This window comes from Bolinopsis microptera, chromosome 10, assembly GCF_026151205.1.
Source record: "Bolinopsis microptera isolate Bmic1 chromosome 10, MBARI_Bmic_1.0, whole genome shotgun sequence".
In the NCBI taxonomy this organism is placed as follows: Eukaryota; Metazoa; Ctenophora; class Tentaculata; order Lobata; family Bolinopsidae; genus Bolinopsis; species Bolinopsis microptera.
Window position 1 is genome coordinate 7960600 of NC_087081.1, and position 144179 is coordinate 8104778.

A 144179-nucleotide genomic window follows, 5' to 3' on the forward strand; every position below is an offset into this window, starting at 1 on the left:
TTGGAGTGAAGGAAGTACCGAAATATTGAAAGTTCTACATTTAAGATGGAAAGTTCGGTATTAAAAAATGCTTTATTCAGATATTATATGATACAAGGTATTTTAAGTTAAAAATTAAATGTCGGCATCTAGCTGATGAAACTAAGTACCTTAGGCTAAAACTTACTGCATATTATATAAAGATATAACTATGAGCATAATTATCATAATAGTTAGCATAATAAAATTACGAATTATCATTTTTTGAACATACAACTATTCCTTACTGAACATGACGTGATAGATTACACAATCAAAAGTTGTGACCAAGTTTGAGTATAGGGAAATTGTAACGTTGATAATTGTGCTATTAGGGGTCGTTCACATATTACGTAATCACTTTTTGGGCAATTTTAACCCCCCCCCCCTCCCCCTACGTAATTAGTTTTACACATAGCTATTGTGTCACAATTACACTAGCGTTATCATTTGGAAACCCCCATCCCCCCCCCTTCGGCTGATTACGTAATATATGAACAACCCCCCTCCCCTCAGCTGATTACGTAATGTGTGAACGACCACTTACTAACACGGCAGAGGACAATTTTAAGGTTCTAATAGTGGAGTGCGGTTTATCAGTTCCTTAGTTTGGCGCTATAACTTAAACTTGTAAGCAGATGTACTACTTTGTTACTTTGTAGGGCTTCATAGAATCCTCTATCGGGCCATCGAAAAAGTCGACCCCCCGGACAGTGTAGAATTAACAATTATTAAAATTTCATCGAACTTCAAAAATAATGGTCAGAAATACATAACACTGCACACGAAATTCAAAGCATGAAATGATGGTTAAAGTGGCAAGAAATATCCGGGGTCGACCGTAGCTTGTTACCATGGTAACCGTAGCTTGTTACCATGGCAACTTTTAACGCGCAAATAACACTCTTAATGGTTTCTTATTCTAGTTCCCGTTCTTTTAAAGTCATAATAATCAATAATTATAAAGATATCAAGGAAATACAATAGAACCCGTATTATATACCGAGCTTATCAGGGGATGAGGGGAAATTAAACGTGTATTATTATTATAGAGGTACCCTGTATATAGGTACCCTGTATAGAGGTACCATGTATAGAGGTACCCTGTATAGAGGTACCCTGTATAGAGGTACCCTGTATAGAGGTACCCTGTATAGAGGTACCCTGTATAGAGGTACCCTTATTAGAGGTACCCTGTATAGAGGTACCCTGTATAGAGGTACCCTGTATAGAGGTACCCTGTATAGAGGTACCCTGTATAGAGGTACCCTGTATAGAGGTACCCTGTATAGAGGTACCCTGTATAGAGGTACCCTGTATAGAGGTACCCTGTATAGAGGTACCCTGTATAGAGGTACCCTGTATAGAGGTACCCTGTATAGAGGTACCCTGTATAGAGGTACCCTGTATAGAGGTACCCTGTATAGAGGTACCCTGTATAGAGGTACCCTGTATAGAGGTACCCTGTATAGGGGTACCCTGTATAGAGGTACCCTGTATAGAGGTACCCTGTATAGAGGTACCCTGTATAGAGGTACCCTGTATAGAGGTACCCTGTATAGAGGTTCCACTGTACAGCCATTTGGTAAGATTGAGAGGGTACCATAATTTTAGAGAGAAGTTTGAAATTTACAATTTATAAGGTTAAAAAGTTAAACGGAGAGAAAGTTGAGACATTAGAGTAAGACAACATGACGTGTTGAGGTTGAAATAATTAAAGTATGTACACATCTTATTGAATTGATTTATAATTGATATAAACTATAATTCATTAAAGTTACATTGTATATTAAAGTACCACGAAAATTGAACGACTAAATTCTTTCTGGTTCTTAGAGGAAACCTAACATAAAAATTTTCAATCTCTAAGAGTCTAAGATTCGTCTAGATGCCAACTTTTATAATTCATGTATTTATATTCTAATAACAAAAAGACTTGACCAAATATCATGTAATTTAACTCGCACACATTTATAATATTCATATTTTCAAAGATTTTTGAGTTTTTATCTAATAAAAACCCTTCCACCATTCATTTTTGTCTCATTATATTCGGTGAACCATAAATTGATAAACTAATACAATATTAATTATATCTAAACGAATTTCGATAAACTCAGTGAGTTTTAATCTAATATATAATACAATCTAATATAATCCATTATAATCATGAACTCTGTAAATTTGAAATATTGTAATGATTTCTATTGCTTAAATAATCAGTTTGTCAAACAATAATATCGAGAGAAGTTAAAAAGTACATTATCAGAATATTCTGAATTCTGACTAACTAAAAACAAATTGTGTAAATTTGCATAATACTATAAATAATTAGCATAATATAAAATCATAATATTATTACATAATCATATTAACACAGGAACACGAATTTATATTCACGATGAAATTTCAAGTCTTTTGATTTTTAGTCCAACAACATTCAAAACCCTAAATCTTGCAATCAAGAAAGCACTACAATATTATAGCAGTCAGCCTTATTTGTTATTAATAAGCAAAACGTTTTAAATTTAACTACCCTTGATTGGGTAGCAGGCACTAATTTAAATAAAAAGTGGAAATAGTTCAAAAAGCAGCATGGTGACGTCACGTGATCACTGTAATGACGTCACGCGAGCAGTATAATGAAGTCACGTGATGTCACGTGAGTAGTGTAATGACGTCAAGAAATCAGAGCTCCTCGTCGCCAGAGTCACCGAACTCAAAGGTGTTGTGTTCCGGGGAGTCGTTATCGTCTTCAGTCACGGGACAGTCACGTGATATCACTTTCTCTTTCACTTCCCTAAGGGTATCACTTTCAATTTCGCTGCAGAGAAATCTCGAATATATTATCATGACTCAGGTATATTATAACAGCTTGTGAACCATTTGGCCATCAAAATGTATCTTTCAATAAAGAATAAACTAATAGCAAATAGGTACCCAGGTTTGTTGACAGTTTTGTAGCAAGGTTCCACACAGCACAACTTTACTGCTCGTCTGTACCTGCATTCCAAAATAGTTCACTCTATTTTACTCAATTTAACTCAAATTTATTAAATCTTACTGAATCTGCTATCTATGTCCAAGTCAGAATATCTCTAAAACAGGATTCATTCATCCTACTGCAGGTACATACTATAGTAACCATGGTTACATATTACAGTAACCATGGTTACATTTACCCAGCTGCACTGGTACACCCAACTGGTACATCTACTCAGCTGTTACTAACCCAGGACAGGTGTTACTCTTCCCGCCGTCCCTGTCCCTGGTACACAACCTAAACCTCAGCTGCATTCCTCGTCCACACTTCCGGTTACAGGGAGACCACGGCGACCACCCCGACCATGAGGATTGATCTGAGAGGGATTAATGATGGGTCAGAGAGGGTAAGCGAGGGGTTCGTGAGGAGTCGAGGAGTCACTAGTCAGAGGGGTCATTTCTTAAAAAAGAAACAGACTAACAGACAAACAAACAAACAAAAAGACAGACAGACAGACAGACAGACAGACAGACAGACAGGATAGAAACCATTATTTTAGTCCCAAAACACACGATTTACACGAAACAAACAAACAAACAAACAAACAAATAGACAGACAGGATACAAACCATTGTTGTAGTCCCCAGCAGCTCCATCATCTTGAGCCCCGCCACCCCAACACGGACCAGAAACTGATTTATATTTAGTAACAGCTTTAGTGCACGTGGTGTCTCCACAGGGTATTTGTATTTCGTGCTCGTAGGGGACTTCTTGTATACACAGGTCTGGGGGTGAGGTTAGTTATTATCACTATTAAATAAAATAATTGAGTATATTATTCTTGAGTTATTATCAAGGTAATGTAAATTAACAAGTTGAGTTACTGTGTGAAACAGAATGCGACTTAAAATTTAACAGCACTATATATTAAAGTTTATTCAAAAGAGTTGACAGAATAAACTCATCAACCAGCAATTATAACATGATACAACAATTAACTAACTAATCAGCTAACTAGTTAATTAGTTAATTAGATCTCACCAGAAGTAGCAGTAGGATCAGGATCCACATCATTGCCCTCCCAAGACTCAGTCGGTTCTACCTTCTTCTTACCTAACTCATACTGTGTCTTATTCCAGTTACACACCATAACCTTCTTCTCCTTTCATTACCTGGTAATTAGGTAATTAGTACCAGTGATAAAAGAGTTATTAGTAGTTAATTATCAGGCAATTAGTAGCGCAGGTAATTGAGTGATTATTTAATTAACAGTTACCTAGTCGAGCAGTCAGGTATAAAGCAGATTTTGTGTTTTGAAGAATTAAAAGTTTTAAATATCATTATGAACCCAATCAGGAGTAACACAAATAACAGCTGAACAACAATATAATTAATATTAACTAACTTAAAGATTTTAATCAATTAATTAACTAATTAACTAATTGAACAATTGAAATATAATTAACGAACAGGCATGGAGCATATCTCCCAGTCCACACCGTTCTCTTTACAAGCGTAGTGTTTCATCTCTTTGACTTGTGTGTCCACATACTTGGTACCGTACTCACATTGCTCCTCTGCAGTTGTTTATTAATAAGTTAATGTAATGCATATTATGCAATACAATAATGTAATTATTTACTGCTAGATAATTATGTAATATTAGACGGATAAAAGCTAAAGGACATCACGTGACGTCATCACACTGCTCACGTGACGTCATCATACTGTCACGTGACGCCGTCACACTACTCACGTGATGTCATCACACTACATTAATACTCACCCAGATGCTGAGTGCACTGGTAGAGGGTATTAGCTCCGATTATATCGTATCCAGATAGGTATCTCCTTTGTCCCATATCAGCGGGGTTTTCTGCCAGCTTCTTTACTCGCAGTGTTTGTAAACCTGAGTTAAGCTCAGTTAGTTAAATTTAGTAAAATGATGAAAAATTTATATCTTGTTAGAATTTACCATATTATAATTTATATGGTAAATTCTACCTTTTCTAATGATGATCGCTTGATAGGTAACATAATATTACGTATTATTATATATATATTAGCTCGAAAATTGGGCACATTTTGATAAGTCATTAAATATTTAACAGTTAACTCCGAGAGGAAGAATATGTCAGATGCTATCAGCCTTCTTGGGGTATAACACTTAGTTTACAACTAATTAATTAATCACTTAATTACTTTTAAAATCAACCTACCGGGCTGAGATCTGAAGTCGTAAGGACCGTAGTGGGTAATAGACAAGTAGTCATAAGGAATACCTCGGGGGTCTATCTCATTACTGTTATACTTAGCAAACTGAAACAATCATAACTACGTCATCATCTAACAAACTGAAACAATCATTATACATAATAATATAAATATATTCTCATTATATAATAATCCCCCTCCAGATTATATAATAGACAATAGACATCAGGCGGAGTGAAACCAGCATTGATAGATTAATGTATCTGGAAAATTAAACATTTAAAAGTTCACTGAAAAGGACACGTTGTGATGTAGAGGTGTAAGAAACAAGAACTTTAGATTAGAACGTCTTAAAACAAATCCACAATTCCAGGCAACACTGAACACACGCTCTCGGGACGATACAAAATATAAATTCACATTTCACATCCTTATCTAAAAAAGTTAACAAAACATAACAGCGCAATACACTCAAACTTAATCTGGCTTGAGTTCAACGTTTCTTCTAACAGACAATCTAACAAACAAACTCGGTAACCATGGTTACCTGTTCTCTTTTATCGTATCTGATATTAGCCCAGATAATATCAACATAGTCGTCACGATCCGGTCTACTCTGTTCGTGGAAAAATCCTGCGTTTTGATTGGTTACTTTGAGAAAATATACTGTGTTTTGATTGGTTACTTTAGATAGGTTCTTATACTGTGACAGCTTTGTAAATGTATTCGCATTTAAATTTCACACAATAAAAGAATAAATTATGAAAATACACCACATGGTTAACAGCTGACAGAATATCATATTAACAAGGAATACAAGGAATACAAGGAATACAAGGAATACAAATTTAAAATCTTGAGCTACAATAGTAACTGTTAAGATAATAACAATATCATAAGATTTGAATTTATTATATTAATATAACTTAACTAAAGTGAAAAATAAAGATTTGACATAAAATATTTTGTTTTCAGTCGCCTTGGTAATGCTGTAATGCTTGAGCCAGGTCACTTTGCAGTTTGCACTCGTCGTTGCGCGAAAAGAAACAAAAGCGGTTACAGTGATTTTCAGTGTTCACTGTTCATGTACTGGCCAGAGAGTCAACAAATTTCTTGCGGTTGTTAAAACACGTAGTGGCAAACCTAGCAACGACTCTCGTGAGGTGGACTTGACTTTCGTTCGTGATAAGTTCAATGATTTCACTGTTGTTGCTGATGAATTTGAGGACGTTTGCTCCAGGGATGACATTGTGAACAGAATAAGATGTCGCAGACGGTTTGATTGGATTTGATATGAGTGACTGGATCTTGTCTAGGACTTTTCGCCTCGATGCAGCGTTAAGATCACAATGGTTAAGGAAGTGATCTTCATTCTCAATAATACCAGAACCTAAGACTATATTGCACCAGGAGCATATTCGCTCGTCACGAGGAGTTTGATTATATCGGCCAAGTTCAATTTCGAGTCGATGTGCACTGATCCGCAGTCTTGTGATATTAGCACGGTCTGCATATTTAATGACACTATCTAGGTAATACTCTTTGTTAAATTTGGATTTTAGGTCACGATAGAATTCTAATTTCCGAGAAGTGTTGATACAGGACCCCCAATATTCTCTAAAGTTACATTTCAAAGTTTTAGTAATGACGTGTGGTGTGAATATTTTACTCCCGATGGGTTGTGTTGATTGAGGAGGAATTCGTTTCTTGAAACCGTTGTGAATAAGAAAGTCCTCTTTTGGTGGTTTTGCAATACTCGGGTTTCTTTCGAAAAGTAACTTGGAGTGATTGTTTTTGAGTGTGCGGTAGGCTGTGACATGATCGGTAGAGAAACATGGGTCTAGCGCGAGGACAGGCTCCAAACCCCTGTACCAGTCCAATTTCATGTTCATCTGTTCTTTGAAAGCTAAGGAGACAAGGGAGTTATCTTTGAGATTTTTCAAACGTTGGCTATATTTGAGAGTGAGGTTAATACATTCATAGATTAATGGGTAGCGGCCTGACTCACCCCAGACGCCTGCGTTGCTGGCTTTACGATTTACCCCCAGTGACCATTTAAGAAAGTGAAGGTGAACTTTTTCGCTGTTCAGAAGGCTAATTTTCTTGAGGATACTAGTTTGAAATTTTGTTTTTGGGTCGGCATCCATATTGAGATCGACTTGTTTTGTTATGTGTTTTATGATAGCCATGTTAGGTGTGTAAATAGGCGCTCCGTAAAGAACGATAGGTTTAATAAGACCATCAAAGAGTGTTGTTAGAGAGCGGAATGATAATTTGGATTTGTTTACTGAGCTTTTCATGGCATAAAGTGCACGCATGGCTTTCTTTTTGAGCTCAGTTCGGGCATTTGTGAAAGTGCCGGATTTGTGTATTTCGATTCCTAGATAGCAGTATGACTCGACTTCTTCTAACAAGTGATCACCAATTTTCAGGGGAACCGGCTGATAAGTATCAAAACGGGCATTAAATTTCATGAGTTTAGTTTTATCTGCATTAATTTCGACGCCCCATTCCAAGCAGAAATTGTTCAAAGCATCGAGTTGCTTTTGGAGGGTTTTGGGGTCCAGTGCCAAGAGTATCAGATCATCTGCCCATAGTAAGTGACTGATAAGTTGGTTCATTAGTTTCGGACAGTTATCATATTCTAGTCGAGGGGAAAGATCTCTGATGTATATCTTAAATAGATCAGGGGAAAGTGGATGACCCTGTTCAGTTCCTTTATTGATATCAAATTTTTCGCTGACAAATCCAGATAGTTTTATCTGGCCAGTGGAATTTTTATACATATGTTTAAGAACATTAAATGTTTTGCCAGTGATACCTAGTTTAGCTAATTTTAAGAAAAGAGCTTCACGGCAAACAGAGTCGAAGGCCTTCCGGAAGTCCACAAAAACAGCATAGACGGGAACCTTGAGCTTTTTGTATTTAGACGTAATGGTGTTGAGTGTGAGTATGTGGTCATATGTTTGAGCTCCTTTAGCGAAGCCAAGTTGTTCTTGTCTCTGTTAGATGGCTAGAATTATAGTAGTGCAGTAGTGCTGAAATATACAAAATATAATAACCTAAGTAGTAACTTGATCTCATTATTAAATATTAATTATTTAAATATTATACATGTTACATATTATTATATTATTACGTCCAAACATTCTACAATTTAATGAAGCTATTAGTACTTTAGTACTATGTATCGCTGTGTGCACTACTGTATACTATTAAATAGTATTTTTAGTACTATTTAATAGTATAGCAGTGTCACAGCAGTGTCACAGAAGTGTCATAGCAATGTCACAGCAGTGTCACAGCAGTGTCACAACAATGTCACAGCAGTGTCACAGCAATGTCACAGCAGTGTCACAGCAGTGTTACAGCATTGTCACAACTTCACAGCAGTGTAACAGCAATGTCACAGCAGTGTCACAGCATTGTAACAGCAGTGTCACAGCAGTGTAACAGCATTGTCACTGCAGTGTCACAGCAGTGTTACAGCAATGTCACAGCAGTGTCACAGCATTGTCACAGCAGTGTCACAGAAGTGTCATAGCAATGTCACAGCAGTGTCACAGCAGTGTCACAACAATGTCACAGCAGTGTCTCAGCAATGTCACAGCAGTGTCACAGCAGTGTTACAGCATTGTCACAGCTTCACAGCAGTGTAACAGCAATGTCGCAGCAGTGTCACAGCATTGTAACAGCAGTGTCACAGCAGTGTAACAGCATTGTCACAGCAGTGTCACAGCAGTGTTACAGCAATGTCACAGCAGTGTCACAGCATTGTCACAGCAGTGTCACAGCAGTGTAACAGCATTGTCACAGCTTCACAGCAGTGTAACAGCAATGTCACAGCAGTGTCACAGCATTGTAACAGCAGTGTCACAGCAGTGTAACAGCATTGTCACAGCAGTGTCACTGCAGTGTCACAGCAATGTCACAGCATTGTAACAGCATTGTCACAGCTTCACAGCAGTGTAACAGCATTGTCACAGCAGTGTCACAGCAGTGTCACAGCAGTGTCACAGCAATGTCACAGCAGTGTCACAGCAGTGTCAACTGTCACAGCAGGTATGTTGACATGCCATTATGCGGGAACACTAAGCTACAGCAGTGCCACAATCAGGCAATCAAAAGCTTTTATTGTTCTGGACTCTAAAGAGGCCCATTACACTTTACTTGGGTACTACAGTTAATGTATCTCAAAATAATTTTTGACGGACATAAAATTCATGGTCAATGAGGTTTTTAAGTTCTTCAAAATATGGAAATATAACGCAAATTTGGAAATTAATATATCATACGTTTTGAACTAACCTATAACATGAGCAAGTTCGTGGAGTGCAAACCCGGGAGTTCCACACCCTTTACCAAGCGAGAGGAGTTGTTCACCGTCCCCCCTTCCTATCGTCGCAAAACATCTGAACAATTTCAATATTTAGTGAGGAGTTGTTCACCGTCCCCCCTTCCTATCGTCGCAAAACATCTGAATAATTTCAATATTTAGTGAGGAGTTGTTCACCGTCCCCCCTTCCTATCGTCGCAAAACATCTGAACAATTTCAATATTTAGTGAGGAGTTGTTCACCGTCCCCCATTCCTATCGTCGCAAAACATCTGAACAATTTCAATATTTAGTGAGGAGTTGTTAACCGTCCCCCCTTCCTATCGTCGCAAAACATCTGGACAATTTTAATATTCAGTGAGGAGTTGTTCACCGTCCCCCCTTCCTATCGTCGCAAAACATCTGAACTAGTTCAATATGGGGGGGGGGGGGGGGTCACCAAAACACGGAAGTGTGCAGTAATAAATACCACACCCGCAATAACATCGGACCCTAGCAAATAAAGTAGCATAAATAAATCAATCAAACATAATATCATATATTATTATATACAACATAAGTTATAGTAAGTACACATTTTAATCGTTTCAATAATATCTAATCTTGTGTGAGTTTTTTATTTTGAATTGATAACACTTATTATATACTTTTGAGTAAACGTTGGCTGGTATTTCTGTCCCCAACAAAAAACACAACACTAATTAAGTATACTAGTTTACTTACCCCTTGCCACTGGCGAATCTAACATAGTTGGTATCTGATGGTAACTTCTTCCTAAACCTGATACACGTGTTCAATTCCCAGCTCCTCATAGCGGACTCTAGAGCATGCAGCTTCCTCAGACCTGTAATTAAGCAATTAGTGATTGTTAATTAGTGAGCTAATTGCTCAATTAGTGATTGTTATTTAGTGAGCTAATTGCTCAATTAGTGATTGTTATTTAGTGAGCTAATTAGTGAAATCAATCGAGTCATTCAATAATAAGTTAATATATCTGGATAGTGGGAAGGTGAACTAAATCACTAATTTTCAACTCGAACACAGGGAATTCATTTTTGAAATGTTTTGAAAAAGTTTATTCTTCAAATATTGTAATTGTGGTACTAAAAGTTGTGTCTGACCGAGTTGATTACGATCCTGTAAACATATTTTTTTTAAATAGCCAAATTATAAGCGAGAAAAACACGTGCAATGCTGCCCACAGGAGGCCCACATACAGCTGGCCCTGATCGTGCTTCACGGTGAATTTGTATTATTCACAGCAATGTCAACTAATAGGCCATTAATAATTATTACTGCATTATTAATGCCGTAATTACGCGCAGTTATTCCAGACTGAATTTGTTATCTGAGACAAAAAGTAAATTAATCAGTTTCTGCACAGAATGGAAATTCAAAAGGAATTTGCAGGTACACTTCTCTTGTGCAAATACAAGGTTAACAAGTTACCACGATTACCAGGGTTACCAGGGCCGGGTTACCAGGTTACCATGTTACCAGGCAAAAAGGTTAACAGGTCACAGTTTTCTCGACCTATGACGGTGAACACGATACAAGTTGTCTTCACTGGATGCAAAATGATTCAGAAATAAATTACAAAAGGTAATTATACTATTACCTATTATGTTATAAAATTTGTGGTTTTGCGAATGGCTTAGAGCAATTAACGACGACATAATTATAAGTTACAGTGAAAATCTTTAAAATCTCACAATATATAGAATATTACAACACTCTTACAATATTCCAACCACCTTAAGTTAAGATTGCCACATTTAGTTATTTTCATTTAACGTTACAAAGAAAAGATATTGGCAATCATCTAGCAGTCCATGGAACTAAATAAACATGATACTATAAAAAAGAACTGTCAATTAAACCTGATCATTAAATTGATTAATTTCATGCCATCTCAATAAATTAAAGAACCTCAAAACCAAAACATAAAAAACATGTAAACTTATAAAAGGTGTATGATAATTATGATGGGCCCATGTAAAGTAATAAAAATTAAGTTCTAATTATAAGTTTAACTCTCAATCAAAGTCAATCAAGAATATAAGTGAACATTCAATATTCAAATTTAAGCTTATATTATTATTATTAATAAAACCATTTAATACAGCGCGATAGGGTCACGAAAATGAAAAAAGTTTAGGTTAAATCAAATTTATTATATACATGGGTCACTGGCGGGCGCAGAAGAATACTGATATATAATTTAACTCTCATTTTACATCAAGTTATTCATCTGACCATTTCTACCTAATTATAAATCGTTCAAACATAATCAAATCCTACCCGACTATTATTCGTATCCCAAAAAATCAATCTCAGTTTAAAGTCTTGACATCCGTTTCCGCATCAGATACTTCCCTATTTTAAGAAGATTCCTTCACTAAAATAGCCTGCACAAACTCCGGCGGGTCCTCCAGATCGGCTTTACTCTGTATCAACTTTAACTCCTTATCATAACTCCCTGGGGTGTCCAAGTGTTTGAAGCTCTCGTACGTTCTGTTAAGGACTGCGTAGGTAGTGTTGACTGTGTTTGTCATTATTTTAACGGGGTTGTCGGGGTGTTTGTGTGACCAGATCAGGAAGGAAGCTGCGAATACGTCACCTGGGGGTTTACAGGGAGTTATGTTTCGATTTTTGAGAAAAGACAATTTTTGAGAAAAGACAATTTTTGGGGAAAGACAATCTTTGAGAAAAGACAATTTTGTTATTTATCACCAATTTATCACATAATCAATCAATAAATATACATCCGATTGATGTTAATTATCTGATGAATATGATTGTTCGTTTATCATGTTATTTACAACTTTATAATTTAGAGAGATGTCCAATGGGGGAAATCAAGAATTGAAGTCCAATCAGTAAACTGATCATTTCTTTTATGAACCGCTTCATTCATATTTGAAATGGCGATTCTTTTGTGAAATTACTTTGCAGAGGTTAAATAATTTTGCAGAGGTTAAATAACTTTGCAGAGGTTAAATAACTTTGCAGAGGTTAAATAACTTGGCGGAGGTAACTAACCTGATCCGGTAAAGGAACTTGGAATTCGTGGAATGCAAACTTTCACTTTCGTTTCCCCTCGGTTGAAACTACCAAGGCTCACCTGGTAAGAAGTATAAAATATCAATTACATAATACGATATCAAATACATATCAATGGTAAACGTACTGTAGTGCGACACGTACTGTAGTTCGTGTCGCACTACAGTTCAGGTAGCGTACTGTAGTGCGACAGTGTCGATCTTGGAGGTTTTCGCACTAGGGTACGTGTCGCACTAGGGTACGTGTCGCACTACAGTACGGGAATCCATATATCAATTACTGCCATGACTATCATATTATTAGCTGAAAATTTATTCGCGAGTTTCTGATGTGTTCTCAAATTAACAACAAACTGAAACTGAAATGTGTCTATAATACGAGAAATGATTTCATTGTCCCACTAAGATAAGGTTTCAACATGAATCTGATAAACAAGATAATATCTCACAATTTCGTCAGGGTTGTCTCCAATTTCTCCACTAGTTATAACAACTGTCTCTGCTTTGCCTTGTGAGTGTAACTTATCACAAACCTGTTGCAAATGAAATCTAAGAGGGTTCAAAGAGTTGATACAGGATAAAAAACTTCGAACCCCGGACAAGAAAACCCAAGGTTAATTATGTGATAATTCATAATAATCCCCCTGTGATAGTCCCTAACAATTATTAATGGTAGTCATGACAACCACATTCCTTACCTTCCACCCATCAGCCTCGCACGTGATTGACATTCCTGAGAGTTTCTCTGCCTCAAACTGGTTGGGGAGCAGAACGTCCGCTATTGGTACAATACTCTTCTGATACACGGACAGTAGCGCCTGCAAGTAGTGTTTAGTAACGGATATTGTCCGGTTAGTGTCCTGTTAGTAACCGGTTAGTGTCCGGTTAGTAACCGGTTAGTGTCCGGTTAGTGTCCTGTTAGTAACCGGATAGTGTCCGGTTAGTGTCCTGTTAGTGTCCGGTTAGTGTCCTGTTAGTGTCCTGTTAGTAACCGGTAAGTGTCCGGTTAGTGTCCGGTTAGTGTCCGGTTAGTGTCCGGTTAGTGTCCGGTTAGTGTCCTGTTAGTAACCGGTTAGTATCCGGGTAGTAACCGGTTAGTAACCGGTTAGTGTCCGGTTAGTGTCCGGTTAGTAACCGGTTAGTGTCCGGTTAGTGTCGGATTATATATTACTGTGTCAGGTAACGGTTAATGTCGGGTGGGTTTTGTGTGGTTTTAACTTGCAGACCAGATTCCAGCCTATATTATATTGTTAGCTATCCTTCTTGAGTTGATTTGTTTATTAATCATTATATGAGCGGGATATTGATACCTCAGTCCATTTCATACCCTACAAGTTTTACAAGTTTTACAAGTTTTACAAGTTCTACAAGTTCTACAAGTTTTACAAGTTTTACAAGTTTTACAAGTTTTACAAGTTTTACAAGTTTTACAAGTTTTACAAGTTTTACAAGTTTTACAAGTTCTACAAGTTTATTTACCGTCTAGATTGGTGCAAATGGCCCATTTTTTGACAATATGTTTTGAAGTCAACAACATTAGAGTCACTAGTAAGCTAGCACAGTGTAATGACTGCTAATTGCATACTGCACATAACATTTAATTATTGATCATAACATTTTAGATAAGTTTCATGATAGATTTTCTAGAAATATTCAAATGTTTTATTGTTTTATCTTTTTCTCTTTTGCAGCTGCAGTTTTTTTGTTTTCGCATCTAATTCATAGAACGTAATTTCTGTATAAAACAATATAAAAATTCACGTTGATTTGGGTAAAAAAAGATCTCACGGTCAAATATTAATAATGGATTTTCAGAAACATTAGGATATCGAAATGTTTTGTGATTGAACAGAAACAGTAAATGAATCGTCAAAAAAAAGTAAAATACATATATTAAAGATCTTTAAAAACTAGGCGCCATTACTCAGCTGGACATACACACGTTATTTAAATGAATTACAACTTAAGTCAACATTTGTTCAAGAAAGAAAAATAATCAAGATAACCGTTCAATAACTAGCATTTATAAATTCCATTAGTAAAACTGGGACTTTCAAATCGTTTCTGCCTTTTTCATCACTTTATAATTTTCCCGATTCATGCAATAATCTCTCTTCCATCATCAGACTCAGTACTCGCTCTTATCCGTTTCTTGGCACGTCCAGCTAAGTGTTCAGAGGGGGAATTTGGTCAGAAAGTAACTAAGCTGGCTACTGAACTGGGTACTTAGTTTATTTGATTCAGAGGTAAATTCCTTAAAAATGAGATTTAAATTATATTAAAGTATTGTACTATTCTTCAGGGCCTGCCAGTATATAATAACTTTAATCTAATATTCAAATCAAATTCTCAAGTCCGCTTTAAACAGGAGCATACTTCACAGAGTTACAATGTCTGCAACTTTTCCTCGTAACCTTATTCTTCAGACATTTCCTCAGCTGTGGAACACGTGCTACCAACACCCCCGGGGACAAGACAGAGAGGATGAAGAAAGGGAGGTAGCCCATCAGGTACAAACTCTTCCAGTCCTTTGCTCCGTTCTCAACACACACGCTAAAGGGCTGGTTGAGGGTGCATGACGCGCACACAATGAACACCACCCCCTTCATGATCATAGTCAGGGTGTACCTCCCATCCTTCTCATCATCACAGCTGGAAGTACCGGTACAGTGCATCACTACCTGTGTAAACACACACACAATAGTTACCCCAACACACGTAATCAGAGGCAGGGCAGTGTACAGCATGTCTATAACACATTCCGGGATGGAGGCAGCCTTATCTCCAAAGTCCTCCTCGGAGATCAACATCCTCATCATCAACTCTACCACCCTTGGCTTGCCAGGTTGGTAGAAAAACGCTATCAGGAAGCTCTTTGTGACACCACCGTTGGAAAAGGCGGCCCACCCGACGTGGTTAACATAAAGTCCCATCTCAAGAACAGCAATAGCTGCCCAGAAGAAGAGCCAGGCTATGATAGAGCTGACAACTGCTCTCCTGTTGATCCTACAGACGGGGGAGCTCATGTTGATGGAGCGGATAACTGTTACCACCATACTGACAAAAGCTAGGACCTTGAAAGCGAGGAATGAGAGGTAGTGAGCAGGGACTATGAGTAACATCAGGGTCGAGGAAGGGTCTCCTTTTGTAGCGAGAATCAAGGCAAATAGTATGGTGTGCAGACCAGCACAGATTCCCACAGCAAAGTTGCAGAGACTGAGCAGGAAACAGAGGAACGGTACCATACTTTCAATGCTCTTAACCCGGTTCCAGTAATGGTTTAACACCCCCAGGTTGAGAAAGGAGGCTGTTAGGAACAGGAAGAGAGTTCCCATTACAGTTCCCATGTTCACACCGTCTCCAAAGTAATAAGGATCAACAACCATGTCGCTCGGTTCAAGAGTGCCAACTTGGTCAGGATCAAACGTTCCTAGGGTCCCAACAGCGGCTGGATCGAAGGTTCCAAGGGTCCCAACAGTACCGTCCATTGAGGGGAGGGTGGGGGACGAGGTGAAAGAAGAGATGTTAGTGAGTAGAACAGAGGAGGCGTCCGAGTAATTCATGTCTGTGATTGCTGAAGGTAGGTAGCTGGTTACATATTTTTGAAAGAGCACTTAAAATACTATAATTAATATAAATGTACGAGAAAGCTCGATAAAACGTTTCATCTAAAACCTCTTGAAAATTGATAGGAAGGAGAATTTAGGCTGACCAAATGAAAGAAGAAACTACAGACCATAAAAACAAAATAAATAAATAATCTCAGAATCTCAAATACAAGTAATCATAAATTAAGCACAAAATCAAATTAAACAAGCAATAAATTAATAATATCACAAATGTGAGATATAGTTTTATACTCGAAAGAACAACCACGATTTCTATAATACATGCGAAGAGCGTCACAATTCTTCATAATAATGACGTAGACCAGTGACGTAAATGACGTAAAATGACGTAGAGAGCATGTTAGATCATTTTTAATGTTTATTACGTTTCGTCGTTAGGTAAACACACCCTCCTGTCAAGATTGACGTAGAACAGTAACGTGAAGATTAAATCTTTAAATTTGGAGCATGTTGAATGTTCATTACAGAAAATGAAGGCGACAAACAAATTATACAATATTATTCAATGTGAACACTAATGTGCTGCTATGGTAATGTGCTGCTATAGTATTGTGAGCGCTATGGTAATGGAACTCTGCATACGTTTACAGGTGATCCCAAATATTTTAATAACATTATACGTAGACGGACACAGATGTAAGAATTTAAAACGTGAGGTATGCCAACTGCTCGTATAATCAGAGATAAACCGAGCGAAAATGGACAAATCCAACAAAAAAATCCAACACGCGGTGTCTCAGTGTCTCACATACTGCTCACCATGCCCTAACAAAGAGACTGGCACACCACAACTTAATGAAGTTAAACAAGTGTTAAACTTCGAACCTTAGAAGGTAAATCTGTACCCAAGTTTCAATGCACCGGCAAATTAAACGACCGTAGAAGCAGCACAACAGAACGGGTTTACTACTTACTACTAGACATAGCGTTCCAGAGAATAAAATAGAGCATACCAGAGTGCTCGATCTATTTCTATAGTATCGTGACTTTAACACTGATGCTAAAGTAACGCTGATAAAGTGTAGTGTTTACCTGGCTTCCTTTATGCTGCTAGGAAGCTCGGAAGTGCGTCTGACACGGACTGTTAACTAACAACAGAATAACTGATGAAATTCAATCGGTAGAGCCTTTATAAACGGGAAAGGCAAAAGCAAAAGTGTGGGAAAAATAAAACGTTTGCAAAAATTTTAGGCTAGACATTCCTATCATTTATCAGAATACCTGTTTAAGTTTTGACAGTAGAGTTATATTTGATAGTATCACACCACTGAAAGTGACGGTTAAATGACGGCTAAATGACGGTCAAATGACGGTCAAATGACGGTCAAATGACGGTCAAATGACGGTCAAATAAAGGATAATATTGTATAAATCCCACGGTAAAATAAACGAGATGCACTCCTCCCACCCTCGTTCAACACGACAACTAGAGTGAGGAGCACGTCGGACACCCTAACTTTTAGACGTCACTCATCATGTAAATCATGTAATATTTCTTATCTTCTAAATGATGACCTAGAAGTGTCAGAACTGCTCATACCACTTCATGTGTGGTGTCATGGTAACAAGCCGTGTTCCCAAGGTAACGAGCCGTGTCACGTGATAACTTTCTTTCAGTGGGAACGTGGAATTATCATCAATTGCAATTCAAAAACAAGCATAAATAACAAGAATAAGCTCAGTGTTTAAATTGCTGTCAGCCGTGGGCGATCGATGAAATAATTGTAATGACCAAATTGAAGTTTCGTCAGCTAAAATAAACGCATGTAAGCTGTAAAGCAAACACACCTTCAAGTCAAGATTGACGTAAAACAGTGGAGCTTAAATCACTCTAACAAGCTTACGTTATAACTTTATAAGGCTAAAATAAGGATCTAGGTTAATGCTACAGGTTCGCTTTGAAAGGAGCAAATTCAACATGGTGTCCTGTTAACTAACATTGTTAAAATATCAAAAATAAGATAAGAACAGAAATGTCAGAAATGAAATAATTATAATTAATGAATCTTTCCGACCGGAAACTGATCGGTATGTGAAGATAATGTGCCAAGGAGCTGAAATTGTTACAAAATATCACCCCGAAACTCGATTATATTCATCTTTTGATAACAACATAAAGTATCAGTTTCAGTTTACACTTTACATGGTATTGGTGATAACACAACCAGTGGGCAGCATGTGATAAACACCACTTGGTAATGACAGTGGAACTGTGCTTTTCAAAGGTTGTATCTTTACAAATCATGGGATTTACCAAATCATGGGATTTACCAAATCAATAATGGGCAATAATGATAAATTGAAATTTGATAACACCACTTTTAAGATACAACTTATGCTCAGCAGTGTTTAAACTAGTCATCCCAGAAAATAATTTGAAAACTAGGTAAGTAGTGGTAGCTGATGCTTGAAAATGAATCGTGAATTTTTTTTTTTTTTATCTAGACACTTATTTTACTTCGGTGTATTCCAACAGCCACAATGTTACACAAGTGCAACCAGCCAATTACAGGAAGCCGAAGGATCTTTTTGGCCAGTGACGGTTAAGGTAGTGTGTACCATACTTTCTTCGTCCGAGACTTTGCTGCAATGTGCAGCTCCTCATTTAACCCTCACACCCGATTTCTCGAGTATTCGGCTGAGTAGACCGGGGGGCTGCATAGACCACTCATGATCCTTAGCTGAACGTCGACGACGCTCACCCCACGACCAGGCAGTCAGTGGGTTTCGAACTCGCAACCTAACGATTGTAAGACAGGCGTTCTAACCAACTGCGCTACCTGGCCGTTGAAAGGCCGTTTACTAATGCAGAAAATGATACTTGAAAAAAATATGTTAGAATCTAACAACATATTATATTATGATCAACATAGATTATCGATAAAGTTTTTCAAGTTCATTTAAGGACAGTTTAAATAAGAACGTTTTTAGGAGGGCTTTGAAAGATTCCAGGGATTGAACCGATGAGATGTTATCAAGCAAAAGATTGCAAACCTTTGGAGCCACCACAGACAAACTACGCTCACCAAACTGACAGTTAAACGATGGAACAATAAGTTTTAATGAGTGACCATGGTAACTAGTTAGTAACCATAGTAACCACGTGAAATTTCATATACGTGATACGTCAGTAAATTGTTATGAACTAAAATGCGAAGTACAAAGAATTTTATGAAATGGTAATGGTTTTAAAACTATCCGATTCTCACATTTGTTTACAACGGACTGTTGATTGGATAGTCAATACCGTTGTAGTTTTTGTCATACTGACAAAACGTGTTTATCCGATAATATCTTCTATGTTTTTCTTGTACATCATACTTGAAAATCAAGAAAATCGGCGGCCATAAAATTCCTGTTTTGAAAGTTTTCATCTGTACTTTTATCACTGACCATCGCTTTTAGCATAATATATTATACATTTTGGCCAATCTTATTATATTATGTTTGTTTGATTTGCTGTACATATTTTGTGTATTTACTATCTTGTAGTTTTAAATCAAATCAGCTATTCGTGTCAAAACATAACAAATTATTTAATCTAGGAAAACAACAAGTTGTTATACATTCTTAAAACCTTACAATTCTGTTAGGTTCCTGTAATAGACAATCAATTAACATTGACTTTATCTTTAAATAACATAATTTTATAATTTTAAAATCTGACATATTTTTTTATTAAAACAAAATATTTACCCTAACCTCGGGCACGTAGAAGTGTCCTTCATCCCCCATTACAGGATCACACACATACTTTATGTTTGGGTTCTTCTCTCGCAGGTCTGTCACCGTCCTGGCAAGTGTTTCCAAGAAAGAAGGGTCCCCAACGTATCCTGACACATTTTGCATTTGAAGTTGTTTTTGAAGTTACAATACCATAAAAAGGATAAACTGCTGTTGGAAGATGTGATTGGGCCGTTGTAAAGTTTGTGTGCTTTAAAGGTTTTATAGGTAAGATGAGATATTCTTAAAGATTTAATCAAACTAGGCGAATATTTTAAATAAACTTGACAACGCCGTGTTTAAAAGCTAATCTAATATGCTCACACGAACTTGGAAGGGTAACATACATGTTCAGTTTAATAATAACATAATCGTAACATAATCGGATGTCATTTCAGATGAGAATAGAATAATTTTATAATTATTTGCTAGGATTCATAAAAAGAAAAAAGGAAGTACAGAACCTACTTGTCACTGTAAAAGAATTTAATTAAAACCCGAAAAACTAAATTCTCACCTGTAGTTACATAATCGTAAAAGTTCAAGTTGTTTTCTTTAAGTCCAGTGTATAGATCAGTTATATCCTGTGCCTTTAAGATCTGACCCTTGATACCCTTCCTGTATCCTGTGTGGTTACTCAGCTGCACTGAGTTAATCGCGTCCACCTGAAGTATTTCTGGTGTTGTGTGTCACACACCAGGTAAAATATGCAATATTTGTGTCATAATTACTTAATTATTAAGTTATATGTTAACATAAAATTAATAAATTATTAATACTTTGTTAATAACTTGATTAATACTTAACAAATTTCTTAAATTGCACGACGAATGCGAAATAGGAGTAATTATAAGTTCGGACTAAGTAAACAAAATGTATAGGTACATTCCCAGGGACTAAGGATTGCCTTACAGATGAAACTTTAAGTTGAATCTAAACATTTAGTTTGCTTTGTCCAAACTTGATTATTACTTTATAATTATTTAATTACGTCTGAACTAAGTAAACTACATGTTCTGAACAACTGAAAGTTTCACGTATGAAAGAAAATTATCAGGGACAATACCATAATTGTGTTTTAAACGTGAAACGTTTAGTTGGTCAGAACATTTACTTTGTTCGAACGTATACACACACAAACCAGTAATTACACATTAGCAGAACGTAGATTATGTTATTTTAATACTTTAAACACTACTATCTTAGTTCTTACTATAATATATAAATAATTTGAGGCTCTAATGATGTAGTTTTACGAAGATTTCAAGCCTTACGTTGTGTGTCCAAAAGCATTAGATTATATTAATATTAGAAAGCTGCAAGTAACTAACTAGCTTATATTAGACTATAAAATTCTAACGAATTTTCAACATACCTGGAAACCATGTAAGTGAAGAGGGAACACTGATGATTTATTTCCAACATAACCGCAAACAACATGACTTTGAATTGATAGTATTCGTGGGGTGCTCATCACAAAAAAAAGCTCCCTATTTCCAGGATAATCACGATATTATCTAGTCTGATAAGAATTGCTACAATGATTAGAAAATACTAATGAGCTCTTTAGATGTATGAATAAGTTATATTACAAAATTAAGCATTAATATTATCTCATTTGAAAGATAGTGTCGTGTATTGGAGCCGTACAACAAAAGAAACTCAAGTAGGTTTTTATTAAAGTATGTAATGTTATCCATTGGAAAATCCAACACAATTATAATAGGCCGTTAAATAAAACAGCTACCAACGACTAAGTTGTGCATTGCCCCGTCAACAATCAGTCCAGTGTGATTGTTTGTGTACTAATTGACTGGTATATAAATATTATCCTAAATTGTTTTTATTTGCAATGATTTTCAACATTAATGTATAAAATTTATAATTTTGTTAATTGCTGATTTGCCATGTCAAATGTCAATGAAATCATTTATGGAAAAATTTGCCTAGAGATAAAATACTAGTTTTACGATAGACTTATCTTATGTAAAATCTGTGCATAAAAAACATATTAATAATTTAACAAAACGATAAAAAGATAAACTAGAAATGAGTATAATTTGGAATATAACAAGTCTTATTCCCAAGATTAGATTATCAAGATTCTGCAGTTCTATCAATATATTATATTCTTGACACGGAATCCAAATCTAATCAATAAATCCTTTAACCTGTTTATTTCTTGTAACCACCAAACTCGCAAGTGTACTCAAGCTCTGCCCCAATATTCACAGTTTGACGGTGAAACAGGTCGGACGTAACGTCAGACAGAAAGAGAGGAATGGATCGGTGCTGTGTTAGTTTGGAAATGTGAGCTTGTAGGTCGAGCGTCTTGGTGAAGCGACTCTCCATAAGCTGAAGGTTGTTCTTGACTCTGTAGAACAGAATGTTATCCTCCTGAGACTCCGCGAACACAGAGAGAGAGAATACTGGTTATCAGCTGGACACGTCACACTGTACCCAAACAGATCAAATATACCCTCTTTAAACTCCTTCACTTTAGCTTGGTAGATAGTTCGGGTTTTCTTCAGCGCAGCTTCACTCTCACTTAGTTTCTGCTGTGCACGCTCAAAATCACTTACAAGTGAGGAGTTCTGTGAAGATTCTACTTGGTGCTTTAGTTTTGTGTTCTCATTTCTCAGTCTTTTTAGTTCCATGTCCAACTTATCTTGGTAAGGGTTGTGTTTCATGTGCAGAATCTTAAGACCTGCTTTCTTGGGTAGATGTTGTCTGTCGTCCTCGTTTGTGGTCTGGTAGGTCTCCAGCAACTTCCTGCAACTAGCAGCTTCATCCCTGTATTCAGCGACCTTTACCTCACAGTAGTTCAGTTTCTTTTTCATCTCTATGTACTGCTCACTTTCGGTGTTAGCACGCTGTTCTAGCTGGGTGTATGTGGTCTTTAGCTCTGACAGCTCAGATGTTAGTGCGTTCTTCTCACTCTTCAGTTTCTCTAGCTGGGAAGTCAGGTGTAAGGTGTCTTTCTCCAGTGTTGAAACGGTAGAAATTATAGAGAGAGGGGAGCTCATCTTCAGCTCTGACTTAACTCTAACCCAATCCTTCAGATCAGCTGTTAAAGAATCATGTTGGTCTTTAAAGGAGTGATAATCAGTGAGCTGCTTCTTAAGGGTCCTAACCTCCTTCTCTACGTCTTCTAACTTTATCTTCAGGAGACTAGAGTTGTCTTTCTCATCCCTCATATTCTTAATATTCCTTTGCAGTCTCACATTCTCCTCTTGTATTTGAGAGGACTGTATTATTTTATCCGGGAATACACTAGCGTAGATCTCTTTGTTTTTCAGGGAATCTAGCTCCATCCTAAGTTTGAATTCTGACTGTTGGAGCTCAGTGAAATGAGATAACCTGGTGTCTATCCTCTCCATATCTGCAGTCAGGTTTGCAATTGTCATGTCCTTTAGTCCATTAGCGTTTTGTAACTTGATTATTTCAATCTCCTTCTCTTCCAGTTCCTCCTTCTGTCTCTTTGTAGCTAACCACACCTCATGTGAAGACTTCCTCCTTTCACTGAACAGCTCATCTGTTACTTGCATCAACTTTGTCTTCACTTCACCCACTTCTCCCAGAAGCTTATCATTCTTCTCTGACATATCTTTGTGAAACTTCCTGTATGCTTCAGAGACACTCTCCAATTCTTCAGTTAGATCGTTATTCTTTTCAAACAGAGTGTTTCTTTGGCTGTAGATTCTATCTCTAGCATTCTTTTCCTCCTCATCTTCCCTCAAAGAGGAATGTTTCCTCTCTTGGTCTTTGAACTCGGATTCAATCTTTAGCTTCTGGTTTTCTTCTTTCAGCTTGGTTACCTGCATCTCTAGTAGGGTGAGTTTCTTCACATAATCCACATGTTTCAGTGTTTCTACAGAATCCACACTCCTAATAGAGGTTCCGCTGTCTTCTCTGAGTCTTTTTATAGGATGTGATGTCCTGCTGCTAGAGCCAAACCTGTCTACACGTGATGAAACACTGTCAGATGGTGTTTGGAACTGATCATCTGTTCTCATCCTGTTAATAGTAGTTGTCATGCTTGAAAGTTCAAACTTGAATTGCATCTGTACATGAATTACGTGTAATGATTTGGTGGAGCTACCATTCTTTAAATGATTACATTATTATGTAAGAGGTAAATTAGCAACATAAAATCCAAACATTGCAAAATGATACATAACTGATAAGATCATCAGTAAATTTCATCAAGTCGGAAATTTCAAATTAGGCCCAACAGCCCTAATAATAAATTAATAAACTTCCATATGCATGGATGGAACCAAAGATAATCATTACAGATGATATCTCGAGTGTTCTCCAGATAATTATCTCCTTTCATTTTACTTATCATCTCATCAGACACTTTCCAATGATGATGATCACAATAAATTCCTTTTAGGACAAAATTCTTCTTATATTTCTTCTTGGAATTGATTTCATTAGTCATATTTGGGTGTAATAATCAAAATTATTCATTCAGCAAAAAGCAACCTCGAAAGAATTTTAAATATGATCTCCTTGAATATTTCTAAATGGCCTCAACCAGTGGCGTAACGTTGTCTGTTGGCGCCCCAAACACCCCAACCCTGCCCCCCCCCCCCCCCCCCCCCCCCCCCACCGAAAAAGCGCCTCCTCCCCTGTTGGCGCCCCTCCCTAAAATTGGACATTAGGGGGTTTTAGAGGGTACGCAGTAAAGTTTCTTTGCACTTTGCTCCTCCTGTGTACAATATAGTTGATAATCAAATTATACATCGAAACACGACATTCAAATAGACCGAAAAGCTAAGGAGTTCTGAGATGCATGAACAATGACACTTACAAGAGTAAAGGCTATTCTTGTGCAAATATGCGCTCCTACTAAATCGCTCGCCCAAATTTTAAGAAAATTCTTGTGAAAAGGCCCTTTGGGTATGAAATTTATCTGGATCGGTGTATTTTTGGACGCTGATTCCGAATCACCCCCCATGACGTAGGGTAAAAATGCTTCCCTGGAGAGTTCTGGGCAAAAAACCGTTTTGGTCACGTGACAGGCTAGTAAAACATGAATTCGATTGTTTAGGGCTCGGGTTAGGGTTAGGGTTGTGGTAAGGGTTATGGATAGCTTCGGGGTTATGGTTAGGGTTAGGGTTGGGATTAGGGTTTATGTAAAACCGTTTTGTACGGCTGCAAAACCATAAAAACCAAAGTCACGTGAAATTTTTGGGCGAGCGAATTAGTAAGAGCCGCAAATATGACATGATTTGCTTCAGCGCTCGATTTTTATAATACGATGTAGATTGTCGAAAATTTGCGCGGCGCGCATAAAATTTCAGTTTCACTTCAAAATAACTTTGGTAATATCAAATATTTGTATTAAAAACATTTAACGTAGTCCTTATATTACGAATACAAGATATGCGAACAAAAACTTAAGTTTTGTCATGTGCTAAGGTTTGATCATAATTTCAAAATGTATTTGTTCGCATATCTTGTATTCGTAATATAAGGACTACGTTAAATGTTTTTAATATAAATATGTGTTTTACAATTATTTCGGCGCGTACTAATTTGCAAATTTGCAAATTAGTACGTTGATTCACGATGTCAATCCTTCGCAGCTCGGTGAGGCACAGTGGTGCATTTCGCCGATCTACCGAAGTGGTTGCGAGAAGCATTATTTGATGCGCGCGCGACCCAGTAGTGCATCGCGCTACAAATTAGTACGCGCCGAAATATTTGTAAAACAGTAAACCACATTGTGATTTGTGTATAAGTTCATGTTTATTATAATCAAAATGCGATCCGACGGCCTGTAGAATTTTGCCCAACGCAACAGGCAACAATTTATTATTTCATCAATAAAATGAGACAATGCATGTTTGATGTAAACATGGAGCCGTGGTTTGATTAAAAAAAGTGCAATGCGCGGCGCTCTTTTCAATCTTTTTGCATGTACGTGAAAGTATTTGGTAATAAACTAGCAAACTAATTACATTTTTTGCTGGATTCAATACACTAGCAGGAACCCGTATAAAATAACCCTAAACATTGATTCACGATGTCAATCCTTCGCAGCTCGGTGAGGCACAGTGGTGCATCTCGCCAATCTACCGAGAAGCATTATTTGATGCGCGCGCGACCCAGTAGTGCATCGCGCTACAACCCTAAACAGTGTCCATGTCAAAACTCAAGAAACTAAAATAATTATTACCTATTTAATTCGTGTTTTTGACATCACTTGAGGGTCCAAATTTTGGGCTCTAAAATCATTATTCCTTGGCCAATTTTTATTTTTTCATGATGATTTGGAGGCCATTAAAGCATTTGACCCAGTCAAAAAAGCTTAAAGTCTCAGTTGTATATCTTTTACGCGTACGGTTTTTGCGGAAAGTCGCGTTAAAGTTGATGCCGTGGTGTTAGTAAAATGGCACGGAAAACTATCGTCTCGCTTTGTATCATGTATATAGTAAAATAATTGTAATTAAAACTAATACATGTACACTTTAGTGCAGCATCCTTATTACTTTGATTTAGATATTTACATTATTTTACATGCTCGCTTTAATTTACCACATGGCTAATCAATCATTATACATTAATATTGCGGGGGTCGTTGCATACTATTACTACTGCTTCATGACGCTTAATTGATTCACGATGTCAATCCTTTGCAGCTCGGCGAGGCCCAGTAGTGAATTTCACTTATTTACCGATTAGAGTTATTTGATGCGCGACGCGGCCCAGTCTGTTGGTGCATCGGGCTAGGCTACAATGACGCTTTTGTTTCACGATCACAATTCAAAATAAAATTGCCGCCTTTGTGCTTTGCTCACCCCGGCTGTGCCCCCGGCAAATGCATGGTTTTTGGCCGGGCCGGGGTTTACCCCCGGCGATTTGCCAAATTTTGGCCGGGGCCGGGAAGGGCCGGGGGTTGTGATTTTGGACGGGGCCGGGGCCCCGGTCGACCACTGCCACTGTAATATTTGTTCACCCATAGTTTTGATATGTTACTTAATGTTATCTCAAATCAATCGTATAACTGATGATCATCTTACAAAGACAAAAAGAAACGACCAAAGTCATAGTTTGAAGTGCAATAATCCATCAAATCTGTCAAAATTGTGTTCAGAACTTTTAACATTTGACTTTCGAATCGTTTAATCCATTTAATCCGTTTAATCTGTTTGAATGTGGGACAAAATTTGGAAATTTCATCTTCAAAAACTGAAAATGGGACAACATGATTTTGCAATTTTCTTCCGGATTGTTAAGCTTTCTGCTGTGAGCTTCCTCCGACCGAAATCAAACTTCCAGCACCGCAATCGAGTCATATGCCATCTATAATTGACTTATTAATTGGTTGCAGGTCAGACATTCAGTCAAAACTTAAACAGTGAATTTACGGTCCTGGAAATTTCATCTTCAAAAACTGAAAATGGGACAGAAAATGGGACAACATGATTTTGAAATTTTCTCCCGGATTTTGACTTCCAGTACCTCTTAATTTGGTTTCGTACCATCATCAATTAACTGACTAATTGGTTTCTGGGCAAGAAGTTCATCCAATCTGTCAAATTTGTGTTCAGAAATTTTTAGAAAATGTGACAAGAAACTTCTTACCTTTGATCCCATGGCCCATTAATTGCAAAACCCTACCTTTCCTCTTGACAAGCCGTCTAGATTCCGTTTAGTATACAGTATACCTTACCTTTGATACCTTTGATCTGCTTCATCGAAACTCGACAGGCCATCAGAGTTGCTGACCACCCCAGAGAGAAGATGCCTCTCGATCGTTACGCCAGTCCAGTATAGAATTGGAGTTCGGTGATGTGAAGCCCCGGATTGGCGGTTTATCCGGCAAGGAAAGCATGAATGCCGTCATATGATGCTTGAAGCCATCATGTTTGGAGACTGCACGTATGTGCGAAGGTATACAGTTCCAGAGTCTGGGACCCATTACACCAAATGATGTTTCATATAGAGTCTGGTGAGCAGCTGAGCTTTTTGTACGGACAGCTGGAACCTTAGCAAGGGTACCCAATCGTGGATTTACTGTGAACTGTACTTCAAGGTCGTTGGATGTGAAACCATGTAGGATTTTCCACATGTGCATGACAATGTAACGTTCTCTGCGCCTCTGAAGTGACATGAGGGACAGGGTTTTTAGGCGATCCCAATAATGGAGATGCTGTAAACCATGGATCTTTGAAGTGAAAGTTCTTTGTACACTTTCAAGCTCCTGAATTTCATACACTTTCGCCGGATTCCACAGAGGAGAGCAATACTCTAAGTGGCTACGGACTAGTGACTTGTATAGTGTTAACATAACACCAGTATTGCGAGAGTGGAAGACACTGAATACCCATGCTGCCATCTTCCTCGCTTTATCACAACTAGATCGTATGTGTGATGTCCAGGACGTATCACTGGATACTGTTATACCGAGATCACGGAGCTGATCCACAGGACTGAGTATAGTACCAGTTGATGTTCTGTATTGGAACTGTTCATGGACAAAAGGAAGCTCATAGAGAGGATTACGTTTGTTGGCAAGATGGCATATGTACTCAAACTTATCCTCATGTAGTGCCATGTTGTATAGAGTACCATATCAGGAATTGTTAACGTTCTTTTTGTTGTTGATAGTAATGGTAATTGATAATAATCCATGGAAATAGAATGACATATATATCACATATTAATCCAATATACCATTTATTATGAATAATTATGCCAACATGTCATTTACTATTAGTAGTCCGTGAACTGGGTCGGGCTTCTTGGAAACTGCCTCATACGTTATGTTATCTTCAAGCCAAAGTCGTTCACAGATATTTTATCAATTGTGATCGATATTGTTGAGAAGCCAGAAAAGCAATAAACAATGACCTATGACCATCAGTGACCATTCAATGATCATCAGCAATATTCTTTTTTTGATATTGTCTTGGATATTTTGCATCGCCTGAGCTAAGTACCGCTATAAATAGTTTTTATCAACAAAGGATGCTCCCTCTCGGAGAAGAAGCGATATGATAAGCAGTATTCTTTGGTCTAAAGAGAGCTATTGAAGCCTCCCTCTTGAATTCACTAACGGACAAAGATACGATCCTTATTCCTTATGGATCGTTCTGTTAGATCACACTATTACTATACCTGTATATGCTGCATGCTACAATGGAATAACTAAAAAATGCAGATCACCATTTTGATTTGCAGTAACGTTAAACTTCAAGCATGCATCAATAATTTCACTAAAACTAATGTTAGGAAAACCACGCTTCGTCTTCAAACATTTCTTTGGCAAAATGATCCGAATCGGATCATCCGATTATATCCCCTTTATGTTGTGCCGTTTAAATTTATCTTTTTCACAGTGCACTCTTTTATAAAGCGCCATTATTCTTATTCTAAGTCAAGCAATTCTTGTAGAACATATTTATTAACATAACGTAACTGTGAAATTGTGATTTGAAAGCTATGTTTTTATGCATAGCTTTAATTTAGCAAGTGATAGATAATTTGCAGAAGTGGGAAGAATCGGTTAAATGAGAACGATCATGAATCTCCAACTTGTTCTTCTCGTTTCTTTATGTCTCGCTACAAAGTCACACGAGGGTAAGAATGGAAATATCATTTCATTTTTAGAAAAGATTTTATCAACAATATACAGATGGACATTTTCATTTGGTAAACCCATGTTATCATATAGCTAGTACAGGTACGGTTACATTCCTCTCAAAAACACCGTCCTCTATAAGCTTTTAATGGATAGCCGAGTTCTATACAGAGGTTAACCAAACTTAGCACTGTCTGGATCAGGTCTAAAGGATAATTTACTTAATGCCTTCTTAACCATACCATATTTCGATTGGCGCAGCCATTAAATCATTCTATACGCTGAACTATCGGAAACGTATTACAATCTACATAAAAACGCAAACACCCTACAATACACCTTTTTTGTAGGTTCTACAACCCATCCCGTCATTGAATCGTCTGTCAAGAATACAGATTATCATCAAACTTCAACGACAGTTTCATGGTACCTAAATCAAAACATGGCTGAAGACAGAACTAGTGCAGAATCCACAAGGAAACCAGCTGTGGTGTCAACCAATCAAATACCAACAAATCAGAAAGCGACCTTGAAAGCTACCACCATACAATCAACCACAGCAAAACCAACAATACTGAAAACAACCATTTTGAAACCGACCAGTGTGAAGTTTACCCACGTTAAACCAACACTCACGAAATCGATCACCCGGAAGGAAAGTGGTGCTTCAAATGCTATACCCAAAAACAGTGAGTGGCAGGTTTACAATACATCACCTTATATTATCGCTGAGCTATAGATGAACAAGAAATAAATTTGTCTTCCGAAATCTTCGAAGTGCGTATAGACTATGAATATTGACTTCAAATGATCTCATTCTGCAATTCTCCCCATCCCGCGTTGTAAAAGCAACCATGTACTAAATTTTCATCTTAAAGATTGGAACGCAAAAATGGTCGAATTGTGGTCTCTTTTTAAAGCAATAATTATGGAGAAAATAAGATAAATTAAATTCTGATTAAGATCAATAACCTCAAACTTCAAATCAATCAAATGTTTTCAATTACAATCAATATATTATATACAATGTGTTATTTTGCAGATGAACCAGTTGAAGGTGTCAGTTTGTTCCGTGTTATCAGTGAGTCTGGTGATGACGTACTCCCAGGAGAGAAAGGATTATTGCTCTACAAGGGGGCCACAGTGTGTAATAAACCTTTCAGTACCTCTACAGCTAACGATATCTGCAGAGAACTGGGTTACACACGAGCAATGCTTTGGGATAGTGGAAATTATCCTCTTGATTTCCAAGAAAAATTTGATATCGCATTTACAAAGACAGGTGGTAGGCTTGACTGTGATGACTGGAGGACCTGCTCAGTTTTCACTCATTACAACACCTGGTGTAACCACTTCACTGATGTGTTTCTAACTTGTGCTGCAGGTATTTAGAATATGGTATTATAGAATCCCTTTTGAACTGTTGTTTATTTAGTTTGAAGGGGTTGCATTACTCATGAATAGTGTCAGAGCCTCACATGAAATATCAAAATACAATTTCCGTCGTGTTCCTATGAATAAAGCTAGCCCTGAAGAAGAAGTGTATAAACGAGGAAGCTTTAGTCGACAAAATTTGAGTTTTTATTGATATTCTAAATTTCATTTCACGGAACTTGAATTTCTTTTTTTTAGGAAATAATAAGACCGGAGAAGACAGTTCACAAATTGCAGGTAAATGCGATTATAATAGCATCATATGAAATATGCAATTATTTCACCCAAATTATGCGATAAGTTGCCATGAATTATGCGATTATTTGTACATGAATTATTACCTAAAAGGTGCTCAATCATCAAGTGGATGTCAGTGAAATACAATCGTGAAAATAAAACAAGCAATTGAATCTGAAATATAAACGTAATGAGACAACTTTAAATTTAATGTTATGAATTTTCAGACGAACCAGTTAAAATTGACAGCTTGTTCCGTCTGGTCAGTGGGTCTGGTAAAGACGTACCACCGGGTAAGAGGGGACTGTTACTTTACAAAGGGGGCACAGTGTGCAAACATTACTTTAGCGATAATTCAGCAAGCGCTATCTGCAAAGAGCTGGGTTACACACGTGCAATGAGCTGGACTAGTAATGGTGACATTTTATATAATGCGATTGATCCGGATCGCAAATACAGAAATGAATTGGTTATGACACTGGATCGTGTAAACTGCTTTATTGATGAGTGGAGTTCTTGCACTTATTCGACTTCTCCTGGCAACTCCTGCTGGCATAATGATGTGTTCCTTACTTGCTCCACAGGTACCTTAAAGCAAGAATCGTATTTATTATATGGGCGACTGTTAAATTTTCCGACCCTTGGCTGATTATGTCAACCCTTTCCAGCTCGTAAATCTTTGATCTTGTTTTTAAAATCTCGGTTAATAAAATAAGGATAACAGTTATTAAGTGTAAAACCTACGCAAAAATACAATTTCAATTTTTGTTCAAAATTGCAGTGCAGTTCAATTAAATTAATTTAAAAAATTGTTTTGAATCCCACTAGTATTCGCATTGAAACTATGATCACATTTCAGAGTTTATGTGGGAATTTAAGCGAGCAAGTCTTATTAAGGTGGTCAACGGAACCAAAACAGTTGCTGAAAACGAGGGTCTTTTAATTGTAACTGTGATAAGTAACAAGGATCAGAAAGAGATAAACGGAACTGTTTGCAATGATAATTTTGATTGGCATTCAGCAAATCTGTTTTGTCAGTCTATTGGCTATATTTTTGCTGACTGGGGAAGCTACCCAAGAAACTTGGAATATGCCCCTAAGTAAATTTTTAGTTAATCGTTCAATATTATAATGGATCCGAAAACTAATTTGAACAGTAATATTTACACACCTAAATTACCTGGTTAAAATTGTGTTTAGCTGATAGTGATTAAATTTTATCAAAAATCTGAGCTTCTTTGCACTGAATAATTTTGTGTACTTCTTCAAAAGCTAACAAAAAACGATAGCTTAGATTAATTAAATGTTATAATTATCACTGTCCAGATCTTGGCTGAATAACACAAAAAGAGGTGTACCGATTATAATGGATGATGTGCGATGTGGACTGAACGATACAAATGTATCAATGTGCGACATGAGGATCATGAGACACAATTGTGAATATAAAGATAATATCTGGCTCCACTGCTTTAATCAGACAGGTATGAATCGATTATCTTATCGAATTTTATTTGAACGCACATTAAGTTCAAAATTATGTTCGTTCACGCAATGTGAAAAAAAAAATAATGTTTTTCAGGGTGCACTGACAGAGACACGAAAACATGGAAACCTGAACAAAAACATTGTTCCACCGCAAATATCGGTGGATTTTTGAAACAGGTATGCTTCGATAATAGCGAAAAACACTTTTATCACATTTGTGGGAACACCAACATATCATATGACCTGAATGAAAAGTTTGACAGAAACAGTGGGTTCTACAAGATGTCCGGTGTTTCTTCTGTGTGTGACAATGACCAGTATGCTTACCAGGCGTGTGGGTTCAGCATCACAATAACAAGAAACTCACAGTTCATGTGCGGTGGTTACTTTCTTACTGGTAATAAACAAGGAGTAAATAAATTTGTTGAGTGTAACAACGAATGTGAAAATGTTTCAAGCGTAAAAAGGTCAAAGCGTCCTCGTGACAGAGAATCTGACGCAACTGTTTGTAACGACAAGTGCGATGAGATATTATGTGAAGATGAAAGCAAGTGTAACGGAGTTAAGTACGGGATCCGTTGTTTCGAACATCGTGAACTGACCTATGTGCCTGCATCCCAGATATGTGACGGTTTTAAGGGTTGTGATAATGGGAAGGATGAGGAGCACTGTGAGATTAATGATAACACAACGCAGACCTGCGTGCGTTTCCGTACAGCCCAGGGTAGCAGAGACCCTATATTCAGCTACACCAGGTGTAGTGTGTTCGATTTAAGACACCATTGGACAGAGCCGTACTGCGCTGAATATCTAGACCAGACAAACTGCACTGATGTGAACAGAGTGGGCGGTTACTGTTCAATTGGTGGCTTCATGTCCAGCGTATCTAAGTTCGTACTCTGTGACAGTCCACAAGTAAAGTACAATCATAAGATGGAACCAGTTTCTATTACTAATCTTTGTGACAATAATCTACATAATGAGTGTTTTTCGCCGTCTGATATTACAAACTGTGTGGTTCACAAACACAAACTCTGCGATGGAGTTAGTGATTGCATAGACAATAGTGATGAAGAAGACATTTGTCGTTTTACCACAGTGGGTCATTTCAAATGTAACCGCACTTTTAATGCAAAAAAATACATGGAAATACCTGTATCTTGGATATTGGATAACAAAACTGATTGTTTAGATGGTGAGGATGAAAAACAGATTGGTTACTGTTTGGTAAACGGGTCTGTGTCTATCGTCTCAAAGTACGTGATCTGTGACAGTCATTTGAATGAGAGACGAACTCCGTTATGCGACGATAAGTTAGATACTGAATGTATCTCCTCGTCTGCTTTTACAGACTGTGTGGTCCACAAACACAGATTTTGTGACGGAGTTTATGACTGTAGTGATGGTAGCGATGAAGCTCACGATATGTGCAGTCGTACTACGTCAGGTTCCTTTAAGTGTGAGCGCATTTTCAGTGCTAAAAAGGACTTGGGGATACCTTTCTCCTGGATATGGGATGACCAAACTGATTGTGTTGACGGCAAGGATGAGGAGAGAGAGGATACGTGGAAATCGTGTGGAAAGGAAGAAGAAGGGACGTATAGAGTGGTATTACGAAAGGAAACCTGCCAGAACGTATTCATATGCAAAGGATTAAATTACGTTGACTTTGATCACCTTTGTGATCATGTTACCGTAAATTCGTGTCCAATTGAAAATAAGGTCTGTAGGATTTCGCGTGATTATCCAAAAATCGAAACTTCTACTGGGAAAGAAACTTGTTCAGTGCGGGGTTTGTGTAAATCAAAAAACGTATTTAAAGATACAACATGTCATATCAGGGAATTCAAGAGATCATCAGAGGATGTTTTCGGTATCAGAACAATGCTCACTGCTCCCACCTCCAAAGTGGACTGTAGTCTTCTATTCGGTGAATATTATGTGTTCTTAAGCTGCATGGATTTGTGTCTAGATTCCACTTGTCCTCTTGAAAATAACAAAATTCACTATGATTCATGTCCGGGCCAGTATCCTGACCGAGTCTACACTCTCGCAAACAACTCTTACCTGACGTTTGTCACAAAGTCTGAGGCAGGTGGATATGATAATGACTATTTCCAATGTGCAAACAATAGATGTGTAAAGTACATGCAGGTTTGTAACCTGGTGGACGATTGTGGTGACATGTCAGACGAACTAAATTGTACAAATCACATGGTCTGTGAAAATACTAAACATCTTCCAGACGCAAAGCAGTCGCTGATTTCTTACTTTCAGAAATGTGACGGGATATTTGATTGTTTTGACCTATCCGATGAATGTAATCAGTCTTGTGGTAAACAAATCCTTGGACACTGGTTGTTGAAAGTCAGTTGCTGGCTTTTGGGGATTTTTGCGATCATGTTTAACGGAATAACAGTAACCAAGGTAGCATTGTCTATCAAAGAATGTAGGACAGGTGGTTTACTGTATACCAGGGTACTTATTTGCCTAATCGGAATAGGTGATTTTCTCATAGGCGTCTACTTGATAGCACTCTCTGTCTTCGATAGTGTCATTTACGGACAAAGTTACTGTAGGATTCAAGCAGAATGGTTATCGGGGAACGTTTGTGCTATATTAGGGGTAATAAGCACAACGGGATCACAGTTTTCCCTTTTTGCTATGACAGTATTGAGTCTCGTAAGGATGTCTGGAATTATAGGCACTTCTTACAAAGGAGGTCGTTTTACACATGCTAGTAAAAAAGAGCAGACTAAAGCGATTTTAATGGTGTTGGCAATTGTTGCTGCTTCACTCACAATAGCATGTATACCCTTAGTTCCTGCACTTGAAGATTATTTTGTACAAGGAGTGTTTTATGACCCTAACTACAAGGTCTTCATTGGATTCTCCAACAAAATTAAGAATATCGAGATTATCAGAGAGTATTATGGTAGGGAAAACATATCTGAAGGGTTAACCTGGAATGAGATTGATGATAAGGTGAACGGAATGTTTAGCCAAGATTACGGTTACATGAGCAGAAGTCCTGTTCACTTTTACGGTAATGATGGTATGTGCCTGTTCAAATATTTTGTTCGTCGAGATGATCCAAGAAGAAGCAGAGGATTAACAGATGGTGAACAGTTACAAGACACCAAAGGAAATGCGACGGTGTGGCTTATACTGGCACTTAACTTGTTCTGCTTTATCTTAATAGCTATGTCCTACACGGTTATCAGCATCAAAAATTCAAAATCGTCAAGGGACTCAGGACAGGACGAAAATCCAGTGAGAGCTCGAGAAAACCGGGAAATACAAATCAAGGTTGCGATTATAATTGGAACAGATTTCGCTTGTTGGGTGCCATTTATATTCATAAGTGCTCTCCACAATCTTGAATGGATTGATGCTACTTATTGGTACGCTTCCTTTGCGATGATTGTGTTACCTATAAACTCAGTCATCAACCCTCTGCTGTATGACAACACTATAAAAGAATTTTTCTTCAATGATGTTGCCAAAACTGTCATATCCTTGCGTCAGTTAGGATTTACGATTCGTCAGTTCACGATTCGAACAACTGTACAATCTGAGGGTCAAGATATCAAGATGGCGTCCATTGGGACGGCGAGATTAGAGGAGGTCTGCAAGGGACCTTGTGATGCACCTGCCACTGTAGCTCAAACAATACTACGTGATGATAACATAAATGAAGAAATTACTCCTGCACCGATACGATAAATTAGACAATAAATGTAGATTTTTGAGTTATCCAAAACGTTTTCTTTTGGGCAAATAAAAGTTTGCAACTTAATTAACTTTAAAAATTTGTATCCTCTGATTGGCTGAATTGTGTCACGTGTCAAGTTTGAAATGCGTCACATATACACTCTGCATTATAATCATACTTTCAGTCGACCTGACGTACACTGCATCAAACGCGAAATGTACCAGTTATCCAAAATTTTAGATCACGAACAGTATATTTCTGGCTCTAAAATTGTCATAATTTCTTCTGGTATAAACGATTTATCTCGCTATGACCACCACCACCACTCCCTTTCATGTGATTTTAAAAGAAATATTGATTATCTAATTGAGAAATATCCTAACACGACTTTTATATTTAATTCTTTAGTTCTCACACGTTTCTCGTGGCTTAATGAGGAGGTTAAGCTTTTTAACAGTTTTATTTTTGAACTAAGCAATAGAGTGTCCAAGCTATGGTTCTTTGACTCGCACCATATTTGTACTGTTTTATACCAGAGAAGAGAGGTCATTGTAGATCCTGATGGAAACGGAATCCACCTAACAGTACTGTCCAAGAGAGAGATAGCTCGCTCTCTTGCTACCTGTGTCAAAGAATTTATGGGGCGCAGCTACTTAATACGAAAACACTGGCCGCTAAGACGGGAGTATGTTTCTTCATTGGGCAGACCTTAGAACAGCAATACAATATACAAACATACTACATCGAAAATTTGGACATAATTATTAATCTACTAAGAATCGTACAGTATACGAATCATGTCTTATCTGCACCAGCTTGCGGCTAATCGAAATCTTATCTTTACTAATTTGAATCACGTAATCAGACCACTAAGTACATACACTTACAAGTTACAAATACAGAATACAAGTCACATTCACATTTCACATACTTCAATTAACTTTTTAAACTTATTCCCACAGAATAACACTTAACTGAATTGATTTCTCTAGTTAAGAGCTGAAGTTAGGGACCCGGACAGAGTGATTGTAGGACTGAATCCCTACCGGACGGAATCACTACCACCCAAATATCACTACTGGTAGTGATTCAGTCCGGTAGTGATTCAGTCCTGAAATATACCTCAATCCCTATCAGTTGATCTTAGTTCACTAGTCTAATATCATGACGTGATCTGAGCCGGTGCTCTCATGGAGTGCTTGCTATGGGGCCTGTCAGACATGTGATCCACAGACTTACGTACGCAACGAGGAGCCCTAACGAGAACTGGTTCGGATCAAGTCATCCATAATGACCTGCTATACGACAATACAGTGATGTGAACCTTCACATGCTCGGTATCTCAATCAGCTAGCGGGAATAATATATAAACCCGCAACGCCTGTGTTTATCTTATACCACTATGTCTTCCTCATCCATCGAGTTTATTCCTGGCAGAAAGAAAGGCAGCCGCAACGTCCTCTACGATGGTCACCTCTACCACCTTAACAGAAAGAGGGAAGACAAGACCTGTTGTTGCAGACTCTGTCGCTGGACTATCCTTCGAAGCCTCGTCCCGGCTCAACTGTGATCCCAAGTCCTTGGCACGACTAGTCAGACGAGCCAGAATGGCAGCCTACTCCCATCCTGTCAACCCCATCTCCTTAGAAGACCTGGTGATTCCTCCTAACTACCTGACCTCTCCCGGTGGTGACACTATGTTGCTCTGGGACTCCTCCTACGACACCAACACCAGAAGATCTATCCTCCTTGGTACTGCAGACAACATCAACATCATCTATCAGTCAGATCACCTCGTCGTGGATGGAACCTTTAAGACCTCTCCAGACCTGTTTCCACTTCAAACAGTCCTTGTGGAGACACCTGCAGAGCGAGGGACTTGCTGCTGACTACTCTATCGACAACTCTCCTATCAGAAAGTCCTTCATGCAGATTGGAGCTCTCCCCTTCGTTCCAGTCAGTGATGTGGACCAGGCGTGGCGGCTTCTCAAACCTTCTCTTCCTGCTGAGATGACTGCCTTCGCAAGATACTTTGAGTCGACATGGATCTAAGATTTTGGGTTAATGCTTTAATGTTTACTTATTATTGTGTGATTTAAATTACTGTATCAGTATATTATCTATTATTCTTTGACCAAATTTCTGCTTAGTCAATTATCACGAAAAATCTAATAATAATTAACAAAAAATAAAATAATTAACTAATGAAATACGAATAATTATGCCTTTATTGCAAAGTTCAGTAGGGATCACATCAAAGTGGTTAGGTTTAGATATTAGCGGTAGTGATTCAGTCCGGTAGTGATTCAGTCCTAAAATATACCTCAATCCCTACCAATAGTGATTGGTAGTGATTCAGTCCGTTAGGGATTCAGTCATGTAGTGATTCGGTCCGTTCACCGGACAGATTGTTCACAAAACCTCGCACGTTTTCTCACTCTTCCCTGGCCCCATTTTCTTGGCTCACTCATCTGGAGTAGATACTTTCAGTAACTGTTTTTCCGTGTACTTTATTATATATTAATATACAGTAGCAAACCTATATCTACATTTAAACAAGAGTATCATTTACAGCCAAAAAATGGTAGTTATCCGAAGTAGTAAAAATAGCTGTAAGGCCTGTACAAAGCGCCTAGTCTCACACAAGATAAGCATCACTTGTAGTATCTGTTATATGACATATCACCCAAAATGTGCTCACCTAACACCTAGCGACATAACTGAACTTACTGGAGAATGGTCTTGCTACAGCTGCATTTCAGAAATTCTTCCAGTGGGCGCCGTCATGCCTCTATTACCATCACGGCCTATACAAATCCCAGTCTCCAATAAACGAGAAAAATGTCACACTTGCACAAAAATTGGGAATGTAAGACAAATGACCAAATGTTGCTACTGTGACAACCTATCCCACACAAGATGTTCTGCTGGCTCAACAGGCTGCAAAGAATGCTTGAGAAAAATTTTCCCAGCATATGATGTCTCCATTAGACAGCTTCACATGATAAATCTCAGTAACACTATTAGGTTTAACCCCTTTAATCGCGACCACCTATCAAATCAAATAGGTGATCGTGATGATACTGATGCTGATTTGAATCCATGGGAAACAACGTCTACAGCTGCATTGATCAATACACAAAATACGACGTTCTCTGCTTCAATGAAACAAATTGTAACACGGAATGTTTGCCTTTTCAGGGAGAGGAGCTCGAACTAGACGGTTTCTATCCACCGTATGTTCAGACTCCCGCCAGAGCGTCAAATCGTGGTGGAGGATTAGTTATATATGTTAACAAAAAACTATGTGAATTATCTGACATAAACGTTAAGAGCGCTCTATGTTGCCACGATAATCCTAAGATAGGAGAATTCTTGGTTGCAGAACTTACCTTGAAAGGGCACAAAAACGCGTTAATCTGTAATATATATCGCTCTCAAAGTGGGGATTTGAATGGTTTCCTTGAACAATTAAAAATTTTCCTCCGTAACTTAGCAAGACATCGAAATGTCTTGCGAAAAAATATCATACTGGCCGGTGATACTAACATAGACCTACTAGATTACGGGAGAATAGACTCTGTCACTAAGTATGTGGACACTCTAGCAGAGCATGGGTTCGCTCCTGTGATATCTAGACCAACTAGAGTCACAGATCACAGTGCGACAATCATTGACCATATTTTCGTCAATAATTGCCACGCTGTTACAAAATCGGGAGTAATTTCTGAGTCAATCTCTGACCACTTGGCAACTTTTGTCACAATCATGGTTGATCAGAATAGGCTCAGTTGTAAACTTCAAGAAGATACAACAGAAATGTCTTCTCGAGTAATAAACGATGACAGTATCCAAAAGTTCGAGAACGACATTTCTGCGGTAGACTGGAACTTGGTTAATAACTATGATTCTGTAGATGAAAAATTTGAGGCTTTCGATAAAAAATATAGTGAACTATACGACCGAAATTTCCCAATTAAGGCAAAAAAGAGTAAACCAGGCCGCCGTAAAAACACAAAGCCGTGGATCCAAGAATGGTTACGGTGCGCTTGTGATCGCAAAAATAAATTTTATGAAGATTTTGTCACAAACCCGACCACTGAAAATGATATTAGGTACAAGAAGATGAAGAAATTTGTGAATAAACACGTGGATAAGGCCAAAAACAAATATTACAACGCGTACTTTACAAAATATTCTAGCGACAGCAGAAAACAATGGCAAATGGTTAATAACTTGTTAAACAGAAAGAAAAAAGGCAAAATTAAGATAAACAAAATTAAATATAATGGGAGCGAGATAACAGATTCTCAGCAAATTGCGAATAGCTTCAATGACTATTTCTGCAATATAGCTGAGACTCTTAAGAGAGAAAATGGTCTCGTATGCTCTGAGGGCAGGACTATCGTAACAGAAACTCAAGATAGCAAATGCCAGCGGAGCATGAATCTAGAAGATTCGTCCGCATCAGAAATAATTGAAATAGTTAAGGGTTTGAAGATTAAGTCGACTTCTGATATGAGTATACTTCCCCTGAAAAAAGTGAGCAATATACTTGCACCAGTGCTTAGCTGCCTAGTCTCTGCGTCTCTACATCAGGGGAAGTTTCCGCATAAATTGAAAATCGCGAAAGTAGTTCCACTTCACAAAAGTGGGTCACGTGCTGAAGTTTCAAACTATCGACCTATCTCATTACTCTCATGTTTCTCAAAAATCTTTGAAAAAATTATGCAAGCGCGACTATTAGATCACTTAAAGACAGAGAAAATCCTATTTGACTCTCAATACGGATTTCGGGCTGGGCACAGCTGCGAACATGCTTTACTAGAAGCCCAAAACCATATTCACAGGGCACTAGAAAAAAAGCAGGTCACAGCACTGCTTCTATTGGACTACAGCAAGGCCTTTGACATGGTTGACAGCAGTATTCTTCTGAGAAAACTTGAGCACTATGGAGTTCGGGGGTTGACTTTATCTTGGTTTCACTCATATCTAACCGATAGAGAGCAATACGTGAGCGTCAACAACTGCAAGTCCTCTCACCTCAAACTTAACTACGGAGTACCACAGGGCTCCATTCTCGGACCAATTCTGTTCATAATCTACATCAACGACCTTCCTCAGATTATTAATTTAGCTAAACATATTTATTTCGCTGACGACGCAAACCTAATAATAAGTACAGATACATTTGAACAACTTAATGCATTGGTGAATGAGATTCTGACTTTGATAATTGATTGGGCTACTAATAACGGGCTTAAATTAAATGCTAGCAAAACTAAATATATGATCTTTACAAATAAAGAAACTAAGGATATAGAAATCTACATGGGAGGTGAGCGACTAAAGCAAAGTTATCACGAAAAGTTTCTTGGCGTGATCATTGATACTAAGCTAAATTGGGCCCACCACATTAGACATTTAGCCACTAAAGTATCTAGAAATGCGGGTATTCTCTACAAACTCAAAGGCTCAGTACCTAACAAAGCACTCAAGTTGATATACAACAGCTTTGTTCAGTCTCACTTGTACTACTGCTGCACAGTTTGGGGAACAAGATCGCTAAACTCCGTTAAAAGAGTCTTCTCGGCCCAGAAAAAGGGCATTCGCGCTGCAGATAACCAATACCACCGCTATTTTTATGACAAAGATCTGAATAGCACACCTTCACACACAAAGGAAATTTTCAATAAACTAGAAGTATTAGCTTTACCGAACGTGATAGCTAAATGTATATTATGCTTAATGCACAAAGTTTATTCTAACACTGCACCACCAAATATTATAAGAATGTTCACTGTTTCAAACTTAAACGCACCTAGAAGAGAACCTGAGTTCTTTGCAGTACCATTTAACCGTTTATGTAATTCAGACAAGAGCATTTCTTACATTGGGCCTAAGTTATATAACCAAACAGTCAACATTATTAACAATAGGTTGGTTCAAAAAAACCAAAATTTCTCAAATTTTGCTGAGTATAAGCTCAAACTTTGATCCCATGGCTAAAACACCCCCAAAAAATTTTTTTTGGTCCAACTCGTCTGGGATGGGACTGCACATGCCACGCCCTAATTTTTTGAGGTTCTTATACAGGTAAAATTCTTAAAATTGCCGTTTTTGACCTTTAAACTTCTAGATAGTGTCCCGAAAGCAATGGAGTGTAATATAAATGTGATAAAAAGGTTAACTTTAGTCAAGGTCTCATGTCTCTACGACCTTAGCATCAACATGTCTCTGCGCCTCCATTTTAAGGCGCGGTCGCGTCTCAACCATTGCTCAGTAAAGGTCGTAGAGACATGAGACTTCAACTAAAGTTAACCTTTTCCTACCATTTATATTAGAGTAGCACAGATTCAAAGCTCTAAACACATTCCTTTATCCTTAAAACGACGATCATATGAATTTTGCCTGTAAAAGTTGATATCTTGATGTCAATTAACATCGTAAGCTTTTGAAATTAAGATTAATTAAATGAGTCATAATTCTTCACACAATATTTACACACAATATGAAAATATAAATACAGGAAGTCTTTCTTGGATTCGACATTGAACTTTTCTCGGTCCCTGCACTGGAAAGTGGAACTGATCCTTTAGGTTTAAAGAAGTCAGCAGGTTCTGATTTAGGTACCCTGGTTTTCGGATCGCCTTGTCTTCACAAGCAAGCTGTCTAATCTTCGTTGCCAAAAAGAATTTGTTGCCAGAGGAATATTTTCGTCAAACTAGGATTTAAATGAGGTCCTTATAATTTCTTTATGACTCGTCAGCTATAGGATAAGCATTGATGAGGTCCAATAATTCCTTCATAGCTCGTCACTGACAGGATCATTATCAACGATATCCAATGATTCCTTCATAGCTCGTCACTGACAGGGTCACCGATCACTATTAATAAGGTCTGATGATTTCTTCTTGACTAACGAGGTACAATAATCTCTTACTGATACGTCAAGCCAAGTTAAGTAAATAACTATAAATATCCAAGCATTAGCTAACAAAATAGCATCTGGTTCTAATTCCTTTACCAAGTTATCAGTAATGGATCTAAATTAATCTTTTCTGTAAACTGATCTTCTTAAAGCTGAAGGACTGATTCCCTCTCCAGTCCCCAAGATGGGGAATATTTGTTAAATTATTGTAGGATTCATGAAGAGGGGAAATTCTCCACGGTATGCTTGCGTTCTTCTGTAGGATGATGCCATAGCTGCCATATTCCCAATACTCGAACAGCTCGTTCTCGACAGTGACAACAGCAGTATACAAATTCACAAACTGCTCATTCATAAACATAAGGCTCCGGAATGCGACTTCATTTTAAGAGAGCTTGGAAGAGGGCGAATTCCCCCAGTAATGTTTGTTTTCACTAGCATTGTAATGCAAGAAATTTTGCAACGCAATGCAACCAACGAAGTTGTTCTTACCTCTGACAGTTCCAGGGTGTGGAGACGTGGAATCCAAGGAAGATTTTCTGTATTTTTTCATATTGCGTGTAATATAAATATTGTGTGTTAAGTATTATGATTCATTTAATTAATCTTAATTTCAAAAGCTTACGATGTTAATTGACATCAAGATATCAACTTTTACAGGCAAAATTCATATGATTGTCGTTTTAAGGCTGAAAGAATGTGTTTAGAGCTCTGAATCTGTGCTACTCTAATATAAATGGTAGGAAAAGGTTAACTTTAGTTGAAGTCTCATGTCTCTACGACCTTTACTGAGCAATGGATGAGACGCGACCGCGCCTTAAAATGGAGGCGCAGAGACATGTTGATGCTAAGGTCGTAGAGACATGAGACCTTGACTAAAGTTAACCTTTTTATCACATTTATATTACACTCCATTGCTTTCGGGACCCTGTCTAGACGTTTTAAGGTCAAAAACGGCAATTTTAAGAATTTTACCTGTATAAGCACCTCAAAAAATTAGGGCGTGGCATGTGCAGTCCCATCCCAGACGAGTTGGACCAAAAAAAATTTTTTTGTGGGTGTTTTAGCCATGGGATCAACGTTTGAGCTTATACTCAGCAAAATTTGAGAAATTTTATTTTTTTTGAACCAACCTAATTAACAAGGACATAAAATATGTCACCACTTGCCTACAAGACAAATTCCTAAATTCATTCAAGTCTACAGTCAACAAGCATGTGCTTACTGCACAAGCACATAAACCGGATGACAAGGACTGGGACAACTCAAATTTCGTACTTTTAGAAATTTAAATAATTTGGATCATAATAACGAGCAACAAAACTTTAACCTCATAACAAAATATGACTATCTTCGAGCATTTATTACAATGCTATCGACACCGCGCAATTTCACTGTCATTTACAACTTTTAAAAGATAAAAATATCACCGCGCATTCTTCAGACCCTGTGTCGCTGTTCTAAATTTATGTCAAGAGATAAGAGTTATTTAAAATTCTTAATAGTACTATTTAAATTTGCTAATAGCATAATCATATTTTATACATTATTAATACTTTATACATTGTGTGCATATATTTATATTTGATTGTAATTAAAGATTTTAAGGCGTTAGTGCCGAGTAATGCCTTCGGGTAGTGCTCCTCAATCGATTATATACTTCGCCAATCAACAATTTTCCCGAATAATTTGTAACCTATAATATTTAAAATTTTCATTGACTAAATATATTCTGCTACTATAGTTTTCTTAAATAATATCGTACTGTTATGAGATTACGTTTGTCCTCAATACATTTAATGGATGATATATCCGTACAATTATTAACCGAAATAGAAACTCGTCGATGTGAAATGCGGGGCAGCTCGGACGACGATCCGCGCATCATTAGATAAGCAACCAATAACGGTACGTCCACTATACAGCCACAATATAGCCACAATATAGCCACAATATAGCCACTATTACAATTAACATGGTTTCAGCTACACAGTCATGATATTGTGACTGTGAAATACTGTTAAATAATTTTAGTATAAAATATGTAACACATAAAATCATATACCAAATCCTATTGTTATAATGCAATACGCATGACCTTTTAGATAATTTAGTTTCCTTTCTTCATGTTGACTCTCAATGTTGCAATTAGATTGAATCCAAATTAAATGCCGAATTCTTAATGACGAATGACGAGACTGGCAGGTCGTCTTCGCCCATACTTTGAGTTGCACTAATTTTAACCACTCGCTATTTTAGTCTATTAATTGATAATAAGATAGAATTTAGGGTTTGTTGGGTTTGTTAGGTTCATATCAATTAGTAGACTATTTTAGTCTACTAATTGATAATAAGGTATACCACAATAGAATTCAGGGTCTGTTGGGTTTGTTAGGTTCACTTAGACGATCACTTCACGGATTTGAGAACTTAGTCGAGCTTACTTCGGGATCTCTTTGGCGCTGTACAGCTATGTTAAGTGAACAGAATGGACTACAATGCAATCATTGCTAGCCGCAGGGCGCGGGCGCGCGCTACCACAAGCACGAGGGGTTCGGTTATATCGTACTGCATGGTTAGAGCAATTTTAAGTTTAACATGTATTATATACTATAAACTAAAATTTTTTGTACTGTATCATGTATCAATATTAAATATGCATGTGTTATATATGATAACTAAAAATTATTCTTGATTTGATATTTTTTACAAAAAGCACATTTAATTATATTTGGTATGCATGTACAATTTTGAAAAGATTGTGCATGAAATTAAAGTGCGTTTACGCTACCAAAATTAAACGAAAAATTAAACAGAATATCGTTAAAGATCATCATGCAGCACTTTAATTTTGAGACAATTCGACCAAATCTACTAACGCTATTCACTATTAGTATTGTGCTTTTCATGCAGAAATTTACGAAAATAGAGTTTTTGAATTTGTTAGATCTAAAATATAAATCTAAATGATTTGTATAGATGCATATATTGCACGCAATTTGGAAAGTGTGATTTCTATGGAAATTTAAACCGCACAAATATTTATACTCTACACTGCTTCCCATAATGCCAAATTTTGAGCGTTCTTGTTATAAAAATAATAAGTTTCTTTCTAATATTAATAATATAATGTTAATCAAGAACGGGATACCCAGAGCTGAGACGATACATAACTAAACCTAAATAGATACTGACAGTAATGCCGCCACTAGTTCAACTAGAAACTTATTAACATTAACTATTTACTGACAATACTGACAATTGCTACAGTTATAATAGACTATAAAATTATAACATACAGCAATGAATACAGAGATATAGACATTAATGTACGCACCAAGATTGTTGTCCAGCAGATAAGGAATGGTGTTTTTCTCCCATATTCGGTATTCTTGGCGTGGTAGACCCCGTTTCTGCCTGCTCCCGAACACTGAGCTGATCATGTAATCTTGTACGATATCTCCTTGGAACAGAGCTCGTCCATTCACTGTCACTCCTGAATGTTGGATAAAAGATTAGCAATGTAAATTATGCAAAGAGTGACAACCATGATATTAGTACGCATATTGGTTTCCAAGTTTCTTTAAATATCGAATTGATTGTTTTTCCATGATTTGTACTGTAATAAAAGGCGTAAAATTCGTTTTGATTGAAATTTTGTTTGACTGAAATTTTGTTTGACTGAAATTTTGTTTGACTGAAATTTAGCTTTTGTCAATCATGCCTTATAAGGGAAAAAGTTAAAACTGGGGTATCGTCAGGTGTTTTTGTAATTTGAAATTCATGCCACACAATCACCGCCAAACTGTTAGCACCGCGAACTGTAGTGTTATCAGATTCATTTCAAGTATGAAGTAGGATCCTGAGATCACAAAAATTACCCGTTTTTGGTTTTGATTTCATTTTAATTCATTATTATAGTCGTCCTGTTTGCAGTGGTTGACTTGGAATTATTACACTTGAGTCAATATTTATATAGCTACTATATTAATGCTTTTCATACAAAGTTACAACAAAATGTTTATGTTATGTATCCTGGCGTTGGACAGGATATTTACCCGCTTAAAATATTTCCATCGCGTTACATAATACTCAATAAATGTAATAGATTTGTAGTGTTGTAATTAGTTTAAAATAATATGGGAGATTGGATGTTGGAGTAAGGTTACAGTAATTATGATCAAAACTGTTTTAGAAAAGTAAAAATCACTGTCTAAACGAATTATCTCACCCTCATTCAACTCGTGTATCAGCTGACTATCCTTATCTGACAGGGTCACACACAACGAAACGAAAGCAAGGATATGCACGCAAAAACTTTCAAAACTTGAAACCATAATTAGATAATTGCTGCAAATCCGATGTTAATCGTTCAAGAATCCTTTGGCACTAAATCTGGTTTTAAAAAAACGATTTCGTGTCAGCAGCCAGGAGACGGTTTAACCCGAATATGCAGAAAAAACAAATATAACTTTCTAAATCCGTTCGTAATCCACAATTACTATAAATAGTTAATATTTGAGGTCAGAATTATTAGCCTTAATTTTATCGCGTTTAATAGTAATTAGGTAATAACAATTGAAATTATGCCTGTGTGACGACACACTGTGTAACAATGGAAATTTCTTTCCGGAAATTGGCATATTCTGACCAAAGTACAGTGAACAATTACAATTGTTTCTAATACCATATAATTCTGGCATTGTCTACTGTATCAGTTAAATTACTGGCAACTAGCGTAAAACCATGCCAATAGAACAGATGCCACATTTTAATTATGAATTTTTGTTTCCGTTGGCGATCTGTCAAAATAAGCAGTACCCTCACAAAACTGCATGACAGCCATGTTATTAAAATGTTTTATTAACTTGTTACGTAAAACTATAATTTGGTATTATATTGATTTCAAATAGCAATTTAGCCACTGTTATGCATATTCGATCCAATAAATTATAAAGTTATTAAAACGTATTAATTATACTCTTTTTTTAAGGCTTCGATTTTCTTAAAAGTCATAAACAATTCTGTCTCAAGAAGCATCACCATGATAGACGTAGCAAAACTCAATATTACCGGTTTTTAACTTTAAGCACATATTAGAATTAATGACAAACATTTTATATAGACGAGTTCCATTGTCCAACTAATCATACTTAAACTTATCATTTACCTAATTCAGCACCTTCTGGATGTAAACACAGAAATCTCATTTACTTGTACTTAAAACCTGATAAAGTCAAGTAAAACCATTAGATAAGATTTAAAATAAAAATCATAATCAGAATGCATATCTACATTGCTTCAAAGTGACAATAGTTGTGGAAACACTCTTTAATATGATCAGGTAAATAATTGTAATTATTTGAATTAATCAATTGTAATTACAGTCGCAATTTATAACTACTAAGTTATTACTTTACTTTCATAATCATAGTTGCATAAAACTTTGAACTTTCCATACAAGATATGATTATTTCTATTTTCTTCCAATCCTTCGATTATCACAATTACATTTGATAATTGATCAATAATTGATTAATAATGGATTAATAATTGATTAATAATTGGTTAATAATTGAATAATAATTGATTAATAATTGATTGATAATGAGAATTATTTCCTCAATAACGTTTTGATCACAACCAAATCCACACCATTGCTGCTTGCGATTAAATGAAATGAGGTATTTATATCCCGCTCATATCATGATTAACCAACAGCACAAGGACGGCAGCTGTGCAGAAGACGTGTGCGTGATATGAGCAAATGAGAAATGTAAACATTAGGAACAATCGATCAATAATAGAAACGTTTGAAATTAACGTCGACCATACAAAGTAAGCATGCTTGTTTTAACAAACAAGAATTTATTATAAGATAAAATTATACAAATATACACATCTTTTAACGGCAATAATCCGGACTATAATGGGACCCCAAATGGTCCTAGAGTTTTAAAACTGGTCTTATATTTCTCCAAAATAAACCAAACACTGTTTTCCAGGATCGATACGAAAAAAGCGTTAATCTTTTAAGCCGATCAAAATTTTGCTTGTAAATATCTGTCCAAATTATCACCATCAAAATAATTCTGATATCTACAGTACTCAGTACACAGGGGGACTATAATAGTGCAAAGAAACTGCTGCTAACTGCTGCTAACTGCTGCACCATAGTCCCCCTGTGAGTAGGGACATAGCGGAATATGCGGAATCTATCCGGCATTCATAATAAATATGATCGGTGGTATCTACATTCTACAACTACTATAAAAATCACAAAATAAAGTTAGTTGAACAACTAAATCGGGCATTTAAGTCGAATAACAACAAAGGAAAGTGAAGCCAATGAAAATTCTATTGGCCCCATCAATCTCCAAAAGTACTCTACCTATTTGCCTACGACTGACGGTATATTTCTAAGGGGCCATTACAAAAAGGGGCACAAAGAGCAACAGGAAAACTAGTGATAGTCTTGGTGAAATGTTGTTGTTGAACTCATAGTTCTCCCCACGTTCCAACATGTTGGAATAAAGTTTGCCCTCTTCAAAGTTTACGTTGAGGATCCTGGCGTCCTGGGTGATTCTGAAACACAAGGAAATATTTTCATTTCTTGTAACAAGTTTCCTAGAGTAAAATTAACGGCAAATACTGATCATAGTTGAGGAGTCGGTTAATTGATAACCAACTTCTATAACCGGCTCCTATGCACCAGTACAATAATGTATTTACCTAGAATCTGATGGCAGACTAGGAGCGCTGGCATGACAACGGAACTCTTTTTCTGACTCCTTCTTTCTTTTAAGTGTGCAGTTTACCCTGATTAAGATTAAAATCAATCTAACTGATTACGATTTTTATGCAGCCAAAAGAAATATTTAAATATTCCAAAGGAATGCGAAGAATTGCAGTATAATTCTTAATGTCTATATATCTTTAAAAATAATCTCAGAATGTTTGTGTGTGTGTGCGTGTGTCTGTGCGTGTGTCTGAGTGTGTGTAATTTCCGGTCGGTTAAATTTTTAAAAACGGTAAGAGTTACAGTACTGGTTTTTCGGTTTAGTGTCGACAAAACTCTGACGAAGCCCATAAGCAAATTTTTTAAAAATCGGCCTGTGGTAAGTGGTTTAATTGATGGTTTTGTACCACAAATGTTAAAATAAAATGGCTTGAGCAGCTTAATCAAGAAACAGTAAGAGTTACGGGGCTCGCTCTCACTCCCATTACTGTATATTATGTACCGTATATATTACACTGCCATGTAATACTTTAAACTTATTAGGGGAGGAATCGCTCAAAGACTGTCGAGAGAGTTCATACTTTCATACAACAATGTAATACATGTTTTCAAATATGCGGGTGTGGACTGTGGTGCGGAGTTAATAAGGGTTAATTTCTATTGATTATTGTTTAAGATATTATTTTTTAAGCTGTTACTGTTAAGGATACTATTGGATACGTGAAGACACTCCTAATCCGGGTTCTGACTCAGCGGCAGTGAAATCCCGGCCGAAGGCCGGGTTACACTAGTATATATATAATTTCTATCTTACTTTTGATAAGCTATTTGCAATCCCTCATCATCCGCAAAAGAAACAACAACATCGCCGAAGATATCGTGTGAGTAGGTTCCTGTGAACGATTTGAGAGTATCTGAGTCATCAGGAACGTAAAGGCCCCAGTCAGGATCACTTCTGTCTCGTTCAGGTGTATCATCCCACTCAGCTAGGAAAGATTGTGTTACTTTCACTGTGACTAAACAAATTGTAGGGTAGGACTCTAAAGAAAGACTCTAAAGAAAACTAAAGGACATGTTTCGCATCCTTTATTGATTAGTATCTTTACGATATAATAGGGAGATTCATTTTCTAATCAAATTCTATACTGCATTTTTGACCGTTTTGCGATACTTTTAGAGTTGACAGTTGAGAACCCTCCAAATTTTGATAAAGATTTTAAGGACTGGACGTGATTTCGAGGTTGATCAGAGGCATTTCTATAAGATATAAAATATTCATCTGTAAGTTGGCCTACATGGGTAGGTGCAGATGTTCTGGGCAGTTATCCACGGTTCCTTGTCCATGATCATGTCTTGTATAAACCATGTGATCAGTTGGTTAGTGGTTCGAGCTGAAGAGGAGTTGTTACTTTTACAGTTCTAGTTCGGGTAGAGCACCAAATATCTTTCCGCAATACTAATTATAAGAGGGTAACTTTTATGATGACAAAAGGAACAGCAACTTGTAAAGCCAAAGGGAACTAGCAAATAAAATGAACCTTTGAGACCACCAGTGCAGGAGAGATAGATCCCATACTCCCTTTCTCTGCTGAGGGTGATGAAGGTGTGAGTGGTGAAAGTGTCTCCTCCATGTGCCAATATCTCTTCTCCCTCATACTGCCCTTTCACCCAACCTGACGAGATCACGGTTATCAGTCTCCTTGTATGGGCATCACGTGACGCTGTATATAAGGAGCGTTAAAATGTAGAGATCAGCCTGATATTGTTTTGCAGGATGGTTACAGCAGATCAAAAACCCTTGTGGCCCTTCGTTACGCCACTTCCACAAGTCACCATGGCACCCACCCATCAGGAGTTTTCTTCTTTTTTTCCACAAAAATAACAGTAAGATGTTTTAATTATGTTGTTGAAGTGTTGAAAAATACTAAGCGACCATCATACTCACTGTAAGAATAACACTCCCTTACTTACTTACTTACTTATAGTATAATCACTCATTTCTGAAGAGGCTGGAAACGTAGGTTTGGTGATCTGCCCAGTTACCCCAAAGTATTTTCCAATGTCAAATGCGGTCTGGTCCCAAAACTGAGACGTTTAGTAATTTTAATAGTAGCGTAAGAACTGATCAGAGCTTAAACTTTTTACGATAATACCTGACCAAAATCATCACTCCGACTAAAACATATTCGTGTTAAAATTTTAAAAGATTGTTCCAATAAAATAATTAAATAAGAAGAACGAGAAAGTAAGAAGTAACAAAAAGTAACGATTTAAAAAAGTAAAATTCTCACTAGATCGGCGTATCTCTCCCCGTTATTTTCCACAATGTGCCTCATATACTTGTTCATATCCTCAGCAGTAGAGTGAACCGAGCCAGCCTGTCCCACCAGATCTATTATTCTGAGGAGGGATTGTTGTTTTGATGAAGGAGTAAATACAGTTCTTATCTTGGCGCTAGTAATTAGCGCTATGAACGTTATAATTTAGCGCTAACCATCGCGTTTAGACTATCGAAAAAGAACTCTATGTTCAATTGCGAAAATCTTTGTAAATCTTTGGACCATAATAATAATTGTGCAATCTTATGAATATCCTAATCTTGATTTTGTTTCAATAATAAATAAAACAAAATTCTGACTTACAAGTCAGCGTCCGTTTGAAGTTCATAAAAAGAACCATTGAATGGTTCGTAGCCCTTCAATGTGTTCCCAGTCTTAAAGGCTTCCTTGAAGGAGGTTTTAGTGTTGGTCATCCCTAGAGGATCCAGAATGTGCTCCTTTATCAAAACATCCCATGTTTTGTCTGTAATACGAAAAGACAAATGTTAGCGATTGTTAATCAATCTTTGCTTTTTAAATTATCTAGTTAATCTTGAGATTAAAAAATTTTTTGACCCAGATTTCTGGATCACCATATGCTTCAAGTTTACAGTTAACTGGATCGATCATGAACAAAAAGTAGAATCAGACAAATAAAAATGGACTTTTCTTCTGAGTTTTCTTCAGATACTTACTGGAAAGTTTCTCTATGATGTGTGATCCTGCCACGTACATCAGATTATTGTATTTGAACTCGGACCGGAATTCGCACTTCTGAAAGAATATGCACGTCATATCGCGCTATAGAAACTTATAGCAAGCACTCACATAATATGCAGCAAGTTAAGAAATGTCCTAATTTTTTAATTTTTTAATTTCACGACATAACGGCTCTCAAAAATGTGATTATCATGACGCAACTACCAGATTTTCATTAAGAACTAATACAAGTCTTTCATATCATGGAGCCAGGGTTTGGACTGGCTACACCTGGTTAAAGCACTCCCATCCCATTCCATGATACTCAATAAATGTAATAGATTTACAGGGTTGTAATTAGTTTAAAACTGTCCAATGTGAGCCAAACCTCGCCTAGAAACTGTAGTTTGGACATCATTTCCTCTACATCGAATATATCAGGACCGGAGGCCCACCAGAAATCACTCCTACTCAGGCATGTCTTGTGCGCGAACAGGTCTTTAAATGTTACCTGAAGGAACGAACATTGCTGCAAGTGAATATTGCTGTAAATAAACTTATGAATCTTATTAAACGCCATGCCTGATCAGTAGTGACTCATATCCTACAAAATAACCTTCGAAGCTGCAACGAAATTATTTGAATTACAGATTTTAAACTCATTATGTACTTTTATTTACTATTTAAACTAACCTGTTCCGTCCTCTCAGCTCCTGGTAACTTAAAAGACCCATAAAAGTCTTTGATGGGCGTGTCCCACGTGAGACCTTTTTCTTTCAACACCTATACACAAAAATGTTAATTGAAATGCTGCTACCATGGTTACATCACAAGCTACATCACAAGCTATACGTACATTTAACTTTTTGTAACGGATGTCAAAATCTTTATAAAAAATTCTTTAATTGATAAAAACCTTATCTGCAATGATGGATGTCATGGCTTTGGTCGTGGAGCCGATACCAAACAAGGTATCTGAATTAGCTTTCTGACGTTGTTTAACGTCACTGGGATTAGATGTAGTGAGATTTCATAAAAATCCTCGACTTTTGAACGGTGAAAAGGAAAATTTCGGACATGAAACGAGCACTGACAATGCTCAAAATCATCATAATCTCTTTCATCACTAAAAACGGGGAGATTTAGAATATTTCCTTGTGTTTGGCAAAGTACAAAAAGATAGATTTAAAATATTTCCTTGTGTTTGGCAAAGTACAGGCCCTCTTACCTGTCTTTACCTGTCTCCGATGACTATGTTAAAGTTTGTTGGTGGATTTCCAATTACCACCCCGACTGTGAGTGCGGCCGTTTTAATGCAGCTGAACTCCGACATTGCTGCACGGGACACATTATTACTTTTATTTACTTTAAATAATATGATTTATACAGTGTTACTTTTATTGATTTATATTTATAAAATATTATGATTTATGCGTTATTACTTTCATTATTAAATTTAGTAAAGGTTTAATTGTTTTCTCATGGGAACCAAGTACCACGTAACAATTAATCGGTGATAAGTGATCCAATTTAACTAATACTAAAATCAAAGAAATTAATTAATGTAAGATTTACCGTCTTCTAGGAAAGTAGTTAACTTGTCTGCATCGAAAGTTGGCTCTACCAAGCTGGTAAGTTGAAAGAGAAAGATTGCTAAAATTCCAAACATTCTTTGCAGGCAGCCCATTCTGCGATAACATTTGTTAGGGTTGACTAAAGATCTGGAGTAAATCACCTTAAAAACACGTAAATAGTTTGTAAATTGCTGACGTAGTTATAGTAAAACTGCATACCAGCCCCTTCCATACACATACCCTTCCCTTCCCACCTCATACCGGTCCCACATACTGCACCCTCCCTCCCACATACTGCACCCTCCCTCCCACATACTATACAGCTATAACCCGGCCCGCCCCTCAGACTTCTTCTCTTTTACTGGCTATAATTATATTGGGTGTATTGGCATACCGTATGCTTGATAATAGAACCGAGTTCTTAAGTTTTCATTTGTTCTTAACTTAATATACTGTAAACGCATACTTTACTACCAAAGCCAAAGTGAAGGGGATCGAAATGGTTGAACACGCAAATACTGGCTATCTAAATTCCGTGTACAAAATGACGAACTCGGCGACTCATAGAAATAATATAAATGGTTCAGTTCTACCTTCCTACTTATAACTTTACAATAAGTCCAGTCCTACCAATCCATGACCGAATCATCGTCTGCACAGTAGGATTACTTGCTCCTTCATAAATAAATAGGTTTACTTTCCGTAATACGCCCTGTCCTTAAAGTGCATGTTGGCCTTTTCGCGCCGTGATGGGCCCATTAATCTCACAACAAAGTTGTCATGACAACTTAGACGGGTTGTCAAGACAACGGGCTGGTAAACGTAACCCCAACTTATTTGCGTATTTCAACGAAATTAAAGCACTCAATAAATGTGTGCAAGCAAAGGGTACAAAGCTAAACGACTTAAGACAACAAGTAGGATTTTAAAAATAATATAAGATCCTAATTGTCATTGAGAATTGCAGTTGTAATTTGTACCGATTAGATAATTGAATAAAAGACATCTAACTCGGGAAAATAAAAGGAAGTGTACTTCCGGCTTTCTCAATAGCTGTGAGCTGACAATTGGACGAAATCGGAATATCGTACCCTGATTTGATTTAAACTTTTGCAAATATCAAATATAAAAATGAACAGCAAATAGAACAAACATATAAAATGGGCCGAAATAATTATATGCTAAAAAGCGTTGATCAGTGATAAAGGTTGAAGTACAGAGGGAAACTTTCACAATAGGAGTTTCATGGCCGCCCAAAATCTTAATTACATCACCTCCACCTAGGATAACACCACTTCCAACTAGAAAAAAGATGATTAAATTTAAAAGATTTAATTTATGAGAAAAGAGCCTAATTGATATGGATACCTAAAGTAAAACGAAGACGATGATGATATCGTCTTCAAAAGACAAGAGAAATCGAATTGCTGGAATCTTCGATTTATGAATAATTCAGGGTCGCAATAAGACTTAGACACAACTACGCTTTAAAGAAATTGATAAGTTGAAGCCATTAAAATTTATTCGGCAAGAAATTTGAAAATCCTTCAAGCTCAACAAATATAGAAAACTTTTGAGTTTCAAGGTCAATAACGTGTCTTTCGGCGCTAATCAAAAATTCAAAAGTTTCGAGAAAATTGAAATTTATAAAAGCTCACATTCTCTCAAAACAATTAGGCTCCCAAAGACCGCCCGGTTCTGAATTACAGTGCTTCCGCACGGCGTTTTGAGGAGGGTTAGAACTATTACAATCCCTAAAAGTGATCCGAATGAATCACTAGCACAGTTTGAATTTGAAAAGAAAGCTGTTTTGTTACTTTATTATATGAACCTATTTATACAGGGTGGGCCAAAAGTCAGTGGGCATGTGTTGGGCTTAATAGCTCTGCCGTGTTTTATATTTGAGAGCTGTTGATTTTCAGATGGCATACTGTACCTTCTGGTTCGACGATTCCGTCGTCAAAATTTGAAAATTCGAATATTTTAGACCACGCCCATTCAAAATTAAAACACCTATATTGTTCTCTTTGAACATGCTGGACGCCTGATTTTTTCAGAGACGGTAGATTATTAAATGTTGCATCTGATCTGAAAAAATTACGTGAAACGGATAAGAAATGACGAAGTTATCAAGCATTTTGTGTATCTCGTTAACAAAATTGACTGGGTGATTATGTGACACCGTGACACGACACCTTAATTGGGCAGCCTTAACGATTCCCATAATGTTTAATGGGTTGGTTAACGGGGTGACCTTATCACGTGATTAGGTAAGCCAATCACCTGATCACACGTAATGAATTAACTCGTTATGCTTCGTTTCTCGGCCATACGAGAAGCTACAACTGTAATTTGTTCAGGACAAACGTAATTCGAATGGCCAAACACAATTCAATAAAATTTAGCTCGTTCCGACTATCAAAACTATCAAATAAATGTAAAAATGAACCTTCATTTGAAAAAAATGAACTCTAATATTTTTCGATTTGACAAATTCCTCGAACCAGTGGTGGTAGTAAGTCGTAACAGAAAGAATTATTTCAATTGGTCAATCAGTGACTACTGACTGAGCTATTAAGGCCAACGTATGCCCACTGACTTTTGGCCCACCCTGTAATATGCACTGCATAATAAGGGGTTCGTTTTAAATTTTTGTACGCGAGAGAGAACGATAAGCTAAGGACAATATCCTGACTGTCCAAATGACTTGTTGAAATGAAATGGGAATGGTCTAGTCCTGTACTGCTTCCTTTTATTTTTATATTCGCTGAATACCAGTTAATTTTCATGCAAAAACGATCAACCAAATTATTTCATAAGGACCCAAATTAATAATAATTCCTTCTCAGATTGAAACCAAGTCTCTTCACGAGCATTTTCAAAATTTTGTCGACAACTATAAACCCATTTAGAAAGAAACATCAAAAGATACTGCAATGATTCGATACAAAGATACAAGTAAAGCATAAAATATAAAACTGCTTTCAAAAACATTTAATCTAATAACACTTTAATAACAATCAAGCCACCTGACCATTTATGTTAAATTATATCTAACGATAAACATTAAAATGCCCTGATCGCCATGCCTACTCAACCAACACAAAATCTCGGCCATGTTTAGTGTTTACAATTATATTGCTTCTTGCTCTATGGACTATTCAATTCAGCTCTACTTTAAGACTGGGCGGATACAACTTAAATATTATATACTCCTGATCGAAGAAAATATGCTTTATTTAATTTAAAACTGCGATTCAAACTTCAAAATCTCAGCTCGATGCTTCACTCGAAAGCTAAATGACAAACGCTTTATAAACAACAACAGCGCCGTTATAAAGTTATAATACACGTGTAAAGGTGTAAAAAAGACTCAGTACTATCAAGTTTAACTATATTGCAATGTTTATGAAGGAGCAAGTTAGAGTATATTGCTTTGTCACAATTGACAGGGAGGTGTAAAACGTGTTATATGGTCCAGTATAGAATAAAGTGATTTATGAAGGAGCAAGTTAGAGTGACAGGAGGAGGAGGGGAGTATTGAGAGGATATATTCGGTATTGACGAAAGCGATCACGCGATCATATGAACTTAGGAAGCTCATGGTATTGTGAAGGAGCAATGGTATTATATTTATTAATAAGTTAATAGTTGTCGAGAACTTTGATGGTGTACTTTAATTTTTAAACATGTTAAAAATTGGGCTGAAATGGAATTCTTCATCAAATATGAGCGAGTCTGTCATAGTCCTTCAACGCATACAGGAGCGAAGCCGAGGGAGTAGAAAATAAAATACCTCGTACAAATGAATGGTATTAAAATCACATACAGAAAAGTTTTAACTTTTTAACAAATTAATAAAAGAAGAGTGTTGGAGGTCTGTTTGGCAGAGTATTCATCTTTGTAGTTATAAAACTGACGTAGAAAAGTTCTTATACTCGATCTTCTGACCAACCTGGAATTTAGCATGGAGGTCTGGTCGACACCACGTGACTTGTTAGTGACGTCATGATGACGTAATGGTCGATGTAAATTTTGAAGAACTTATATATTTAAACTGAACTGAATATCGCACTTTATTTTAAATGTGAACCACGACACAAAATCGGTTAATCAAACGCTTTGGAATACCACGAAATAAATCTAAACAAAAATAAAGTTATACTATAACTTTATTTTTGTTGAATTTATATAAATATCCACAGGATAAAACTAAAAGGGATCCGGATACACCTTTAATTTCAAGCCAACATATGAATCGTAATCGTATCCATATTATATTTTAAACTTGACGGAATCCCCCCGACAACGGGGACAAAAACACGAAAAATTGACCCCTTCGTTCTGACCAATTTCAGCTCACAAATGGAATTGAAACCTCGCGATTTTTAGCTTTTTAGCAAGGTTGTAGAACTAGAAAAAGGAAATGCGCCCGCGTTATAGCATTGTTAGAATTTTGATTTAGGCATTAGATTTTTTATAATTAACGTCGGAAGTGAGGAAAAATTGGCGATTGGAATAATGGCGTAATTTCATTAAATATTTACTGCGCCGTTGCTTAGCAACATCAAAAGGTTGCACGTGCGCGATCAAGCACAGGTTAGCAACGCGCGTTGCCATGCTTTTATAGCATTATAGCATTATGATACTTCATGACTAGGCACTAGCTCACATTTACTAAAGTACTGGAGTACTGGGGACGGAATGGGTGAATTGAAGTTTTATGATATAAAAATTAATCATATCAAGTCATTATTCAGTGGTCAGTGCCAAGTCGATCAAATAAAGAAATATCTCCTAATATGTTTATGTAATACCACTACCTGCAAATAAGTTTGGGGATAACAAAGAGATTGTATAGAAATCGTTTTGTGATAATGTCACAGGGTGCAGAGGAGCTTGACAGCATTTAAAATCCTGCCACAACTTTCAATTTCGACCGCAAAGATTGATCCGATAATACGACAGTCAAAATTATTCATTAATGATTAAGTCTTTAAGTGATCGGGCCCGAATGGTGTATTAATACGGAGCCGATCGGGGCCTAACGGAGCTAAACCAAACCAAACCGACCAATTTCTATAACGTTCACCATAACAGCCATTATACTATTATATAATTAGGCGATAGAAAAAACAAAAAAAAACAAAAAACAAAAAAACGGAGAAATAAAAATGTAGAGCACCTTAATACTTTAATATACAAAGTCAAAATTATTACTAGTACACGAAATTATCTGAGCCTATTATTGAGCGCCATGCGATGTAAGGTACCTCGAGTTACTACCTCGAGTTACTACCTCGAGACTTACTCTAGCCAATTATAGTAAATAAGTAATAACATATCAAAACATAACTAGATAACTGACCTCAAACTCTCAAATAAGGCGTTGAAACCGCTGCTTATGTGCTTAAAATGTGATAAAAATAAGTGATAGCCAAAGGGAGAGTTTTAAAAAGTTAAAAGTAGATCGTGGTAAATGTTATAACCGGAGTTAAAAAGTTAAAAGGTTAAAGTACAACGTTATGGCTTAATGCTCCGCGTGGATGAAATAACATGCAAAAATATAAATTATGTTTTTATATTATATTGTAGTATTGTGATTGGCATGTCAGCTTAGCAATATATAAAATGCACTGAGAAGATGAAATGAGGTGGTACCACTAACTCACTAATGTCAATGAATTTCGAATGTGTAAATTTATGATCAAACATAAATGAATATTTACATTTATTATGAAAGAATCCAATCATTTAAGTATTCATTATCAATAATTCGGTCACATATTTTGTACCATGTGTCTCAAAGTGAATTCAATTAAATCAAGTTAATTAAGAAAAATTGCCGAATGTTTCCCGGTTTTCCCCGAACTGAAACAAAGTGCCGAATTCAACGAAATGTTTGCAAACTTTTGTCGAATTGCAAACATGGCATAAAAGAATGAAAGTCTCGAACTCAAAGGAAAGCTTCTTTCCTGAAAAGTACGGCGACCATTAAATCCTCTCGGCTCTTATCCTTTCTAAGTTTCTAGGTCAGGATCAGTGAAGCGAGATGTAATTCAATAAAAGTACCATCACGGCATACCGACCTCTGCCAGTGTGCTTCTCCGGCCTTGAAAATACCCGCCCTTGAGTTACATCTCAATTAGTTGATGGAGGAACTGATTGAATTTCTCAGCTTCAACCATTATGTGTCTGAAAATGAAAGCGCGTTGTCAGCAGCACTGGAATGCTACAGACAAAACTCATAACCGCGTTTTAGTCTTACAATAAATATTTAACAATTTTGAATTTTCATTAAATTTACACATGATTGTCTTTTAAGGAGACGTATTTCAGCACGTATGAGGTCAAGGAGAAGAGCACGGATCTGCAGTTTTAAGGAGATTGTTGCTGTATGTGACACGAGACTTAATGGACGAGGGCATGTTTATTGAAATATTAAGTTTCGGAATTACCATCATAACCGTGCATGGCTGTTTTATGAAGTGCGAATAGTTTCAAAGTTATTGGGCCTAGGGAGCAAATCTTATTATGTTCAAATTAATAAGATGAGGAGTGGTCAGAAAGGGCATCAGATTACTCGGATAACGACGAAGGAGTTTACTGAATTAAAAATATAATGGCTGATCAGTTATCATTATAGACGTTTCAAACAGCTGTAAACTTTACATGAATAGGTATAAAGTATGCAGCTACACTTTGTGGAACACAAGGATAGAAGGATATATTTTGTAACTAACTTTAGGATCAGACTGAACATAGCCGCAAGCAAACTGTCGTAAATAAGACAGTTAACTGGTGCAAATACGACAGGTATGTCAATAAAACTGCTGTATTAACCTGTCGTAAAATGGGTTCTTTTGCGATAGTCAAAACGCGACAACTAGCGCTGGATGGCGACAACTAGCGCTATCCAGCGCTAGTTGTCGCCATCTAGCGCTAGTTGTCGCTATCCAGCGCTGGATAACGCTATCCAGCGCAAAATATAAATTTTCGATAATCGCAATTGTCGCTATCCAGCGCTAGTTGTCGCCATCCAGCGCTAGTTGTCGCCATCCAGCGCTGGATATAAGCGACAACTAGCGCTGGCAAGCGCTGGCCATCGATGACCAGCGCAAAATGTTTGCGATATTACTCGTCAGCTAGCGCTGGCCAGCGCAATGTATCGAAATCATATTCATATACTTACGCTACGATATTACTGCCGTTCCCTGAGAAAACGCATTAAGTCACATCGATGTCATTTTGAGAAAATGGGACAAACGTGTTCGTCGTTTTTTAAGTAATTTTATTCGCATAAACGGGGTTAATTTTGACATCTATTTGTAAATAAATTATTGTCATATGTCCTAAACATGCTTAAATGCATAAATTCACCAACACTGATCTACAAAAACCATTTTCCTCCAGAAAAACTGAACTATTTCCCATCCGCATTGGACTTAATGCCTTTTCTGAGGGAATTGCGGACTTAATGCCTTTTATCAGGATCGATTTCAACCGATTCCTCTCTAGAAAGGCAGTAAGTCCATTTTTTCTCAGATAAAGTCAACACAGAAAATACAACATTTCTATATTTTTGATCATATCTTTGCAATATAATTATGTGGGCCTCCTGTGCATTGCAAGTAAGTAATATTGACGAAAAATGGATAATTTTTCGCTTAAAATGCCTATAACTTCTTAAACATCAAATATTTTGGAATAATTTTTACAGCATCGTATTCAGCTCGGTCAGACGCATTAATTTGGGTAAAAATATTTAAACATACAATATTTAAAGCACCAAATTTTTCAAAAAATGTTTCAATAATTCACACAAGGGGGGACCCTTGTGTTCAGGTTCAAAAATTTTGAAAATAATATTATTTTAAATTTTGTAATAATAGTACCAAAATTGTTTGCTTGCTGAGCTGATTACGACCACATAAAAATTGTTTCGATATAACTAAAACTGTGGAAGTTAAAGGCCAAAAACTATAAAAACTGCAAATAAAGTCTGGACTTAATGCCTTTTCTCAGGGAATCTCAAGGAACAGAAAAAGTTCCCTCAGAGAAGGCATTACAAATGGACTTAATGCCTTTTCTCAGGGAAGGTTTTGGAATAACGAGCTAAATATTCACGTTTTGTGTGACTTAATGCCTTTCGCGGCAGCTAAAACAGTATTTTGATAATTTGATTCATAGCTTAAGTTGTAGAGAATCTTCTCCTGATAATTTTGGTACCAATATCTCAAAATTTCGAAAAAATGGACTTAATGCGTTTTCTCAGGGAACGGCAGATTACTCGTCAGCCAGCGCTGGCCAGCGCAATATAGTTGCGATATTACTCGTCAGCTAGCGCTGGCCAGCGCTGGCCAGCGCTAGTCAGCGCTAGTCAGCGCTAGCCAGCGCTAGTTATCGAACTGTTTTCTGCGATGGCCAGTTGCGCTGGCCATCACAAACTATCGGGTGCGACAGTGTCGCATAGCCAGCGACAACTAGCGCTGGATAGCGACAACTATAGCGCTGGATGGCGACAACTAGCGCTGGATAGCAATAATTATCGAAAATTTATATTTTGCGCTGGATAGCGTTATCCAGCGCTGGATAGCGACAACTAGCGCTGGATGGCGACAACTAGCGCTGAATAGCGTTAGTTGTCGCCATCAAGCGCTAGTTGTCGCGTTTTGACTATCGCAAAAGAACCGTAAAATGACCAATTTATACAAATAAATGTTTCGTAGGAATACGAGAGCTATATAAAAAGTATCACTTCCAAAATAGAATTATAAGTTTCATAAACGCGACGAAACGTTTCACCAAATGTGGAACAAACTAAAAGTGTAACTCTACTTTCCACATTCATTAAATTTTACCAGGGTAAGTACATGAGGGCTCCAATGCTCTATCTTACGGAGTTTACTTTGACCGCAGCCCCTACGAAGAAAAAGAAGAAGTATATAAAAGATATAAAGTACGGATTTGAATCTTTAGTTATAATAATGCACTTTTTCGTTTTGATCGACATATAGTTTTAAATTTGGTCGGCTGGAGTGAATGATAATTGAGCTCGTAAGAAGACACAGGAAATGAAGCAAATGAGAAATAGGAACCGATCAACAATGCAAGCGGTAAAGAAAGTATGAGACTGATCAGGATGGATAGTTAGATTTGATGAAGGAGCATGGCTACGGGGGATAGAAGTCAAGCTGTGTAAATTAAACAAATTTTTTCGAAACACTATAATTATAAAGTATGTAATATTTCAGACTCAAGCTCCAGACGATAAAATATGCGTTACGTTATAAAGTTATTCAATAACGATTTTAGTTAATCGAGTTGGATAATTACGCAATCGAATAAGATCACTACGTAATTGAGTTAAGTTATTTCGTAATCAAGTCTCTGTTGTCACTATAATATGGTCATTTTTCTACTTTTTCCTTTATACTCGCTTACACTCGTAAAAACCTCGTAAAAAAAAGGTGATATAATGCAATTTTGCTTCATGTAAAAAAAATCAGGTTGAGACAAAAAGGAAAAATTCAGTTCGAAAAATATCCTGGTCAAATACTGTTAAATATATTCAACCTATACCTACGTAACGAGCTATATGACATGGTCCTTTTCTTGGAAATATTAGCTTTCATTCGTCTTTACTCATTTTCATTCCATATCTGGACATTTTTCAACAGATGAGGAGGGAAAATATGAATATATTCACAATCCTAGATCTGCGGTTATAAACACTGATAGAATATTTACATGAACATTTGCTGAATGTTATTTATTATTAGAATATGTTTATTTATATCTTCAAAAAGACCCTGGAACATGAAATCTTGTTATCATTAACCTACATTTAGCAGCAAACAGCTAAAAGTAAAGATCATCAAACAAAGAGTCAGGTTTGTACGCTCAATCGTTAAATACGTCATCAGACGAAAAGAGGATAGCAGAATCTTATCAAGTTATCAGGTCATTTTATTTGGAGGGACTGCTAAAAATCACCTGACATACCTAGTCCTACTTGCAAGCGTTGTGGAATGGTAAAACAACTGAAAATGTAGAAATAGAAAGGTGTGATTTTTGGCAATAGCCCAATAATTCCGCAAAAAATTCTTTCTAAAATTCAAGCTTCAAAGTTAGCTAAAATTAGCCAGTAAAAGAGAAGTAAAATCGTCAAAATAAACAGATCGAATAGAATATTAATTACAGTACTAAAGTAAACAAAAACAAAATTGTTATGTCCGGTCTTTATGTCCGAAGAGACAAATTAAAAAAGAGGCTACACAACATATGTCAAGACCATTGGATTGTGCGCGATTCCCCGGGTGGTGACAGCCTTGGTCTGAAGTACTTGTACCCTAATACCTTTGCAATTGTATGGGTCATATCCTTCATAAAATCATACTTTTTAAAACCTATTTTATTAAGTTATTATCTTATTGGATTAAACGCTCCTATAACCTTCTTTACGACCACCCCTGTTTATCCGAAGGGAGGGTATCAAAAAAGCTAAGCACGCAAGCTGACATAGAAGCTTACTCAAAATGTAGCCGTAAGCCGACATGCAACATAATTATGAGTATGTTAACAAACTACTGTGACGTCGGTGGAAAGCTTACAAGACCCTGGCTCGGAGAGGAGGAGGAAGGAGGGTTGGCAAAGTTAACATAAGAAAGTTAACTTTACTAGTTTACTGCCAGTACTCTTCTGTTAGGTAGAGGTAAAAGGTACGTGTAAAACTGTTAAAGACAAAAGAAAAGGTCTGTGATAGGCTCATGTTGAGCAGTTTTTATAGCTGTTACTTTATTTTCACACAACAGTGTGTTAAGTTTAGTTTAAATATGAATTCATACGTTCACATTAGTAGTACAAAGTTCTATTTCAGCTCTACTTCATGCGAACGCGAAACAAAACTTTTACGTTGCTGCCGTGATGTTACTTTTACGAAATACAACATGCACATAATACGGCTTTAGTCGTCACAAAGCAGGTACATATATTCGTAAGATCTAGTAACCTAGTAACCAGCTGGTAACCTAGTAACCAGCTGGTAACCTAGTAACCAGCTGGTAACCTAGTAACCAGCTGGTAACCTAGTAACCAGATGGTAACCTAGTAACCAGCTGGTAACTTAGTAACCAGCTGGTAACCTAGTAACCAGCTGGTAACTTAGTTACCCAGCTGGTAACCTAGTAACCAGCTGGTAACCTAGTAACCAGCTGGTAACCTAGTAACCAGCTGGTAACCTAGTAACCAGCTGGTAACCTAGTAACCAGCTGGTAACCTAGTAACCAGCTGGTAACCTAGTAACCAGCTGGTAACCTAGTAACCAGCTGGTAATCTAGTAACCAGCTAGTAACCAGCTAGTAACCTAGTAACCAGCTGGTAACCTAGTAACCAGCTGGTAACCTAGTAACCAGCTGGTAACCTAGTAACCAGCTGGTAACTTAGTAACCAGCTGGTAACCTAGTAACCAGTTGGTAACTTAGTTACCCAGCTGGTAACCTAGTAACCAGCTGGTAACCTAGTAACCAGCTGGTAACCTAGTAACCAGCTGGTAACCTAGTAACCAGCTGGTAACCTAGTAACCAGCTGGTAACTTAGTAACCAGCTGGTAACCTAGTAACCAGCTGGTAACTTAGTTACCCAGCTGGTAACCTAGTAACCAGCTGGTAACCTAGTAACCAGCTGGTAACCTAGTAACCAGCTGGTAACCTAGTAACCAGCTGGTAATCTAGTAACCAGCTGGTAATCTAGTAACCAGCTAGTAACCTAGTAACCAGCTAGTAACCTAGTAACCAGCTAGTAACCTAGTAACCAGCTAGTAACCTAGTAACCAGCTAGCAACCTAGTAACCAGCTAGTAACCTTATAAGCAGCTAGTAACCTAGTAACCGGTAGGTCTAAATATTTGTCAGTCGGAATGTACCCGACACATAAAATATTACGTTAAATCATATAAAGGTTCGAGATATTTGGGTTTACATCATTAGCTCCATGGTGCATGGCATTCAGGCCGGTCTTACCAACTGTTCAAAATATTTCGTCATGGCGGTTATTTGAACAAGAAGTTTAGCATTCAGTCGAAACTTCGCGTGCTCAGAACGTCAAAAATATCTCCAATAAAGCAAAATCCTGACTCACAGAAACATCATGCTCACCAAAAGATAACTATTAGTTTATTTATGGGAAATTAAAATGGTTCAATGTAGTGAATTATATTTACAGAGACAAATAATACTCAAATTGCTTAAAACATACGGAAAGGAATATGCAGGCCACCCACAAAGATACAGGTTTACTAGTTCAATATCACAAACCGCTATAATTGATATTATGCTTATAAGATAGTTAAATTTTATCAAATATACTTAAACATATTTTTGCCGCCCAAAATTTTGCTATTGTCAAAAAAGGACATATAGGTCGGGCCTTCTTTTTGCCGCCCCTACAGCTTCTTGCCGCCCTGGGAGTATACTGTACCTTGTAGTTCTAGTAACCTAGTAACCAGTTCTAGTAGCCTAGTAACCAGTTCTAGTAACCTAGTAACCAGTTCTAGTAACCTAGTTATCAGTTATAGTAACCTAGTAACCAGTTCTAGTAACCTAGTAATCAGTTCTAGTAACCTAGTAATCAGTTCTAGTAACCTAGTAACCAGTTCTAGTAACTTAGTAATCAGTTCTAGTAACCTAGTAACCAGTTCTAGTAGCCTAGTAACCAATTCTAGTAACCTAGTAACCAGTTCTAGTAACCTGTAAGTAAACGACAGGGATTATAGGGTTATAACAGTAGAATAAAAGGCAAAACAGTATAATGTATTCTGCCATTGTGGCCCGTCAGTCATACACATATCGATAATGAAAATGATCAGTATAATTGGCACCTGCACCCTATATCTAATAGACTCTGTCTATGTACGGCTATTGTGCTGGATTGTATCGGCGTCGAATGGACTGCTTAGCCAACAATACAACCGACTAGCTTAGCGAGATTATCAAAATCGGTATGTACAGACTTATGTCTACCTTATCGGACCTTATTTGGACGGACATTACTTGAACGGCTAAATTATGAACTGACATTAATATGAACGCTAGAAGGCTATCAAAACCATCATTATCAAAAGTCCGATTTTTTTTTCATCATTTTTTGACGTTTTTTAATTTTAGCAAATGATTTTTAAATCCATGTTTTTCATACAATATAATAAGCTTATCTGCGCTGTGCAGATAAGGTACAAAGCTACCTACAGGACTAAAATAGATACCGTCGGTCACATATACCTTGGGAGATATCCCGGTTTGTCTTCTACTTTATTGAGATAGGTGGTATGGTAGAAGGTATCGTAGCTGACATAGGCCACCGAAGGTCGCCTATACCAAGTGGGGGGCTAGAGATAAAACTTAAGCTGTACTTTAGGCATTCAAGTATCTCTCTAGTAGAGCAGTTGGGATCGTCCATTGCCCGGTACGACTACGAGTTAGACAGACAACCAGTTGTAATAGAAAATGTGGAGGTAGAAGAAGCCGAAGATCAACTTCAAGATAGTGATAATGCAATAATGTGATATTTACAATTCAGAATGTTAAAATTTTATAATACCTTGTTTTTATTAATTCAACGATATAGTTTAGTTTAACTTTAATGATAGCTATTGAAATTGACTGAAATTAAAAAGTTGTCATATTCTGGATAAAAAGTTCGAAATGAAAAAAATGTTGAAAAAAATTCAACGGACTTTAACATTTTTATTTGAACGGATATTAAAATGAGCGCTAGGGCCTCCAGCGTTCAAGTAATGTCCGTCCAAATAAGGTCCGATAAGGTATGTTAATTTCAATCATTGTACATTTCAATCATAATACTCAATGAGATTATATCATACTATTTATATAAGACAAAGTGAATGTTCGGTATTTACGGACCGTATAATTCCGTAATCAAGTTTTGTAGAAGTGTAGGAGTCATATCAGAATATCGGCCCAATAAGTTGGACTTAAGTTGGTCTAAGTCGGCCCTGATTAGGCCTTGAGTCGGCACTATAAGTCAGCCTTAATTTGGCCATAAGTCAGCCATAAGTTGATGCTAAGTCGGCCCGAACTATAAATATTCAAATATGAAATATAAAGTATGGTCGGAGCAAAACCAAAAATATGTCGCGCAAAGGTTGAAGTACGTGATTATTAATTACCTAATTAATTAGCCCTCGGGATAACGTTGTATTTGCATATTATGTGACAGATCTTAAACTCTTAAGCAGCATGAAAAGGGCGAGCAAAAGCTCATTTTAAAACTAGTCCTTGAAATTAATTTCAATTTCCTGCAGTAATAAGTGGCCTGGCAAAGTGCCAACACTGCCAACCTTATGACAGGATAGTAGGAAACTCAAACAGTGTTCCAAGGTTGCTTTGAACATCGATTTTACGGACTCACGGTTACTTCCAGATCTCTTTGATTACTTTTCTTGTGCACATGAGGGCGTGATCATGCAGCTTGTTTCAGGGGCACATGCATCAAAGAATGAACACCTATTCTGGCTGAGCTCGGTCTGGCGGCAATCCGGCGTTTTGGCAGGCCCTTTTATGTACGTTATGAGGGTAAATGTTTATATTTACTGCAGCATATGTTAGGTGATCACTGTTTTATGTAAAGGTTTGCTCTGAATAAAAGTAGCATAAAGCATGCTTGTAGAAGTGACTTAAACGTGGTCAGACTTAGATTGCCGTACATGCGAGTCACTAAATTGCAATTGTGTGTAACACAACATGAGTGAATTGGAAATTTTAACTGGGAAGACCACCACGTGCACTCGATAAGAAGCCACGTGCGTCCCAAAATGCACGTGATTAAACACTAGCCACTTGTAACGGAAGGGCGAGAACGGAAAGATTTTCTCAACAACTGATGGCTTGGAGCGTGACAGTCAACAACACCTGTAACTCCAGCATTACCTGCCACGTGACCACCCACGTGCATATCACGTGACGTGCACGTGCGATTACCACGTAATGATTTTGAAGCAATAACAAGCGGAGCAGGAGTTGCCCCAGTGATCGCAGTGAAAACAAGTCGATATTCTGTGCAGTAGTGATTGTCTATTGCGCTACATGCTATACGTTCGATTTTAGATTTTCTAATTGCTATCGGTTGTTTTTGAAAGATCCGGATCGAATTATCATTCATTTGTGATTTTCCTGTCCAGTGTTCCCAAATATACCTTATTGGCAGATATTGGTTATTATTTTAAAAACTAACAACCGAAAGATGGCAACATTCCAAAAACCCAAGTTCTAATTGTTTTGCTAAGTTGAAGCTAGTTTATGAATTTTATTCACTAACAATTGTGATTTTTTAAGAAGCTTGTTAGAATAGTATAACAGAAACTTCAAACTTTAGATAGTAGTATGCCGACGGCGTTCCGATTACCCCCACGCCCCGTGCACGCTACAGTGCCCCGAGTAAAGGCAGTTGATGGCTTGAGAAAAGAATTCACTCACCTCTCCAACATAAATTCTAATGGAGCTAGAGTTATATACGTTACTGGTACTCATCTTAATAACGCAAGACATTTTATTGCTTTTAGATATTGCCTGTGGTTATCATCATTAAACGAGATAATACCACATCAATATTGAATTTGCAAATAATCTGCTGTCATCACCATTGGAATTATTTCTTTGTGGGCACTGATCTTGAATACAATAAACGTCCAACGTGAAATTATTTCGCAGGACTTCCCGGCACGGGGAAGAAGTCCGTGTGTGCTCAGTATGGCGAGGAGTTCATGAAAATGGGAGGAGACAAGAAGAGAGTAGTGTCCACATGGAACTTAGAAACACCCGAATCTCTATTCAGGTGAGAGGCAGATTGAAAAATAATTATTACCAATCAGTGAAACCACCATGTTAATTTTCAGAACACATAACGTTGGTTTAACTAACGCAAGATTAATCGGCTGATGGATAACTAATTAAGATATCGAAAAAAAACTAATTGATTAACTGACTAATTAACTGATACTAATTAACGGATACTAATTAACTGACTAATTAACTGATAACCAGGAGTCTGTGTGATTTAGCTGTGATGATGGGAGCTCCCGCCAACACTGAAACTGTGATCAGACGAAAGTGTCAGCTCATGGCAAAGCGGATCAAAACTGCCAAACGGATTTATGAGAGCAAGAAACACGGTAATATTATTTTCCCGTTAACAACTGTTTCTAAGGAATGATAATAAAGTGAGAAAAGGGGAAATTTGTCAAATTTTGAGTGATTCTCTTACAGTATGAGAGTATGAGGGGCCGATTCAACTTGATGTTAATCTAATACTCAACTTGAATTGATACGTAACTTAAGTTGCTCTTTAAGTCTTTAAGCTGATCTGATACGGATTTCTAAACTCCCACGCATCCGGCATCTCACTTGTAAAGACTTTGACAAATCCCATGCGGTTTGCGTATAGTGGTGATTTTAGATGTGAATTTACCTGATAAAATATTACCTTGTGTTTGGAAAGGAACTAGAAATAAGCTGCTTCCTTCAGGTTACAAGATGCTGCTGATCCTGACTAACGTTGGTCAGCAAATGAAGAATCTGAGGCAGTATTGGCCACAGCACGGCGATGAACAATGGGGTGATACTCAGGTATAATATTAGAGTCACTATGAATATTTATCATAATTTACATGAATATTCATCATGATTAGTAAAATGAAAGTTGCAATTTCCGTGTTTTAAACGATTTGATTTCCTGATAACCTGGTATCGGTTATCATGATAACGAGGAAACCTTTGTCTGTGAGGGTTCTTATTTACATGATTGAGAGATTGAGTGTCAAGATGAAATGATCCCCCATTGTTAGCAGCATCATGTAATCAATTATCATGTAATCAATTCAGCCTCTAACCTATCAGCTTGACAAAGTAGTCCGACAAAAGGGCTCATCTGATTGATAATCAATAAACAGGCCGGTCCTCATTAAAATTTTATTAAATAACATAGTCTAACTCTTAGACTTGATTAATAGTGGGACCTGATTTATTTCTGTCACGTGACAGTGATTAACCAAGAGTGACCAGACAAAATACGAATAAATCACGTCCAGACCATCAATAAACTAAATCACTAAGACATGACTAAGTTATTTATCGATTAAATAATTAACACGATAAATTATACAGGTGCTGTTATGTGTAGATGATGTCGGAGAGCTGGGGCTGGCTAACGCTGAGATCAACGAACTTAGTCTGAACGGAGGTAGGTAGTTTATACATCTTAACAACATCTGAACAACGTCTTAACAACATCTGAAAAACATCTTAACAACATCTGAACAACGTCTTAACAACATCTGAAAAACATCTTAACAACATCTTAACAACATCTGAACAACATCTGAACAACATCTTAACAACATTTGAACAACATCTGAACAACGTCTGTACAACATCTGAACAACATCTGAACAACATCTTAACAACATCTGAACAAAGTCTTAACAACGTCTGAACAACGTCTTAACAACATCTTAACAACATCTTAACAACATCTTAACAACATCTTAACAACATCTGAACAACATCTGAACAACATCTGAACAACATCTGAACAACATCTGAACAACATCTGAACAACGTCTGAACAACATCTTAACAACATCTTAACAACATCTTAACAACATCTTAACAACATCTGAACAAAGTCTTAACAAAGTCTGAACAACGTCTTAACAACATCTTAACAACATCTTAACAACATCTTAACAACATCTTAACAACATCTGAACAACATCTGAACAACGTCTGAACAACATTTGAACAACATCTGAACAACGTCTGAACAACATCTTAACAACATCTTAACAACATCTTAACAACATCTGAACAAAGTCTTAACAACGTCTGAACAACGTCTTAACAACATCTTAACAACATCTTAACAACATCTTAACAACATCTGAACAACATCTGAACAACATCTGAACAACATCTGAACAACATCTGAACAACATCTGAACAACGTCTGAACAACATCTTAACAACATCTTAACAACATCTTAACAACATCTTAACAACATCTGAACAAAGTCTTAACAACGTCTGAACAACGTCTTAACAACATCTTAACAACATCTTAACAACATCTTAACAACATCTGAACAACATCTGAACAACATCTGAACAACATCTGAACAACATCTGACGACATTTGAACAACGTCTGAACAACATCTGAACAACATCTGAACAACATCTTAACAACATCTTAACAACATCTGAACAACATCTGAACAACATCTGAACAACATCTTAACAACATTTGAACAACATCTTAACAACGTCTGAACATCATCTGAACAACGTCTGTGCAACATCTGAACAACATCTGAACAATATCTTAACAATATTATCTAAACAACAAATTTAAAGTTAGCCGAAAATATGGCGACCCAAAGGAACACGACTTATACCCACAAACAGTCGCCAAAGTTCAGTACTAAGTCCTGGACTGATAAGATAGCTCCACTATATGCATGAAGACAACCTACAACAGACTGCATTGTGCATGAAGACTACCTATAACAGACCTATAACAGTCTGATTACTAGGTTACATGATGCACTAGCATCTGAATCCAATGCTATGCAATCACCTTCGCTTGAGAAGAGCCACAATTCAAGATTACGTCTAGTCTACAGTAGAGTATTGTAGTATAATAGTAGTCTGTGGTGGGGTGAACCCTTGTCAAGATTGTGTGCACACTTTATTGTCATCATATCCACTGCCATATATGTGGGAGTGCAGGATTAGATAAGCTGCTTATTCAGTGAATATTCGCTGCTTATTCACTGATTATTCACTGATAATTCGCTGAATATTCATTGGTTATTCGTGACGGGGTGGGGAGTCAACTAGATATAATTCACGTGGCTTGGAATTTGTGCGCCACAGTTAATACAGCTCTGGCAATGATGTCTACTTGTTGGGGCTTCAATCAAACTTTCATCCTTTCTTACTCTGACCCTCTGAGACTCTTCAGGTGAAATTCATAGCTACATAGCTATAAGTATAGAGAGACAGAGAGACAGTACTTTATATTTAAGACTGACTCACCCAATATTTTATAGTCTGCCTCTGTGAAGACGCACAATATTTAAACCAAGCAGGCAAGCACCGTACGTAAAAGCTTAAAGTCAGGAGCTGTACTTTCTTACTTTTTGACAACATAACATAATAATGGATGTTGTTACAGTCAATTGTCTTTAGAAGTTTAGAGTTTAAAGACCTACAACTGTCTATGCATCAAAAATGTCCAAACACTCCACAGTCTCTAGCGACTGAACGTAAAGAACGTAGTTTAAATTGTTCATTACAACAGACAATTTAGAATATCATCAGATCACGTAAATTTTCTTCTAGGTCTGATCGAGGAACAATCTTTGGACCTGCTGAGAACACTGTCTGGTAAGAAAGATGACGATGATGGTGCCAAGTACCTTTTGAGAGAGTTGAACTATCATCCAATGAGCATTGCTCACACCGCTATATTCCTTCGGTTAGTTTAACATATCACCTCCCAATATTGAAACCTTTCCGTTCAGCTTGAATTTCACTAAAGATATTTAAGATATTTAGGATATTTATTATTTAAGCAGCGATTTCAATGACAAATATTTTAATGGTTACAAGGATTTTTTCAGAGCTTTACCCAATCTTCTAATTTTAGATCCGTTCTACAAAATCCCGACAACGCCGGGTTCGGCTGGAAAGATTGTTTGATCAGAATAGAAAAACTAAAGATGGGAACTGTAGGACATTACAACACCAAACAAAGTCTTGCCCTTACGTCCATCCTGGAAAACAATCATGCAGTTTCTGAAATGGCCATCAACAGGCTTGGAAGCGTTAACCCATTCTTAGAGTGAGTATTAACTGTGTTTTTAGGAGTATTTCCATGTTTTATGAGGTAAAGAAAATAGATGGGAAGATATTCAAAAGTATAACATCGTATATAATTGAAACAAATTCATCATTTCAGATCCGCATTCACATTTTTGGCATTCTGCGACAAAGACGATATATTCAGTGTCCCGGTTGAAGTGATAACCAACTTTGTAATGGACGGTTTGAAGACGGATGATGATGTTGATAATACCAAAATGGAGAACTCAGTTAGGGCCACAATCAGAAGTTGTCCTCTGTTTTTGGTTCCGAGATCTAGCATAACTGTCCAAACTAAGTCTGTCAAGAACACCTTGCCTGCAGATACAGAAGGGATCTTTCAGTCTTCTCTCCCCTCCAAAGTGGACCTTTTGCCTGAAATCGGAGATGGTAGCTTGACAGCAGCCGCCAAAAAAGTGCTATGCCCATCTACTGAGCCAGATGAATCTATAAAGGAAATTGTCAGGGAAGCAACAAGACCACTCAGTCGCCCAGCCACCCAAGAAAAGGAACCCAGCCGACCATCAACTCGCGACCCTAAGGAATTCAGTCGACCATCAACTCAAGAAGGTAAAGAACGCAGCCGCCCATCAACTCAAGAGAAGAGTCGGCCGGCTAGCAAAGAAGTAAAGGCTGAAACTCCAGTCAAAAAAGCGAGCACACCTGCAGAGAAAAAGGCAGATAGTCGTCCAGCAACCCAAGAATCTAAGGCTGCCGACAAAAATCTTCCCACTACTCCAGCATCTGAAAAGAAAGCAGACAGTCGCCCCGCTACTGAACAATCTAAAGCATCTGACAAAAAGCCAGAAAGTGCCCCTGCTGCTGAAAAGAAAGCAGACAGTCGCCCTGCTACTCAAGAAGCTAAGCCTTTTGAAGAGAAAGCAGATAGTCGTCCCGCTACTGAACAATCAAAGGCATCCGACAAAAAGCCAGAAAGTGCCCCTGCTACTGAAAAGAAAGCAGATAGTCGCCCCGCTACTGAACAATCAAAGGCATCCGACAAAAAGCCAGCAAGTGTCCCAGCTACTCCAGAAACTAAAACATCCGACAAAAAGCCAGATGAAAGTAAACCTGCAGACAAAAAGGAAGAAAGCAAGCCTGCTACAGATAAAACTAAAGCCGATGACAAAAAGGAAGAAACTAGTCGCCCAAGTTCCCTGGAAAACATGAACCGTTTGTCAATTGGAGAAAACCTTCCTCCATCCCCAGAGGCAGACAAAAAAGTAAAGCCAGCAGAGGAGCCGATTGAGGTTAAATCTGCTCCACCTACACCTGAGCCAGAAAAGAAGAAGAAAACAGTCGTTGACACCGAGGAGGTTGTTGGTGAAGGTAAAGACGGTGCCCCAAGTGCTCAATCAGGAGAAGTGAAACCACTGAACGCTGAGCCTCCATCAGTTGAGGCTGGAGAATTCAAACCTCTTATGGCCAAACCCCCTCAACCCAAATCTCTGGCAGAAAGGAAAGCTGAAGCTAAAGAAAAAGCTGAGGCTAAGGAGAAAGCTGATAAGTCACCAACAGTGGAGGCTGGAAGCTACAAACCTCTAATGGCTGAGCCCCCTAAAGCAAAATCTCAACCTCCTCAGCCCAAAGCTCAGCCCCCTCAACCAAAACCTGCGGGAGAAAAAGTTAAGCCTCCTCAACCAAAACCTGCGGCAGAAAAAGCTAAGGCCCCTGAACCGAAACCTGCGGGAGAAAAAGTTAAGCCTCCTCAACCAAAACCTGCGGGAGAAAAAGCTAAGCCCCCTCAACCAAAATCTCTGGCAGAAAAGGCTGCTGAGAAGAAAGAAGCTGAGAAACCGGTTGCAAAACCAGCTGCAAAACAAGCTGAGCCTGCTCGACCCAAAACTCCAGCCGAGAAAGCTAAAGAGTCAGCTCAGATGTCGGGAAGTATTGAGAAACCGGGAATTGATGGCAGAAACTCTGCTGCTGATCGAGTTGTCGAGGCCAGTTTGTACGGAAACGTACTGATTTCCGGAGAAGTTCCTATCATGGTTAGTTACAGTTCACTCTTAATTATTAGATTCTTGCGCAAGCTTTTTTGAAACATCGGTATTGTGAGCACTCGCCCAAGCCAAGTAAAAAAGCTATAATTCAATAATTACTTAACCCATTATCAACCTTTAACGATAAGGCATAAGTTAACGAGTGTCTAAGCAACCACTGTAACAATAGAATTCAACTCCAGAAACGAGAAGGCAGCGTGGTTGTAAATGTGGAAGATACTCTCCGATCGTTCGAGGACGAGGTGGACGCCATAACCTTCAACAACAGCGTACACAATGCAATGAGGAAATTTGCAAGGAACGCCGTCTTGCGAAAAGTTAAGGTAGGAAAACTTATCTAATAAGTGCTGAAATAATGGGTGTTAGATAATCGAGTAAATTAAACAATTATGACACTTATTGCAGTATAAGCGAAAGGTAATTGCATATGTCCAGTGAAAAGTTAAGTCTTAATTCAGCCGTGTTAATTGTTCTAATTCATGATTTGCACGAAAAATGTTCAAAGAATGTCTTTGACCAATCTTAAGCACGTGTTTGGTCATTTTTAAGTGTGATCATTTTGGGAAATGAAATTAACGTTTTACGAATAATACCTCTTTTAGAGTTTTAGGGACTTATACAAATATTTGAACCCAATAGGGAATATTTAAAATTCCACAGCCAAATTTTCGCCAATAATCGAATAAAAGATTTTATTTAGATCCCTTAATTTAAATATTTCAGGGTGGACAGAGTTCCAGTTCCGCCCCCGATACTGTTGCACAACAACGAAAACTCCAACTCCAGCAATTTGTACAAGCAACCAAAGTGCTTCTTTTGACCTACGAGAAGGTATAGACCAACAAACTAACTTTATACCTTCGATAAAATATTGAATAACAATAAAGCGAATTTAAAAGTTTTTCTGAATTATAACCATTTAAAATCTATAATTTTGATATTTGTAGGTGTACGAATCCAAGGAGCCAACTGACCTTGCCATGAAAAGAATGTTGGGACCTCAACTGCAGTACTTTGTAAACTGTATGCTCACCAAGTTCAACTTCAAGAACAGAGTTTCCGTCCGAGCCCTCAAGTTCTACGCTGATTCTCTGTTACTGCTGGGAGAGCTCGTCAAGGCTGAGGAAGCTTTGGAAACAGCTCAGAACATTGCATTCCAGTGCTTTAATCCTACTGATTTGGATCTGTTCGACATTTTGAGGGACAGAGCTAATGTTCTGGGTAAGGCAATAACTATCATAACACAAAACAAATCACGACGATCTGGTTTCAGAAGAAAAATACCAAAACACTCAACAAGTGCTCAAGTGCTTAAGGCTGATTTGCAACCTAAAACTGACTAAAAATTGTAACAATCCATATTTCACAGCCAGACTGGGACAGAAAGAAGAAACAGCGGGAGTGCTGGAACAGTGCCTGACCATCATTGAACAACTGGATGGTGAAGATATGCTGACCAAGGAGAGTGAGCTTCTGAACGAACTCGCTCAGGTTCACGGTAACATTGGTAAGTTTTATTTTACTTTTTTATTACAATTTACAAATTTAATTACAAAGATAACATTCTAGACGGTACAGATAGTGGCATTATATTATAGAAACTAAGGACTGTCCCGGTTCCCAGCTCAATCCACGGATATTCCTGGAAAGTAAATTAATTTACTGAGGATGGTTATTGAGAGAAATTACAACACTTATATTAATTTCTCATTTCAGCTCTAAAATAAGTTCGCCACTTTAATATTACTTTAACATAAAGTTAACAGTGAATCTCAGACAACCATTAAGTAATTAAGTCATGAAGCAGCTGATTTGCATATCAAAGAAGCGGTTGAACAACCGGTTTGGCCATGAATAGGGGCTCAATTGGGGCTCAAAGAACAGGGGCATGGTCACTGCACAAAGATTAGTTAACAGCAAGTTCTAGAAAGTTCTGATAATTGATATCATCCACTATAATTAATCTCAATTATTAACGACTTACGTAATACTTACGTAGTACTTACGTAGTATTAATTTGGGTAATATGAAATTTCTGATTAACGATTTCATTCACTTTAATTAATTTATAATGTTAAGAGGTTAAGGACTTTAGTAATACGATTAATATGATTAATATTTAATATTTAGTGATATGATTAATACGACTAACTCGACCATCTTTACAGGTAATCTCAGCTACTCAAACCAGCTTCTAGAAAGATCCCTCAGTATCCAGGAGAGTCTGTTCGGATCACAGGCTCTGGAGATCTGTGATACTCTGAGCAGACTGGCCATGCTGAGGAACAAGATGGGAGAACCAACACAAGCTCACAGCCAGCTGCAACGTGTCATGAGGATACAGGTGGGTGGTTTACCAATATCATATCTTCTTATCAAATTATCAAATTATCAAATTATCAAATTATCAAATTATCAAATTATCAAATTATCAAATTATCAGTCAGCTCCATGGCACCTAACCGTTAGTTAGGAACTTACTTTCAAATCAGAACTGATCTTTGCATATTTCTCTCAGTTATGCGTTGTGACCATCAAATTATGCTAGTCGTAACTAATTGCATCCAAGATACCATACATACCATTCAATTTCATAACATTTCATGATTGATATGCGGTCATATGATCTGGTAACCGATCAATAGATTGAAGCTGTCATATTTCATATAGTGTACAACTGTTCACGAACACCTGTTCGCGAACAGGGGTCGGGCTATCTGGATACTGCCAGAACTTATTAGAACGTAGAGCACTATCCCTGGTAAGAGCAAACCTCAGTTCTAAACTCTATCCTCCCCCACAGGAGCGACACGACGTACCCCGTCACGAGTTCAGCGGTACCCTGTGCAATATGGCTGCAGTAAACGCAGCTCTGGGCGAGCACGAGAAGTCTAAAGTGTTGTACCAGAGTGTCCTGGCTACCCAGGAGAAACAGTATGGACAGTGGTACCCGGAGATTGCCACAACTCTCTCAAACCTTGCTATGGTGAGAGCCATATTATAAGCGGTAAAACTTGTCATGGCAATCCAATATTATCGTTATGACTAAGCTATTAGATAGAAAAAAACCCTTATCTTAAGTAAATTAGGTAATAAAAATTACAATTTCAGGTTCGAATGGCTCTAGGAGAATACGAAGAGGCAAAAGATTGTCTTGAGAGGACACACAAAATCAGATCCAGGATATACGGTGAGCTAACCTTAATATAGAATGATTTGTCAACCACTCAATATCTAAGGGACCATAAATTGTCACCTAATATTCATTATTCAGATAAGATAAAACGATTTCTTTAGCTGAAAGATTTCAATCTCGTTGTTGCCGTTGTATCTAGTCAAAAGCTAATAATACGATTAAAGGCATAAACCACGTAGCATTATTTAGAATAGTTGATATTTATCAATCATTCACTGATATTCAATTAAAATGAAAATAAATACCACAGATGAAAAGAAACAAAACAATATCTACATCATAGTAACAATTTGACGATTTATGTTTCAATAATCATTCAATTACTCACAAATTATTCTACAATTCAACTTTTATGCCCGATAAAAGCCATAAGAATTACTAAATGATCGCAGAAAATTAATCAACTATGTACAAAATTTATCGAAGCTGTAGCTGATCCTCCATAAAGAATATAGATCTCTTACATCACATCTACTTCATTGTCCTCCGGCATGGGTATTACCTCTCCTCGTTTCACTGAAACAGAGAATAAGATATTCAGATCACTATATACGGAAGTGCGAACACCTTTGGAAAAATACTTGACAAGATATTTGGCAAGAAATCGGACCTCCCACCCAGCGAGACAATTTTAATGACTGAGCACTTCGCCTCGGTAATCATTCACTATTTCACTAATCACTTCCCCAACCAAAACACCACTACAAAATTACTCACTTCCTGTAGCGACTTATTATCCAGGTTATTGGTTAAAAATACAGCCAGCCAACAGAAGAAACCAGTTGTTGAGATGACTAGACCGTCAAATTATTATAGTTTTGTCGCCTTTTTGTAGAGTTGTAGTGATCAGGCAACCAGAAAGTTAATAGGAAAATAGGAAAATTCACAGAAACTCCTGGTTACCCAGCATTCTTACCGCTCGATATTGCTTTATTGCCTATTGGTTACCCTGGTTACCATTTCCTAAACTCGACCTCGGTTGTAATATTACTTCCACAAGCTAACGCAAAACCAGTTACTGAGATAGCTTAATCGAAAAACTATCATTTTGTTGGAATAGGGGATAATCCAGGAATTTTATAGCGGGAAATATTAGGAAGTGAACCAGATTTAATCTTGACAAAAACGTTATATCTATCAAATTGAACTGCTATTAAATTAAAGTGGTGGAGGATTTGGTGAATTATTTATAAAAGTCTTAATCTGTAATGAGCTTTTGGTGAATAAAACTTCAATCATCCATGTAGAAAGTTTCCCGTGAGAATTAAGTTTCATTTTAAACTTTAATCTGACTTAGTTATCTATGATCTGGGCAAGTTCTCACCTATTTGACCGATCTCTCGCTCATTGGCACAATGTCTCACCTATTTGAACGATCTCTCCATCAATAGCGTGGTCCTCGATATCCTCCACAACAGTGGGTGCCTCTGGGTGCTCAATACTTTCAATAACCTCTGGTGTCAGGGGTTCCCCTTCAGTCGCTTCGTCTGTAAACATGGGGATTAAGTGCATTTTCGTGCTGGCGATGGGTTGGAATCAATAAACTTAGAAGTTAAAATTGCTGAAACATCAGAAAAATGGCTTAACTCAATTGACCATTTCTGACTTTTTTAAAAAGTAGAAAACATACTCTCATCAGTTTCATAAGGAATGTCATCGGCATCAATATCTGCGCCGGATTCAGCTGTAACTGTCATTTCGTATGGTGAAGATGCTACCCCTGCAGTACCTGCAAGATCATCTACTGTTATAAACAAATAAACTTGCCCTTTAACGTATCTTCACTTTTAATGGAAGTCAATTCGAAGTGAAACAGGAAAATTTAAAAAGGCCAACCTAGTTTTCTAAATGAGTGTAAAAAGAGTGCCTGATACTAAGTGTAAAAAGAGTACCTGAAACTGCAACAACAGCGAAGGATAACGCCAGGAGGGTTAAAAGAACTTTCATCGCTCGGGGACAATCTGACCACGTTCTTTTCTGGCTATAAATAATATCACACATAAATCTAGGTTGAAACAAACATGGGTCTCATAAAATCAAAAATATCAAATAAGGTTAAAGTAATTTCATCAGATTAACGTGCGAAGAAAAATGGTAAACTGGTAAATAAATATAAAATTGGCCGAACTTAAATTAAATTTAAACTTAATTCTGTGTGTTTATACTAATCCTGAATTTTGATGTCGGAATGGCTTATTCAAGTATGGAAAACTAATTACTAAATTAACAGAAAGTCTGCTAAAAGATCCGCTTTTTTTCGTTTTGGGGGAGTAGCATTTGATCACGAAGGGTAGTATATGCTTATATGCATTGTGGATAGCCGATTCTTCATATAGAAATAGCATGAGAGCAGTGCAACTTATCAGCTGTCCACCATTACAATATCAATGTACTTCATTTCTGTCCGCAAATCAAAAAGATCGCTTTATCTTAAAATCAGTTCAGTTGAAACATGCAAGATAATTTCCGAATTGCAGGACGTAAGTTGTCAATTAATTTGTTGCAATAACTAGCGAGAAAGGCGAGTGAAATGAAAGTGGATATGACACGTAATCCAGTACAGTACAGTACAGCATATGCCACTTCTGACTTCCTGTTGGTGTTACAGTAGAATACCGGATCACGTATCAACACAGCCACTGATGAAACTCTGGCATGTCAAAACTAAAAAACTAAAATATGATACTGTGATCTGTACCATGCCTGATGCCACCGAAATATGATCAAAATAGTACGTTAAACACAGAATACAGACGATTAAAAACTAATTTATAAATGTGTAACCATCAGAGAGAATGCAAGGTTAAGGTGGTTGGATACAATTTCATTATGTTGCAAAAGTCTCCAAGCTTGCTTGTAGTTGTATAGAGTATGCAATTATAAGGGAAACATATGTTCATGTATTGTACGATCTGTAAGTTTTAGGTTAACGTGGATATTTTCAAAGTTTGGTCATAGCCAAAATCCAACTTATTACTTGGTTTCTCGTATCTAATAAAGTAATAAGTTTCAAATAGTAACTCACGGAAAATTTCAACCCCAGGAAAGAATCACCCTCTGGTAGCTTCCACTCTGACCAACCTGGCTAGTGTAATCTACACCATGGGAGACATGAAGAAATCCATGCAGTTGAATGAGGTATTTATGTCCATCATGCTGGATATCTTGCTCTGAAAAAGATTTTGACAGTTTCTATTTCCCAAAATTGGGAGGTCATACTAGTTTAGCTTTTTTGTACTGTTTAGTGATTCGAGAATGGCTAACTTACTTTATTCATAGGACGCCCTAGAAATCCAGAAAGCTTGCTACCCCGACGCTCATCCTCTCGTAGCTGTAACCCTGAAGAACATGGCTATGATCGAAAACTCAACTGGTTAGTAATTTATTACAATATTTACACAAATATGAAAAATGTATAGAAAGTGTATTCAATATTATCATTATTAGTGCTAGTCACTGAAAATTACGAGCACACCTTGTCAGTTCACTGTTAACTAACATTTAATAATGAACTGTATTTCAGGCAATCTTGACAGAGCCAAGACCCTTTACGAGAGAGTGCTGATGATGGAGGAGCTGATCTACGGAGAATTGCACCCTTCAGTTGCTTCAACCCTCAACAACCTGGCTGACACAGTTCTTGAGCAGGGAGAGACCGCTAAAGCCGCTGTCCTCTTCCAGAGAGCCTTGGAGACAAACGAAATAATCTTTGGAAAGGATCATCCTGATATTGCCAGGAATCTCAACAACTTGGGCAGAGCCTTCAAGGAAATGGGTGCGTGTGAAATTAATGCTTAAATTTGTGAGGGCTCTAACTTCAAGTAAAATTGTTTTGGCTCTGGATTTCATTTCATTTCAATGTAATTCAGGTGACTATGATGGAGCTAAGACCAAACTGAATAAGTCCCTGGAAATGAAGGAGAAACGTTACGGAGAAGACCATATCAACCTGGTACCAACCCTCATGAACCTCGGCGACCTCTTCAACCTCACGAAACAACCTCACCGAGCCAAGGATGTTCTCGCCAGGGGTCTCAAAATATGCGAAAAGGTGAGATCCACAATTAATATCGATCAATAATGTGATTTGCTGTCTCAAACCTAGTCCAAAATATCCAACCCTGCAATATTCATAATGCAAGTTAAAATCAATGCCCGCTTTCTCAAAAGTTATATTAACTTCTTCTTCACTCCTCAGAAAATAGGAATGAAGCACCCAGACTCAGCCAAATTGCTGAGACTACTCGGTAACAGCTTCTATCTTATGGGAGACCTCGCCACTTCAGAAAAACTCCTTAATAAGTCAGTAGCACTAGCAAGCTCATTCGAAATGATAATTTATGATTCTTTTGTTGCCACCATGTTTTGGAAATGATTGAAATCTTAAGCACAAAAATGACATCTTCACAACTCGATATTCTAATTACAGAGCCTCAGAACTAACTTTGCTCTCCATTCAGGTCTCTGGACATTTTAGAAGGAGTATACGAAGGCGATCACCCTTACATCTTAGCGACACGTGCAGATTTGGGCGCTTGCTCAAGACCTGTCGGAACTCGAGTATTTTAGGGGACCTCTTTGTTGCTAGAGGTGATCAGACGTTGCTAGGTGATCAGATCAAAAGAGAAAGAGAAGATAGAGATGGTGGATAGACATGATGTTTTTAGAAAATGAAAGATAAACCAAGTAATTATTGAAATAAAACCGGCCGGTTACTAAAAACATTTGCATCAAAACGTTGCTCATATTTATTAGCTGCAGTCCTTGGTGTCCTGATGCAGGAACTTTTGGGCGTTTTTTGTTTTGTTTCTCACAGAACCTTTTATTTCGACCCTAAAAAGTTCGTTTCCAGCAGAAAATTACCAGTGTATGATTTATGAGAAGTTTGTAAACTTTTTCTCCAGTAACTTAGAGACAGTGCAGCATTATGCTTGCAATGAAGATTTATGAGGGAGTGATTTTTGCTTAACAAGTGCTGCTAGATGTTTAAATAAAAGCACTTGTTGAATGTATAAAACTGAATTGCAATTTGTGTTCTGCAAGGTGATATGCTTGCAGAGCTTTTGAAACTACTCGTTTTACTTGTTATCAGTTACACAGGCTAACATGTATTATATTCAAGTACTGTTATTGATTGGAAAAGATCATTAATGACTGCTGCCACTTAATAAATTATCTAATAATACTACTATTTACTATCGATATTCCAAATTTCAGTTTCAAATGCAGTTATGAACCACCATTTGTGCAAAATATTTTGGCAGGTTTTTTTCCTATAACAGAATAATGATAATTAAATTAAAAAAAGGGGGGAAAACGGGCCATATCATTGTCAATTTGCAATTACATGACACGCGTAAATTATCAATTATGCATAGTCCCCAAAATTTAATTGCACGAAGTACAAAACAGCAAAATTCCATACAAGTGTTGATCAAGTTTTAAACCGTTAACACTTTTCGATGCGGCGTTTTGTTAATCAACCAGTCTTTCAACAAATGTCATATATGATATAACTGAAGTTACTTTTAAGTTTAAGGTTTCCTTATTTTATATATTAAATCATTTGTGTGAAATTCGATGGCAAGCTATTGGAAAAATAAAATGGCATCATAATGCACTAAGTCTAAAGTTCTTGATTTTAGTTAATTGTGTTTGTTCGTGTATCTTCAATCTTTAGTTTTTTTTTGGCAAAGTACCAAAGAGTAAATCATTCAAACTAGTATGGTCAGAATCACGGTAATTTTAAATTTGTTAACTTTTGCAGTTATCAAGTTTCTATCGCAGGAAATTACCTGCGGAATTAAAACTAACTAAATGATGCAGTTACACAGGTGTAACAGTTATAAGGAAATCGTGTATAAATTTGACACTTGGAGCTTGATCCCAGTTAATTGGTATACACAAACAGACTCACACTAATCACGCGAAAAGTAAAATTTAACACGTGCACGAACCCCATGTTGCACGTGCATTATTATAACGTTATCGATTCGTGTGTCACGTGATTTTATTCAGAGGTCACGTGGTTCTCAACCACAAGTCAGGCGATGTTAAAGTAATGTCCCCCTAATTAGGTATGATGTGATAATGGGCGATCTGAAATTAAGTTTAAATTAGATCCGGGGTTAAGGTTGTCAAACTGATGTGCGGTTACATCATCTTCAATAAGGGCTTGTTTTAAGTATGTCTCCTCTTCAAAAGGGGTTAGTAAAGAGGAGGAAAGGGAAAAACAAATTAGGATTAGTTAACTTGACAAGCATGGATCTTGGTATTTTAAAATCTATTCATAATTACTTAATCTGTTTATAATTACACAATGTGCTTATAATTGCATAATGGGTTTATAATTACATAATGGGTTTATAATTAGGTAATATGACAACTGTTTCCCGCGGCAAAATACCCTCGTATGTAATTTGCAGTGTGAAGATTGTACCATTAGTTGTTGGTTCGCTTCGGTTTGTCGATTTGAACATAATTTTGTTATTTTTATTTTTATTTCGGTTGAAGAAGCGCAAAAGGAATCGATTGAAATTTTCAGTGACAGTGTCAAATTAATCGCCATTGCTGCTAAATCACTAAATAGTACCAACAATCGATTAAAATTCCGTCGTCATTTCATCGAAGCCGTCGTCACAAAAAACCGTCCCATTTAATCCAACGTCCAACGTATTGGGGCCTGGGGGGGGGGTGTTAGGTTGTAGTTTTTGTAGGGTCAGATTTATGTTTAACTATTAAAGTCGATCAAAAGTTTTGCTTAGCATCATCATTTTGTTTAAACAACAGTTATAACATCCAAAATTATCATCAGTTGTGAAAACAACGGTCTGCATCTGAGATCATACTTTGAAATTGAACGGCACCACTGGTCAAATCATAGCAGTTGTAAGGGGTCCCCATGTGTTCACGACGTTAACAATATCCTAGCAGATATTGTTCAGCGGCGACCTTCAGCTTTACAACCTGTTGATGGCCATGTGAAAACTAGCACTTGAAACTGGTCTATTTTAAATCTTTTGAAAGGGTTGCCAAATTTTCACCTTCATTGTGAGCTGTCATTACAGCATTACCCCTGGTTCCTGATTGGATCAAGTTACCGATACCTTTATAATGGGGAGACTTTTTGTTGATTCTATTTAATACGATAAATTTACCCAATTATTTGCTACTAGAACTTGTTGACGTTAAGTGACGGTCTACAGTGTGACTCATGTTCACACATGATGTGTCTCCGAATAAGTAGGGTTTAGCGACAGACTGACTGAAAAATGGTAATTTTCCTCCTAGCTTCATAGACATCGATTCTTTATAACTTTATAATATGTATAAAAGTTTAGTAGTTTCTCCAGCCCAACTTTCGACTGCTTTGTTTCTCAGTATTGATATTATGTCGAACATACACGTGGTAAACCGTAGGTACTAAACAGGCTGAATTACCACTTGATAACTCGAATAATTTTCAAAAGTATGAAGCGTGAAAGGTACATTTAGAATTTGTACCAGTTCCAGGACAATCACATACCACACATCACGTGATAGTCTTCAACCAATCACAGCACACCTAAAATGGCTCTCGACCTATCACAGCACAGCTGACAAGGCTCTCGACCAATCAGATTCGTTTCTCTATCACGTGGCTAACACGTGATTGTTTCGCCGGAACTTCCCTAATTGAATAAGCTTTACTACCAGGTAAAAGCTATGTGCGTTTGAAACAGCAATTGTCGAAGCAGTTCCTTTTTATGTATTCAGTAATCAGTTTTAGTATCTGAGTTTACTATTTTAGTTGTTGTTTATATTTCATCATTATTTCATTATTTTATAACTTATTTTTATTAAGTGATTGATCAGACTATCAGACTATCAAACTTTGTTGACTGTCCTGTTGTTCTTGAACCATCCCTTGATTAAAGCTTCAGTTTGATTTTTGCCTTGTTTTCATAGATTTAGCCATTTTGTAAAGTTCTGTCTGAGTGTCTGATATTGCCAGATTGAACTATACTTTACTACTTTATCGAACTCGTAATAAAACACCCCGATGTGTAATAAACTGATAGGATGATAGAAAGTTTCACACATATGAACCTTGCCAATCTTCTGTTATAGAAAATAATTCAATCTAATTCTAGATTGTTAAAACTTGCATTTCATAGCTCACATTCTGAGGATGGCGACTAATTAAGAATATAACAGAAGCAATGTAAAATGCAAGTTGAATACAAGCAATACTGGTCAACCCAGCTTCCGCCTTATAACTTTCTACTGACCGGTGCACGTTTCTACACAGACCGAATAAATTTACATTTTGCAGTTGTTTCAGTTGTTTGCACGTTTATGTAACGTTGGGTTTTAGATGATATCGTTCAAATAACCTGCATTCTTCATCAAATTGTTTCTAGTTTTATAGTTGTCTTATTGAGAAAAAATGTTTGACTTGAACTAAATAAATATAAAACGAATTTAGCTTTTAGCTTTTTAACCTCTTCTGCAGCCTCACATCAACATGCTTTTCTTTTTTTTTTCTTTTTCTTTCCGGTCTCTCGCTCACTTCAGCCTAGAATTACCCGACTTTTTAATCTTATCTCAAAAATTATCTCACTCTTCAACCTTCACATTTTTCCAGTTTCTCAGTTGTGACTGCTTCTATTTATGAAAATATTTTCCAACGAATTTGATTAGACAACCCTTCGAATAAAATAAAACCATTTTAAAACTATTAGAAAAGAAACTTTCAAATTATTTCGAGCAAATAACACCTAGTTAACTGATAAGCTGATAGCTAATTCCTCTACCATACCTTTATTATGCAGAACATGAAGTCTCTATTTTGTTTTAAAATCAGGATAAAGAATTGTATACTGAGTCATCATCTCAACCTGCAAACTCAATCAGGGTCATTCCAGAGTCACAGTTCCGTTTAACATCGAATCGAAATTAATAAAAATGAAAACAGCGTTTTTAACCTTAAATCTAACCATGTCAAGCCATCTACTTTCACTTTTTGGCTTTCAATTTGTGACTTGATTAGTCATTGAGCTTGCTTCGTCAATGTCTTTCTCCTCTTCAATCCTATTAGCAATTAGAATCCGCTGAGATTGCTTCCCAATCATTACCGTCGAAGCTCTTTTAACTCCCAGCGAGATGTTTCTTATCGCCATTGAGGACTGTCGGCTCTTTTTGTCCGCCCTCTTATCCACTCCCCGCTGTATTTTACCAAACACATGAGTGAATAAAGCGATGAGAAACGCAATGAATATGATAAGGAAGATGGGCTTGATGAAACTCAGCGAACTTTTCTCGCGGCTGTAAATGAACTCGTCACCGAACCCTATTGTGGATACCACCTGAAAGATGAAGAATCAATATTTTCCGCGATCAGACAACGAATGAGTGTTTAACTTCAAATTAAATTTTTACAACATTGGTAGAATATTTTGTTTCATCATCACTCATCAGTACCTAATAAAGATATGACCAGTAATCCAATAAATCAAATTAATAAAGACCTGAAAGGTGAAGTAGATGGTAGTGAAGTAGGTCCAGTGATCCTTTTCACCAATTACAGCCAGATCGTATGCTAGTTCAGGATCATTCTTTTCTTCGTTAACCATGAACATACTGATCGAACCTGACAGGGAAAACTGGAGTTATTGTTTCATTTTTGATTTTGGTCATAGACATCAAGCTACATTAATCTAAATTTTGTTAATTTTTGAATGCATCAGTATCAACTGAGGCAGTTATTGCTGGATCTATTGAAAATCACTTGGACATGAAATCAGTTTCGTGCTTAAAGTTTAAACTCACAGTATATTAAAGCGATTGTGAGCATAACCACGCCCATGCAAACATTGATCGTAGTGACGCCTCCCAAGAAGGTTTTAACAAATCTATTTCTTTTCATTCTGTTTTCCACATACTCCACGAAACTCATTTGATACCCTGGCAAAATATAAAGCTGTGAAGTTGAAATTTTTGTCAATTTTTATTCATTTCTGATACAGATATAGTGGGAGGATCAGAGTTCATGATTATTTTAAGATGAAAGGATCAGCTTTCTTGTAAAAACGGTTGACATAATAATTACGGTTGGCATATTGAACGTTTAAATACCAAATACCTATGAAAGCACCGAAGAGGGGTACTCCTAACAAAGCATAGAATATTGTGACCACTCTAAGGTCATTAGTCGGAGGATACGCCACACCCCATCCTGAAAATAAAAGTTAAATTTAATCTTAAATCTAAACCCTTCAATCTGTAATGGTGCTGGTGCTGGTGCTGGTGCTGGTGCTGGTGCTGGTGCTGGTGCTGGTGCTGATGCTAGTGCTAGTGCTGGTGCTGGTGCTGGTGCTGGTGCTGGTGCTGGTGCTGGTGCTGGTGCTGGTGCTGGTGCTGGTGCTGGTGCTGGTGCTGGTGCTGGTGCTGGTGCTGGTGCTGGTGCTGGTGCTGGTGCTGGTGCTGGTGCTGGTGCTGGTGCTGGTGCTGGTGCTGGTGCTGGTGCTGGTGCTGGTGCTGGTGCTGGTGCTGGTGCTGGTGCTGGTGCTGGTGCATACCCACTGACCTACTGTTGATAATATGCTCACTGCATACATAAAGGCATCTCCCGTGGATTGAGTCATATTGTTCCAAGACTTCAAATCATGAGTCGCCAACGTGCAGTTAGCCTTCATGCGCTTAAATATTTGCGTGAAGTTTGCTTCGAACTGTGTCAGAGCTTTTTCCTCGTATTCTGACTCCCCGAGCTGCTCGTTTAGTCCTATCTTCTCTCTGAGACTTGTAGCAGCGGCGCTATCTGTCTTCGTTATCCACTGTTAAGAACGTCATTATAACTAGATAATGATACTCCAAAACAGCTCACATCATACAATGTCATCATTTTGAATAAATTAAACTTAGTAGTGAAGAAATCTTGCGATTAAAAAGGAGTGTAAAGATTTTCATAGTACTGGTATAGTAACGGTTGGCATAGTAACAGTGGCATAGTAACATTTGGAATAGTAACAGTTGGAATAGTAACGCTGATCACCTTATAAAGACTTTTGTTAAACTGCTCCAGTTCCTCCATGTTCCTCCATTGTACCAGCTGGTGGTGGTTCCCCTCTATTCCCATTAAGATGACGGAGCTGAAGACAATGACTAACCATAGTACTACGGTGTACCACAGTGATTTCATCACCTTCACCAGGATTGTTTCCTTGCTAGATACCATCACTGAAAATGGATTAGTATAAACCTTTTAACCGAAACCCAAAATTGGGTAAAGTGGACCGTCTTCTTCGCCAGTGTCTCCTTTTTTTCAAACAAAAAGAAACAGTATCAATTAGAATTACTGTAGCTGTTGTCAAATGCAAAATAATAACGAGATTGACATCAGTCGCTCGCTTTACTCATTTAATCAGTGATCGAGAGATATGATCGAGTTACATGCATAGGTGACATGTTGTCATGCTGACTCAAACCGCTAAAATCACTGTAAAATGCTAGTAAAATATTATTCACAAGACTTGTGGTCCAACATTGCTGAATTTTTTATAATTTTGAAACGATAGACAATTAAAAATGATACTTAATTGACTGGCAAAACGTTTCCCCCTGAGTATAGATATTTCGGCCGTGATTTCGCTGTCGCAGTTAAAACGGTACAAAAGTATAAACGTGCTCAGTCGAAAACCTGCATCATGCAGAAACGTTAACAAAATTTCAAGTGGCAGAATAACACATCTGAAAAACAAAAATCGTTGCCAGTGAGGATGAAGAGAACACACTCAAACTTAATGGAGGTATCGAAACGTTATAGCGGTAGTTATAACACACATAACCCCGGCATGCGCAGGGATTATATTTCAATTTTTCCCGCGACGCGCGGGAAAAATTTATAATAATTTCGAGTGCGAAGCACGAGGGATTATTATGAAAATAACCCCGACGTGCTTTAGCACGAGGGGTTATTTTAATATAACTTAAGTGTGCCGGTGTTATGTGTTATAAACCCCTCCGGGTTAGTGCTAGGACCAACAAATTTGACATTTTACTCTTAATTCTAGCTATTTGAGATCAGTATGGAAAATATGAAATGGAATTGGGGACTACCAAATAAATACAACTAAGGTACTATGACATTTGAAATTGGCGTTATATCTAAACATTATTCCTCAGAACGTTGAATGAATATGAATATCGATAATCATAAGGGGCGTCGAGTTAAGCCTGGCAAGCGATAAAAGGTGGAGCTAATAATGATATCGTGTCATGATGATTAAGTTCATCAAAGTAGACGACTATCATACATGGCTTATATCAAACACGACAAAATTAACCGGACAAAATCAAATGTAAACGTCTAGACAAGTTCTGGAACTGGTCCAATTAATGTAAGAGTATTAGTAATGTAAGCAGTGTACTGGAGTTTTGCCAGCGCCTGCAATTAGACCGATACGTAGATCAAGTGTATTTATAGTTCTTACGTTAAGCCAATAGGTCACGTGATATTTTTTACCAATGCGCGTCGTAGTAGTTAGTCACGTGATACACGTCATCAAAACACGTGACAGTGCGCGGTTGAAATTCTCATGGAATATCAAAACAAAACAAATCTTGTTGAGCCAAATTAGCGGGACGGGATTATAGAAACTATGCCGGGGTTATTCATTCAGCGGGAAAAAACTAACAGCGGGAGCCGGGATTATCAAAATCTATTTAGCGGGAGCCGGGATTATCAGAATCTTATTCTATCCCGGAGGGGTTTATAACGGAATGTTGTACTCTAATTGAATTTCCTATCAAGCACCGTTCACCCGAAAGTTAATTGCAGTTTGCTCCTCGGTCTGAGCGAGTGAGTGGATTTGCCTACTTATAACCTGCCGTCCTGATGTCATGCTTGCAACTAAATATGTATTGGGCGAACTGTGTTTCATAATCATAGGAAATTCAATTAAAGCAAAACATTCAGTTAACTGCCGCTATACAAAAAATCAGCAGGCTACCTGCAATTAAACCATTGATTGACCCACTTACTTTAGTCCATTTTCAAAAACCTAAGTTTGTTTGCTTCGTCAGCGTTTTTCGGCACTATATACCGAAATAACCAATTCCAATTCTGTTACCGTTTTCTTGATTAAGTGGTTTGGATATTATAAACAGACAGACGAACGAACAGACGGGGTTTTCACTATTATTAAGTAGATAGGTATATGTATTACGACACTCTATTGTAAAATAGCCGCCATGCTAAATTTCAGATTTAGAAGGTACAACGGTCGTGCTTGCAAGCACTGTTATATTTGAAATAAAAATAAAAAGCTGAAAAGAAACAAACAATTCTAATCAACTTTTGAAAAAAAGCAAGATTGGGACAAAACCGAGAATTCAGTTCACTTTTGAGTGCGATATCATTATTACCCAAGTTCTAAAAATATAACCTTGACAGATATGGTTATTGATGGTCGAGTCTTATCAGCTGCTCTCACGATAACGGTAAGTACGCTTTTAAGTTTTATGTTTTCAATATTTACAAAATACAATGTTGAACGGAGTACCGATTGCAAGATTATAGTTATACTTTGAACTAAGGTTTGGCAATAACATCATGTGCTTTGGACTCTCACTCTGGTCCCCCAAAAATGTTACTTTATTTTAGCTTATCATTATCCACTTCAGGTCCTATCATGCATGCTAGTGTCTCAACAAGCGTCAGCATTCGACCACTGTAATCTCATTGACGACTGTAACCAGTGTCTCAGAAACTTTTCAGAATGCGCCTGGTAAGTACCTTTAAAAATAATAAGTATCTAGCGTGGTAATTATCATTATGTAAGTACCTCACATTATATTCTAATTGCTTGATTGGGGTTTCAAGACTAAATCAAGAATTTTAATATCTGCTGCGAATAGTTCACAATCCTTTTAAAAAACTTCCACAGTATAAAATAAATCCTTGTGTTTCAGAGGCAATACAAACGTTCGGTGGGTGCGGAATCGCACTTTTGACCTTATATACCATACTTTTTTTGTTAACCAGCTATCGTTATTTTTTTAGATTTGACATGCCCATAACTATGGTTAGGGTTAAATGTTTTCCATGACATAACATCAAAAATAAGGGAAAGAACTGAACGAATTACTTTAAAAATTCATCAGGATAAACACACAATCTTTCTTCTAAAACATATTCCCAGAAAGTTCATTATAATTATTATGTATTATCATTTATTAAATGGCAAGTTGATATAATGCAGTGACTTAAAATACTATCGATATTTGATAGATAAACAAAATCAAAGAGTGAATCTTGGCAAATGAATAACTCTTCAGACTTCAAGCTGGATCGCAATCTCTCAAGAGATTGAAATTGAGTCACTTTAGTCACGATTAGATGTATTTTAGTTTAAATTAGATAAAATTACAGTTTGCATGCAGTTTGCAGGCATTTTAGCTTATACACACAATGAGTTGGGGTGTGTTGTGGAGTTACAATATTGAATACTCTGCCTCAGTTATGCTCATGACTAGCTCAACTAAGCTAGCCCTGCCCATCTAATCGTATTTAGTGTAGTCATCCTGGCATAAAATCCACGGAAATATGAACAATTTTTTTACAGAGGATTTTTGATTTCTACGTGTAGATATATGTCTCAGCTAACTTCTCTCAAAATTCCCAAGAAAAAAACCTTGTGTAATTTGCGTGGCGGCCACGCCCTTTTTTATCTGTGAGGGTAATTCTAGATCCATACATTTTGAATTGTTAGGAAACTCAGTGTACGACATTAACCTTGTAACTTATGTGTTGTGCTAAACTAAACAAATGTGTAATGCAACATTATATACTACGCTGTCGGATAATCCAACCTGAAAGTACCTAAGACCTAAGTACCTATAAAGGCTGCAAATTTGGCGAATTGTTCAGCTTAATTGCGGTGTTTTTGTAACAAAACACATTTCCGCACTTACAATTACATATTGCCTTTGTTGTGTTTGATTGGTTTTAAAAAACTAAATCGTACGATCTTTTAACAAAACTTCTGGTAAAAATATATCCTTATGTTTGACACCTCCCCACCAGGTGTCCACTCATCCTGGTGCATTAATAAGTATTACCGTATAAAATATTTCCTTGTGTTTGACACGCCACTTCAGGTGCGCTGACTCTTCCTGGTGCACTAATAAGTATTACCGTATAAAATATATCCTTGTGTTTGACACGTCACTTCAGGTGCGCTGACTCCTCCTGGTGCACTAATAAGTATTACCGTATAAAATATATCCTTGTGTTTGACACGCCACTTCAGGTGCGCTGACTCCTCCTGGTGCACTAATAAGTATTACTATATAAAATATATCCTTGTGTTTGACACGCCACTTCAGGTGCGCTGACTCCTCCTGGTGCACTAATAAGTATTACCGTATAAAATATATCCTTGTGTTTGACACGCCACTTCAGGTGCGCTGACTCCTCCTGGTGCACTAATAAGTATTACCGTATAAAATATATCCTTGTGTTTGACACGCCACTTCAGGTGCGCTGACTCCTCCTGGTGCACTAATAAGTATTACCGTATAAAATATATCCTTGTGTTTGACACGCCACTTCAGGTGCGCTGACTCCTCCTGGTGCACTAATAAGTATTACCGTATAAAATATATCCTTGTGTTTGACACGCCACTTCAGGTGCGCTGACTCCTCCTGGTGCACTAATAAGTATTACCGTATAAAATATATCCTTGTGTTTGACACGCCACTTCAGGTGCGCTGACTCCTCCTGGTGCACTAATAAGTATTACCGTATAAAATATATCCTTGTGTTTGACACGCCACTTCAGGTGCGCTGACTCCTCCTGGTGCACTAATAAGTATTACCGTATAAAATATATCCTTGTGTTTGACACGCCACTTCAGGTGCGCTGACTCCTCCTGGTGCACTAATAAGTATTACCGTATAAAATATATCCTTGTGTTTGACACGCCACTTCAGGTGCGCTGACTCCTCCTGGTGCACTAATAAGTATTACCGTATAAAATATATCCTTGTGTTTGACACGCCACTTCAGGTGCGCTGACTCCTCCTGGTGCACTAATAAGTATTACCGTATAAAATATATCCTTGTGTTTGACACGCCACTTCAGGTGCGCTGACTCCTCCTGGTGCACTAATAAGTATTACCGTATAAAATATATCCTTGTGTTTGACACGCCACTTCAGGTGCGCTGACTCCTCCTGGTGCACTAATAAGTATTACCGTATAAAATATATCCTTGTGTTTGACACGCCACTTCAGGTGCGCTGACTCCTCCTGGTGCACTAATAAGTATTACCGTATAAAATATATCCTTGTGTTTGACACGCCACTTCAGGTGCGCTGACTCCTCCTGGTGCACTAATAAGTATTACCGTATAAAATATATCCTTGTGTTTGACACGCCACTTCAGGTGCGCTGACTCCTCCTGGTGCACTAATAAGTATTACCGTATAAAATATATCCTTGTGTTTTGACAAGCCACTTCAGGTGCGCTGACTCCTCCTGGCCACATCCCCACTGTTTTGTGGCAGGAGCTTGGTATCTCAACAACGCTACTTGCAACATGTTAACTAATTACGAGAGTACTGTCACTGTTTCAAGAGGTTAGTTTTACGTTATTTGATCGCTATATTATATTGAGCTGAGCTATGGTGATATTCATTCGCAACAATGTAAATGTTTTTACTGGGCTATACTAATTTCTTCGCTCAGCCGCTTTTTAACTGGCATTTCCCTCCACTTCTCTGCTTTTAAAATCAACGTAGAATGACCTACAACCCCTTGCAGGACCAAGCCAGTTCAAGGCCAGTATAAAATAAATCCTTGTATTTGACAAGACACCTAACCTCCACAGGACCAGAGTTGAATGATACAAACCAAGTAACTCCTACCATGTTCAGTATAGACCTTAGAGCAAAGCAACCTGTTAGTCAGGTTATCAAAGTCAGGTATGTTAATTAATCAGTTAGGTTAATTAATTGATTAGCCATTAGAGCATTAGGTATGTCGAATCACAAACATCAAACCGGGTCTCTTTAGATATATATTATTTTTTGTAAGAAGTAGTAAAATATTCTATACCAGTTCAAGTACAAATGTAAAATATCATTCTCAGACCGGCTGAAGGTTATCCGATAGACTCCTACTACTTGATGGACTTTTCTTATTCTATGAAGGACGATCTGGAAAACTTAAAACTTTTGGCGGGAAACCTGACCGAAGAGTTCAGGAAAGTCAGCGAAGATTTCACGATAGGTATTTACATTTTTAATAGCTCAGCTGTTAAAAGCTGTATATAATACCATCATAATTGAGATATTCAAAGTACGAGCTATTGTTAATGTTATTAACTGATTAATATTCTGCGTAAAATAAAATCTTAATATACCAGGTTTTGGAACATTCATCGACAAAAGGATAGCACCTTATTCCTACATGGACCCGGAGAGACTGAAGAACCCTTGCTTTACTGATGAAGTTGATATGCTTACTGGCGAGGTAATGAGTAATGTATAACAGTATAACATTCTCCAGTTTATTAAAAAAACTTAAAGCCTGGTATCCCCGTGTAGGAAAAAACTGTGTTTATAAGATTAAATTGGTGGGATAATTATTCAAAGACCAGAATATTGAAGGTGCTTCCTTATGTGTATGCTTCTTGAAAATACTTTTTACTTATTGTCTTTTTAAGCAGTTGTTATATTTTTAATAGAAATACGTTTTTTTGGTTCTTTCAGTTTCACTATAATATTTTTCAGCCATTCTCGTGTCCGCCATCCTATTCGTTTAGAAATGAAATGAAGCTGGCAAACAGTCTGGAAACTTTTATAGATACACTTAATAATTTGGGGGTTTCTTCGAACATTGATTTTCCTGAGGGTGGCTTTGAAGCGCTTTTACAGGTTGCCGCGTGCTACAAAAAGTTAGGTAAGTTTATGAAGTAACTTTTGAATTTTGATTGACATGTGTTTGGACATGTGTTTTTTCTAATTAGTATTGGCAATTGTAAAATAGTATTGGCAATTGTGAAAAAAAGACCGATAATAATTGCACTGATAACACACAATCAAACTTAGTTTGTGATCATAAATCATGTTTTTCCAGCTTATTTTAATAAAATTGCTTCAGCAGGAAAATTACTTTCTGAAAAACAAAAACAAACAAAAAAAACATTTGAAAGTTGAAATGATCGTTAATTTTAATCTAAATATTATTGGCAGGATTCAGAGAAAAGTCACGTAAGATAGTAATATACGCGAGCGACGCGGGGATTCACATTGCAGGGGACGGTAAATTGGCCGGGTTAGTTAACCCTAATAGTGGGAAATGTAGTCTTGATAAGGAGAATAGGTACTACGAGAAGGCGGAGCAGCAGGATTATCCTACTATTGAGCAGGTGAGATATATGTTAATTAAGTAATTAATATGTTAATTAAAGTGATTAATATGTTAATATATAATTAGATGGGTGCTACTGATATAATTAACTGATTAAGGGTCCTTATCCCCATCGGCGGTCTTCTTTTGTGAGTTTGTGCCTTTCCTTAAAATAACCATGATTTATTTATTCATAATATTAATTTATCAATAATATGCAAATGGTATCTCTATGGTAGAAACTGCATTATACATATGAATTCTGACTAACTAAACCTATGTCGGCCCCCGTTTGCAGTTTCTTCATTTAAATACTTTATTCTACCCGGTTTTACTGTGGAACTATTAATAGATCATAAGCAAATTATTCAGGCATTTCAATCGTGTTATTGAAATGAAATGAGGTATTTATATCACGCTCATATGATTAACCAACATCACAACAAAGGTGGTTAACCATGTCAGATCGGCTGACTGTGAGTGATGTGAGCAAATGTGTAAATGTGAGCAAAAGTATAACTCATTAAATTAAAGTATTAACAAGATTATCTTTTACCTTGGGACTCCAGGCTAATAGTTTTTATAAAAGTAAACACTATTGAAGCTGCGGCGGAATGAGTATGACAGATTGACAGCTGCCATGAGCGCCGCCCAGTAAAATATCTTTAGTACAACTGAAGAACCTGTTGCAGGTGAACCAGATGCTGATCAGAAACAACATAATACCGATATTCGCTATAGAGACCGACTACGTAAACCTGTACGAACAGCTGAGTGACCACATGACCCAGCTATCTGATGTGGGGGTCTTGTCACCGGTAAGTCAGTAACTGACAGTAATTACTAGGGGCTTCTCAGTTAATTTGTAACTTCAGTGGTCAATAAAATCTAAATACCGAACGGCATTCAAAATTAAAATATATATTTAGTGAAAAATCAATAAATTAAACATATACCTTACCTGGAGTTTTATGCAAGTTTTCCTAACAAAATCCTCTCATGGTCGGAGTGGAGAACCACAGAAAAAACTTTAAGGTCCCTTTGCAAAACATAGAAGCCGTTACACTTACAGTTCACACCGACGCAATAGAAATTTAACAACCAGATTACCTAAATTATTGACATTTTGACATTATCAACGCTACACTGTAACAAATGATGTAAGCAAACCAAGGAGCGTGAGAAAAAAGGATAAAAGTTCACACCACATCTGGCCAGCTAGACCGCTAGAAGACACATAACGGGTTGTTGTTCTAGCTAGACGGCACTTTCCTAATACGTGATGCGGGGATTTTGTTGTTTTGCAGTAGGTCCCCAGCTAGATAAAAGCTCACAAATATTGGGTTTCTTTTTTGTAAAATAAAGAGATGAAAAAAATCCCCAAATACCATGATTTAATTTGGGGTACGAAATTTGGCGGTTTTCGGGAAAAATTCCCACATTTTCGTTCCAAAATCATTTAGGTCACCGGAATTATGCCGAACATAAATATTTCTCGTATTATAGTCCGAGTAGTCCTCAGTAAGATAAAAGCTGGTCACACCATAAATAAACAATTCGTGATAGATATTGACATACTGGCTAGAGTAAAGAGAGATCTATATCAAAACTGCAACCACGATGGTGGAAGCTGGAACGTTACTTTACAGTTGTAACTCCTGGCGCAACCATGAACACTGAATACAGAGACTAAGAACCCTGCTAGACGTTGCACGATTTCAAAATTACGAAATATAGCGAAATCTAGCTAGAAAATTACAAAATCTAGCTAGAACTACGACCACATCACGTACTCAGAAAGTGCCGTCTATAAGCTATTCGTCTAGCTATTCAACGAACAAACCTAAAATTAATACCCTCTTCATGATACATTCTATACTACAAAATAACAAATAATGTAAGCAAACCATGGAGCCTACAAAATAAGCCTAGGTTACATTTTTACTTTTTATAGGTTAGAGACCACTTAATAAATATTTCGTCATCCTCTCAAGACACAATTTTAGGTTATTTATACGTTTCCTAAAAAACATTTTTCATTTTATTAAAAATAAAATTAATTAGCATAATCTCCCAGGATTCCTCAAACATTGTAGACCTTGTCCGAACCGCCCTATACCGTATCACATCAACCATCAACCTGGTTATCCTGGACGATCTGGGCTACGTTATCAACATTAAACCACTGTGTCCGGAGAGTGTTCCTAATGGCTGTACTAATGTTAAACATGGGGAGACGGTACAGTTTGAGGTGAGTAACCATAGTAACACTACCATAGTAACACTACCATGGAAGGTATTATTTACAGCTCGACTACTGTTATAGGATTCCTCAATACATTTTTAGCAGTTTATCAAATTAAAGGCCTCTCTTGCTTGATCGGTGGATTTTAACAGTAACGTTTCTATGGTAACTATTTCTCGTTACCCAGGTAACGTTCACGTTGGAAAAGTGTAACCCTGACGACCCCCCTGTCAGAGTTATCCCCATTATAATACCCGGTTTTGATACTGTCTTCGTCACTATTACTCACCAGTGTGACTGCGATTGTTATAGTAGCGTTCCAGGTGAGCTTAGTTTCTGTGATAAGTTGAGATTTGCGATTGCAATATTCTATTCAATAATTTTAAATTTCCGCAATGATGAATTTTATCTCCCTGTTCTTATCTGATCGGTGATTGGACGACGTTTTCAGTATCTCTTTCATTATTGTCTTTACTTTAGTGTTGATGATACAAATACAAATAACTAAACTGAGTTAGAATAGTGTGTTATATTATATACCCATAACTAAACTTATATATCCACAGTGGCAGGAGAGGATGTGTGCAGTAACCATGGCAGCAGAGTCTGTGGACCTTGTGAGTGCAGAGACCCTTACTTCGGAGAGGATTGCGAGTGTTCCCCTCGCTACCAGAAAAGTGATGAACTTTGTAAATCTGATCCTAATACCAACATGGTTAGTATTCACATATTAATATTACCTTATATGGTAATTGGTAGTGTTACCATAGTAACAATACCATATTATAAAGTAATACTAACAACTCCCCTCTCTCTCCAGTACTGTTCCCAACAAGGAAGGTGTGAGTGTGGGTAGTGTGAGTGCAGACACCCGGCAACACCCCCTGGTGTGGAAACCCCTTATATACGGTACGGGGAGTTCTGTGAGTGTTCCAACTACGAGTGCCCTAAGGGGGGTAATGGTAAGGTGAGGTGATTCAAATTTTATATAGTTTCAATAAATATTTAAAAATTGTGTTTTCTTAAATACTGAATGTGTTTGATGGTTATTTTCGTTTTATTAGTATTACCCGTTATGTATTATGTTATCAAATACAATAGCGGATGTAAGATCACATTTGTTTTCTTGAAGTTGCATCTTCATCTATAAATCCAATACAATAAAAGTACATTTTAAGAAATAAGACCAAGCAACGAACTTATTTATCCCGATCAACGAAGATCTTTATTTACTTACAGTTACATCACGTGTAAATAAGTCAACTTATTCCCTCACCAGATCTGCAGTGGTTAACTTATTTCCTCACCAGATCTGCAGTGGTTAACTTATTCCCTCACCAGATCTGCAGTGGTTAACTTATTTCATCACCAGATCTGCAGTGGTTAACTTATTTCATCACCAGATCTGTAGTGGTTAACTTATTCCCTCACCAGATCTGCAGTGGTTAACTTATTTCATCACCAGATCTGTAGTGGTTAACTTATTTCATCACCAGATCTGCAGTGGTTAACTTATTCCCTCACCAGATCTGCAGTGGGTTAGGAAACTGTAACTGCGGAGAGTGTATCTGCGAGCAAACAGAGCACGGGGTTCCTAAAGTAGCCACTACGGAGGGGGAAGCGTGTGATTGCGAGCTGGCTTCAGACAAGTGTTATAATCCTTACCCTGACCCAGGTAGGGGACATAGTGGTGTCAAACATAATTGGAATCTTGTATAAATAGCGTAAATTATTTTAGGATATTGTGAATTCAATAAAAGTAATAATCATTTTGGGACTTTGTATCCTTGCTAGTATCTGATCTAATGAATTGCTATTAGACTTTATAAATCGAAGATCAACTAATTACAACACTACACATTTGTTACATGTATTATTATTGAGGACGTTACAGAATGGATTGATCTAGAGAAGTCCGAGGAGTTCTAACTCTCGGCCTCGCGTCCTAAAATGGTGTTTCTCATGTCTCAAATATGAATCATCACAAAATTTGTTTCTTTCGTCCAATCTGGAAACCATAAACTATACAACAAACACATGATGTAGATACTGTTTCAGAGTTGGAGTCAGGAGAGTTACCCTGCAGTGGACCTGAACAAGGGGACTGTCAGTGCAACAGGTGTATCTGCAAACCTAACTACAGGTAAACTAATGAACATAAATATAATCAATTAAATAAATTATATTTCCAAGTGCATTTGCTCCGAATTCCAATCTGCTTCACTTATAAAATCGGAAAAACGCTAAAATCCGGATATTAACTCCAAATTTTCGTCAAAATCCATAAATTAACACCTCATTTTTGTGCTCAGAGGTCGATACTGTGAGGAATGTATTTTCTGTGGACCCCTACAATGTAGTACTCATATCGACTGTGTACTGTGTCTCTCTGTAAAGTAAGTCAAAACTTTAATATTCTTATATTGATATTATAATGTCCGTTCATTTGTTTGTTTGTTTGTTTGTTTATAGAACCCGTCCCCAATCTCGTATCGGAAAATGACTAAACTCAGGTCTGAGTGTGAATACGGGTGGTACCTGCAAGAGTGTTCATTAAGCATTTAGAGTTCTGTAAAACTGCAGTTACAATTGTGCTAGAGTATTTTTAGTATATACGATTGGTATCAGATTTATATCCCTACATGCTTCCAAAATTTGTAAAGCCGTAGTACATACATATCATATTACACCGGAGCCTACACAGTGCAATCTCCTCCAGTCGATCTGCGCCGCGTATGTTTATATAAGCGCGCGGCGCAGACTGGAGGAAACCACACACAAGTTCGATCCAGTGCAATGCTACATGTACGTACTACGGCTTCATCTCCAACTTTCTGCACAATGTACTGGAATGTTTTGAATGAAAAGAAAGAACAACAAAAATGATATATATAAATAAAATCAGCGATTTAATGTTAGCCTTAGGATGGTAACTTTAATTCCCTGGTTTCTAAAATCAGCTTTAAAAAAAATAATAATAAAGTATGTAACGTCGATACCAAACCGATTATTGAGCGATAATAAATGAGTAGTTGATTCCTAAGTTGCGGAGTCATTCAGATGTTCCAGTTTTTTAATGTGGTTCTTGTTCAGTTCTTGACCAGAAGTGTCTAATGAAGTAAGTCAGACAAGCAAACTCTTCCTTAAATGCTGATATAAGTCGTCTCAATCCCAGAAATTATGAATGATGACCCAGTGTAAAAGTGCAGAAATCGGCCGAAAATAACAAAGACTAAATACATTTAAAAAGTGACAGGATTCAAACACAAGGAAAATTAATAACTTAGAGCATAATAAGGAATATCTCCAAACGGAGTTTTCTGAGAGGGTGAGAGGTTCTTTAATTAGAACTAATGATTAAAAGAGACCCACTAAAGGTACTAAATTAACCGGACTGCTAGCAAGGAATCGAGATTGGGAATAAAAATAAAAGCGGAATAAATTTTAAGATAATGAAACAGAAACTGAAAGCTAAAATATATACCGTTCTAGAATGCCTCCGCAAACTATTGCTCCTTTCTAATGCACACGTGTTAGTAAGTGTAGTAAAAAGATAAAAATAATAAAGCTATAAAAATGATCGGAGCGGTGAAAATCTGAGAGGGTGAGAGGTTCTTTAATTAGAACTAATGATTAAAAGAGACCCACTAAAGGTACTAAATTAACCGGACTGCTAGCAAGGAATCGAGATTGGGAATAAAAATAAAAGCGGAATAAATTTTAAGATAATGAAACAGAAACTGAAAGCTAAAATATATACCGTTCTAGAATGCCTCCGCAAACTATTGCTCCTTTCTAATGCACACGTGTTAGTAAGTGTAGTAAAAAGATAAAAATAATAAAGCTATAAAAATGATCGGAGCGGTGAAAATCTGAGAGGGTGAGAGGTTCTTTAATTAGAACTAATGATTAAAAGAGACCCACTAAAGGTACTAAATTAACCGGACTGCTAGCAAGGAATCGAGATTGGGAATAAAAATAAAAGCGGAATAAATTTTAAGATAATGAAACAGAAACTGAAAGCTAAAATATATACCGTTCTAGAATGCCTCCGCAAACTATTGCTCCTTTCTAATGCACACGTGTTAGTAAGTGTAGTAAAAAGATAAAAATAATAAAGCTATAAAAATGATCGGAGCGGTGAAAATCTGAGAGGGTGAGAGGTTCTTTAATTAGAACTAATGATTAAAAGAGACCCACTAAAGGTACTAAATTAACCGGACTGCTAGCAAGGAATCGAGATTGGGAATAAAAATAAAAGCGGAATAAATTTTAAGATAATGAAACAGAAACTGAAAGCTAAAATATATACCGTTCTAGAATGCCTCCGCAAACTATTGCTCCTTTCTAATGCACACGTGTTAGTAAGTGTAGTAAAAAGATAAAAATAATAAAGCTATAAAAATGATCGGAGCGGTGAAAATCTGAGAGGGTGAGAGGTTCTTTAATTAGAACTAATGATTAAAAGAGACCCACTAAAGGTACTAAACTAACCGGACTGCTAGCAAGGAATCGAGATTGGGAATAAAAATAAAAGCGGAATAAATTTTAAGATAATATGTCCGTTCATTTAATGTCCGTCCAAATAAGGTCCGATAAGGTAATACCTAGTTTACATAACTTGATGCATAGTTTTAACATACTTTGATACCTAATTTACATACTTTTATACCTAGTTTTTACATACAGTGATACCTAGTTTACATACCGTGATACCTAATTTACATACCTTGATACCTAGTTTTTACATACCGTGATACCTAGTTTTTACATACCGTGATACCTAGTTTACATACCGTGATACCTAATTTACATACCTTGATACCTAGTTTTTACATACCGTGATACCTAGTTTTTACATACCGTGATACCTAGTTTACATACTTTGATATCTAGTTTACATACCGTGATACCTAGTTTACATACCTTTTTACCTATATTTCAATCTACAAATTCCATGATTCCTCGCCAGGTTTCCGAAAGCAGAACTTGGGAGGAATGTGGATATCGAACAATACTGTAAACAAGAGTGTGATAACAACGGGGTGAATTACCAGGAAATGGATAAAACTGTTGATGTAGAAAAATTGAAGAACATGGATTTAGAGGACATGGGCTACCATGAGGTTAGTTTTTAAACTGTTGATGTGGAATAATCGATGGTCATTGAGTATCAGCTTTTTAACCGTTTATAATTTTCCTTCCTCTGAAGTGTTTTAGTTATGTGCATTGTAAACTGTAAAAATTTCTTGCACGGTTTTGGTGTTTATTCAGTCATTACCTTTTGCTTATACCAAACTTAGCGACGTTAATGTTTTTATTGTTCGGCCACAAAGTACGTTTCGACGATCTCCCTTTGAGAATGGGCACCAATATTTTATATTTAAGTACTCCTTTATAATAATAACAGAGTATATTTGTCCCAGGTAGAAGCATGTGGACAGTACGATGATGACGAGTACAACTGCAGGGCTAATTTCTATATAGCTAAAAAATACATGTCCTCAACAAACTATGAACAGAGTTTGAATATTACGGTCTTCTACGACAAGGAAATCGAGTGCGATGAGTTCGTGAGTCACTAGTTTGCAAATAGCTTCATTACACCATATAGTCGTTATCGATACATTTATAAATATCGGATTTATTTTCATAGTGTTATTTATGGTGTTATTGATGAGTACGTTTCCCGACTGAGTTTCTTTATTTGCTTATTTGAAATTAAAATGTTCGTAAACAACATGTCGCCCTTTTTACAGGCCCTGATATGGATTATTTTACTAATCGTTGGAGCAATAGTTCTGTTGGGTCTCTTTATACTCCTGGCATGGAAGTGTTGGACCACATACGCCGTGAGTTACTTTATCGAACATTATCTGACCGTACATTTTGTGAACGGACTTTATTTGAACGGACATTAAAATGAACGCTAGGGCCTCCAGCGTCCAATTAATGTCCGTTCAAGTAAAATCCGATAAGGTACTTAATTCGTGTTCATAGAAATGAATTAAAAACACGAAAGTGTGTGGTAAATATTGTTGAACAATTTGACTTTGTAAATATAATCATGTACATCTCGTAGCTTAATTTGGTCAGTGAAGTACCTTGATGTATACCTGTGTTCAGGACAAAAAACTCTATGCTAAGTTTGAAGAAGATATGGCAGCTGCGAAGTGGAATACCACCCAGAGGTAAGATTAACAAAAGTCACGCGATATAAAAGTCACGTGATATAACAGTAACGTGGTATAAAAGTCACGTGATATAAAAGTAACGTGATATAAATGGCACGTGATATAACAGTAACGTGATATAAAAGTAACGTGATATAACAGTAACGTGGTATAAAAGTCGCGTGATATAAAAGTCACCTGATATAAATGGCACGTGATATAAAAGTCACATGGTATAAAAGTCACGTGATATAAAAGTCACGTGATTTAAAAGTCACGTGATATAAAAGTCACGTGATATAAAAGTAACGTGATGTTGCTGATTTAGCTGTGATCGCTGTTGCTGATCTTACTATGTTACTATAAGTATAACACAAAACTCTTGATTATATGCTCATATAAAAAACACGGGAAAAACATTTTCCAACAGCAATTATACCTACCAAAGTTAATTAACAAACAGTTTAACAGGTTCTTTCAGTGTTTGGCTGCAAATCAGCATTCAGCATATTATAATCCTACGATGCTATTAATATGCTGAATATAATTTAATACTGCTGAAGTTTGTAATATTTTAAGGCTTTCTTCTCAACTGATGAGATGTACATATTATTATTTTTAAGTGTATATTATGTTATAATATTATGTTATAATATTATGTTATAATATAATGTTACAATATTATGTTATAATATTATTTTATAATGTTATGTTATAATATTATATTTATACATACTATGTGTGTATTATTTTACAACTTTATTATATTTTTTATTATTGCTATAACCTTTTCAGTCCGATCTATGAAAAACCCATTACAGTGCACACCAACCCTCTTTTCGTAAAGGACTGATAATTTTAGGTTAAACATTTTGAATGCACTTAATGTACGCATTATGGTTTGTGTTAATTATTGTGATAATGTACGGGATGATGATTAATCACTCTACACTCGACTGTAACTTTTTCAACCCGTTCTTTAGCTGGCCCTATCCTAACCTCCTCTAATTTGATCCCAACCCTAACCCTAACCCAATCCCTAACAAAAGCATTTGCTGAAACCCTAACCCTAACGAGAAATTATACCAACTTCCTTATACGGTCATATCACGTGATCGAGACAATTGTTTGCCAATATCTCGCCAGGGGAGCATTTTAACCCTATGTCATGGCCTCATGGGGGTGATTCGGAATCAGCGTCCGAAAATACACCGATTCTAAATGGTTTCAACTGTCGGGGGTCCTTCTAGAAAAATCTCGAAGAACGAGTGTAGAGTGATTTAGCACGCTTGTAATGTACGCACTATGGTTTGTGTTAATTATTGTAATTTTCCATCGTTATAAAAAATAAATTGTGTGGGTTGCATCCATTGTTTGGATTTTCAGGTTTTGGGTGTTTTACTTAAATAGTGTTTCGATCAAGAGAAAAGAATCAGTCATATCTGTGATCATTTGATAAAGGATGGTTCAAAGAAGTGTCGTGCATTTTATTTCGTTGTGTTCACAATCAGTGGCGTAACGAAGAGTTCCACCGACCCCGCTGTGCGGGGGGCGCCAAATCGTCGTTTGAATGTGGGACAATTTTGAAAAACTTAACTATGGTACTTGCAAAACTGCGTGTTTTGCTCTAGAAACACACTTTTTTAGAAACTTTACCGGCAACAGGCAACGTTACGCCACTGTTCACAATAATTCACAAAGCATTACTTACATTGTACTATTATTATAAATCGTGTGTAATTCAAAAATTCGAAGGATTGGGGCTTTCAACATCATTAAAAAAATTCATTGTGATTTTTATACACGTCCGTTATAGTTTTCAGCACGTTGTAATTTAACATAAGGACAATTATGTTTTATGTAAAATGATGGATAATTAATTAAATTGTCAAAAATACTAACAGCTCAACCTTTCAGTCCGATCTACAAAAAAGCTACAACAATTCATTCAAATCCTTTATTTCCAGTTCCGGAAACTGATTTATGAAAATCTCAGCAGTGTTAACCGGACATCATGTTATGATAAAAATTAATTTGTTTGATTGATTTCTTTAATTTGTTTAATTGTTTTCGAATATACATGTAAATACAGATAAATATAAAAATGCACAATATCATAAATGTTTTTCGTGGTACTTTTTGAATAATATAACAAGTGATTATCTGCATCGAAACGATTATTATTTTTCACAGGATTAGTTATATTCCACTCTTACAAGAACATTTCATGTTATAATTTAATTATATTATCAGACATATTTGTTATTGAACATCGGCGCGGTATAAATATACTTCTTTTGCAAAATGATGCAATGAGAGATTAATTAATTTTGCATTAAGGTTTGACATGTTGAAGTTATTTATTGTATTTGTAAATTTGTATCATATCATATTGTATTAATATGCATTTGAACCTTGTTATATTCATATTTTAGCGGAATTCGAATTAAAAGATTTTAGTAGTAAGATTGATCTTAATTTATAGTCCAATTTGAATTCCGGCTTATTAAGAAGGAACACGTTAAACAACTCATTCTTTTGCACGTGTGAGCAATGACATTCGTTATAGAACCGGCCTCCTCAAGGTAAATGTAAGCAGTAAGGGTCACGAAGTAAGCGTAGACACCTGGGTCGGAGGAAGTGAAAGAGTGTGAAGTAGGGGTAGAAGTGGAGAGTGGAGATCATATTCATAATACATATAATGGAGAAGTCCTTCAACAACGATTTTAAGATTAACTTCACTTCAAGACATTGAACTGCCATTAAAGCAGTTGTCCCCTCACTACCACTAGGGGTTTTGACTGTTGCTGCCTACCCCCAGAGCCTCTATACTTCTATAGTTAGTTGCAGCGCGATAAACCCTAAAAAAGTATGGCCATTCCGATGAAAAATGTGTAAAATTGTCAAAGTTGTGTTTGTGTGTACGAAGGAACAGCGTTTTGTGCTGTGTCTGTATGATACATTAGGAACGACTATACTAATACACCTGCGTCCTGCAAATGTTAATAGTGACATTAAACCATAAAACCCTGGATTGTTGAGAGAAACTCAAATATGAATTTTGTTTCTCCCCTCATCAAAGCTCATGTAAATTCAAAATCACAGATAAAAATACTTTATGCTAATGCCCCCCTTTCTGCTGGTGTCCCATCACATGTAAATTCTTATCCTGTGGATTTGAGAATGGTTGTGATACAAAATTTTAATCAGCAGAAATATCCCAACATTAAATCGTTGCAGTGACACAAGGCTAATAGCTAAGTACTGCAATACGCACAATCATTCGATCAAAAGTTTGTGATTTACCATCAACAAATTCTAAATATTTTTTGGCGCTTCACGCCACAGCCTGAATTTTTTGGCGCTTCGCGACAAAGCCTGCATTTCAAACACTTTCAGGGTAAAGACAAAAGGAAATTGCGGCATGTGCGGAATCACGATTTTTCACGTTTGCCGGTTTGCCGCAACAAATCGCGATTTTTTCAGATCCTGACTTCGCGACAAATCGCGATTTTTTCAGTTCTCCGCGACAAATTGCGCACTTTCCTTTAAATCTGAAGACCAAATTCGCATATTTTCCTTCGAATCTGCGGGCCAAGTACTCACTTCAAAGGTTGGACTCTTTCTTTCTCTCTCTCTCTCTCTCTCTCTCTAAGATGTTATCATTCGTCTCCCATCAGTGAAAAAATCTCAAAAATCACATTTTGCAATTTTGTTAACCTCATATTTCAAGAACAAAGGCAAAAATCAAAATTCTAAAACATAAGTTTTTTGCGCAACAATCCAAGGAACACCTGTGCCAAGTTCCAGCTCCTGGATGTGGCCAGTCTTCTGATCAACTTAGGACGTTTTAACTTTTTACAGTTTAAGTTAAAGTTTTACATGTAATTACATGTAAACCTCAATATTTGGTGCGCGATATTTTAAAAACGCAAAGTCAGATTTCGGTCCGGTTTTTTTCTTCTAGTTTGTCTCCAGCAGTTCTGATCAAATATGTAAAAACTGGAAACTCGACTTTAACCCCCCCCCTCTCTGGCCTTAACTGTGCTTTAAACGTGCCTTAACCGTGACTTTACCGTGCGTAGCTGCATTAGCCATTACCGAATTGCCGAAACTTACTTCAAATTAATTAATTAAATTTATAAATTAAAATACTTCAGCTCCGAGGTTTCAAGATTTTTTTTTAAAACTGCGTCCTTATACACGTTGAAGTTAAATAACTGCAATTAGAAACATTATCTAATCGAAAAACTTTCAAAATATTTCCGTTCAACTCAGTACGAATAACCTTATCAGTTATTGCATGGAAAATTTGCACTTTTCTGCAGTGCTATAACAGTTTGGTCTGATCAGTCGGTATTGAAAAAGTTCGACAAGTGTAATGCGCAATCGATCCACGTTAGTCAAACACGATACTAAAAAGAAAATATAATTATCCCTCGAACAAAGTCGATCATGGATTGTACCTGCTTCATTACAAGATATCTGTCTTTAAGGAAAAGTTTAACTCTGAAGTTAATATCTTGGAGAGACTTGAATAACATTACAAAAAACAAACAAGCACATCAATTGGACTGGTCGTCGATAAAGACAAAAATGTTATCTGATAACATTATCACCACATTCCAACAATAAAACATGAATGTGGAAATGGTGAGTGATTGTGAGTGATAATGAGTCAGGTTACTCTTTCGTCATATTTATGATAAACCTATAATTAAAATGAAACTATTAAATCATTCAATACGATACGATAATATCAGCTAATCTATTGGTTCATTCACCTGAGTTAACACATTTAGGACGTGAAGACTGGTGAGAGTATACAATCCCTTTCTCACATGTTATCACTTTACTGCCCGTCAGCGAGTACTCAGGATCACAGACTACTGTGATCGCAGTTCCGTATGTGATAGGAAATGTAGCGTCAGTTGAAAGGTAGTTTTCAATCATCATACCGGTGCAGCGATCTGTAGAGTAAGGTTAAAATTAAGTATCTTGAACTTATTATACACATTTATAGTATAGTTATATACATTTCTTCATTATTCTGATCTCATAGGTGGGACTACATTTTTTAATTAATGATTTTCAAACCTATGGTGCAGGTAGGACGTTGACTGATTATGAAGGAAAAATCTCTGATACAAGTGATGCTGTTGTCTCCGGCGAGAGTGTGACCCGGCTTACAGTTCACCTCCACCACAGTTCCTACTATCACGGGGAAGGTGCTGGTTGTTGTCATGTCTGAAACAGCTGATGGTAGTTCTGGACACGCATCTGAGATGATTGGGTAACAGTTTGTTGCTACGATATTATAAATCAGGGAAAGTGAGTAACGAATTTCAGGTGAATATGGAAAAATTGATTCAATTTAACCAATTTTTATTTTTCCTGATATCACCCGTGCCAATATGATGAAAATATCATTTTGGATATAATAAATTAATATAAGTGCTCTTAAATTGCTCTTTCTCACAATGTAACTCTCATGTCACTGCTGCAGTGTCTCAATTCTTTGATCATAATTCCTTTTTAGAAAGTACGACAAAAACCTACCTAAAATACACTGAGGAGAATCCAAGAAACCCCAATTCTTGTCCTTAATACAGGTGATGAGTCTGCTCCCTGACAGACTGTACCCCGGGATACAGTCCATTTCCACTATTGTTCCGTGGTCCACTGGAAGTGAGGTGCTGGTCTTCAAGTCAAAGATATTCGGCAATTTTGTGCACTTTTCTGAAGAAAAAAAAACACAATATTTACAAAGAGTTCTGATTGTCTTTCTTATTAAGATGATTTTTGGAGTTCAGATTCATGTCGTTCAAACATTGTACAATTAGACATTTGGAATCAGTTTGGTAGTGCAGACATCACAATTTTTCACCTTTTGAAAAATATATTCTTACCAATGATACAAGTTGGAAGTTGAGTCGATGAGGTATAGTCAGCGTCTTGTACACAGGTTATCGTTCTGTCTCCTGAAGTGAGGGTGAACCCCTCAACACAGTTCACGAATATCTCAGCTCCTTTCTTCACCGGGAATACAGAGTCTGTTTTTAAGTGTCCTCCTATCGGCAACTCCGTACAAGTTCCTATAGAATCTAATGCTACATCCAGTCTTCTTATACGAATTGTTTTGTTGCTTATGTTAAACAAATAATAAACATTTGCACGTATTAACTATACATACAATTAAATTTTTGTGAACTGTTTTTGCGGAAAGGATTTTAATTTCTAACCAGTCGGTTAAAGAAACAAATTTATAAAATTGAAAGAGATTTAGATGTCACTTCAAGATTGCACATACCGACATCATTGCATTTAGGTTTTTCCTGGAAAACAAAACGAACACCCTGGTTACAGGTGATCACTTCGTCGCCCCTTAATTCGTTGTCTTCCGAACAGCTCACTGACACAACTATCCCGTAACTCACAGGGAAAATCGTGCTCGACTTTAGATGTGAAATATCAGGAGGTACGCCGGAACAGAAATCTGGTTGTTATGACTTTATGACAATTTCTATAATAATGCAGTAGATCAACACTCAACAGTTATATTCTTATATTGTGCTATTGTAGTATTGTGTTATTTACGTTGCAAAGTAACAATTTTTTTCATCTCTAAAAACATAAAAAACGTTAATGACAGAAGTTAAAATGATAAACTCACTTTCTTCGCAAGAAGGAAGTTGACCATCAATACTTTGATAGTTATCATCCTGGATACATGTGATGATGTCACCACCTACAAGAGAGTACCCAGCATCACAATGCACTGTTACCCGGGTATCGTAGGGAACAGGAAATTGGGTGGTTGTTCCTAGGTTCTGGATGTTCGGCAGTTTGCTGCATTCGTCTGTGTGTACAAATTGTTTACTAAGCTAGAAGTCAAGGTACGACGATTAAAATGACTTAGGAAACAGAAGGGAAAGAAAAAACATGATTAAAACCAGCCCACTTATGTGCGAAAAATATTCTGTTTAAAAGTAACTTAATAAAGATAAACGAAACAAAGCCTTAAAGGCGCAAAAAGTAAACAGAAACAGGTTTATTAATTATAATGTGCTCGATCAAATAACAAATTACAAATTACAAATTTGTCGGGAAAAAATTGCATATTTTATACATTGTATGTTCAAACCTAACACACAAGAAGGCTCTTCGTTGAAGGAGAAATCATCTTCCTCAATACACGTGACAGTGCTGGCTCCAGTCAGAGTGTGTCCAGTGCTACACGTCAAGGATACTTCACTCCCAGGTGCGAGGGGGAACTGTGACTCTGTCATTATTTGTCCCCAGCTTGAGGGCAAGCTCTCACATGAAACTGAAAATGAATTACATAATTTTTATTGTGGTGCAATCAAACTTAGTTTATTGGTTCAAATATGTATTTTTTCAATGATGTTTGTGCAAGTTTACAGACACTTAATTTACGTCGTAAGTCCTATCTAGTCTACCTGCCGAAACCATAGAACATGTATTACAAAAAGCATTGCAATGCTTCGAATAAGGTGATAAATTGACATATTTACCGCATTTTGTTCGATCTTCGTTTGCTTGAGATCCTTGAGGACAAGCAGTACACAATCCCGAACTCTCTGTACTGTATGTGTTAAGAGGACATTGTTGACACTCTGCCATAGAACTGTCTTTGTAGGTACCCGCCGGACAGGAAACTAAAAAGGTTATCAACAATAAGGCAGTTGCCTGCAGTTGGTTCTATTTTTATTGTAAAATAAATCATTACCCTGATTATGAATGACTCTTCTTGTTACTGAGTAATTAATCAATTAATTAATTAATTAATTACTTAATCATCGAATCTGGACGTTGCCGTTAAAGTTAGGATTTGATATTTGATCGATAAAATCCTACAAATAAGTAACAACTACTAGGTAACAGTTCAAATCCCAATACTCACCACAATCGGTTTTATCAGAGTTAGTGTCTTTTCCTATCCCGCAAGTGCTGCAAGAATCATATCCTGCAGCACTGAATGTTCCTACTTTACATTTGGAACAGGTTGCAGATCCACCAGCACTATATTTCCCAGCTTCGCATTCAGAACAGGTTGCAGATCCAGCAGCACTATATTTCCCAGCTTCGCATTCAGAACAGGTTGCGGATTCTGCAGCACTATATTTCCCAGCTTCGCATTCAGAACAGGTTGCAGATCCAGCAGCACTATATTTCCCAGCTTCGCATTCAGAACAGCTTGCAGATCCACCAGCACTATATTTCCCAGCTTCGCATTCAGAACAGGTTGCAGATCGTGCAGCACTATATTTCCCAGCTTCGCATTCAGAACAGGTTGCAGATCCCGCAGCACTATATTTCCCAGCTTCGCATTCAGAACAGGTTGCAAATCCCGCGGCACTAAATTTCCCAGCTTCGCATTCCGAACAGGTTGCAAATCCTGCAGCACTATATTTCCCAGCTTCGCATTCAGAACAGGTTGCAAATCCCGCGGCACTAAATTTCCCAGCTTCGCATTCAGAACAGGTTGCAGATCCCGCAGCACTATATTTCCCAGCTTCGCATTCAGAACAGGTTGCAGATCCAGCGGCACTATATTTCCCTGCTTCGCATTTGGAACAGGTTGCAGATCCCGCTGCACTGAATTTCCCAGCTTCGCATTCAGAACAGGTTGCAGATCCATTACTGAATTTTCCAGCTTGACATTCTGCAACAGCTGAAAAAATGAAGTATAAAGATTATATCATTTTCCAATGGGAAATAGTTCACAATTTTTTAAATCTTCTCCGATAGGTATATGTTGCACAGGTTGCTTTAAAAGTCTTGCAAGGATTTACTTTTTGTATAAGTATAACTCCTTAAGACGTGAACAACGGTGAAAGAAGTTTCATTGGGTATGGGTGGTTATGGTGAATTTGAGTATAAGAGGTTGCGTTGCTATGACTGTGTATAGCTAAAGAACCAGTTATGGTTGCTATTATATTTAGAAATATAAATTGGACCTTATTAGTCACGTGCTATACCAATGCGCGTTTTAAACTTTGACAGTCTATAACTCTTAGGCCAATAAAGTAATTATGTTCATATTTTGTCAGCAATATGAGTTATGGCTGTTTGAAATATACGATGAACACGCGGGTGCCCATTGTCTCTACGTTTTTCCAGGTCAAACCAAGGGTATGCATATTTTCTCTGAAAGAAAAATATCGTACTTGATCAAACTTGCCGAGTGACTTTTTAAAGGGCTGTGTTTTTAAGCAATATATAATTGTCAATTTTGACGATAACTTTACAATTCAATATTTTACAAATACAATGACTACTGTGTAGTATAATGATTACCTTATCGGACTTTCTTTGAACGGAAACAAGTTGAACGCTTGAGGCCCTAGCGTTCATTGTAATGTCCGTTCAAAATAATGTCCGTTAACGCAATGTCTGGTCAAATAACGTCCGATAAGGTAAGTTATAATTATTCTAATGTACATAATTATTAAAACAATGTTTATTATTACATGTTTAATAACGGCAAATGAATAATATCCCCGCTTCATGGTTAGGTGTGTTTTCACACATATTTCACTATATAGCAAACAGTGTAAATATCATACCTGCCAATAATAAAACAAAAGTTAATAAAACAAAAGTTAAATTTATTACCAATTATTCAATCAATACATATCATAAATTCTAATATTGGAAACACAATGCAAAATGGGTGTCTTAAACTATAATTTTGTTGTGACTAATAATCTATTGACTTTCAAAGTTGAATTTTAGTTAAGTATGAAATGCCACCACATCATAGTTAGGGTAAAATGTTATTTTTAAGTTTTAAAATTGAGAAGATTGCTCTATGGCTTAAAATTTAAAATTCTAGCAAAAGATATCTTATTTTTAAATAGTTGGTTACAGTTTATGACAGTACTGGCATGACTAGTTTTATTGTGGCTGGTAAAAGGACCCAGTTGCCTGTAAGGGCTTTACCGAACCCCAGGGGACCACAATGTGATAAGATCAGGCCAGATGTTTCTATGTAGAGCAATTTATTTATTTTGGAGCTATGGTTATATGATATTGCTGGTGGTCATGTTTAAAGGTCAGTTTATCCTTGTGTGCTAATTATCCATCCAGATGCTTAGTGATGTGGGTAAATCATGCCCTTCTACGATATATAATGTTTGACCATAAATTTGTTTTTACCACATAAACTGTGGCACTAATGTCAATTAACAATATTTACATTCATTGATATTTAAAGCGTGTTTTTTCCCCAGCACTACTACACAACAAAAACCTGTCGGCCCACCGAGGAAACACGGTCGCAGAACAAAGAGCCCAATTGTGCTCTTCTATTCTGTGATCGTGTGTATCTACTATAAACTAGCTAAATGTACTAAGAAAATTTAATGGAATCATTACAGTCGTTTGATAAGTTCACGTGTCAAAGTAATGTTCATGGTGATCATATTTTTGGATCCCCAGTGGGCAAACACTCGTCCCAAAGGTTAAGGCAAACCTGTCGATGTTTCACCATACGAAGTAAGGCGATTTGAACATATACTCAGCTTACAACTTAACCCATGGGACGAGACGTCGTGAGCCTCAAAATTCTTCAAAATATATCACAGTGCTGGCAAGCACGAGCGGTGTCTTTATTGGGGGTATACTATGTACCCCCTTTACTATTGTACCCCCTTTACTATTATACCCCCTTTACTATTATAACCCCTTTGGTACTCGTCGGAAGCCTCTTTCGTGCACGCGAAGCGTGCACTCCGGCCGGAGGCGGCGGCCGAAGGCCGCCGCCTCCGGCAGGAGTTTTTCAGGCATTAAGACTCATCGGAAGTCGTTCAGCAGATTTATTTTTAGTTCAAAACATTCTAATTTGATGTCAAAGATGACAGGAATAAAAATAGTTATGTTGAGATTTTTAAGAAATTTGCATAAAATAGTAAAAATACTCGCCAGCACTGTTATACGAAATTCGGTAAAAAACCCAAAATCGCCATATTCAGGTGCCTTAAAAACCATGTTAAAATTGAGTTAGAGATCTGAAATTTTTCAGGGCGTCTAGACGTTGACCAAATCGACTGCAAAAAAAGTTTCAGGTTTCAGGAGCATCGGGAAGTGGGTTTTCTAGAACCCCTGTTTTACGATAGATTGTCGTGATACATATATACATATATTCAGGGATAGACGCTTTGCCAGTCAATTGTAGCCTGTATTTAATTGTCCATAGATTCAAAAGTATAAAAGATACAGCCATTTCCGACCACAGGTCTTGCAAATAATTGTTTATACTTTAGTTTACATTGTATAAAAAAATTATATGACGTCATAAACACCCCTTGATGACGTCATCAAGTTAACCGTTTTTAAAACTTGATTTTTGACAAAGTAATAACTTTTAAAATTAATTTTAAACCATTAAGGAGTAATTTTATTCAAAATCTGAGGAAATTTTTATCTTAGATAATTGTTCAAGCATTCTGAAAATCTACCGGAAAGTTTTTCTAGCTTGCTCCTTCATAAAGATATTCGTCATTGAAGTTTGTGCTTTTTTGAAGAATTATTTTATAAAAACGTCAATTTTGCGATTTAGTATTCTCTGGTGTTGGGCCATGCCTTGGGTTGTGGAGCTCAGTTCTGCTTCCTATAGGTATAAATTGTGTATTAGGCTAGTTTTAAAGTTGAAAATCGAAAAGTTGCACACGTGGGGACACGCCCAAATTGATAGAAAATTGCTAAAATCACTGAAAATTGCTGTTTTCGTCATTTTCTGTCAACTTTAGAGTGCCGTTGTGATTACAGTTCTTCTTAAAATACTTTGAAACTTTGCATGCATATCAAACTATATATAAAGCAATTACATGCAAAAATTTACGGCGATTCAATATTGTATGCGCACGCAACGTCTGCTCAAAGTTTGCACGTGCGAAAGGTGCGAAATTTGCTCATTCGTGATTTCCAACAAATTCTGCTTTGCCACGACAGTTTAATGTCATTATATATGAATTTAATGCCAACTTGAATGAGTATTAAGTGGCATATTCAGTCAGTGATCGACCGATATGCTTCCCTAAACACAAGGAAATGTTTTTAAAGGATAGATTTCGAAATCGTTAAAACTTCCTCCTTATTAATGAAGACATCAGTTTATATTTCGACTTTATAAAGTACCCTGACATTATAATCAAAAAGAGATGATATTTGACCAAAACCCATAATCATGGGTAGAGTGGACCGCTGCCAGTGTCTCTCTTTCCCAAACAAAAGGAAATGATATTAATTTGATTGACCGTTCTCAAATGCAAAATGATACCGAGAATGAAATCGGTCGCTCGCTTTTCCCATTCATTTACAATTGTAATAGATTAAGAAAAACTACCCAAAGGCAGCTGTACTCGGCAATGAAGATTCAATAAACTTCAGCTAATTCAATAAGTAATACTAATAACTACCACCCTTACCCCGAAATACTAGGTATCGACCCGAACGCAACCCAAAGAGATTTTTACAGCATCTGATTGATGTAATCAATCGAAACTTATTACAATTCGTAAGCCGTGAATGAATGGGAAAAGCGAGCGACCGATTTCATTCTCGGTATCATTTTGCATTTGAGAACGGTCAATCAAATTAATATCATTTCCTTTTGTTTGGGAAAGAGAGACACTGGCAGCGGTCCACTCTACCCATGATTATGGGTTTTGGTCAAATAGCACATACCTAGTTAGCAAACACTAAACACAACATACATACGATACCAAATAATGTATAATGCCATTACTACATTCGAAAGAAAATATATCTGCTATCTAATTTAAAAAATTGAAGAATAAACCTGAAGAAAGGAGAAGGAGAGAGGGGTTTGGGAGAGGCAGAGTAGGAAAACAACAGGTTCCTGTGCCACAGGATTTTAAAATTTGTTGTATGATGATTCGTTTTGTTTCGTCTCTTAGATTAATATAGGTCTGATACCCTTGTCATGGTTCTTTGCAATAACACCGTGGTTTACTCATATGATTAAGTTTAGTTAATTAACCTATTTCAATGATGATATATAGTAAGTTTTATAATAAGTTACCTCACCTTGTCCCCCGATTATCACTATCTCGGCCAGAGCATAGTTACCAATCGCCTCTATCTTCACCGTATCTCCGTATTTGCAGCTGGGTTCAGGTGATAGGTTATCAGGTGCTGCTCCCTCTGTGTACACTGTGAGGGTGTACAAGTTACAGTGGCCACCCTCACAGGTACTACAGTCTGTGTCAGAGCAGGTCCAGTTGAGGAAAGGATCGCCATTTTTCATAAGGATTATCACTTGTTCCACACAATAAACCTGGTCTAGTGTTATCTTTAACCAGCTTTTATTGTCAGAACCAGGTACTGTGTAGGAGTAAGTCTCCAGGTCTAGGTCTATAGCGCGGTGAGCACCTTCCTTCTCCTCTCTAGTTCGGGACTGTGCAGCACTGACTGGGACTATTTCACCATCCAGTCTTTTTCTCTTAGCTGCAACAACACAAAATATTACTTATACAGTACCTTTAAATACAACTTATTTAGATTTTTAAGTAGCTATACTACGAACACCTAAGTTGATGTTACATGCAAAGGTTTATACAAGATGTATTGAAAAAACGTATCAATACAATCCATATAACTATAATAATTGGCATTGCTAAATTTCGTTACTAATACATTCTTACAAGTAAGAAATTGATAATTGAAGACAGCAATAACTTTATATGATACTTACCACAGTGAGCAGGAGAGAAAATTAGGTGAAGCATTAATAGGAGAAATATCGACATTTTTCTTCAGAAGGAATTATTTTCAGTTAGCTTCAAGTTTAAATTATAGAAACCAATTTTTCCCCTACAATTGTCGAATGCAAAAAGATCGAAGAAAATAACTAATAAGTTATCTATCGGGTCTGGATATATGAAGGACTGGAAACCAAGGACGATCTTAAGAAGCTTTATTAGATTTTATGTGTAAATGTTGTTTGATATTGATTTTATTTTATTCTTAAACATAAACTGATGTTAAGGTCATCAGACCTTATTAAAAGTGATCGGTGACCCTGTCAGTGACGAGCTATGAAGGAATTATTGGACCTCATCGATGCTGATCCTATCAGTGACGAGTTATGAAGAAATAAGAGATCCTAGTTTGACGAAAATATTCCTCTGGCAACGAAGATTAGAGAGCTTGCTTGTGAAGGCATGGCGATCCGAAAACCAGGGTATCTAGATTATAACCTGCTGACTTCTTTAAATTATTTTAAAGGATCAGTTCCACTTTTACAGGCAATGTGTTTAGAGCTCTGAAACTGTGATACACAAATAGTAATGGTAGAAAAAGGTTAACTTTAGTCGAAGTCTCATGTCTCTACGACCTTTAGTTTTGGCGCAACAAATCTCGCGGCGAAGGCGCGAGACGCGAGATCCGGTGCGCCTAAACCAAGCGCTGTGGAGACTTGAGACTTAAACTAAAGTTAGTCTTTTTCTACTATTATAACTATTACCTTATTTAAACGGACATTACTTGAACGGACATAATTATGAACGGACATTAATATGAACGCTAGAAGGCAATCAAAAATCCGAATTTTTTTCAACTTTTTTTTGACTTTTTTTAAAAATTTTAGCAAATGATTTTTAAATCCATTTTCATACACTAAGCAAGAACAGCAGTCTATAATAAGTAAAAATGTTAAAATATGTGTACATGATCATTATCTAATATCACATATCATCTTCATCAAATGGGTTTTCGTGCAGGGAGATATCCCGGTTTGTCTTCTACTTTATCGAGATGGGTGGTATGGTAGAAGGTATCGTAGCTGACATAAGCCACCGAAGGTCGCCTATAAGTATAACAAGTGGGGAGCTAGAGATAAAGCTTAAGCTGTACTTTAGGCATTCAAGTATCTCTCTAGTAGAGCAGTTGGGATCGTTCATTGCCCGGTACGACTACGAGTTGTAAGACAACCAGTTGTAAGACAAAATGAGGTAGAAGAAGCCGAAGATCAACTTCAAGATAGTGATCATGCAATAATGTGATATTTACAATTCAGATTGTTAAAATTTTATAAATATCTCCGGGATTTCGACGCGGGATCATATTATCACTCAGCCCGGCCCGCTGTTAGATAAACATCTCAAGGTGATATCATCCCGCCCCGGAAATTTGTATAAACCCGGCCCGCTTTTTAGTCGTAACTGATGTTTATCATTCAATTCTCCGACTTACAATAATCAATTATACTGCTGATTAGAACTCGATAATAGTAGAACAGTTAGACGCGCGATCACGTGGGCGCGTCACGTGCGTACCACGTGCCACCAATAGCATACGCCGAGTCTATACCACGTGACACGAAAGCGCACCACGTGATATGAAACATCGTAACCGTCCACTTCTTTTACACGCAAATTCCTGGGAACGTTGCCAAAGCAGCTAATTCTTGGAATTTCTCCAACGCGTGGCGTGAGAAGTTGGCGACTAGCCAGCTACCCTTGTCCGTGCCCTAAAAATAGTATTGTTTTGCTTGCTCTCCTTCCAGCTCTTGTTCCTGCTAACGTTCAAGCTATTGCTCCACTATGACAGATCGGTTTGACATTCAGATTGATGAACTGCTTTCCAATCGTGTTCCGGACAGTACAGTTAGAGTCAACAACTGGGCTCTTCTAAAGTATAAATCCCTTGTCGAAATCGCCGGAGATAATTATAATCCATAAACACTTCACGCTCAGGGCTAAATAAATATAATCCCTCAGCTGGCGCTTCGGGATTACATATTAACACAAAACTCGTGCGCTGCGCGCACTCGTATGTGTTTATCAGATCATCCCGCTAGCGCGGGATGATCTGTTATATAAACCCTTTGCGTGGCGGGTTTATGTTATTATAATACCTTGTTTTTATTGATTCAACGATATAGTTTAGTTTAATGATAGCAATTGAAATTGACTGAAATTAAAAAGTTGTCATATTGCATATTCTGGACAAAAAGTTCGAAATGGAAAAATTTTTGAAAAAAGATTTAACGGACTTTAACTTGGACGGACATTAATTGAACGGACTTTATTTGAACGGACATTAACGTGAACGCTAGGGCCTCCAGCGTTCAAGTAATGTCCGTCCAAATAAGGTCCGATAAGGTAGACCCCAAACTGTTGGAGCACTAAAAGCACTCAAAATGCCTAAATTGATGATATGAAGATTTTTACCTGTTAAAAATTGATGAAAAAAATGGGCGTGGCATGTGGGGGTGGTTCCGGTTGGAATTGAAGCTTCAAAATTTTTTTGGTAGTTATTTGGCCTAAGGAACAACAGATAAGCCTATTACCGCAATTATTTGACAATATTTTTGTTTTATGAACCAGGCTAACCCATAATGACATACTGCATGGCATAGTTACCATTTTAGTGGAGTAGTGGGTGACAACTTGTTGTGTACTAGTCTTTAAGTCTTAGCACAGTATTTTAGCGTAGTATTTTAGGGCATATATTAGTGTACTACATTTAGTACAGCAGGGTAGAGCAGAGTTTAATCTTGTGTGAGTTTTAAATTTTAATTGATAACACTTATTATATATATCTTTTTTAAAGTAAACATTGGCTGGTACTTCAGCCCGGTCCCCTGAAAACAGGTAGACTGAGGCCATGGCTGAGGCACACAAAGATGTATGGATTTGTTCTGATAGATCCAGAAGAAGAAGAGGGCAGAACAGACTCAGCTCGACCACTACATCCGGTACGAAATGGTCTGTAGCCGTGATATTAAGAAGCCACCATGAAGTAAATCTTGCAAAGACGTCGAGAACGCTTTACACTACACCATCATACATCTGTGGAAAGTTTTTCTGGGTATATGTTCGAATGACCTAGATGCACAGTTAAGAGAATGCCAGACTGGGAGTTAAAGTTATACTCCCTTGATCTCTCACAAAAAAAGCATCAGCCTCTGCACGCTCCACCTACGACCGCTCATTCGCAGTGAGAGTTGGAAGACTCTGGAATGTTCTCCCCAAAATTGTCAATAGTCGAAAGACTTTGGCAAGATTTTATAAAGATATAAGAATAAATTTCCATGAATAGCTATAAAAACTGTAAAATTGCAAGGACCTTTTAAAGTTTTAAAGTTATGCTCGTTAAAATTATTTTAATGAGACTAACTAAGTTGACAACCATGGATCATGAAGATTTGATTTTAAAACAGTAAAACCTTTAAAAACAGATTACAACACTCATGTCACTGCCACATACCTCATCCTGATGATTCTAACGAGAAAAACGTGGAGAAAAAACAATTCTATCTAAATAATAGTAATATTCGCTTAGCTAAAGCAACTGATTTTGCCAATATCTCTACCGATAAGCATTTTAGGGCATAATATGATCCTTCATAACTCATAAGTCGTATATGAGTGCAGTTATTAGGAGCAGTTTCCATCTCAAAGCAATGCATACTCAACTACAATCTGCTGCTAGTCGAAAGTGCCCTAAATAGTGTCTTAAAGACACTAGGTCTTCGCTAAACTGATTAGCCAATCATCGTTTAAGAAAGAAAATTATGAATAATAATTGATAAAGCATTGTTAGCGAATTGCCAATGATTTATTTAAAGCTCCATCGGACAGAGGCAAATTAGGTTTCTTTCTCCCATTCGAAATCTCATGGGGTCTCTGGGTCTGACAGCTAACAATACTTTATCAATTATCATTCATGGTGCTCCCCCTTAAACAGTTAAACGATAATTGGCTGATCAGCTTAACAAATTGTATACATAGAGGGGGATTGTTTAAAACATATAAATTCTTAAATTGTATACAATCTACTACAGGCTACTTTTAACTGGGTACACGTATTATACAGTTAGACCAACCCTAAAGTTAGACTCTGCCGAACTTTAGTGCGCTACCTGAACTTTAGTTCGACACGCACCGAAGTTCGACAAGGGTGATTTTTTGTGAATTTTAGTTGTCGAACTTCTTTGCGTGTCGAACTACAGTATGTGAATCTTTTAACTGTTTTAAGACATCTTTACTGAGGTGTAACCATTTCACCAGTGGAAAGGGGTGCAAGAATCATCTGCAGGAGTATTAAATTAACTTGTTCGGTAAATACATCCCACTGGACAAAGATCTGAACAAAATGAACTCGTCCCCCAAACCTCTAAAAAGAGAAGCTACTACTAAAGCTGCTGTAAGAATTGCTGATTTCCTGAACATATTTTTTTGATGATATTGATGTTATATTAAAATATTATCGGGTTCACAAACAAATACTTATCCGTTCCCGTAAAATATCGGAATTTCACATCATATCCTGTATTTATTCTTTTTGATAACTTGATTATTTATCTAGAAATTTGTTACAGTGGAATTATATGTGCCATTAAACCCCTCCCCTTAAGACGTCTCAGCATGACCCCGCACCACTCCCTGAACCCCACCCAATAATCTGTTTTAGCTTTCCTCCACTAACAGTCTAACTCAGACATCACAACCTAAAGTTTAGTCACTTGATGGGGAGTTAAAGGACGCGTTTGCTGATCTTCTGAGTCTACATCCTCCGGAAGAGGATGCTGTTGCAGAAATTAACGGTGGAGCTAATGGCGATGTATCATGATATTGATCCAATTTTACGTTTTGATGCCACTTATATATGGGATTATAATCACGAAAATCTATGATCTTATCAATTATTTCAAACCTCAGCCTCGGATTCTGGAGAAGATTTTTCAAACAGAGACCCAAACTGAGACTCAATGTCATCTGCTGCAAATTTGGAAAGTTCGAGATCAGCCTCAAATTACATACTTCACTCTCGGAGTGGCTCGGAGATTGTTGACCTGTCTCAGATGATATCGAGCTAGATGGTGAGTGGAAATTGACATGTGATAATGACACTTGATCTGTCGTGATGTTTTGAGGGCGAGTGTAACGGGGCATGATGACAAAGTGGGAGTTCATTATATGTATTGACAAAAATAAATTATTCGGGTTTTTATTCATTGTTAGATTATTATTTCTTGTGGTATTTTCACGTCATCATTTTCACGTCATCTGGGTGCGCGCACCCAGATTTGGGTTAAGATGCATGTGTCAGGTTGTGGGTTGAAAATATGAAACGCCCACGTGGTAAGCACGTGACAGGTGGTAAAAGTGAGTTTAAATCACTGCATGGTTAGTTCAGATTGTGTGTTCTAGCGTGTTCTAGTGTGTTCTAGTCACGTGTTCTAGTCACGTGTTCTTTTCACGTGTTCTAGTGTGTTATAGTGTGTGATGGTGACCTTTTTTTGTATGCTAGCCTTTCCCTTGAATTTTGGCTCTGAAAATTATTGAATCTCGCAGTATGACTTGCAAATCTTTACAAATACACTTACTCACTCACATAACTTAAACATCAGTCCAATATGCATGCTACTGTGCATTCTTTTCAGCAGCTTTATCTTAATTAAAACACTTAATCTCAATTTATTTATGGCCATAGTTGATAAAGCTCCCTATAATTTCTAAATTTTTAATAAATTGCTCTTCTGGAAATTCAGAAAAAAATAAAAGCGTTAACGAGATTTGACTGGAAATAATTTCTACCCGTCACATACAAAATATGTCACGTGACTAATCCCATATCTCAGGGAGTGATACTCTGCGAAGGAAACGTCACACGGGAGGAAGTCTAAAGGGAACTATAAACGAGTGTTTGGAAAAATGAAATCAGAATTCAGATCCTATAAAATTATGAATGTTGTACCAAGCATCTGCTATTGGACCTTAGGATCCGATACAAAAGCCCTGGCATGTTACTTAACTATCCGAGATAGGGGTTTCAATGGTTAAAAAAAACTTGTAATGGGCATACTGTAAGTCAAAGTGAGTAACGGGCAGTACAACCCATCATCCAGTGTCTCCTAAATACACAATACTCAACGTCCAGGGGAGTCAGAAGGATGTCACTTTGAATGTTTTATTCAGTAACCAGGTCGAATTGGGCAATTAAAACCGTCAAGGATATTTAAAGTATTATGACGTTTTGGCATGAATTTTAACTGGGGGAGGTTGCCCATCTCGGAATTGAATTATTAAGAATATATATCCAATAAAACCTTATCACTGAATCACGTGACTTGATTCTATGTCCGTTATTGGCCCTCAGGAGGCTGAGTACTATGCTCCATATTCATGATAACCAGGTTTTGTGCGAGCAAATTTTATTTCGGGACTAGAGATTTGTTTAATAACGAGCAAAGAATCTAGTCCTTTAATATGCATGGAGCCTAGAGGATGTTTTTGCAGGGATACCTTTAGTGTCGCTAAAATATCCGAATCAAATTTGCGTGAATAGACCGGGGTAAATTGCAAGGACCTTTTAAAATTATGTTCGGCAAATTTCATGTATTGAAACCATGGATCATGAAGATTTGACAAAACTCCTGGCTCCTCTCCTCTCTGCAGACTCAAGAGTCAGTATGACAAGGTAGCTTGCCCCACGAAAAACCTCACCGAACCTCCACGCGGTGTGGGGTGGGTGGCTCGAACGGGAGGTGCATGGGTGTTTCTAACCTATGCAAAGGAAGGGACTAGACTTCTCTACAACAAGGTAAGGCTCTAATAACCTCTACTAACCTTAGAACCGCAGCATAACCGCTTTTCCCACAGGCAAATAACACCTTCCGCAGGGAACTAACACGCTCACAGGCCCCCACATGACGTGTAACCCCAGGATTTGGTTATGGATCGGACACTGAAAACAACGATAGAGGAGCGGTCTACACGCTCACCAGGCTACCATGTCTCGTGTAACCCCAGGATTTGACACGTTCACAGGCTACCATGTCTCGTGTAACCCCAGGATTTAGCACGCTCACAGACTACCACGTCTCGTGTAACCCTAGGACTCACTTAACAGACTCTAACACGCTCACAGGCTTCCACGTCTCGTGTACCCTAGGATTTGGTTTTGGATCGGACACTCAAAACAACGATAGAGGAGCGGTCTACACGCTCACAGGCTACCATGTCTCGTGTAACCCCAGGATTTTACACGCTCACAGGCTTCCACGTCTCGTGTACCCTAGGATTTGGTTTTGGATCGGACACTCAAAACAACGATAGAGGAGCGGACTACACGCGGTCTACACGCTCACAGACTACCACGTCTCGTCACTCGTGTAACCCCAGGATTTAACACGCTCACAGGCTACCAAATCTCGTGTAACCTTAGGATTTAGCACGCTCACAGGCTACCACGTCTCGTGTACCCTAGGATTTGGTTTTGGATCGGACACTCAAAACAAACTAGGACTCACTTAACAGACTCTAACACGCTCACAGGCTTCCACGTCTCGTGTACCCTAGGATTTGGTTTTGGATCGGACACTCAAAACAACGATAGAAGAGCGGACTACACGCTCACAGGCTACCATGTCTCGTGTAACCCTAGGATTTAAAACGCTCACAGGCTACGACGTCTCGTGTAGCCCTAGGACTCTAACACTTAACAGACTCTAACACGCTCACAGGCTTCCACGTCTCGTGTACCCTAGGATTTGGTTTTTGGATCGGACACTCAAAACAACGACAGAGGAGTGGTCGACAGTGACGTTACAGGAACAATGAACATTGCATACTCCTACGAGTTACATGTAGCAGGCCATGACTTTCCCTGGAAGTCCCTGTCTCCTCATCGTTAACCCGTAAGGGGTTGCACCAGGGGCGGTGATAACAGAACTTCAAGACTCTCGGAGTCTGTTGTCGATATCTATGTATAATATAATTATGTTATATAACTTGGGAGTCTCTCACTCTAGCAGCAGGAGTTGGAGAATGGGGACGCGTTGTGAAAGCCACCGCAAGGAAGGCTTACAGTCGACGCCGACCAATCAAAAGAAGAAGACAAGGTAGCTTCCGCATTACGATGCAGTCAGTGTAGGAAGTACGTTTTTTCACACAGTAAAAGAAGTGGTAAAAAGTGGTAAGTGGTAAAAACTTAAGTGGTAATGGTATGAATATCGGGCGGAAAAGGTGTTAGACAACGATCAAGTCAATATATTGTGGGACTTCCATATCAAGACAGACCATGTTATAAAATATTGTAGGACATGTCGACATGATCTTTTGAAAATACCTGGACTCAGCTCACTGCAATTTAAGCATCTCCAATATGCAGAAAACTGATCTTAGGTATGTTATAGATTTAATATTCATAGGTAATCGAGACCTCTTACTGTAACCATGTATAATAGATATATCCTTTTGTTATGTGGATACAAAACAGTTCGACCTTTAACAGAGAGGCGTGTTATGTATCAATAATCCGTTGCGCCATTATTTGGGGGTGTTATTGTTTGATACTCCGCATCAGATTACCGTAGTACTGTAGTAGTAGATTCGGGTCACCAAATGCATTATCTCCGCTCTTTATTATGAGTTTTATATGAGTTTATGAAGCTTTTATTTTTAGTCGATTTGTGTTCAGATGAAGTGCTCGAATGGTTAACTTTCATTAGTTGCAGCACTGACCACTGATTCATCATTTCAGTGATTTCTTTCTATTGTTATCATTTTATTTTAGCCATTTATAAATTTTAGTCCACACTCTCTGGTTCGTAGGACTAACCCCCTACAGCTAGTATAGTGCCTCGGCACAGAGTGGCTTAGGGTTACTGAAAAGGAGATAAGCACCTCAGGCCATCCCAACGTTCGGGAGAGACCTGCCCTTGTATCTTGTGTTGTATAAATTTATAAAGTTATGAATTTATGAATTAACGAATTTATAAATTTATGAATTTATGAATTTATGAATTTATGAATTTATGAATTTATGAATTTATTAATTTATGAATTTATGAATATATGAATTTAGGAACTTATGAATTTAAGAATTACGAATGTATAAATTTACGAAATTACGAATTTAAGGATTTATGAATTTATGAATTTATGAATTTATAAATTTATGAATTTACGAATTTATGAATTTATGAATTTATGAATTTATGAATTTATGAATTTATGAATTTATGAATTTATGAATTTATGAATTTATGAATTTATGAATTTATGAATTTATGAATTTATGAATTTATGAATTTATGAATTTATGAATTTATGAATTTATGAATTTATGAATTTATGAATTTATGAATTTATGAATTTATGAATTTATGAATTTATGAATTTATGAATTTATGAATTTATGAATTTATGAATTTATGAATTTATGAATTTATGAATTTATGAATTTATGAATTTATGAATTTATGAATTTATGAATTTATGAATTTATGAATTTATGAATTTATGAATTTATGAATTTATGAATTTATGAATTTATGAATTTATGAATTTATGAATTTATGAATTTATGAATTTATGAATTATGAATTTATGAATTTATGAATTTATGAATTTATGAATTTATGAATTTATGAATTTACGAATTTACGAATTTACGAATTTATGAATTTATGAATTTATGAATTTATGAATTTATGAATTTATGAATTTATGAATTTATGAATTTATGAATTTATGAATTTACGAATTTATGAATTTATGAATTTATGAATTTATGAATTTATGAATTTATGAATTTATGAATTTATGAATTTATGAATTTACGAATTTATGAATTTATGAATTTATGAATTTATGAATTTATGAATTTATGAATTTATGAATTTATGAATTTATGAATTTATGAATTTATGAATTTATGAATTTATGAATTTATGAATTTATGAATTTATGAATTTATGAATTTATGAATTTATGAATTTATGAATTTATGAATTTATGAATTTATGAATTTATGAATTTATGAATTTATGAATTTATGAATTTATGAATTTATGAATTTATGAATTTATGAATTTATGAATTTATGAATTTATGAATTTATGAATTTACGAATTTATGAATTTACGAATTTATAAATTTATGAATTTATGAATTTATGAATTTATGAATTTATGAATTTATGAATTTATGAATTTATGAATTTAAAATTTCGATACTCATAATTCTCGAATGGAAGCCCAATGATAAATAAAATGTACATTGTTTGGTACTGGGTCAAGAAATAAGTCGTCTCTCCTAGAAAACAAATACTCCGTCACAGTCGACTTTAGAGTGTATAACATATTGTATGTTAATACCTATAATATACCCTCAAAAATAAAAATAAACATAGTAATTACGTATAAACGGATTCACGATTCTAGGAACTTACAATTCATTTAGTTTAAAGAATTAAAAAAAAAATACTTCCCCAAATTAAAATAATAACAATAAGGTTATTCACAATTTCAATATTTCAAAATTTTGTTTTCAATCTAAAATGTGGCTTTAAAACTATTTTTGATCGAAAGCCTCAAATTGTCTCAAAATTGTCTCAAACTTTGGCTCAAAATAGTCCGCTCCATCGCTGCTCAAACATATAAGTTCCTTATTGAGTTATTGATTGTGGTGATTGCAAGATTGTGGTGACAGAGTCTTTCTAGCTCATCATGATGCTTCATTGCTTCGGGAATACAGTCTTTTTACAGCTGCTGAGCTGTTCTTTGTAAGTCAGAAACTCAATTATAGGTGCCCTGAAATTATAAATGTACAAATTTGTTCGGCTACAACAAATACTTGATTAGCAATGTCACAAGATTAATTACTAGTGTCACAGGTTTAATTACCATTGTAACAAAGTTAATTACCAGTGTAACAAAATCAATTGATTATATAGTTATATAATACATTATTTGTTTTTTCGTGCTGATTTCCAACCTGTTTTTAAAAACTCAATTTTTATTCTACAATCACTGTGCTTTTCCAAATTCCCCGTAAAGCTGTACGGATTTGAAAAAAATTGGATTCTATTAGTAATGTTTGATCATGAGCCGCGGCTCATGATCAAACATTACTAATAGAATCCAATTTTTTTCCGTTGAATTTGAGAAAAGCCCCCGTTGGTTTGTAATATTTAAATATTCATGTTTTAGGGTGCCATAACCTGATAAGCGTTGGTTACTTTGTCTTACCTGGTGTAGTCGTGTGGACGAAGGATGATCAGCTCTTTCTTGCGGTGTCTGTATGATACATTAGGATCGTTTACAGGTTTACAACAATTATACACCTGCGAATGTACATGTTAAGTGTGACATTAAACCCTACCCTGGATTGTTCTGGGATATTAAGATTATAACTTCAGTCTCTTCCCTCAGATAAGTATAGATAAAAGTACCCTCTCTGCTGGAAAATGTCCCCAACATTAAATATGTGCAGTGACACAAGGCTAATTGCTAAGTACTACAATACGCACAGTCATCAGTTTGCGTTTTACCATCAACTTACACTTAATAGGTCCGTATTAGTACGCTTGTTGTCGTCGAGATAAATCGAATCCGCTTCATGACGAGGGTTGGTAATCAGCTCCGAACAATCTTGTCTGCTTTTAAAGGAGTGGACCTCAAATCCTGCGAGTGAAAAAAGTGTTGGGAATTTTACTCGAACATGGGGAGAAATGGCTGATATCAAGAAAATCGCAGGAAAACGAAAAAAAAGTCGAGAAGTAACGTTAAAATATTGTCATGGGCTCAGCTGCAAAAAGTGATACTGCGCCCAAATAAATTTGTTCAATAATTCTCCTTTGTTCAATATTCCATTGACTTACGTTTTCTTGTTCATAACTTGTTCGCAATCCAGGATTGCAATCTTTTACTCTACTCTGTAAAATGCATCTTGGAAAGAATTAAACAATGTTACACTAATAAGTAATCAGTTTCTGTGAATGTTAAATATCGATTGAAATAGAAAGACATACTGCGAGAAGATCTCAAAAAGTAAATAAACACTTTTCTCAGGTGGTTAACTTACTATATGGATTTTGATGACTGCAAGATCATAGTCTCGTGCATTCCGGTTACATTGGTCTGGAACAGGAATCTTCTTGCTTCTCATTATCTTCATTTCGTCGTCTATAAGCTTATTAGGTATCCTAAAAAGCGTGTTGTTGTCTTCAAGAAGAATCTGATCCGCTTCATGACGAGGGTTTCTAATAAGCTTCAGGAACTCTCGTCTGCTTTTATAAAAGGAGTGGACCTGTGATGTTGAAAATTGTTATGAATTTAAACTATAAAGCTCTAACTCTCTAACATATAAAGTGAGCAGGGTACAATTTATCAAACCCTACTGATTTCCTCCCTATTTCTAACGACCCAATTGTTATCCTGCAATCACTTTACTTTTCCAGATGCACCATAATAAAGATTTGAAGTAGTCAGATTCTAATATAAGTAATGTTGGATCATGAGCCGTTTAACTTTAATTTGAGAATGCCCCCGTTGGTCTATAGTATTTAAATATTCATGTTTTAGTGTGTCATTACCTGACCTGATCATAAACGTTGGTTTCTTTGCCTTACCTTGCATGGACGAAGGAACAGCTTCTTCTTGCGGTGTCTGTATGATACATTATAAGGATCGTTTACAAGAATAAACCTGCAAATGTCCTTGTTAAATGTAACATTAAACTATATTCTGGATTGTTGGGAGATATTAAGGTTAGAATTTCGTCGCTCCCATAGAAAAGCTAGTGTAAATTCAAAATCACAGATTAGTTAAGATAAAGATACTTTAAAGGATCAATTCTTGTGTTGGGTATTTGAGAATGATCGTGAACAAACTCAGAAATAGCAGAAAAATTCCACAACATTAAATTGTCAGGGACACAATATAAGGCTAATCGCTAGTACTATACAACACACAATCATTCGATCAAAAGCTTGTGTGTCTTACCATCAACTTACAATAGGTCCGTGTAAGAACACTTGAAGAGAAGAATCTGATCCGCTTCATGACGAGAGTTGCTAATAAGCTCCGAGGAATCTCGTCTGCTTTTATCTTTTTATGATATATAAGGAGTCTACGTCAACACCTGTGATGGTGAATTGTTGTGAATTTTTACTCGACCATTTGAAGAAATCGCTGATAACAAGAGAAACTCAAGAAAACGATAGCTAATCGAGATATAACATTCAAATTATGTTATGGGTTCAGCTGCAAAAATTTTCCTTCGTTCAATATTCTGTTGACTTACGTTTTCATGTTTTTAACTTAGGTTGCCATCTTAACCTAGGATCGTACGCTTCTTTTTAACTGGATTAACTGCGTCTCGGAAAGAATTGAACATTGTTACACTAATACAATTTTGTTATTAGTGTAACAATATTATATATACCAACATACTATTTCTGCTGATTTCCTCCTAGTTTCTAACTACCCATTTGTTATCCTGTAATCACTTTGCTTTTCCAGATGCACCATGATATAGATTTGAAGTAGTCGGATTCTAGTATAAGTAATGTTGGATCATGAGCCGTTTAACTTTATTTTGAGAAAGCTCCCGTCGGATAGTAATCGAATATTTATATTTAAAGGTTATTACCTTTATTATTAGTACATTACCTGGTCTAATAAACGTTGGTAACTTTGTCTTACCTTGCATGGACGATGGAACGTTTCTTTTGTGCGGTGTCTGGTGATACCTTATGAGTTAGGACCCACTATAACAATTCACCTGCAAATGTTCATGTTTAAAAGTGACATTAATTACCATACCCTGCATTGTTGAGAGATAATAAGATTAGAATTTCGTATATCCCTTCAGCAAAGATCATGTAAATTCAAAATCACAGGCTAGCTAAGATAAAGATACTTTATGCTAATGCGATTGCACTCTCTCTGCTGGTGCATCAAATGTAAATTATTTTCATGGGTATTTGAAAATGATTGTGGTACAAAATAACAATAAAGAAACAGAAAAATTTCGCCAACATTCAATCGTCATTGGCACAAAGCTAATCGCCGAATACTAATACACACAATCATTCGATCAAAAGCTTGTGTATCTTATCTTAACTTTAAGCTTGTAATTGTCTTCGAGAAGAATCTGATCCGCTTCATGACCAGTGTTGCTAATCAGTTCCAGGAACTCTCGTCTGCTTTTATCTAGGAGTGGACCTCAAAACCTGTGACGTTTAAAAGTGTTTGGAATTTATACTAGAACTATAAAGAAATTGATGATATCAAGAAAAACGCAGGAAAACAAAAAAAATATTATTGTGGGCTCAGCTGCAAAAAATTGTTTTCCTTTATTCCATATTCCGTCGACTTACATTTTCATGTACATAAATTCTTTGCAATCCAAGATTGTAAACTTCTATTTCACTAGGTTAACTGCATCTTGAAAAGATTGAACTATGTTACATTAATAAGTTTTTGTGTATGTTAAACATCGATTTATGTCTAAAAATATGTTGCTAAAAGTTGTAAAGAAGTAAGAAAACAAATTTTTCAAGTAACTTACTAGTTTATGGATTCTGGTGACTGCAAAGTTATAGTCCCGTGTTTTCGTGCATCCCGATTATAGTGGTCTGGTACTACTCCAGGGATCTTCGTGCTTCTCAGTCGAATAGTTAGTAGATTTATTCATGACTATGTCCATTAGTTATCCTGAAAAACAGATCAGTTAAAACATTGACATTCAGTTCTTTCTTTTGACACGTGCAAATATACCAAACAAGTAGGGGTATGTAATATAATGCATTACATTTCAGTTTTATATTTTTAAAAAGTTGTTTACAATTATTATGAAATCGATAGAAATACCTAAACATTTGAAAGTTCAACTAAGCCATCAAAATAATTGTAGGATAGACGTACATTGTTTATGTGAGCAGATTAATATTTGTAAATTAATGCTGATAATTTAAGAACATACCAAATCAAGAGCTCAGTTGAGTTCCGTCTGATAAAGTCTGGCTCATTGTCAGTCGTGATAAAGTGCAGGGCTCTGCCTGCACTTGTTATTTTTATCAAGTTATCAACCTAAAATACGAAATTACCAGTGTCACAGCGTTAATTACCAGTGTTACAGCGTTAATTACCAGTGTCACAGCGTTAATAACCAGTGTCACAGCGTTAATAACCAGTGTCACAGCGTTAATTACCAGTTCACAGCGTTAATTACCAGTGTTACAGCGTTAATTACCAGTGTCACAGCGTTAATTACCAGTGTCACAACGTTGAATACCAGTGTCACAGCGTTAATTACCAGTGTCACAGCGCTGAATACCAGTGTCACAGTGTTAATTGCCAGTGTTACAGCGTTAATTACCAGTGTCACAGCGTTAATAACCAGTGTCACAGCGTTAATAACCAGTGTCACAGCGTTAATTACCAGTTCACAGCGTTAATTACCAGTGTTACAGCGTTAATTACCAGTGTCACAGCGTTAATTACCAGTGTCACAACGTTGAATACCAGTGTCACAGCGTTAATTACCAGTGTCACAGCGCTGAATACCAGTGTCACAGTGTTAATTGCCAGTGTTACAGCGTTAATTACCAGTGTCACAGCGTTAATTGCCAGTGTCACAGCGTTAATTACCAGTGTCAAAGAGTTAATTACCAGCGCAAGTGTCACAGCGTTAATTACCAGTGTCACAACGTTGAATACTGCAGTGTCACAGCGTTAATTGCCAGTGTTACAGCGTTAATTACCAGTGTCACAGTGTTAATTGCCAGTGTCACAGCCTTAATTACCAGTGTTACAGCGTTAATTGATCGTATAATAACCTGTCCCTGCTGATAACAATCCTGTTTCGAAACGACCCAATTTTTATTTGATATAGTCTGGGACGAAACGGAATCTCGTTAGCTTTTCGTGTTAAAAGCGATTTCTCAACGGTTATCACCTCTCTAGATGATTCTTAAAACATTTGGACTTCATTGCATTTTTGAAATAAATGCAATGAGGGCGTTTTCGGCCACACCCTTTTTCAGTGTTTCGCGGTCACTCGAATTTTTGTATTTCGGCCCAGGAAGGTCTTAAAGACTATTCCGATACACCAAAATGTGCCTAATAGCCCCATTTATTTACAACTTATGAAGCAACTTATACCTTAAAATGTTTTGTTTCGGAAATATGGCCGAAAAATGGTTTTTGGCTTGACGCAGTTCATAATTTCCGTGATTTTTGGCATTTCCGCCTAGGAAGGTCGTAGAGACTATTCTGATACACTAAAATGTACATAATGGCCACATTTATATACAACTTATGAAGCAACATATACCCTAAAAGGCTTATTTTCGGAAACGTGGCTGAAAAACGGATTTTTGCCTAGCGAACAATGACAGTATTCACAAATATGGGCTATTGGACTGTTAACTAGAAAGGTCTTAAAGACTCATGAGCAACATAACATTTGTCAGAAGATGTAAGATGACTCACTTTGTGTCCAGAAACACCTACAAAAATTGGAGAATGATCTACTTTATTGGGCATCTCTCATAATGGGCAGGCCAGCAGCATACTTGTGTCTTACGAAAGGGTAATTTTTCAAAATTACGGTTTCTTTAGTAAAGGTCAAAGTAAAGGTGAAAGGGTCAGTTGCTAACAGCAAATTGTTTGCAATTGCCGACTCATGAACATCATATACTCAAAAACGTTCACTTTAGGAGTGATTAGTAAATAAGTTTAACTACTGCATGATTTGTGAAAACTCCAACAATTTTTCATTGGCATCAATTTAGCCAAAATGTAATGACAAAAATTCAACTTTTAATTTATTCATTCCATAAAACCATGATATGTACTAAGACTCTTAGAATACCGGACCTAAAATAATTCGGCACTGGATCCGGACCCCACTTTATAATTATAATTGACTTCACTGCCTCGACCAATATTGATCTGTAATCGCTGGATTGAGATATGTTGGCTGCAGTTTAATTTAGCTCATTTACCATAATAGTAATACCGCAGTGGTTTGGTTCGCATAGATTTTCCCATCGTATGATAATGTGTGTCATTCCCTCGTTTTTTAATCAAGTGATTACTTATAGCTAGTTTTTTTGTTATTACAGCTGCCTCAAGATCTTATCTAGGGCACTAATACATTAGTACTAGAACATTAGAACTGTAATTCTAGAACTTCAGATTAAGATTACTTGGCTGAATGGCAGGGTTCGAGATTCGACTCTAAAACGCTCAGTTTAGGAGTGATTGGTAGATTTTACTACTGCATAACTGCATGATATGCGAAAACTCCAACTAGACAAGGATAATGCTTAATCAAAGTGTTCCTCGACTTGAACTTAAGTCTTTTAACCTACTGGAGTTTGGGCCACTGAATCGAATACGACCTGATATTAATTTTAGGATGTCGGGAAATCCATTAAGGTTTTTATTCTTTGGTTTTTCAATTGTGCTACGAATCCGAGTTTGAGTTGATAACACCGAATTTCCTGTTTGACTCTCAAAGAGAGGAACCAAGGCTTAGGTTCCCTCTTTTTGGCTCTGAGATCCAACTTTAAGATCGGACTTCGGAGATCCTCGCGTCGGAGATCATGTAAGTGTAACATCAGTACCGGAGATCAGACTTTTTTGCTTGATATTGGACCTATAAATCTAATTATATATTCGAAACAGCACGGGATGTAACCAAGGTTAATTTAGATAAGATATACCAGCTTTCGGGGTTGCAAGACCCCATGAAAGGCAGGCAGAGCATCCTAAATCCTCATGCTATCCTCACGTTGACCATCTAGGTCCATACCCCAGCCTCTCATTAAAAAACAGCTATTGGGCCTGATATCCGTCCCTTGTCCCGTAGTGCCCCGTAAGTAAGAGATCGTTCAGATTTTGGTCATTTAGACCCCCTCCTCGATCTAAAATCCACTTTACCCAAAGCTGGAAAAATGTCACATGTGAAACCTAAATAGCTAAATCAGCATCTCGAGACCTTCTATTATATAAACCCCGTGATCCTACTATAAGCTTATAACTTATTAGGCATTGCATGCCGAAATTAAGATTCACCTCAACTGGTGACATGAACCTGGTATGTTACCTGAATACCCTCAGTCAAATCTCGAACCCTGCTAATGCTATTCTGCCAAGTAACCTTAATCTAAGGTTCTAGAATTACAGTTCTAATGTTCTAGTATAAGTGCCCATGCCCCAGATAAGATCTCGAGGCAGCTCACAGCTGTAATAACAGAAGAACTAGCCAGTCACCACTTGATTAAAAAACGAGGGAATGGCACGCATTATCATACGATGGGAAAATCTATGCGACTGAAAAAAAGAATATGGGGTCATTCTGAAGTGGGAACCAAACCACTGCGGTATTATAGGAAATTAGCTAAATTAAACTGCGGCCAACAGATCTCAATCCAGGGATTACAGATCAATATTGGTCGAGGCAGCGAAATCAATCATAATTATAAAGTGGGGTATTGGTCAGCGGTCAAGGAACAATCTGGCCCGGATCCAGTGCCGATTTATTTGAGGTCCGGTATTATTGGTACATATATCATGGTTTCATGGCATGAATAAATAAAAAGTTTGAAGTTGAATTTTGGTCAACACATTTTATTTAAGTTGGTGCCAAGGAAAAATTTTTGGAGTTGTCACAAATCATGTAGTAGTTATTTACTAATGACTCCTAAAGTGAGCGTTTTTGGGTATATGATGTGCATGAGTCGGCAATTGGGAACAATTTGCTGTTAGCAGCCGATCCTTTGACCTTAAGAAACCGTAATTTTAAAAATTGCCCTTTCGTAAGACACAAATATGCTGCTGTCCTGGCCTTGTAGGTTTACAACCTACCAGGACGCGCGCCGAGTTGGACTCGTCAATATGGAACAGATATTTTACGAGTATCACCCGTTAATCCTGGCCCATTAAGAGAGATGCCCAATAAAGTAGACCATTCTCCAATTTTTGTAGGTGTTTCTGGACACAAAGTGAGTCATCTTACATCTTGTGACAAATGTTATGTTGCTCATGAGTCTTTAAGACCTTTCTAGTTAACAGCCCAATAGCCTATTTGTGAATACTGTCATTGTTCGCTCGGCAAAAATTCGTTTTTCAGCCACATTTCCGAAAGTAAGCCTTTTAGGGTATATGTTGCTTCATAAGTTGTATATAAATGTGGCCATTATGTACATTTTAGTGTATCAGAATAGTCTCTACGACCTTCCTAGACGGAAATGCCAAAAATCACGGAAATTATGAACTGCGTCAAGCCAAAAACCATTTTTCGGCCATATTTCCGAAACGAAGCATTTTAAGGTATATGTTGCTTCATAAGTTGTAAATAAATGGGGCTATTAGGCACATTTTGGTGTATCGGAATAGTCTTTAAGACCTTCCTGAGCCGAAATACAAAAATTCGAGTGACCGCGAAACACTGAAAAAGGGTGTGGCCGAAAACGCCCTCATTGCATTTATTTCAAAAATGCAATGAAGTCCAAATGTTTTAAGAATCATCTAGAGAGGTGATAACCGTTGAGAAATCGCTTTTAACACGAAAAGCTAACGAGATAGCCTTTTAGAACGGTTGGGATCCGACTAATAATCAGTGTGCTCAAGATTCACCATGAAGATTTGAAAAAGTTGGATTCTAAGAAATGTTGGATCATGAGCAGTTTAATTTGAGATGACCTTCGTTGGTTAGTATTCGAATATTCATGTTTAAGGGTGTCATTACCTGCTTACCAGGCCTGCTTCTTTGTCTTCCCTAAGTACCTAGTGTGGACGAAGGAACAGCTATATTTTGCTGTGTCTGTTTGATACATCAGGTCCGACTATAACAATTCACCTGCAAATGTCCATGTTAAGAGTGACATTAATTACCCTACCCTGCATTGTTGAGAAATAATAAAATTAAAATTTCGTGTCTCCTCTCAGCAAAGCTCATGTAAATTCAAAATCAAAGATTAGCTAAGATTAAGATACTTAATGCTAACGCAACCCCTTTGCATGCTGGTGCCGCATCAAATGTAAATTCCTATCCTGGGAATTTGATATTGATTGTAATACAAACTAAGAAAAGCAGATGTCCCCTTAACATTAAATCTCCAATGACACAAGGCTAGTTGCCAGTTTCATGATACGCACAATCATTTGATGACCAAATATTGATCACACGATACAATATTAGATGATATTCACGATTGGGATCAAATATTGTGTATATTATCTACAACTTACACTAGTTAAGCTTGTTGTCATCGAGAGATAATATCCTGATCTTCTTTAATATGACGAGGGTTGCTAATAACTTATCAAGCTACGAGAAATCTCGTCTGCTTTTGTAGCAGTGGACTTCAGAACCTGTGATAGAGAAAATTGTTGTGAATTTTGCTCGAACATGTGGAAAAATTGCTGATATCAAGCAAAAACCCAGGCAAACTTTAAAATATCGTAAGTAACTTTAAGATACTGTTATAATGGGCTGGGCTAAACATGAATTCCTTCAATCATTATCTTTTGTTCAATAATCTTTTGTTCAATAATCCGTTAACTTACGTTTAAATGCTCAAAACTTGGTCGTAATCCAGGATCACAGATTTTCACACAGCGCCGTGTTTCAGGATATTCAGGGGTGTAGAAATGATTTTCCTCGTGCACTGTGCAACTCAGCCATTATTTCAAAAATTTCATGTCATACCTTGAAAAAAGTTTAATGTGCAGGCATTATAAAATTTTGTGCAGTTAAGAATCTGGCGTAAGATTCAGTATGGCAGGATGACTTAAAAATGCAATTTGTTGTGCCAACTTCGGAGTTTTGGTACGAAGTTCTAGAAAGTTTTGAATTATACTAATTATAGTAGTTGATCTCGAAAATGCAGTGCAAGCAGAGTGAACCTGAAACACATTTGGGGGGGGGGGCAGCTTCCTTCTCCCTGAAGAAATTGGTTTATTGGCAATAAATTCGGCTATATGTATCTTGGAGAGAATTCAAATATGTTATACACTATTAAAATATGTTTCTGAATGATAATCAACGATTTACGTCTAAAAGATACTTTTTAAAGATCTCAAGAAGTAAGAAAACAAGTTCTCAGGTGACTTACTTTGTGGATTCTGGTGACTCCAAGATTTTAGTCTCGTGTCTTCGTGCATTCTGGACTTCAGTGGTCTGGTACTACAGGGATCATCTAACTGCTTCTCAGTTGATTAGGTAATAGCTTTCTTCATGCCCTCGTCTATTTATAGAGTTATAGTTATCCTGCAAAACAGATCAATTGAAATAATGATCTTCAGCCATTTTATCTTGACACGTGAAAATATGGTTTATTTAATGGATAAATTCAATTGGAATACATAAATAATTGAACAACTAGCCCTCAAAACCATAGTAGATCAGAAAAGTGTATTGTTTGTGTGAGCAGATCAGTATTTATAAATAATGTTGATAATTTAAGAACATACCAAACCAAGAGCTCAGTTGAGTTCCGTCTGAAGGGGTCTGACTCAGTACTGTCCGTTTTGATAGAGTGGGCTCTGACTGCAACGATGTAATTAAGCTAAAATTTGACATATTATTGGGTTGTGACTTTGTGATAAGGAGAGATTTCAGATTTGAAGCGAAAAATAACTATACCTAGGATATTTGCCTTGCTAAAATAACACAGATATTTAGCAGATTTACCAACACAAAATGAGTTTCAAACCTGAGAGATAGTTCTAAGCAGGTTAAGTTATTTTCGTTTAACTGTGGGGATGAGAACAAAACATTAAACAAAAACAATTGATAGAAATTATCAATGTTTATAATTGATCAGTATGTGAATGTAATCTCAGTTTAAACATGTGTGGTTATTTGTCCGCTTTTATAGCTTTATAGACAAGAGAGAGAGAGAGAGCTTTGACTTTAATGATGCGTTTAAACTGAAATATAAAGTGTAGCTTCTTAATCCAACAATAATGCTGCACTAAAACAATAAAACGTTTCACGACTAAATATGCAGATTGTTTTTCGAAAACTGTAATTAAATAGCTGAAGGATTCAACTCAGCTGCAATATCCAAATATAAAATCTTAAATTAAACTGTGAGAAAACCTGGTTGGAAGCTGATTGAGATCCATTATTTATCGCCATCTGTTAATCTTTAAGTCTTGATAAAATGGGTATTTTCGGTCTGAAATATAAGAATATAATAAATGCAATTGATCGATATCATGGTCACCCTATAAATAAATTATAAATTACTATTATTTTTCTATATTTTATGTAAAATTTGATTTCGATATGTTATATATATTTCGAGCTATCATATGAAAACGTGCAACTTATAAATTAAGTTATCTCTTTTTTTTTGTTAATTTGCCAATTAGGAGTTGGGTTCCTGCAATGAGGTGCAATCATGACTTCACTTACTTTTACTAATTTCGGCGATCCTCGGTAGAAATTTCTTTGATATCTTCCGCAAAACTTTACGGTTGAGTATAGTTGTTCGTTTAAAACTTACCTGAGGACCCCAGGCTATTATGTTCATTAACATATATAGATTTGGCGGAATGACAGGCTGAGCGCGGCCCAGTAATTTAAAACCAGCGTACTTATAGTTCATAATAAATTCTACAGTGTTCATCCTACTGGCTTTATATAGGGAAACAAAAGATATCTTAGTTAAAAATTATTATATTTGGTTATAACTCCGAGATCATATCATGTCCAAGTTTGCAGTGCGCGCGGGGTGCAATGTGTATGGATATTGGATACGCACAAAGTTTGCTCTGCAACCGAAAGTTTTAAACATCCTGAAATAAAGACGGTTGGTTAGGGTTATCATATGATAAAAATTAAAACTTTTTTAAATTACTCTAATGAATCAGTTGTGGGATATAAAGAAACTTAAAAAGCTTTATGGTGTGTTTTCACACATATTTTACTCGAATGTACACCGTGAACATATCCTACCTGCCAATATATAGTAAGTTGTATAATAAGTTGTCTCACCTTGTCTCCTGATTATCACTATCTCCCTCACAGGAAAGCGACCAGATGGAATCTTTTCTAGTTTTACCTTATCTCCGTATTTGCAGCGGTATTGAGATGATAGGTTATCAGGTGCTGCTCCCTCTGTGTACACTGTGAGGATGAACCTGCTACAATAGGTACCTTCACAGGTACTACAGTCTCTAATAGAGCAGGTCCAGGTGTAGAGAGGACCATTAGTACTAAGCCACATCACTTGTTCCACACAGTGAACCTGGTCTAGTGTTACCTTTAGCCAGCTTTTACCGTCAGAACCAGGTTCTGTGTAGGAGTGAGTGTTCAGGTCAAGGTCTATAGTTTGGTGAGCACCATACCTCTCCATATCATTACTCGAGCGGGAGTGTTCGGCAATGAGTGGGACTATTTCACCGGCCAGTCTTTCTCTCTTAGCTGCAATAACACGTATTACCTATACAGTACTTTTATAATATGCAACTAACGATATTTTTAACTGGCTACCGTACGAACACTAAAGTTGATGTTACAAAACAGTTTTAATAATTTCAATTATTATATTGCAAATAATTTGAGCTAGCCTGATGGTATTCAGAGAGCATTAATGTAATGTGCTTCGAGCTGGTCACAAGTCCAAACGCCATCAATTCATTTTCATTTTAATAACCCTATGTAGTTATTGACTACTGATGCCCCACGAAAAACCTCACCGAACCTCCACGCGGTGTGGGGTGGG

The 144179-nt window shown here is 36.9% G+C and overlaps 7 protein-coding genes and 2 long non-coding RNA genes across 11 annotated transcripts; 2 read left to right on the forward strand and 7 right to left on the reverse strand.

Moving 5' to 3' along the window:
* Window positions 1-4140: 4140 nt before the first annotated feature.
* On the reverse strand, window positions 4141-10603 carry LOC134821569 (zinc metalloproteinase nas-4-like). Its single transcript, XM_063832272.1, has 8 exons — window positions 10591-10603; window positions 10274-10394; window positions 9524-9627; window positions 5763-5848; window positions 5221-5320; window positions 4788-4910; window positions 4472-4578; window positions 4141-4173 (listed from the first exon to the last, which is right to left on the reverse strand). Exons 1-8 carry the CDS (start codon window positions 10601-10603, stop codon window positions 4141-4143), a joined length of 687 nt encoding a protein of 228 aa, XP_063688342.1.
* A 625-nt stretch (window positions 10604-11228) lies between these two features.
* Window positions 11229-47479, reverse strand: LOC134822232 (uncharacterized). The gene is made up of 8 exons (XM_063833142.1): window positions 47460-47479; window positions 21340-21454; window positions 20482-20629; window positions 19944-20074; window positions 13311-13430; window positions 13062-13145; window positions 12593-12674; window positions 11229-12170 (listed from the first exon to the last, which is right to left on the reverse strand). The coding sequence occupies exons 2-8, from the start codon at window positions 21436-21438 to the stop codon at window positions 11932-11934; spliced, it is 903 nt and encodes a 300-aa protein (XP_063689212.1). The 5' UTR covers window positions 21439-21454; window positions 47460-47479; the 3' UTR covers window positions 11229-11931.
* On the forward strand, window positions 21188-84900 carry LOC134822228 (uncharacterized). 2 transcript variants are annotated; one of them, XM_063833137.1, is made up of 22 exons: window positions 21188-21199; window positions 70087-70233; window positions 70422-70545; window positions 70755-70882; window positions 71236-71336; window positions 71874-71949; window positions 74111-74246; window positions 74418-74612; window positions 74730-76623; window positions 76818-76958; window positions 77359-77466; window positions 77583-77856; window positions 78005-78142; window positions 78804-78979; window positions 79439-79621; window positions 79747-79825; window positions 82875-82969; window positions 83111-83204; window positions 83355-83606; window positions 83701-83882; window positions 84030-84133; window positions 84292-84900. In XM_063833137.1, exons 2-22 carry the CDS (start codon window positions 70095-70097, stop codon window positions 84398-84400), a joined length of 4728 nt encoding a protein of 1575 aa, XP_063689207.1. In that variant the 5' UTR covers window positions 21188-21199; window positions 70087-70094; the 3' UTR covers window positions 84401-84900. The 2 variants fall into 2 exon arrangements, with proteins under 2 accessions (XP_063689207.1, XP_063689206.1); XM_063833136.1 differs by lacking the exon at window positions 21188-21199 and adding an exon at window positions 44658-44667 and having other exon boundaries at window positions 70085-70233.
* LOC134822230 (mitotic spindle assembly checkpoint protein MAD1-like) lies at window positions 21636-24815 on the reverse strand. Its single transcript, XM_063833138.1, has 2 exons — window positions 24784-24815; window positions 21636-23981 (listed from the first exon to the last, which is right to left on the reverse strand). The coding sequence occupies exon 2, from the start codon at window positions 23978-23980 to the stop codon at window positions 22262-22264; it is 1719 nt and encodes a 572-aa protein (XP_063689208.1). The 5' UTR covers window position 23981; window positions 24784-24815; the 3' UTR covers window positions 21636-22261.
* On the reverse strand, window positions 48623-71264 carry LOC134822231 (uncharacterized). Of its 2 annotated transcripts, XM_063833139.1 has the most exons (15): window positions 71194-71264; window positions 54699-54811; window positions 54362-54458; window positions 54040-54130; window positions 53817-53906; window positions 53512-53634; window positions 53120-53198; window positions 52749-52908; window positions 52398-52506; window positions 52086-52191; window positions 51645-51779; window positions 51402-51497; window positions 50921-51092; window positions 50100-50186; window positions 48623-49952 (listed from the first exon to the last, which is right to left on the reverse strand). In XM_063833139.1, the coding sequence occupies exons 2-15, from the start codon at window positions 54808-54810 to the stop codon at window positions 49787-49789; spliced, it is 1623 nt and encodes a 540-aa protein (XP_063689209.1). In that variant the 5' UTR covers window position 54811; window positions 71194-71264; the 3' UTR covers window positions 48623-49786. The 2 variants fall into 2 exon arrangements, with proteins under 2 accessions (XP_063689209.1, XP_063689211.1); XM_063833141.1 differs by lacking the exons at window positions 54699-54811; window positions 71194-71264 and having other exon boundaries at window positions 54352-54398.
* Window positions 84901-92586: 7686 nt separating the features above from the next.
* LOC134821570 (integrin beta-3-like) lies at window positions 92587-109019 on the forward strand. The gene is made up of 21 exons (XM_063832273.1): window positions 92587-93310; window positions 93494-93597; window positions 96339-96454; window positions 96706-96799; window positions 96967-97106; window positions 97243-97349; window positions 97610-97778; window positions 98072-98247; window positions 98921-99046; window positions 100306-100479; window positions 100661-100796; window positions 101040-101188; window positions 101330-101440; window positions 102001-102148; window positions 102532-102616; window positions 102786-102869; window positions 105446-105599; window positions 105900-106046; window positions 106233-106325; window positions 106600-106664; window positions 108564-109019. The coding sequence occupies exons 1-21, from the start codon at window positions 93266-93268 to the stop codon at window positions 108631-108633; spliced, it is 2493 nt and encodes an 830-aa protein (XP_063688343.1). The 5' UTR covers window positions 92587-93265; the 3' UTR covers window positions 108634-109019.
* A 2403-nt stretch (window positions 109020-111422) lies between these two features.
* LOC134821572 (seizure protein 6 homolog) lies at window positions 111423-113935 on the reverse strand. Its single transcript, XM_063832274.1, has 7 exons — window positions 113791-113935; window positions 113320-113505; window positions 112957-113142; window positions 112556-112741; window positions 112206-112328; window positions 111744-111926; window positions 111423-111616 (listed from the first exon to the last, which is right to left on the reverse strand). Exons 1-7 carry the CDS (start codon window positions 113933-113935, stop codon window positions 111423-111425), a joined length of 1203 nt encoding a protein of 400 aa, XP_063688344.1.
* Window positions 113936-130902: 16967 nt separating this feature from the next.
* LOC134821741 (uncharacterized) lies at window positions 130903-132732 on the reverse strand. The gene is made up of 5 exons (XR_010161042.1): window positions 132512-132732; window positions 132309-132375; window positions 131990-132111; window positions 131677-131771; window positions 130903-131238 (listed from the first exon to the last, which is right to left on the reverse strand). It is a non-coding gene; the product is annotated as an uncharacterized LOC134821741 (long non-coding RNA).
* Window positions 132733-133056: 324 nt separating this feature from the next.
* LOC134821742 (uncharacterized) lies at window positions 133057-134554 on the reverse strand. The gene is made up of 3 exons (XR_010161043.1): window positions 133733-134554; window positions 133443-133570; window positions 133057-133134 (listed from the first exon to the last, which is right to left on the reverse strand). It is a non-coding gene; the product is annotated as an uncharacterized LOC134821742 (long non-coding RNA).
* Window positions 134555-144179: the final 9625 nt, after the last annotated feature.

What these genes read in the sequence shown, in the direction of transcription:
- LOC134821569 (XM_063832272.1), bottom strand. An exon ending in CGAACTTGCTCATGTTATAG is followed by an intron (nt 5,849 to 9,523) that starts GTTAGTTCAAAA and finishes ATCAAAACGCAG; the next exon opens with GATTTTTCCACGAACAGAGT. An exon ending in CCAGTGCACTCAGCATCTGG is followed by an intron (nt 4,579 to 4,787) that starts GTGAGTATTAAT and finishes AAACAACTGCAG; the next exon opens with AGGAGCAATGTGAGTACGGT.
- LOC134822232 (XM_063833142.1), bottom strand. Translation starts at nt 21,438, where the DNA reads ATGAGCACCCCACGAATACTATCAATTCAAAGTCATGTTGTTTGCGGT. An exon ending in GACACTTCTACGTGCCCGAG is followed by an intron (nt 13,431 to 19,943) that starts GTTAGGGTAAAT and finishes CACTACTTGCAG; the next exon opens with GCGCTACTGTCCGTGTATCA. An exon ending in GCGAGGCTGATGGGTGGAAG is followed by an intron (nt 13,146 to 13,310) that starts GTAAGGAATGTG and finishes CATTTGCAACAG; the next exon opens with GTTTGTGATAAGTTACACTC.
- LOC134822230 (XM_063833138.1), bottom strand. Translation starts at nt 23,980, where the DNA reads ATGAGAACAGATGATCAGTTCCAAACACCATCTGACAGTGTTTCATCA.
- LOC134822231 (XM_063833139.1), bottom strand. Translation starts at nt 54,810, where the DNA reads ATGGGCTGCCTGCAAAGAATGTTTGGAATTTTAGCAATCTTTCTCTTT. An exon ending in AACTACTTTCCTAGAAGACG is followed by an intron (nt 54,459 to 54,698) that starts GTAAATCTTACA and finishes TGTCCCGTGCAG; the next exon opens with CAATGTCGGAGTTCAGCTGC. An exon ending in CTGCACTGGTGGTCTCAAAG is followed by an intron (nt 51,498 to 51,644) that starts GTTCATTTTATT and finishes ACTCCTCTTCAG; the next exon opens with CTCGAACCACTAACCAACTG.
- LOC134822228 (XM_063833137.1), top strand. Translation starts at nt 70,095, where the DNA reads ATGCCGACGGCGTTCCGATTACCCCCACGCCCCGTGCACGCTACAGTG. An exon ending in CACACCGCTATATTCCTTCG is followed by an intron (nt 74,247 to 74,417) that starts GTTAGTTTAACA and finishes TTCTAATTTTAG; the next exon opens with ATCCGTTCTACAAAATCCCG. An exon ending in TTCTTTTGACCTACGAGAAG is followed by an intron (nt 77,467 to 77,582) that starts GTATAGACCAAC and finishes TGATATTTGTAG; the next exon opens with GTGTACGAATCCAAGGAGCC.
- LOC134821570 (XM_063832273.1), top strand. Translation starts at nt 93,266, where the DNA reads ATGGTTATTGATGGTCGAGTCTTATCAGCTGCTCTCACGATAACG. An exon ending in ATTATCCTACTATTGAGCAG is followed by an intron (nt 98,248 to 98,920) that starts GTGAGATATATG and finishes AACCTGTTGCAG; the next exon opens with GTGAACCAGATGCTGATCAG. An exon ending in AGTGTTGGACCACATACGCC is followed by an intron (nt 106,326 to 106,599) that starts GTGAGTTACTTT and finishes ACCTGTGTTCAG; the next exon opens with GACAAAAAACTCTATGCTAA.
- LOC134821572 (XM_063832274.1), bottom strand. Translation starts at nt 113,935, where the DNA reads ATGACAGAGTCACAGTTCCCCCTCGCACCTGGGAGTGAAGTATCCTTG. An exon ending in AGAGCCTTCTTGTGTGTTAG is followed by an intron (nt 113,506 to 113,790) that starts GTTTGAACATAC and finishes TTGTACACACAG; the next exon opens with ACGAATGCAGCAAACTGCCG. An exon ending in TTCTCCTCAGTGTATTTTAG is followed by an intron (nt 111,927 to 112,205) that starts GTAGGTTTTTGT and finishes CAATCATCTCAG; the next exon opens with ATGCGTGTCCAGAACTACCA.